The following is a 144179-nucleotide window of genomic DNA, read 5'->3' on the forward strand; positions in this document are numbered from 1 at the left end:
ACAACCCCTCCCTTGTTAGAGAAAACTCCGCAACAGGAGTATAAATTAAAGCTCAGGTCTAATAAGTCAGCCAGTTTGATTGTATAAGTCCTCCCCTAGGTGAAACGGTTAGACTGTTTCTGACATGTATAAAATAGACCCCCATAGTGAGAGAGTCAGTCAAAGCTCAATCAAATGCATCGTTTTTCTGAGTTTCGTATTGTTTCTCAGCATAATGATTACCTGCACCAGCTATGCTTTTTATCTGTGTTTTTCAGTTCCTCATGTAAATATGTCTGCTCATGCTACAGTAGAGCACACGTTTAGTGATCTGCCTCCTCACGAATATTCATACCGCCTCGCCATGCGTAATAACACATTTATCCGTATGTTACATTATTCACACCAGACCAGCAATGCCACAAATTGTTGGGTGTGTGGTCGACTCCCCCCTTTCCAGACATCGAAGGGAGTTCTGCCACTCTTTCCTTATCCATTCTCACACAATGGTTCGTGTGGAGCATGGTCCACGTTAACGTCATCCTCAACAGATATGTCTTTTCTTAACAGTACATGTTTCCCAGACAAGCAAGGATTCCCCCACAGAACAGGTTTAGATTTAGAAAATGAAGTATATAATTTAGGAAATTATTCGTCGAATTTTATGGTTCTGAATGTTCAGTCTGATACTACTCCAGACTCACTCGCTATTTCAGTACTACCAGTCAAAGGCGAATTATGTGTCCGTAGTTATGGTTCTGTACATATTGGTCATAGTGAATGTAATACTGTTATCCAGTATAGTGACAGTGGGAAATCTATTTTTAAAGCTTCACGTCATTCTTATTTTATTTGTGGTCAAACTGCATATGTCCGTCTACCCCTCGATTGGGAGGGAACCTGTTACATTGCCTTCCTACTGCCACCTGTTTTTCTAGCCCCACCTGACTATCATAGGAATTCTTTCTTAGTACACACTAGACACAAGAGAAACCTCCCGATTGTCGATTATACTGAAACAGCCGCAGAGCAATTCATTGATATAGATAAAGGTGTTTTCCCTTATTTAGGTACAGTTGTAAATAGTAAGCTTATTCGTAGGTTAACAAGAACCCTTGAAGCAGTAGTAGATGAGACTGCCTCCGCTCTAGGTAACTTAACTGAAGAGCAATCCTTTATGAGAATTGTCGTTTTACAGAATCGTCTCGTCCTTGACGTCATACTGGCCGATAGGGGCGGGGCCTGTAGAATTCTCGGATCCAGTTGTTGTATTTTCATTCCAAATAACGCGCCGTCTGTTTATTCAGCTATAACCAGACTCCATAAAATTGCCCATCTGTTACACCAAGATCCAGGCACCTGGACATGGTCCGGTTGGTTCTGGAATACAATTTCCGCATGGGGATGGAAAGTCCTGTCCTTTTTAGGTATTGCAGTAGCGATCATATTTAGCTGCTGCCTCTGTATACAATGTGGCCCTGCGATTTGCAGCATGTGTGCTACCTCTTGTATTCCCAGTCCCAAGCCCAGTTCTAAATCCCGTTCCAAGATAATTCGAGACGAGCAAATGGTACTGTATGAAATGATAGACGGTATCATGAATATTGATGTTTCTTGATGGAAACGTAGTGACAAGGAGGGAATGTGGAAAAGTAAATTTTGCCATGTTCTGTGTCCCTACGCCTCATCCATCATATGTTATGTGTGCATGATCAATATGCATATGTTATTCCCCATTTCTGATTAAAGACGCAATTACAGTTGTGTCCACTTCTAGTATGTTAGTTTCCAGTCCTCGTGAATACTACGAATATCAGGCCCATGTAAGTAATGTTGCCACGTTTCTCAGTGTGCACGTTATTCAATTATAAAGTCCCCGTTTCCAGGCCTCAAAAGGGCCCGGACCACAGATTCAGCTCCTGTCTCCTGAAAGCCTCGCTGAGGAGCGATACAGCCCCCACCTGTATCCTCGACCCTTCACTTATTTCCTGTCTCGCAGTGCCCGGTGTACCCCGGCTCTGCCTCTGAGTCTGCCAAAAGTATGTTATAGTTCCTGCTATCAGTTCAGTCCTCCTCTTCTGCATTCCTAAACTACTGAACTGTATCAATAGTTTCCGTCATTGTCTAGCCTTCTCGTCTCCATGTTAGAAAAATACTGTATTTAATAGTCATTTAATATTCTTCACGCACTACATGTGGAATAATGCATGGTCCAGTCTTAGAGTCAGGTTAGCCTCTCCCCTCATGACTTCTAGTTTATATCAACATGTTCCCTAAACATTAGATACCAGATAGGGTTTAGGTACATGTCGCTCCGACCCTCCAGACTCTAGTCTCTGCTCCTAGCACAGAGTTCGTAGCCCCCAGTTTCTCCTAGTAACACGTCATTGCCAGTTTTCGCGCACCATTAGGTTAGAGGTCCCGGCTCCTTAGGTAGCCCCCTCCAATGTTTCCGCCCATTCATGACATATTCTGTTACGTTTTGCATCACATGTCTAAGTGAACTCCCAGTTACACCCACTTTTACTGTTATCTCTCGCGACTGCTACACGTCACGCCTTCTACTCCACCCGCTGTTACGCCTACTGCAATGTAATGCTATGTGTTTGCGCTATGTATATAAGTCAATGTTTTATTATTAAATGTTAGCGCGCTCATCCCAGACCTAGCCCCAGCAGCTGCTGGGCCCCTTTTTCCCTGCCATTCTGTTCCTATGCAGGTTGTCCTGATCCTGTCCTTATGCTGTAATAAACCTGCAGAAACTCCTACTACCTCGAATCTTGACTCTTATTTATTGAGCTATCTGTTATGCTATAAGTCTTGTCAAAAATAGGGTATTATTTATTTATTTACCACAATTTGCTGAAACGTCTGTATGCGACTTTGTATTGTTCTCCTGCGGGAGTACAGCTTACATTGGGTGAGAAAATAATATCTCCTATGTATTTGTCCATTGACAAGCTTCCACCGGAATTGAGTTCTCTTCCTGCATCCTTGTGGGCGACAGGCCCCAATGATGTGGGCCTGCTTGATATCTCCCCTTATGTTGTTCATCTGAAATCCAATGTGCGTTTGCCACGTATTCCCCAGTATCGTATCTCCCTTGATGGTGAACGAGCACTGTTAGCGATCATCTACGATTTGATTAAGAAAGATGTTGTTGAGGAGACTCGGGGAAACGTGTGCAATAGTCCTGTGCTGCCCATTTTAAAACGCACTGATCCATCAAAGCCCCCTGTTTATCGTTTTGTTATCGATTTACGGGAGGTGAATAAAATTGTGATTCCTCAGTTCCCTGTGGTGCCTGACATTACGGCTCTACTAACTCTGATTCCAGCTTCTGCATCTTGGTTCTCAGTGATCGATCTGAAGAATGCTTTCTTTAGTATTCCGATTGCTGAAGAGAGTAGGGACCTTTTCGGTTTCTCTCTTGGTGGCCGCAGCTTTAGGTTCAAACGCGCTCCTCAGGGCTACTGTGAGAGTCCATCGATATACAGCCAAGCCTTGAAGAGCCAACTTGATGCGTTTATGTTGCCGGCCGGTGCGGCCTTGATCCAATATGTCGACGACCTATTGGTGGCTGCGGATACTCAGGACATTTGCAAAATTGCTACGGTATCATTGCTGCAACATCTCTGTGACTTAAATCACAAGGTGTCACCTTCTAAACTGCAGTATTGTTGTCAAGAAGTAACCTATCTAGGTCACTTATTGTCAAAGGAGGGAAGAAGGTTGACCCCAGAGAGAATTGCAGCGATTGCTCGAATGACTGTGCCAACAACTCAGAGAGATGTGCGTGCCTTTTTAGGTATCACGTCATACTGCAGGCAATGGATTCCAAATTTCTCATTGCTAGCGAAACCATTGGTGGCTCTTACGTGTAAGGATGTTCCAACTCCTTTGCCATGGACGGAAGAATGTCAGAAAAGATTTTCTGAACTGCGTGATGCGTTGTGTTCGGCTCCTGTGTTAGGTACTCCTGACTACAGTAAACCGTTTACACTATACGTTCACGAGAGGGAAGGTTGTGCGTTGAGTGTCCTGACGCAACAATTCGGTGGTAAGCAGCGTCCATGTGCATATTTTTCCTCGACCTTGGACCCAGTAGCTAGAGCATTGCCGAGTTGTTTGAGAGCAACAGCGGCTGCTGCGGCGTCCATCCGACAATCTGCAGGATTGGTCATGGATAATATGCTTACGGTGATGGTTCCGCATGCAGTTGATACTCTCCTGAATCGTACAAAAACTCAACATCTGACGAGTGCAAGGTTGTCTGGTTATGAACTGACGCTTTTGGCAAGTTATATTCAAATAAAACGTTGTAATGTCCTGAACCCGGCGACTTTGTTGCCAATCAGTATGGAATCAGACGAGGTAGCAGTCCACGACTGCTACCTGCGAACAGAAGAGGAAACTAAAGGCCGTGTTGATCTGAAAAATACTCCATTGGAAGATCCCGATGGGACACTGTATGTGGATGGTTCGTGTTTTAAGTTGCCGAATGGTGATGTAACGACTGCGTATGCTGTGGTGACGTTGAGTACGGTTGTGGAAACTGCGAGATTGAATCAGAATTCTGCTCAGGCGGCAGAGCTTATTGCTTTAACTAGAGCGTGCGTGTTGTCAAAAGGGAAACGGGTGAATGTGTTTACTGACAGTCAGTATGCGTTTGGTGTTGCACACAGTTTCGGACGTTTGTGGAGAGAGAGAGGTTTTATGACATCGCATGGTACGAAGATCCAGCATGGACAGCTTGTGAATGATCTTTTGGATGCACTTACATTGCCCAAGCAGGTGGCGATTATTAAATGTAGTGCACACCGTAAGGTGACGGATGATGTTGGTCATGGCAATGCATTTGCGGATGAGATTGCTAAGGAGACTGCAAGGAATCTTACAACTAGAATGTATGTGACGAGTTCGGTAAGTTGGCCTGTGGAAACTGGTATGTGTGAAGACACTATTGAGAGTGTGAAATCGATTCAGAATGAGGCCACCGAGACTGAAAAGACGAAGTGGAAAGAAAGTATGGGAAAGTTGGATGCGAATGGTTGCTGGATTGATTTGTCGGAACATAAGAGATGGATGCTGTCGGATGCATATGTGTTAACTGTTGTGACAATGGCACATGGGTTGGCACATATCAGTGCGAAAGGTAGCTGTAAGTTGTTGTCCCCTGTATGGAAGAACGATGGCATTACTAAGTGTGCTGAGAGATTGGTCAAGAATTGTATGATATGTATGATGTACAATCCTGGTAAGGGAACTCCTACACCCCCTGGCCATTTTGCTCCCCCATCATGTCCCTTTGAAGTGATTCAGCTAGACTTCATCCATATGGAGCGATGCAATAACCTGAAATACGTTTTAGTAGTGGTTTGCGCATTCTCCCGATGGATCGAAGCCTACCCTCTCAAAGACAATACTGCCCTGTCCACTGCAAAAATCCTACTGAAGGAATACTTTCCTCGGTACGGAATGCCACGGATTGTATGGTCTGATAACGGAAGTGAGTTTGTGGGGAGTGTGATGAAGAAAGTGTGTAAGGGCCTTGGAATTACACAAAAATTCCACAGCGCCAATCATCCTCAGTCAGCAGGTTTGGTTGAAGGGTATAATGGCACCCTTAAGCTAAAATTAGCGAAGATTCAGGCTACAACTGGTTTCTCATGGCCTGACGCCTTGCCGTTAGCTCTTCTGTCAACAAGGACGACTGTACACTCCCGAGTAGGGCTCAGTCCCTACGAGATTGTGTTCGGCCGCCCTGCAAATGTTTGGGGGGTCCCTAGACCCAGTGTGTTCTCTGATCTTGAGTACCCAATGTTGATCGATTATCTTCATGATCTGACTGCTAAACTGAGGTTAATTCACCAACAGGTCTTTGAAGCACTGCCGGCGCAGACGGAGGGTCCAGGCCACCAGCTCCAGCCCGGAGACTGGGTGGTAACGAGGAACTTCAGCCGAAAACACAACCTTGAGCCTCGTTTTACTGGACCCTACCAGGTACTTCTTGCCACGAGGACTGCTGTTCGTTTGGAAGGACGTAAACACTGGGTGCATGCCACCCACACCAAAAAGGTACCTATACCTTTGCCAGCAGACTCGTGGGTGAAGAAGGGCATCGCTTCATCTGAGACCGAGACAATACCGAAATTCGTCCCTTTCAGCGACGCCCAGCTTGTCGGAGATACCTCAGTGCAGCAGAACGATATTGTTGAGCATTTGCTATCACCAAACTCAAGATCCGAACAATTGACTGATCAACAGAACTCTGTTTTGCCACCGGACCAATTGTTTGACGAACAGACACGTCCCGGGAGAAATCGATATTTTCTCCGTTCCAATCCCAAAGACTAATAAATAAGAGTATTTTGCTTTCTCCCCTGACATCTACGTTACCCCATTGCCATTATCCAGTCTGAACACACTTGCGAAATCGTAATATTGTAAATTTGAGTCTTTTTCTATGAATGTGTTTTTATTTCCACAGCTAGAAGATTTGTGTATATATTGTTGATTCAGATACCTTAGATCCGGGTGGACCGTAAGGCCGCACGGGTACTTCCTTCTGGTTAGTAGGTCTTGACACTAGGTCGAAGGCCGTCGATTCCTAGGAACTCCTAGGGATTGACTATTGCTACACAGAACGAAGTGCGTCAAAAACGTTGCGGACGGTTTTAGAGGATGGCTTTCTCGAAGCTGTCGGAATTAGAAAAGGCTCAGGCCCAAAGATTCGAACTGCGTAAGATTACACGTACAAAATGCTTCATGTTTCAGGTGTTCCTTCTATTCTTAACTGTTTCTTCGTTATTGGTGGGTGGGGTGTATTATATGATACAGTCACTTTTGCCTTCTGCCTCACCTACCCCTTCTCCTGAACCTACACTTACTACCACTGTTTCTCCTCATTCCTTTCACATCTTACCCCAACACGAGCAGGCTAGACGTGCAGAGTTTATGAACAATTCCTTTATTCAGCTCCTTCATCAGCACCAGTTGGTGGTGAACACTACCAATTGTTGGGTGTGTGGGTTAATGCCCCATACCACCGATAAGGGAATTCTGTATCTAGTTCTTCCTTATAGTTCCCAGGGTTCAGCTCGAGTATTGCAAACAATGTTTCGAAGTGCACTAGATTCTTACCCCAATCGAGAGCCACGTTCCCCACACTTTGGTCCCGGCCCGTACCATAAATCTTTGGCAATAGTGATCGCAGATTTAGATAGGGATATCTATGAGCCGTCGCTCATCCCAGAGGAAGAGGTGCGAGCCTATAGGGATCTCAGTGAGGGCGAGTATAGTGCGCTTGTGGGCGAAAGACAGCTTAGGAGTTCATCTCCGATATGGGTCGTACCCCACCTTGGTAATTTCTGTCTAAAAGGTCGTGGCCGAAGCCCGAGAGCTCACCTTGGAGAGAGTGCTTGCTCTGAGACGTATGTCTTACCAATGCTCTCTTCTCCTGTTCTCCTGACTGCCAAGGGTACGTACTTTGTCTGTTACGACCGTGCATATACATGGTTGCCCCTCGACTTTGCGGGCACCTGTTATATTGCAAACCTGTTGCCTCCAACGTTTACGGTTGCCTCCGACTACCACAACACCAGAGTTGTGAGGGGCGTGATTAGCGAAGAAGACACTGCCGGTCAAGAGGCAGGAGACTTTTTCAAGGGTTTCTTGCCATTTTGGGGACCTATGGTCAATAGTAGGAACCTGAGACAATTGACTCGAGTGGTGGAATCAACAGCTAATATCACTGCCAGTGCCCTTGGTAATATCACAGCAGAGCTCCAGGCTGACAGACTTATGACGTTGCAAAATCGTATGGTTTTAGACGTCGTTTTAGCAGATCGGGGTGGAGTATGTAGAGTGATCCATTCGAGCTGTTGTATTTTTATTCCAGACAACGCTCCGACTGTCTACCAAGCCATCTCGAAGTTGCATAAGATCTCTGAGTCCATACACGTGGACGTAGGGGATTGGACGCTACTCGGGTGGTTTTGGGGCCTTATGTCGACTTGGGGTTGGAAGATTCTGATGATTATCGGAGTTGTTGCAGCATTCCTGTTCACGTGTTGTCTTTGTGTGCAGTGTGGTCCTGCCTTATGTGGCCTCTGTGCTACGACGTGTATAAGACAGCCACCCGTTACCAAGGAAACATTGTTGGATAGAATTATGTTGCAGCAGCATCTAGATGGTCTGATGAATATCGAGATCGATTATGATTCCGACTAGTGCTTGCCTACATGAGGGCAAAAGGAGCGTCTGAGGTTCTGTGACAATTGTAAGTGGTGTTTTCGACTCGCACAAATATGGTCGAGTCTGGTATCTATAAACCGCAAATGACGAGTTTGGTGGGTGTGCGCGTTTTCGCTACACTGTCCTGAACCGTTCGTTTGTTTTGTGGGTTTCTACATCCGAGCCCACGGGTTCCATCTTAGATACGGCATCCATTTTGTTTCTTGCCCTCAAGTAGCCAGCGAACGGACACTGTCCGCTTCGCGACCCTGGGATTCCCAAACTCTTGCGGAAGACACGTTTCCTTTGAAGGTGTCTTTATGATAAGGGAAATGGCACTGTAAGGCAGATGGCCCCGCTCGAGGCTCATCTTGCCGTGCCGCTCTATTGTCTCAGTTGTGCATTTCATTAAGCACACCCCTTTGATGCCTGTAACTCGTGTTTCCAGATACCACCCCTTTTACACCCTTTCCGATCTGCTCACTGTCTTCGTTTTCCTCTACACCTGTTTCTGTCCCTTCCCCGATTCATTTATTACTGATTGGAATGTACTAATGGTGGGAAGGTATACTTTTACAGTTGGGAACTGCCAAATGTTACAGTAATCATGTTCCGGGCTCTGAATATTTGAAAGCAACCCCTTTGAATTATACGATGGGAACCAAGTCGTAAACCTTTGTGTACCATGTTGTCCTATGCTTGAAAACTGTATAAAAGGAGCGACCCACTTGTGGCAAATTGAAGCAGTCCTCCGTGAACTTACAGCCGATGTACTTCTCGTGACTTCTGTGTTCCCTGCAGTAATAAACCTCGAATCTTTGACGCCGAAGGAAGTGTCCCGTGTCTCTGTCATTTGTACGCCAGAACAGGTTATTCACGAAGGTTTTAGGTGTTATCCCTGGCACCGCTGGGTCTTAGAAAACCCGGTCCTTCACTATGAAGTGGTTTTCGAGCGCCCTCCTAATATCTGGGGCATTCCAAGACCCAAGTGTTTTTTTCTGAGATAGAGTATCCCTTGCTTGTAGATTTTTTATATGAGTTGTCTAAAGATCTCTGTTCTCTTCACCAACAGGTGCATGCCACATTGCGACCAGTACCAGATGGGCCCGGTCACTGCATACAGCCCAGCGATTATGTAATGATAAAGAATTTTCAGAGGAAGAACAGTCTGGAACCGTGGTGGAAAGGCCCACTGATCGTCTTGCTTGCCACCCGCTCCTCAGTAAATGTGTAAGTAAGGAAGCACTGGGTGCACGGAAGCCACATAGAGAGTGCCACTCTCTCTTCCATATGACCGCTGAGTCAGCGACGGCATTCCTGATCAAGAATATGGGCAGGTGCCCCGATTTGTTCCTTTCTCTAATGCTCTATTAAGGGGGGTGGAGACGGATGAGGAGAGTGACACAGTCCTGCTTAAAGCAGTTCCTAAGGAGATAAGGGCTGCCTCAGATCACTCTGCCCCCAATGCGCCTGTTTCAGAGCCCAGATCTTTGCCTGACCCTGAGCTCCAACCCCGCTTTGCTGATGACACAGTGCCAAGTGTAACCAGGTATAACTTACGGCCCCGGAAGAAGAACGGGATACCAGCTGAGCAGTTTAGGAGCTAGGGAAGGACTTAAATTTAGGGCACATGTGCTCTGCCTAAGGTGCCTGTTAGAGTAGAATGAACAACATTGGTCACTGAGTGTGAACACTGGACAGGATTCGTTGAGGGTATCCTCCAAGGAGGGAGGGGTGCCCTATCCTGAAAGAAGAGACTTTTGAGTTCAGAATACGAGCTCAGAGAGCAGCTCCAGCACCAGTGCTCAACAGCACCTACGCCTGATGAACAATAGGAGTCTACCAGTGCAGGGTCAATAAATGGACAGTGGAAAGAAGATTTTGCTTTTGTTCCCTCTGATACTGTATTTGCAATAGTGGCTCTAGCCTGTGAAAATTTTGTATCCTTATAGTACGTATAGGTTGTTTGAAGTTTTATTGAAGTTTTATTGAAAATGCTCCCTTTTGGCCATCTAATTATGAGAGAGGAACAGCCCCTGATGGTTCCACCACCTAGACAGAATGGTAATGGGTGTTCCGGGTGGTCAACAGGAAGTAAGGTAGTGGTGATAGTGTTTATCCTCATGGTGATGTAAACGCTGTTCAGGGTGGTTTGGTATTTGGAGGAACGGCATCCGTTGCATATTTTATGGTTCAAATGTCTTTATTGATTTTTAAACACATAATCATATCCATATACATTTGGCTAGTGCCAGGCAATATCTATGCAATACAACCGGACAGTGTCAATTGATGGCACGAGCCCAGCTTCAGACAGAATCAGTTTGTTGCATGTATATGGAAGGAAACAATAATAAGCAGAATAAGGAACGAAAGAACCCCTTTTCCCTAGAAACCCCCTTCTCCACTGGTCCAGTGTCCCTTATCTTTTGCCGACCCCCTCATCTTCCTCCCTGCCACGCTAACCCCCTGATGACCCATTTAGCAATCCATCTTACGTGGTTCTGTAAGACGTAGCAATCTAAGAATTCGTGGGCATGTTACTTTGCGAAACTCCGTCGCCAAGAGCGACAGAAATGGGTGCCAAAGCTCATCATAGGTAGATCCCTCTCCCGCCATAGTAAGGGTCAACTTCTCCATCCCAAGGACATGCCACAGTCGATGAAGCCAACCCGCGAAGGAGGGTATGTTGGGAGTGCACCAATGTGTAAGTATATTTTGTACCGCTGAGCCTAAAGCAATAGCTATCTGTCTGCCTCTACGGGATTTTAGCGGGTAAGTTAGGGGGTTAGGAAGACCCAAGAGCACATAAACTGGAAAGCGCGGAATTTCTGTCTCAAAATGCTTATCCACTTCCGCCAGCACCTGAGTCCAGTAAGGTTGGATATGTACGCATTCCCACAACAAGTGCCCCAGAGTGCCTACTTGGCCACAGCCACGCCAGCAGTTCTTCTCTCGTTGACGATCCAGTGCATGTAGCCTCTCCGGAGTATAGTACCAATATGTCACTAGTTTTGTGAAGGTCTCCGTCAATCCCATATGGTATGCAGAATGTCGAGCCCGGTAGTATATCCCCTCCCACTCTTTGCGGCTGAGCGTCCTGCCAAGTTCTCTCTCCCACCTTTCTCTGCCAGGACTATACGTGTGTGTGCGGTGCATATTTTAGTGGGAACTACCCCATCCCCATCTGAGCATATGTTTGTTTCATTAGCCCGGCATAAGGAGAGACACTGACAGACCTATGTTGATAATGCATTTATTCAAATGCTTAATCAGGTGCCCAGTACCACTAATACCACAAATTGTTTGGTGATTTGCTAGTCTCTTTGCCGCTATCATATTTAGGTAGTTGCGAGGCCTAGTTCCTAATTGCTTTCCGTGGTGTATATGCATTATTATGGCAATGTTATGAAAATGGGAGCGGATGATTATGAAGCAGTGCTGTAGTATATAGTGATACACCAAGGTTATATGCCTGGGAAGGATGGTAAGGAGGATACTCTGCATCCCGACGCCTGTGGGAATTTGTTCACAGCTAACGAGAATGTGACGATTTTGCAAGGTGAGATGTTAGACTTCAAGGGGTTCAATGTTACTGAGTATTTGAAATGTTTCCAAGAACGAAACATTACAGAAGACCAAGCCATGCCCGAACCAGTGATCAATGCCTTAGCCAGTTTTTGTGTCGAAGGTTCAGGGAATGTACCAGTGGGGCAGTGCATTTGTAGTAACACCTATAGGTTGAATATAAGTAGTAGCCCGCCTTACACCTCCAAATGTATATTTCATCTGTGGAGACAGAGCTTATACTTGGCTTCCTAGGGGCTGGTCTGGTCATTGCTATGTCTCTTTCCTCTTGCCTCCCATTTACATTGCCACGCCCAGTTATCACAAACATAGCAAGTTACAGTGAAGAGATCTCCATGTCTACAGAGTTAAGAGAGTGATTGATTCAGATGAGATCGATCAGACAGATACTTCTCTCCAGCAAATTACGGACATAATGAAGGGCATTATACCGTTCTGGGGTCCCATATTCAATATCCGCAATATACGTCGCTTGACCAGAGTAGTTGAGGGAGAGATTAACACTACTGCGAGTACATTGACTAATATCACGTTTGAGCTTCAGCCTATGAAGCTCGTTGCTCTTCAAAATAGGATGGTTATAGATGTCATACTAGCTGATGGGGTGGAGCTTGCTGCGTCATCGGCAGTAGTTGCTGTGTTTTCATTCCTGATTCTGCCCCTACAGTATACTCAGAAATACAGAATTGCTTCAGAAATACATGAGGATAATGGTTCATGGTCCATATCAGGGTGGTTCTGGGACCTGCTGACATCATGGGGTTGGATGATACTCCTTGTCCTGATAGTTATCACAGGCGTCATCTTCACATGTTTCCTTTGTATTATCATCATTCCAGCATGCAGTACCTATTGTATGAGCAAAATAATACCTGCTCCGCAAACACCAGGACATGATGCAAAGGCTTCATCTATGATGATGCAAGAAGTTCAGGATCTGATGCTGATTGATGAAGGCATCTTCAAAAACTAGTATTATTGATGCGATCAAGAGTGTTGTATTCCTCTGTTATATCCTGAGTGTTATATCCTGTGTGTGCCTATTGCTTCCCTCCCCTCGACCACTCCCCTTAGGATTGTGAAGATCCTACCTGATGCCAATTAAAACATTTCAAATGTAAGGGGAGAAATGGTTAACTGTCAGGTGTCAAATGCTTTGCGCCTTGTCCCAGACGTCGACAAACCCTGAGCGTTACCGAACATTATTGCGGAGGCTTATAAGACCATTGGCCACAATAGTTTGGGTGTTAAGCCTTTTGCTAAATCAGCAGCACAACCGCAAACTCAGACGGCGAAGTCTACTAAAGACGACCATCCAAATTTTCAAAAACAGAATTGGAAGAATAAAAAACAGGGGAAGCAGCAACAGAAACAAGGGTTTGCGTCCTGCGTCACCGATACCAGTGTCTACTGAGCGCACTTATGATTTGCGTGACTGGGCGAGAATTAGGTCTCCTGATAGATTTCAGGTTCCTGATCAACGTTCTCCTCGTTCTTCACAGGAAACATAGGGCACACAAGCCGGTGGAGGAGAACGTGGCAGAGGTTGGGACGCACATAAACAAAAAGAGAGAGGTCAGATCAATCTCTGATCTTTCAGGGATTTTTAAAGACCACACGAAACGGAGTCAGAATAAGGTTAGCACACCCGATTTGGGTGATAAAGAAAGCCCTCACACACCGACCTAGTCAGTGTCATGCTTCATCATCGGGCCCCACCAAAGAGGCCGAGTGCCTCTTTGGTGTGCTACGACGCCAGAAAGACTGCGGAGCTGGTTGTGTGGGGAGGGCGTGCTCTAGATTACAGTGAAATAATTAAAAGTGCCTTCGAAAGGGTATCAAAAACAAAATTTAATGAGTGATCCCTAAGGCACAAAGAGTATTAAGTGTCTGGATTTAGTTGCCAAGGTTTATGGTTGGTTAAATACAGAATATACTCAAAATAGTTTTCTTAGTCAACATGTTTCTGCCATAAGGGTGGTTGTTAATTACCAAGGCATTCGTCAGGACTAAACCCCGGCGGTATGGGCTCTCTAATCACCCACCCTAACCTGGGGACGTGAAAGTGAAAATTAAAAAGGTGAAAAAAGTGCTTAAAAATGGGGGAAGAGTAAGTTACTCATTCCAAAAAACTCCTTAAATTTTGGAGTGTTACAGCACCTGTAAAGAAGAAGGAACAAACAAACAGAAGACAAACATCAACATAATTAATATGTGCCCTTCTGAATTGTCATCGTGCTCCATGATATGTGGCTTAAAAGTGGTTTTCCCAAAGTAACCAATGAATTTACAGCACCTTCCAGATAGCCCCTAGAGGAAGATAGCGAATAACTCTGGGAAGTGCAGTGCTATGGGTGTACTATTTACAAGAAACAAACTAGAATGGGGGGGTTTTAAAAACAAATGCGTGAACTCCTTCTGAAGGGATCAATGGACCTCAAAGGTCTGTGCCCCTCAAGCTGGTATCTTTAGATAGAAATCTCACTTTCAAAAGGGGCGCTATTAGCACCATGGGTCACGGGAGGGGATCGGAGCGAACCTGGCACATCCTAGGAGAAAAGGAAGAACCATTGCAGTAACCTGTGCAAATGTGGACACTTAGCTTATATTGTAGAAGAAGAAGAGCGACCTCGAAAGCGTCTACTCACGCCCTCAGTGCTCTCGATCCGCCGGAAACCTAGTTGTGGCCTCGATACCGGACCCCGAAGATGGGAAATCGGGGCCGGCAATGCGGATCTTAAGGGAAAAACAATCGCGTCTGCGCGCTGTTTCCGGATGGGCGTGTTCCGCCGCAAAGCGAGGCTTGGAACGCACCCACCCACCCTGGAAGGTACGGTCCGGGGTGAGAGCGAGGCTTGGTTGCCGTCAAGCTCTCTCAATGGACCCCCTGATACAGCGGTGCTGTGTGAGCGGAAATAAAAAGTAAATCGCCGCGCTAGTGCCAAATGATTGGAAATAGGGGCGCTGGCTTTGAAATAAACCCCAATTAACAATGGATCAGAGGTAGAATATAACCGCTACATAGATCAATAAGCCAACTATACAGGGCACAGAGCGCTGATAGTTGGGTACCTAGTGCTGATATAGACAATGACACAGCAATGATCTTGGTCGAGTAGGGGGTTAACCGCTATATTGGTCAATAAGCGGCAGTACAGCTACGCTACTCATGTCATGCAGGCTTGGTAAATGCTATGGTGGCAGACCCAGATTCTAGGAGCAGTAATACATACTTGAGAGATGTGGAGAGCAGAGTTAATGTTGAGGTACACACAGATTGTTTACAGGTTGGCAAACCAATATAGGAGTGATGGTATTCCTGTGGGCTGTACCCTTAGGATAGTACTGAGCTCCATGGGATGTCATCGTTAAGCCCATTAACATTGGTGCCCAAGCGATACACCCAACGTTGCTCTTTTTCGAATAGTCTACTAGTGATGTTGGTTGGGCCACTGACCACTTCAATTACCGTCCACCTCATATCATTTGGAGTGTGGTTTCTGTCAAAGAAGTGGCGGCTTAGTTTCGTGGTCAGTTTCTTGCATCTGACATTGCTCCGGTGCTCGCAGATCCGTTGTTTGATCTTACGCGTAGTCATGCCGACATAGCGTTGCTGGCAGGGACATGTAATCAGGTACACCACGTTCATGGTGTTACAATTCGTGTGATCTCTTTGAGTCCATACTTTCCCAGCTTCAAGTGAAAGAGTTTTTGTGGCTTCGGTCAGGTGACAAACGCTGCAGTTGGAGCAAGGGTAATGCCCTACGACTCTGGGCATCCCCCACGCACCAGTGACTGTCGGAGTAGATTCAATGGGTTTTGTTCTTGGACGAGTGTGCACCAGGGAGTCTCTTAGACTACGTCCTTTTTTGAAAGAGAAGAGGGGTTTCTCCCAATTCTCTCTGTAGGAAGTCAGTATTGTCCAATGTTTGTTAATTGATTTTTTCATAAAGTTTGAAAGACTGCTGTACGTGGTGACACACGCCTCTCTCGGTTGATTTCTAGCTCTCTTGAAGCCTTTGGTCAGGATAGGTGCAGGATAGCCTCTGTCTTTCAGTTTCCCAGTCAAACTTTGGGACTGTTCTTTGAAGTCTGAAAGGGAGGTGCAGTTGCGTCTCAGCCTGAGATACTGCCCGTAAGGGAGATTCTCCTTCAACGGGCGGGGGTGGAAACTGCTAAACTGCAGGAGGTTGTTTTTCGCAGTGGGCTTGTGATGGGTTTTTGTTTTCAGGCCTGTTCCATGCACAGAGATTACCACATCAAGGAAGACTATCTCCGATCTGCTCTTGGTATTGGTGAACCGCAGATTGCGGTCTAGGGTATTAATCCAAACCAAGAAGTGTTCAAGATCGGTGTCACTCCCAGTCCAAAGTAATAAAACGTCATCTATGTAGCGCTTCCACAGGAGCATAGATGACGAGAAAGGTGCGGTGGACGGTAGGATATTTTTTGCCTCAAAGTCAGCTACATATAGCCCCGCCACGCTTGGAGCAAAAACACTGCCCATAGAGGTGCCCGAGCATTGGAGGTACAACCTGTCTTTAAAAGAAAAAAAGTTTTCTTTCAGGGCAATCGTGGCACACTCGATGATGAAGGCTTTGGGTGTTTGGTGATCCCATTCGATGGAATCTAAGGATTCTGCCAGGACTCTGATCGTGTCATCCTGGGGGATACTTGTATACAGACTTTCAACGTCCAGAGTGAGGTTGGGACGCCCCACAAGGACATGCCCGACTGATGGTAAAGACAAGCAGGACGACTTTCCACGTCAACGCCCTCAGGTTCAGAAAAATAAAGTTGCTGCGTTAACCGCAAGGTATGCCACAGATAGTGAGAACACAGCTTCGGAACCTGACATGGGCATTAACGCTGCTAGACAGCGCAGCAGAGATTACAATAGCGCGGCAAGCACTCCTTCCATATCTGAAGGTAACAGCAATTGACACTTTCATCACAGTGGAAGCTGCTGACACTAGAGTGGCTCCCCCTTACAGACTATATGACATAGTTCTTTTGATAGAAGGTGACATACAACGTGTAATAAAAGGGATTTTTTGGGAAAATCTGACCTCTGCATATGACATTCTGTTAGCTGAGGCAGACTGGCACCCGCCTTTAGTTTTGGCCGCTCCGAGAGGGGAGGAGGTGATCCTCCTTAGTTTTTCACACACAGTGCCCAAGGAACGGGTGCAGAACTTTGCAGAAGAGTAGGCTCTGGTGCTTGCACGAGTGTTGTTCCGTACTCAGGTCGGGTTGGATAAACTTTCTCCCAGCTACGAGATTCCATTGCGGTCGATGCCACAGCCACAACCCCAATATCCCATGCGGCGAGAGGCTAAAGGTCCCGTTGCGGAAATCCTTGAACAATTAGAATATCAAGGTGTGATTGAGACATGTGTGTCACCCATGAATAATCCTCTTTTCACCGTTACTAAAACTGATGGGTCGTACCGCCTGGTTTTGGGTTATCGACATTTAAATTCACATTGTTGTTCATGTGCGGTACAGAACAACCACAGTTGAGCTCTCGTTGACAGTCTGATGCGAAAAAGATTTAAGACCACACTAGACAATACCAATGGCTTTTTTAGTCATAACTTGTCTTCTATTAGTAGTCAATGGACAGCGTTCACTTGTGGTGGCAAACAAAAACAATTTAAAAGATTGGCCATTGGCTATAAAAACAGCCCAGGCGTCTTTACCGAGCACGTCGTCTCTGTGTTAGATGGCATTGACCCTGATACATACTCATATGTTGATGATATTTATATCATGTATGGCGAATTATGGCCGCATCCCATTGCGCTGACCGCATCATAGTTATGTTTGCGGACTTCGGTTATAAATGTAACTTTGCTAAATCACATATTGCAGAGTACACAGTGTTGTTCCTGGGCTATGAGCTTAACAATGAAGGTAGGGGTCTTGCACCTCACTTCCTGGAGAAATGCGCACGTTTGCAATATCCTACAACTCTCAAAAATCAACAATCCTTGCTGGGATTTTTTAATTTCGGGCGTACTTACATTTCCGATTATGCCCAGCATATCAAGCCGCTATATGCTTTGATAGAACCAACTTTTACCATGTCATGCTGGCTGCCTGATCATTCAGCTAATCTGCAATATGTTTAGTCTGATCTTCGTGAATCTAAATACTTATTGACTCGTGATAACCACACTTACCTGGTAATATGAATTGTGCCAGGTGCCGTGGGTTTCACGTACTTGATGTTTAATGAAGGAGACACAGTGCCTATCGCTTACAAGTCGCACTTGTACACTTTGACTGAAATGCGATTTTCTTCTGTAGAAAAAGTCTTGACGGCTGTACAAATGGCGATTCTACAAGAGAGAGCGCTGTCACAAGGAAAATGCATGTTGGTTGTCGTACCTCATCCTGCACTTGAAGCAGTGACGAAAGCCAGTGTACCAAATTCTAAAGCTTTACATCCTCGTTGGATACAATGGGCCACCTCGCTGACATCTCCGGATGTCACATTTATCTTTGACCCCTCCTTGCAGACTCAGGAGTTCTTGCAGTATGAGTTTTTTCATCCTGCTCCTCTGTCCATGCGCCCGCTTGAATATTACCATTGTATCATTTACACTGGCGCAACCAGCGATAGAAACTAAGCATTGTATTCAGCGGCCTGCGCAATAGTGGCTGGTACCATGGTGAATGGAGAATTCAAGTCCGATGTCATGCACACGCAGACATTGGGTGACTGTACCGCCCAGTTGGCAGAGCTACGTGCTGTAGTGCTTGCACTGGAGTTTGCAGACCCTCCTGTGACTACTTTAATTGTGAGTGACTCTTACTACTGTGTTCAGTCCTTCAAAATTACTATCGTAATTCCAAAGGTAGCACAATTAAGCACAAAATGCTATGGGTTAGAATCGCAGAACTTAAAGACCGTCTACCTCTCGTTAATGTAATTCATACTCTTGGTCACCGGCACGTAGGAGTACACACAGTTGGCAACAGTCTTGCTGATGAAGCAGCAAAGACCGCAGTGGCAACATATGTAGTAGCAGCAGTTACAAGGTTCAACAGTAAGATTGATGATGAAATCTTGGCAGCTATTGCTACTACAGAGGAGGGTGATAATTACCCTAGGGGTTTCCCGTCTAAATACTCTTATCATTTAAGTCCTGATAAGTTCCCTATGTGAGAATTAACGACGTTGGTGACAGGCTGATTCACAATGCGGACCGCAGGCTAACCTTGATAACAGTTGCTCACAAAGGCATGGCCTCAGCTCATGCAGGCGTTTCAGCGACTATCTCTATCAAACAGCAGTGTTACTGGTGGCGTGGATTGTATAAACAAACTTGTGAATATTTCCTTTCATGTGATATATGTCAGCAGATTAAACCTTCGATTGCTGCACGCCCGCCACAGACTCAGCTGTACATGTGTAACAGACCACTTGGTTGTGTTTATTTAGATCACCGTGGTCCTTTTTATTCTGATACTGCGTATAAATATATCTTAGTTGTAAAGGATATGTGCACACATTTTCTATGGGTTTGGCCACAAAGGAGTGCTGTTGCTCAACTGTCATCAGGGATTTGCGTGCCTTGTGGGAATTTTTGCAAGTGGCACCTTCCATTCTGACCACGGTCCAGCGTTCGCCTTTAGGGCAGACAAGGAAGCCATGGGGTCTACAGGGGTGCAGGTCACATTTTTGTCTCCAAACCGGCCTGAGGGCAATTCTGTTGTGGAGCGTATGAACCGTGACTTAAAGCAATCTTTGACAGCTAGGGTTTTAGGTACTGGCAGGAACTGGTTTGCCCATTTGTATAGCGTACAAAGTGCACTAATTAATCTCCCTAGAAGATCTCTGGGTGGGCGGTCCCCATACGAAATGCTCTTTGGCATAAAAATGTTTGTCCCGGACCTTGATGGTTTAGATATAGCAGCGTCAGCCGTACCCTTTGACATAGATAATTATTCTGCTGTATTACAGAACCTACAAGAGACCCGAGACAGTCTTGCAAAGGAACATTTGCCCTCCACATCTGGAGCTGAAGCTGCTCTACAGATTCCGGTAGTTGGCTGGCTATCCCCAGTCGGTGCCCTGGTCCAAGAGAAGGTGGAGAACAAGAAAGAGTTTGGCCCCTCTTATCGTGCACCAATTCCAGTGCTTGGCGTGCAGGGCACTAGAACAGTCATTTTACCACCACTTCCTGGGCGCAAGGGAAACAGGTACATTTCCATTGACAATGTCAAACTACAACGAGTGGCTGAATCTTCTTAGTATGACTCCTGATGTCTCTTGTCCAGCAATGCTGAGAAATTCTGTTTTGGCCTCGGCTGACACCAACAGGACTGACTTTGCAATAGAGATGTCCACAGTCACTAATCCGTGATACTGAGTATACCTATCCCACAGATGTGTCGTTGCCTGGGGTGCAGACAAGTCCAGTTGACCAGTCACGTTTTTCATTTGACTCTGACTCCATAACATCGAGTCTACCATCGAGGTTTTCTATTTTAGTTACTTGGTTTATGTTAGATTTGGGGGTCTCTGGTTGGCACATGTAGGTACTTGTGACAAGCAGGGACCCTCTAATCTAGTCAAGACAAGGGGATTACCCCCCCTTAAATAACCCCTGCTCACCCTCTAGGTAATGTGGAGCGAGCAGTCAAGGCTATTTCAGAGGCGTTGTAAGTTAAGCAGTTGTGACCACAAACAGTAACCCAGTGACAACACAACAAATGGACACCGCACAGGTTTTATATTAAAAATAAGTAGACTTTATATAGATTTACCACAAGACCAATAAACGACAAAAATACACACTATGATTACTTTAGGATGGTAGATTTAAGCTTAGTTCAGTTCAGTTCTTCGATGCGACACTCTGCGTCAATGTACCTTAAGGTGCGTTGCGCTTCCACGACAAGCAATGTCGCAGCGATGGGAAATGCGGCAAAGTTCAGGTGCAAAGAAATAAAGACGTGAAGATCTTCCAGATGCGGCACGCTTCTCAGGGGTTATGAGAAGCTCTCAGTTCGATGCATTGACTGCAAAGGCGACATCCATACGATGCGACGGCAACAGCTCCAGCGGCGACGCTCTTCTCCACGATGCGTGAAGCTTCCGCACGATGCGACAACTACAGTTCTCGGGGCTGCGAGGTGCTCTTGGTCGATGCGGTGCAGTGCGACAGTTCCAGCAGCGACACCCTCCTTTCTCCGAAGTTGCGACGGCAGGCACAGCGACGGCGACACGCTCCGACCTCGTTGCGAGATTATTCTTCTGATGCGGTGCAGTGCGACAACCACAGAGGGGACGCCCTCCTTCTTCGGAGTTGCAACGGTAGCAGCAGCGATGGTGACACGCTTCCTCTTCGTTGCGGCACGCTTTTCTCCGATACGGTGCAGTGCGACAGTTCCAGCGGCGACACCCTCCTTTCTCCGGAGTTGCGACCGCAGGCACAGCGACCACAGGCACAGCGACCGCAGGCACAGCGACGGCGACATGCTTCTTCTCGTTGAGTCGCGCTTCCAGCTCCTTGCGACAAGCACTTCCTCAGTAGGCCAAAAACAGCAGCAGGCACTTCGACAATAATTCTGGGGAGCTGGGGGGTGAAGTATGTTGTCCCTGAGACTTCAGCAGGAGGCAAGCTCTTTTCCAAACCCTTCGATATCCTGCACAAGTTGATAGCAAAGTTACTCAAAAGTTCCTTTCCCCTTCCTTTGGTAGTAAGACAACCACTGCAGGCCAATCCCCCAAGCAGCACTGCAGCTTGGGAATAGTCTCTCCTCACTTTCTTCAGGTTCCTCTCCACAGTCAAGGTTTCTTCTTGTAGTTCAGAGTGATCTAATTTCATGGGAGCAGGGTCCCAATATTTATACCCAGAAATCCTTTGTTCTTGGAGGGGAGAGGGGTCTTTGCCTAGTCCAAACCAGTTCCTGAGCACTTTGTTTTCCAGACTTCTCCTCTCCTTTCACAGTGCAAGGCAGAAACATCAAACGCCCCACAGGATGGTGGAGCCTGCATTGTGGAAGGCAAGTACAGTCCTGGAGTACTCTGTTGACAGTCTTCCTTCTCTTCTTTCAGTGTGCTGGGCAGAGACATCAGCCACTCCCCAGGAGGTGGAGCCAGCATTGTGGAAGGCAGGCATAGCCCTATTCAGAGTTCAGGTGCACTCCTCCCTCCCATCAAGATGCAGATCTCTCTATTCACCACTGGGTGACTCAGCCTGTCTCCTGGAATTCTCCAGCCTTGTCACTCACAGAAACCAGACATAGGAATACACAACCTAGCAGAGGCAGGTTTGAATGGTTAGACAAGCAAATATCTACTTTCTAAAAGTGGTATTTGCAAACACAGAATATTAAAATAAACTTTACTAAAAGATGTATTTTATTATTCTGAGTTCAGGCATACTAAACTCGAATTTCTACCACGTTCTCTGAGCCTGTTAGCATTATAAAATGTAACAATTCTAACAGCCTATTCGGGCCTATGGAGAACAGGTAGCCTTGCAATAATGAAATAACGAAAATGGGTGTAATTCACTATTAGAACATGCCACACACACTAGGGCTTGTTCTACATTATACTTACAATGCACCCTGCCCTTGGGCCTACCATAGGGGTAACTAATATGAAGAAAATGGAAGGTTTAGGGACTGGCAAGTGGGTGCACTTGCCCAGTCAGCATGACAGTACCAGACTGCACGCAGGCTCTGCAATGGCAGACCTTAGACACACTTTACAAGGCTGCTTCTGTGGGTGGCACAACCAGTGCTGCAGGCCCACCAGCAGCATTTGGATTTACATGCCCTGGCACACTCAGTGCACTAGACTAGGGTCTGACAAGTAAACCAAATAGCCAAACATGGAATCACCAATCAACAGATTCATTTACAGTAGGGAGCACTTGTACTGCGGCACTGGATAGCAGTTGCACCGTGCCCAAAGAATCTAACACCAGCAAAAATACATGAGGCAACAGCAAAAATGGAAGGGAGACCCACGCCAATGGTGCCAGGTCTAACAGTTTAAAAGACATTTTTTGGTTCCACCTTGGACTTACATCTGGTTGGTTCTCATCTCCATTTTTTTGTTCATGTCAATTGGATTTATGATTTTATTTTTTCATCTAGTAAATGGACACTATATAACTGAATGATCAAAAATCAGTTCAATTGATGGAACTTTGGCCCCACACTCCTCATCACACATTATGAAAAGTGATCAGACTTTTGTAAACATCACAGCCTAGCCTGTGCTAGATGGGATTGTATGGGATGCTGTAAAATTTCAAATTCATGAACCCACGGAGGTGTTTATTGTTCCAAATGTACATTGTGTTTCAATGGGGGATGTTGTGTAACAAAATATACGTTCTGATGATTGGGATGTGTAAGCCATTAAAGCTCTCTTTTCTGATTTAAAATATTATGCTTCAAATTCGAAAGTGAGACTTACTCACACAAAATTGTTGTATTCAAAATCCTTTATGGATCAGTTGGCAATAGGTGGCTATGAGCTATGGAAAGATGCCATAGATCTTAAATCTGTTTGGGGTTCTAGACCTTGGCAGGTGACGGGCACTGATGCTTTACAACGAGCATAAATTATTCCGGGCTAGCAGTTCAAGATGATTGATATGGAACACTTTTTGTTGAATGGTCCATTTCCCTTGAGTTGTGTGATTGAGGAGATGTGCTCCCCATCCTGTGAGTGATGCGTCTGTTGTTAGTACTATCTGTGGAACAGGCTAGAGGAACGGCCGCCCTTTCGATACGTTTTTTGTGTTCCACCACTGCAGAGAGCGATGTGTGCGGCTGTCTACCAACACCAGACCTGAAAGTGGTCTTTGAGCTTGGCTCCACTGATGTGCCAGACATTCCTCTACGGGACGAATCTGAAGTCTTGCATACGGTACAATGAATATGCAAGATGCCATCATGCCTATGAGCTGCATGAACACTCTGGCTGTGAGAGAGTGTTGTATTTAAAATTTGCTGATGAGAGCTTGTATACTGGCTATCCTTGCTGGACTGGGATATGCTAGAGCCGTGGAAGTATTTATTGTTGCTCCTAGGTATTGATGTACATGAGTGGGTTGGAGGTGCGACTTGGTATAGTTGATTGTGAACCCCAAGTTATGCAGTGTTTGGATGGTTTGTTGAGTGTGTTGAACACACTGGTTCATTGACCTGGCTTTTATCAGCCAGTCGTCCAGATATGGGAAGACATGGATTGTTGTCTCCTCAAGTGTGTTGCTACCACTGCTAGGCATTTGGTAAATACTCTGGGAGCGGTGGGGACTCCGAATGGAAGGACTTTGAACTGATATTGCTGTCTGTTCACTATGAACCGTAGATACTTCCTGTGAGCAGGATGTATGGGAATGTGGAAGTAGGTATCCTTGCGATCTACTGTGGCAAGGAAGTCCCCTTGTTGGAGCAGAGGAAGCAGTTGTTGGAGGGTGATCATGTGAAGATGATCTGAATGTATATACAGATTGAGGGGTCTGAGGGTCTGAGGTCCAGTAATGGCCTTAGGGATCCATCCTTTTTGGGGATTATGAAATACAGGGTGTAAACCCCTGTTCCCTGATGTAGTAAAGGGACTGGCTCTATTGAATGCTTTTGAAGTAGTGAAAGAACTTCTTGTTTTAAAAGTGCAAGATGTTCTGTGGACATTGCATGCAGCTTGGGTGGTATGTTTGGGGGGGGTAGCTGTAAGTTCTAGGCAGTAACCATATTGGATAATTTGTCTTACCCACTTGTCTGTTGGGATGGATTCCCAGACAGGTAGGAACTGTGATAATCTTCCCCTGACCGGAGTGGAATGGTCTGGGGGGACTGGAGGGAATCAATAAATCAATCAATCAGAGTACTTGTAAAGCGTGCTACTTACCCGTGAGGGTCTCAAGGCGCTGAAGGGAGGTGGGGTGCTGCTACAGTTCGAAGAGCCAGGTCTTGAGGAGTCTTCTGAAGGCGAGTAGGACTTGGGTCTGCCGTATGTGGGTAGGGAGGGTGTTCCAGGTCTTGGCGGCGAGGTAGGAGAAGGATCTGCTGCCGTAGGTCATGCGGGGGACAGCGGCGAGAGCGAGGCTGGCGGGTGGGGGTGTGGAAGCTGAGTCTGCTGTTCAAGTAGGCTGGTCCGGCGTTGTGGAGTGCTTTGTGTGCGTGGGTGAGGAGCTTGAAGGTGATCCTCTTGTCGACGGGGAGCCAGTGTAGGTCTCTCAGGTGGGAGATGATGTGGCTGCTGCGGGGGACGTTGACGATCAGTCGGGCGGAGGCGTTCTGGATGCGTTGTAGTCGTCGTAGGTGTTTGGCTGGGATTCCTGCATAGTCTGCTTCTGACGAGGGCCTGTGTCACCGTTCTTCTTGTTTCGGTCGGAATACACTTGTAGATCCTGCAAAGCATGCAGAGGGTGTTGTAGCAGGAGGAGGAGACGGCGTTGACCTGCTTGGACAAGTCGAGGGAGGAGTTGAGGGCGAATCCTAGGTGGCGTGCATGGTCGGTGGGTGTTGGTGCTGTTCCCAGTGTGGTTGGCCACCAGGAGTCGTCCCAAGTTGAGGGCGTGAGCCCGAGGATGAGGACCTCCGTCTTGTCAAGAGTTCAGCTTCAGACGGCTGCTCCTCATCCAGACAGCGACGGCCTCCATTCCCTCGTGGAGGTTGGTTTTGGCGGTGTGTGGGTCCTTGGTGAGGGGGAGGATGAGCTGGGTGTCGTCGGCGTAGGAGATGATGTTGAGGTTGTGGTGGCGGGCCACTTGTGCGAGGGGGCCATGTAGGGAAGTCCCTGTTTAGCAGCAGTGGAGGTGCGAGGGTTGTTGTTCCCTCGGCCTCTCCATCTGTTATTATTTGCTCTATATCCTCCTCTCAAATATCCTTTATTGGGGGATGTTTGGGTCGCGATTTTAAAGAAAGATGAGGTATCTGTGCTGATGTTTTTGGAGGCTCCTCTGTAAAAGGAGCGAGGAAAGGAGCCACATGTTTGTGGAGACTGTAAAGCCCGCTTGGACTTAGCAGTGAGAAAACTATTTTCTCATGCTTGTCCAATAGAGGTTTGGAAGGTGCTCCAGAAGCTAAACTGTGAGCATATTTTCTGTAAATTCACATTATGTTTCATAGTCATGTGTGAATGAAGTCTGACATTCTCAATACAACATGTACATCCAACAAGGGCAGAGACTGTCAGCTGATTCCTTAGTGTTCTACTGCAGCTTCCCAGAGTGTTCTAAAGAACAAGTAGAGCGCTAACAGTCCTACTTATGACAACCGCATGGCACACCTGAAGCCATCTTGATTGGAATATACTGGTAACACTTAAATCACTTTATTTAAAAAGAAATAAAATTAGGGTGTTTATTTTGTCATAGAAATTATGTAGAAAGAAAAATTAGGGCATGTTTTAAGAAATATCTCAAATCCTCTATTTCATTAGAAAATGATGACATGCAGACTGAATAATCACTTTCAATACCAGCAGTAGACATCCAGTTAACTCTCTGGTGAGCACTACCCCCTACACTACTCAAACACCACTGCACTACCCTAAAACACTACCCCTAGCATTACCCCCTACACTACACAAACACTACTGCACTACCCTAAACCCTAAAACACTGCCCCCTACAGTACCCAAACACCTCTGCGCTTCCCTTAACCTTAAAACACTACCCCCAGCATGACCCCCTATACTACCCAAACACCACTGCACTACCCTAAACACTAAAACACTACCCCAGCACGACCCCCAACACCATCCAAACATCTCTGCACTACCCTAAACCACAAAACACTACCCCCTACACTAACTAAATGCAACTGTGCTACACTAAACCCTAAAACCCTACCCCCTACACTACACAAACACCACAGCACTAACCTTAACTCTAAAACACTACCCCCAGCATGACCCCCTACACTACACAAACACCACTGTACTACCCTAAAGCCTAAATCACTACCCCCTACACTACACAAACACCACTGCACCACCCTGAACCCTAATACACTATCCCCAGCATGACCCCATACCCTACACAAACACCACTGTTCTACCCTAAACCCTAAAACACTACCCTCAGCACAAACCCACAAACAGTACACAAACACCACTGCACTACCCTAAACCCGAAATCTATCCCAGTACGACCTCTTACACTACCCAAACACCACTGCACTGACCTAAACCCTAAATCTTCCCCCAGCATGACCCCCTACACTACTCAAACACCACTGCACTACCCTAAACCCTAAAACACTAACCCAGCATGACCCCTACACTACAAAAACACCACTGCTCTACCCTAAACTCTAAATCTATCCCCAGCACGACCCCCTACACTACCCAAACACCACTGCACTACCCTAAACCCTAAAACACTAACCCAGCACGACCCCTATACTACATAAACACCACTGCACTACCCTTAACCATGAAACACTACCCCCTACAGTACACAAACACCACTGCACTTCCCTAAACCCTAAAACACTACCCCCAGCATGACCCCCTACACTACCCAAACACCACTGCGCTACCATAAACACTAAACCACGACCCCTACACTAACCAAAAACCTCTGCACTATCCTAAGCCATAAAACACTATCCCTGCACGACCACGTACACTACCCACACACCACTGCACTACCCTAAAACCTAAATCTACTCCCAGCATGACCCCCTACACTACCCAAACACAACTGCACTACCCTAAACCCTAAAACACTACCCCCTACACTACACAAACACCACTGCACTACCCTTAACCCTAAAACACTACTCCAGGACGACCCTCTACACTACACAAACCCCACAGCACTACCCTAAACCTTAAGACACTACCCCTTAAACTACACACACCAATGCACTACCCTAAACCCTAATCACTATCCCCAGCATAAACACCTATACTACACAAACACCAGTGTACTACCCTAAACCCTAAAACACTACCCCCAGCACGAACCCGCAACCACTACACAAACACCACTGCACTACCTTAAACCCTAAATCTACCCCTAGCACAACCCCTACACTACCCAAACACCACTGCACTAACTTAAACCCTAAATCTACCCCCAGCACAAACCCCTACATTACCCAAACACCACTGCACTACCATAAACCCTAAAACACTACCCCCTACACTACACTAACACTGCACTACCCTAAAACCTAAATCTACCCCCAGTACGACCCCCTACACTACCCAACCACTGCACTACCCTAAAACACTACACCAGAACGACCCCCTACACTACCCAAACACCATTGCACATCCCTAAACCTTAAATCTACCCCAGCACGACCCATTACACTACCCAAACACCACTGCACTACCCCTAAACCACTACCCCAGCACGACCCCCTACACTACTGAAACACCACTGCACTACCCTAAAACCTAAATCTACACCCAGCACAGCCCCTTACACTACACAAACACCACTGCACTACCCTAAACTCTAAATATACCACCTGCACAACCCCCTACACCACACAAACACCACTGCACTACCCTAAAACCTAAATCTACACCCAGCACAGCCCCTTACACTACACAAACACCACTGCACTACCCTAAACCCTAAAACACTACCCCCAACATTACCCCCTACACTACCCAAACACCACTGCGCTACCATAAACACTAAAACACGACCCCAGCACGACCCCCTACACTACCCAAATACCTCTGCACCACCCTAAGCCCTAAAACACTACCCTTGCGCGACCACGTACACTATCCAAACACCACTGCACTGCCCTAAAACCTAAATATACCCCCTGCATGACCCCCTACACTACCCAAACACCACTGCACTACCCTAAACCCTAAAACACTACCCCTACACTACACAAACACCACTGCACTACCCTTAACCATAAAACACTACCCCAGCACAACCCCCTACACCACACCAACACCACAGCACTACCTTAAACCCTAAAACACTACCCCATACACTACACAAACACCAATGCACTACCCTAAACCCTAAAACACTACCCCCAGCATAAACACCTATACTACACAAACACCACTGTACTACACTAAACCTTAAAACACTACCCCCAGCACGAACCCGCAACCACTATCCAAACACCACTGTACTAACTTAAACCCTAAATCTACCCCAAGCACAAACCCCTACGCTACCCAAACACCACTGCACTACCATAAACCCTAAAAGACTACCCCTACACTACACTAACACCACTGCACTACCCTAAACACTAATTCTACCCCCAGTACGACCCCCTACACTACCCAAACACCACTGCATTACCCTTAACCCTAAAACACTACCCCCAGCATAAACACCTATACTACACAAACACCACTGTACTACACTAAACCCTAAAACACTACCCCAGCACGAACCCGCAACCACTACCCAAACACCACTGCACTAACTTAAACCCTAAATCTACCCCAGCACAAACCCCTACACTACTCACACACCACTGCAGTACCCTAAACCCTAAAAAATGACCCCTACACTACACTAACACCACTGCAGTACCCTAAACCCCTAAATCTACCCCCAGTACGACCCCCTACACTACCCAAACACCACTGCACTACCCTAAACCCTTCTAAACACTAGGGGATTCAACAAACTTCATTTGGTTTTATAGAAGAAATAACCCATAAAAGTCATACAAAGGATGCCCAGTCTGCAATTTTTTAGTCAGCCCCTGACATGACCCCTGGCAATGGGTTGGGCACAGGAGGCACTAAGAGGAAGCGCCCCTCAGTTGGGGGCCCTTGTAAACGCAGAACGAACATTGGATCACAGTCATCTTCAGCAGTCCACCCATTAGCTGCCTTGCTGTCAGCACTTAGAACTAAAATGGAACCCATCCTACTCCGACTTTCTGCACTGGAAAGCAACCTGTCTGCACTGATAGCTGCTTGCAAAGGGATCGTGCCCTTCTATCCACAAGTATCCCCCCTACAAGGCCTACGATCTCGACCACCATTTTCAGTCCCAGTGGTAATGGCACTGGGGCAGGGGACAGAGCAGTGTCTATCACGAAGCAGCCTAGTCACATGGTAGGAGATACAACGCCACCTATTATGCCCAGGACTGACCCTCAGCACCATCCAGCCAACCGGAGGGGGGCGGTGGGGCACCCTGAACCCAGTTTCTCCTCAGTCTCGGCAATCGCAGGGTTTCAAAGTGGGCGGATTGTACAGTTCCGATGATAGGTGGGAAGGGCTGGAAGCCATGCCCCCCGGGGACTAGAATAACTGTTCTCCTAGTTTGGGCTCTCTTCATCTCCTACCTGAGTCCACTCCACTTGTTGTTGTGTTAGCTAGAGTACCATGCCCCAACCCCGGGACCAAGGAAGACTTTTACCAGCTGAACAATAAGGGGGTGCACTGGCTCAATTCCAACATTGCCCCTGGGCTTAGGGTGGAAAACCAAATTCTCATGGTGCGCCGTACACAGTGGGTTGGTAGCACCAAGAAATCCTGGCTAGGGGACTGCCTCATCATCAATTTTAACAATCCAGTCATGGTAAACCGAATCTTAAGCACGGTTGCCCAGTCTAACTACAAGTGTTGGAACTCAGCAATCTTGACACTCCCGCTGGGATACTTCTACAGACTAAATTATTACCAACTACGGTCCCAGCGCGAGCGGCTCCAAGAGGTGGGCCATAGGGGTTGCGCAGAGGGGATGATAAGGGTAAGCACAGCAAATAGGTTTACTCCTCTGAGCTCATTGGAAGATTGCGATTGACGATGTGTGGGTCCCTCGGACCCTGTGGCACCCGCATCCCAGGGAAATGTATCGCCCCCGGAACAGGTATTGAGTGTGAATGGAGGGTGTAATGCCCACGCTGTTGGCAGCCCGATGTGGATCTGCTCCATATGCTTTGGTCTTGCACCTCCCTTCAAGGCTACTGGAGAGAGGTCGCTGCAACTCTGGCGCAGTGTAGCGACACCTCCTTCAGAGACCTAGGTTTAATAACTGCCAAGCACTTAATTACAAAACGGTGGAAGCAGGCAGATCCCCCAGAAATGAACGGCTGGATAAGCTCACTTAAAATATGGGCACAGGTAGAGAGTACAGCGCTACACAGGGACAAAACGGCAGGGCTCCGCAAGTGCCCCATAGCGCAACAATGGGACACCATACTTACGGCCTTCAGAAATGGAGTAAACGGGGAGGGCAATGACACTCAGCCAGCGACCCCATGATATACTAATTGAAGTTTCCGGGCGGCGGGGCTAGAGATAGCGGTGGATGCCTATCGCTTTGCACTAGATGATACCCCGTGGGGGACGTCTGATGTATTGGGGGCCCTGTTCTTTCTTGCCCCGACGCGTAGTGCTCTGACATTAGCCCCCTACACATACATGAGTCCGAGTTGAGTCCCAATGAGTCTCCAAGTAGTTATTCGTGCAATAACTCTCACTCCCTGCTCTGCCCTCCACCTCCCTCACCCGGGCTCTCACTCCCTGCTCTGCCCTCCACCTCCCTCACCCGGGCTCTCACTCCCTGCTCTGCCCTCCCACCTCACCCAGCTCTCAGTTCCTGCTGTCCTCCCCCTCCCATCCCCTCTCCCCTGTGCAGTCAGCCTGGCTGACACAGCCTCCAGGGCACCCCAGTACTTAACAGGTCTTTAAACGACCATTTGTTTGTTAATGAGGCTTTGTTCACCTCTTAGCGCCCCTGCAGCTCCACTCTTGACTGTGGCTGGAATCGCCCGGGCCCCCACAGAGCAGTGTCTCTGACTCGCACTGCTGCTCTCCGAGGTGTTTGCTGAAGTTAAAAAAAAAACCACACAGGTGCGATGTCTCAAGCTCCGCGGGCCGCCACTGAAGGCTTGCCGGGCCGCTACTGGCCCGCGGGCCGTACTTTGAGTACCCCTGGTCTAGATATAGCAGCGACAGCCGTACCCTTTGACATAGATAATTATTCTGCTGTATTACAGAACCTACAAGAGACCCGAGACAGTCTTGTAAAGGAACATTTGCCCTCCACATCTGGAGCTGAAGCTGCTCTACAGATTCCGGTAGTTGGCTGGCTATCCCCAGTCGGTGCCCTGGTCCAAGAGAAGGTGGAGAACAAGAAAGAGTTTGGCCCCTCTTATCGTGCACCAATTCCAGTGCTTGGCGTGCAGGGCACTAGAACAGTCATTTTACCACCACTTCCTGGGCGCAAGGGAAACAGGTACATTTCCATTGACAATGTCAAACTACAACGAGTGGCTGAATCGTCTTAGTATGACTCCTGATGTCTCTTGTCCAGCAATGCTGAGAAATTCTGTTTTGGCCTCGGCTGACACCAACAGGACTGACTTTGCAATAGAGATGTCCACAGTCACTAATCCGTGATACTGAGTATACCTATCCCACAGATGTGTCGTTGCCTGGGGTGCAGACAAGTCCAGTTGACCAGTCACGTTTTTCATTTGACTCTGACTCTATAACATCGAGTCTACCATCGAGGTTTTCTATTTTTGTTACTTGGTTTATGTTAGATTTGGGGGTCTCTGGTTGGCACATGTAGATACTTGTGACAAGCAGGTACCCTCTCCTCTAGTCAAGACAAGGGGATTACCCCCCCTTAAATAACCCCTGCTCACCCTCTAGGTAATGTGGAGCGAGCAGTCAAGGCTATTTCAGAGGCGTTGTAAGTTAAGCAGTTGTGACCACAAACAGTAACCCAGTGACAACACAACAAATGGACACCGCACAGGTTTTATATTAAAAATAAGTAGACTTTATATAGATTTACCACAAGACCAATAAACGACAAAAATACACACTATGATTACTTTAGGATGGTAGATTTAAGCTTAGTTCAGTTCAGTTCTTCGATGCGACACTCTGCGTCAATGTACCTTAACCCCTTCAGTGCTAATGACAAGGGTAACTCGTCATGGAGTTTCCATTGATTTCAATGGAAATTACATTGAGGGGCAAGAGGGGCCTTAGCAGCCAAGTGGTTAAGGTGCGTTGCGCTTCCACGACAAGCAATGTCGCAGCGATGGGAAATGCGGCAAAGTTCAGGTGCAAAGAAATAAAGACGTGAAGATCTTCCAGATGCGGCACGCTTCTCAGGGGTTATGAGAAGCTCTCAGTTCGATGCATTGACTGCAAAGGCGACACCCATACGATGCGACGGCAACAGCTCCAGCGGCGACGCTCTTCTCCACGATGCGTGAAGCTTCCGCACGATGCGACAACTACAGTTCTCGGGGATGCGAGGTGCTCTTGGTCGATGCGGTGCAGTGTGACAGTTCCAGCAGCGACACCCTCCTTTCTCCGAAGTTGCGACGGCAGGCACAGCGACGGCGACACGCTCCGACCTCATTGCGAGATTATTCTTCTGATGCGGTGCAGTGCGACAACCACAGCGGGAACGCCCTCCTTCTTCGGAGTTGCAACGGTAGCAGCAGCGATGGTGACACGCTTCCTCTTCGTTGCGGCACGCTTTTCTCCGATACGGTGCAGTGCGACAGTTCCAGCACCCTCCTTTCTCCGGAGTTGCGACCGCAGGCACAGCGACCGCAGGCACAGCGACCGCAGGCACTGCGACGGCGACATGCTTCTTCTCGTTGAGTCGCGCTTCCAGCTCCTTGCGACAAGCACTTCCTCAGTAGGCCAAAAACAGCAGCAGGCACTTCGACAATAATTCTGGGGAGCTGGGGGGTGAAGTCTGTTGTCCCTGAGACTTCAGCAGGAGGCAAGCTCTTTTCCAAGTCCTTCGAGATCCTGCACAAGTTGATAGCAAAGTTACTCAAAAGTTCCTTTCCCCTTCCTTTGGTAGTAAGGCAACCACTGCAGGCCAATCCCCCAAGCAGCACTGCAGCTCGGGAATAGTCTCTCCTCACTTTCTTCAGGTTCCTCTCCACAGTCAAGGTTTCTTCTTGTAGTTCAGAGTGATCTAATTTCATGGGAGCAGGGTCCCAATATTTATACCCAGAAATCCTTTGTTCTTGGAGGGGAGAGGGGTCTTTGCCTAGTCCAAACCAGTTCCTGAGCACTTTGTTTTCCAGACTTCTCCTCTCCTTTCACAGTGCAAGGCAGAAACATCAGATGCCCCACAGGATGGTGGAGCCTGCATTGTGTAAGGCAAGTACAGTCCTGGAGTACTCTGTTGACAGTCTTCCTTCTCTTCTTTCAGTGTGCTGGGCAGAGACATCAGCCACTCCCCAGGAGGTGGAGCCAGCATTGTGGAAGGCAGGCATAGCCCTATTCAGAGTTCAGGTGCACTCCTCCCTCCCATCAAGATGCAGATCTCTCTATTCACCACTGGATGACTCAGCCTGTCTCCTGGAACTCTCCAGCCCTGTCACTCACAGAAACCAGACATAGGAATACACAACCTAGCAGAGGCAGGTTTGAATGGTTAGACAAGCAAATATCTACTTTCTAAAAGTGGTATTTGCAAACACAGAATATTAAAATAAACTTTACTAAAAGATGTATTTTATTATTCTGAGTTCAGGCATACTAAACTCGAATTTCTACCATGTTCTCTGAGCCTGTTAGCATTATAAAATGTAACAATTCTAACAGCCTATTCGGGCCTATGGAGAACAGGTAGCCTTGCAATAGTGAAATAACGAAAATGGCTGTAATTCACTATTAGAACATGCCACACACACTAGGGCTTGTCCTACATTATACTTACAATGCACCCTGCCCTTGGGCCTACCATAGGGGTGACTAATATGAAGAAAAGGGAAGGTTTAGGGACTGGCAAGTGGGTGCACTTGTCCAGTCAGCATGATAGTACCAGACTGCACGCAGGCTCTGCAATGGCAGACCTTAGACACACTTTACAAGGCTGCTTCTGTGGGTGGCACAACCAGTGCTGCAGGCCCACCAGCAGCATTTGGATTTACATGCCCTGGCACACTCAGTGCACTAGACTAGGGTCTGACAAGTAAACCAAATACCCAAACATGGAATCACCAATCAACAGATTCATTTACAGTAGGGAGCACTTGTACTGTGGCACTGGATAGCAGTGGCACCGTGCCCAAAGAATCTAACACCAGCAAAAATACATGAGGCAACAGCAAAAATGGAAGGGAGACCCACGCCAATGGTGCCAGGTCTAACAGTTTAAAAGACATTTTTTGGTTCCACCTTGGACTTACATCTGGTTGGTTCTCATCTCCATTTTTTTGTTCATGTCGATTGGATTTATGATTTTATTTTTTCATCTAGTAAATGGACACTATATAACTGAATGATCAAAAATCAGTTTAATTGATGGAACTTTGGCCCCACACTCCTCATCACACATTATGAAAAGTGATCAGACTTTTGTAAACATCACAGCCTAGCCCGTGCTAGATGGGATTGTATGGGATGCTGTAAAATTTCAAATTCATGAACCCACGGAGGTGTTTATTGTTCCAAATGTACATCGTGTTTCAATGGGGGATGTTGTGAAACAAAATATACGTTCTGATGATTGGGATGTGCAAGCCATTAAAGCTCTCTTTTCTGATTTAAAATATTATGCTTCAAATTCGAAAGTGAGACTTACTCACACAAAATTGTTGTATTCAAAATCCTTTATGGATCAGTTGGCAATAGGTGGCTATGAGCTATGGAAAGATGCCATAGATCTTAAATCTGTTTGGGGTTCTAGACCTTGGCAGGTGATGGGCACTGAAGCTTTACAACGAGCATAACTTATTCCGGGCTAGCAGTTCCAGATGATTGATATGGAACACTTTTTGTTGAATGGTCCATTTCCCTTGAGTTGTGTGATTGAGAAGATGTGCTCCCCATCCTGTGAGTGATGCGTCTGTTGTTAGTACTATCTGTGGAACAGGCTAGAGGAACGGCCGCCCTTTCGATACGTTTTTTGTGTTCCACCACTGCAGAGAGCGATGTGTGCGGCTGTCTACCAACACCAGACCTGAAAGTGGTCTTTGAGCTTGGCTCCACTGATGTGCCAGACATTCGTCTATGGGACGAATCTGAAGTCTTGCATACGGTACAATGAATATGCAAGATGCCATCATGCCTATGAGCTGCATGAACACTCTGGCTGTAAGAGAGTGTTGTATTTAAAATTTGCTGATGAGAGCTTGTATACTGGCTATCCTTGCTGGACTGGGATATGCTAGAGCCGTGGAAGTATTTATTGTGGCTCCTAGGTATTGATGTAGATGAGAGGGTTGGAGGTGCGACTTGGTATAGTTGATTGTGAACCCCAAGTAATGCAGTGTTTGGATGGTTTGTTAAGTGTGTTGAACACACTGGTTCATTGACTTGGCTTTTATCAGCCAGTCGTCCAGATATGGGAAGACATGGATTGTTGTCTCCTCAAGTGTGTTGCTACCACTGCTAGGCATTTGGTAAATACTCTGGGAGCGGTGGGGACTCCGAATGGAAGGACTTTGAACTGATATTGCTGTCTGTTCACTATGAACCTTAGATACTTCCTGTGAGCAGGATGTATGGGAATGTGGAAGTAGGTATCCTTGAGATCTACTGTGGCAAGGAAGTCCCCTTGTTGGAGCAGAGGAAGCAGTTGTTGGAGGGTGATCATGTGAAGATGATCTGAATGTATATACAGATTGAGGGGTCTGAGGTCCAGTAATGGCCTTAGGGATCCGTCCTTTTTGGGGATTACGAAATACAGGGTGTAAACCCCTGTTCCCTGATGTAGTAAAGGGACTGGCTCTATGGAATGCTTTTGAAGTAGTGAAAGAACTTCTTGTTTTAAATGTGCAAGATGTTCTGTGGACATTGCACGCAGCTTGGGTGGTATGTTTGGGGGGGTAGCTGTAAGTTCTAGGCAGTAACCATATTGGATAATTTGTCTTACCCACTTGTCTGTTGGGGTGGATTCCCAGACAGGTAGGAACTGTGATAATCTTCCCCTGACCGGAGTGGAATGGTCTGGGGGGACAGGGGGGAATCAATAAATCAATCAATCAGAGCACTTGTAAAGCGTGCTACTTACCCGTGAGGGTCTCAAGGCGCTGAAGGGAGGTGGGGTGCTGCTACAGTTCGAAGAGCCAGCTCTTGAGGAGTCTTCTGAAGGCGAGTAGGACCTGGGTCTGCCGCATGTGGGTAAGGAGGGTGTTCCAGGTCTTGGTGGCGAGGTAGGAGAAGGATCTGCTGCCGTAGGTCATACGGTGGATGCGGGGGACAGCGGCGAGAGCGAGGCTGGCGGGTGGGGGTGTGGAAGCTGAGTCTGCTGTTCAAGTAGGCTGGTCCGGCGTTGTGGAGTGCTCTGTGTGCGTGAGTGAGGAGCTTGAAGGTGATCCTCTTGTCGACGGGGAGCCAGTGTAGGTCTCTCAGGTGGGAGATGATGTGGCTGCTGCGGGGGACGTTGACGATCAGTCGGGCGGAGGCGTTCTGGATGCGTTGTAGTCGTCGTAGGTGTTTGGCTGGGATTCCTGCATAGAGTGCGTTGCCGTAGTCCAGTCTGCTTCTGACGAGGGCCTGTGTCACCGTTCTTCTTGTTTCGGTCGGAATCCACTTGTAGATCCTGCGAAGCATGCAGAGGGTGTTGTAGCAGGAGGAGGAGACAGCGTTGACCTGCTTGGACAAGTCGAGGGAGGAGTTGAGGGCGAATCCTAGGTGGCGTGCATGGTCGGTGGGTGTTGGTGCTGTTCCCAGTGTGGTTGGCCACCAGGAGTCGTCCCAAGTTGAGGGTGTGGGCCCGAGGATGAGGACCTCCGTCTTGTCAAGAGTTCAGCTTCAGACGGCTGCTCCTCATCCAGACAGCGACGGCCTTCATTCCCTCGTGGAGGTTGGTTTTGGCGGTGTGTGGGTCCTTGGTGAGGGGGAGGATGAGCTGGGTGTCGTCGGCGTAGGAGATGATGTTGAGGTTGTGGTGGCGGGCCACTTGTGCGAGGGGGTCATGTAGGGAAGTCACTGTTTAGCAGCAGTGGAGGTGCGAGGGTTGTTGTTACCTCGGCCTCTCCATCTGTTATTATTTGCTCTATATCCTCCACTAAAATATCCTTTATTGGGGGTCGTGATTTTAAAGAAAGATGAGGTATCTGTGCTGATGTTTTTGGAGGCTCCTCTGTAAAAGGAGCGAGGAAAGGAGCCACATGTTTGTGGAGACTGTAAAGCCCGCTTGGACTTAGCAGTGAGAAAACTATTTTCTCATGCTTGTCCAATAGAGGTTTGGAAGGTGCCCCAGAAGCTAAACTGTGATCATATTTTCTGTAAATTCACATTATCTTTCATTGTCATGTGTGAATGAAGTCTGACATTCTCAATACAACATGTACATCCAACAAGGGCAGAGACTGTCAGCTGATTCCTTAGTGTTCTACTGCAGCTTTCCAGAGTGTTCTAAAGAACAAGTAGAACGCTAACAGTCCTACTTATGACAACCGCATGGCACACCTGAAGCCATCTTGATTGGAATATACTGGTAACACTTAAATCACTTTATTTAAAAAGAAATAAAATTAGGGTGTTTATTTTGTCATAGAAATTATGATTAGTACTGTAGAAAGAAAAATTAAGGCATGTTTTAAGAAAGATCTCAAATCCTCTATTTCATTAGAAAATGATGACATGCAGACTGAATAATCACTTTCAATACCAGCAGTAGACATCCAGTTAACTCTCTGGTGAGCACTACCCCCTACACTACTCAAACACCACTGCACTACCCTAAAACACTACCCCTAGCATGACCCCCTACACTACACAAACACTACTGCACTACCCTAAACCCTAAAACACTACCCCCTACGGTACCCAAACACCACTGCGCTTCCCTTAACCTTAAAACACTACCCCCAGCATGACCCCCTATACTACCCAAACACCACTGCACTACCCTAAACACTAAAACACTACACCAGCACGACCCCCAACACCATCCAAACATCTCTGCACTACCCTAAACCACAAAACACTACCCCCTACACTACCTAAATGCAACCGTGCTACACTAAACCCTAAATCACTACCCCCTACACTACACAAACACCACTGCACCACCCTGAACCCTAATGCACTATCCCCAGCATGGCCCCCTACACTACACAAATACCACTGTTCTACCCTAAACCCTAAAACACTACCCTCAGCACAAACCCACAAACAGTACACAAACGCCACTGCACTACCCTAAACCCGAAATCTATCCCAGTACGACCTCTTACACTACCCAAACACCACTGCACTAACCTAAACCCTAAATCTTCCCCCAGCATGACCCCCTACACTACTCAAACACCACTGCACTACCCTAAACCCTAAAACACTAACCCAGCATGACCCCTACACTACAAAAACACCACTGCTCTACCCTAAACTCTAAATCTATCCCCAGCACGACCCCCTACACTACCCAAACACCACTGCACTACCCTAAACCCTAAAACACTAACCCAGCACGACCCCTATACTACATAAACACCACTGCACTACCCTTAACCATGAAACACTACCCCCTACAGTACACAAACACCACTGCACTTCCCTAAACCCTAAAACACTACCCCAGCACGACCCCCAACACCATCCAAACATCTCTGCACTACCCTAAACCACAAAACACTACCCCCTACACTACCTAAATGCAACCGTGCTACACTAAACCCTAAATCACTACCCCCTACACTACACAAACACCACTGCACCACCCTGAACCCTAATACACTATCCCCAGCATGACCCCCTACACTACACAAATACCACTGTTGTACCCTAAACCCTAAAACACTACCCTCAGCACAAACCCACAAACAGTACACAAACGCCACTGCACTACCCTAAACCCGAAATCTATCCCAGTACGACCTCTTACACTACCCAAACACCACTGCACTAACCTAAACCCTAAATCTTCCCCCAGCATGACCCCCTACACTACTCAAACACCACTGCACTACCCTAAACCCTAAAACACTAACCCAGCATGACCCCTACACTACAAAAACACCACTGCTCTACCCTAAACTCTAAATCTATCCCCAGCACGACCCCCTACACTACCCAAACACCACTGCACTACCCTAAACCCTAAAACACTAACCCAGCACGACCCCTATACTACATAAACACCACTGCACTACCCTTAACCATGAAACACTACCCCCTACAGTACACAAACACCACTGCACTTCCCTAAACCCTAAAACACTACCCCCAGCATGACCCCCTACACTACCCAAACACCACTGCGCTACCATAAACATTAAACCACGACCCCCTACACTAACCAAAAACCTCTGCACTATCCTAAGCCATAAAACACTATCCCTGCATGACCACGTACACTACCCAAACACCACTGCACTACCCTAAAACCTAAATCTACTCCCAGCATGACCCCCTACACTACCCACACACCACTGCACTACCCTAAAACCTAAATCTACTCCCAGCATGACCCCCTACACTACCCAAACCCAACTGCACTACCCTAAACCCTAAAACACTACCCCCTACACTACACAAACACCACTGCACTACCCTTAACCCTAAAACACTACTCCAGGATGACCCTCTACACTACACAAACCCCACAGCACTACCCTAAACCTTAAGACACTACCCCTTACACTACACACACCAATGCACTACCCTAAACCCTAATCACTATCCCCAGCATAAACACCTATACTACACAAACACCAGTGTACTACCCTAAACCCTAAAACACTACCCCCAGCACGAACCCGCAACCACTACACAAACACCACTGCACAACCTTAAACCCTAAATCTACCCCTAGCACAACCCCTACACTACCCAAACACCACTGCACTAACTTAAACCCTAAATCTACCCCCAGCACAAACCCCTACATTACCCAAACACCACTGCACTACCATAAACACTAAAACAATACCCCCTACACTACACTAACACTACACTACCCTAAACCCTAAATCTACCCCCAGTACGACCCCCTACACTACCCAACCACTGCACTACCCTAAAACACTACGCCAGCACGACCCCCTACACTACCCAAACACCATTGCACTTCCCTAAACCTTAAATCTACCCCAGCACGACCCATTACACTACCCAAACACCACTGCACTACCCCTAAACCCTAAACCACTACCCCAGCACGACCCCCTACACTACTGAAACACCACTGCACTACCCTAAACTCTAAATATACCACCTGCACAACCCCCTACACCACACAAACACCACTGCACTACCCTAAACCCTAAATCTACCCCCAGTACGACCCCCTACACTACCCAACCACTGCACTACCCTAAAACACTACGCCAGCACGACCCCCTACACTACCCAAACACCATTGCACTTCCCTAAACCTTAAATCTACCCCAGCACGACCCATTACACTACCCAAACACCACTGCACTACCCCTAAACCCTAAACCACTACCCCAGCACGACCCCCTACACTACTGAAACACCACTGCACTACCCTAAACTCTAAATATACCACCTGCACAACCCCCTACACCACACAAACACCACTGCACTACCCTAAACCCTAAATCTACCCCCAGTACGACCCCCTACACTACCCAACCACTGCACTACCCTAAAACACTACGCCAGCACGACCCCCTACACTACCCAAACACCATTGCACTTCCCTAAACCTTAAATCTACCCCAGCACGACCCATTACACTACCCAAACACCACTGCACTATCCCTAAACCCTAAACCACTACCCCAGCACGACCCCCTACACTACTGAAACACCACCGCACTACCCTAAACTCTAAATATACCACCTGCATAACCCCCTACACCACACAAACACCACTGCACTACCCTAAAACCTAAATCTACACCCAGCACAGACCCTTACACTACACAAACACCACTGCACTACCCTAAACCCTAAAACACTACCCCCAACATTACCCACTACACTACCCAAACACCACTGCGCTACCATAAACACAAAAACACGACCCCAGCACGACCCCCTACACTACCCAAATACCTCTGCACCACCCTAAGCCCTAAAACACTACCCCTGCGCGACCACGTACACTATCCAAACACCACTGCACTGCCCTAAAACCTAAATCTACCCCCTGCATGACCCCCTACACTACCCAAACACCACTGCACTACCCTAAACCCTAAAACACTACCCCTACACTACACAAACACCACTGCACTACCCTTAACCATAAAACACTACCCCAGCACAACCCCCTACACTACACCAACACCAAAGCACTACCTTAAACCCTAAAACACTACCCCATACACTACACAAACACCAATGCACTACCCTAAACCCTAAAACACTACCCCCAGCATAAACACCTATACTACACAAACACCACTGTACTACACTAAACCCTAAAACACTACCCCCAGCACGAACCCGCAACCACTATCCAAACACCACTGTACTAACTTAAACCCTAAATCTACACCCAGCACAAACCCCTACGCTACCCAAACACCACTGCACTACCATAAACCCTAAAACACTACCCCTACACTACACTAACACCACTGCACTACCCTAAACACTAAATCTACCCCCAGTACGACCCCCTACGCTACCCAAACACCACTGCATTACCCTTAACCCTAAAACACTACCCCCAGCATAAACACCTATACTACACAAACACCACTGTACTACACTAAACCCTAAAACACTACCCCAGCACGAACCCGCAACCACTACCCAAACACCACTGCACTAACTTAAACCCTAAATCTACCCCAGCACAAACCCCTACACTACTCACACACCACTGCACTACCATAAACCCTAAAAAATGACCCCTACACTACACTAACACCACTGCAGTACCCTAAACCCCTAAATCTACCCCCAGTACGACCCCCTACACTACCCAAACACCACTGCACTACCCTAAACCCTTCTAAACACTAGGGATTCAACAAACTTCATTTGGTTTTATAGAAGAAATAACCCATAAAAGTCATACAAAGGATGCCCAGTCTGCAATTTTTTAGTCAGCCCCTGACATGACCCCTGGCAATGGGTTGGGCACAGGAGGCACTAAGAGGAAGCGCCCCTCAGTTGGGGGCCCTTGTAAACGCAGAAAGAACATTGGATCACAGTCATCTTCAGCAGTCCACCCAGTAGCTGCCTTGCTGTCAGCACTTAGAACTAAAATGGAACCCATCCTACTCCGCCTTTCTGCACTGGAAAGCAACCTGTCTGCACTGATAGCTGCTTGCAAAGGGATCGTGCCCTTCTATCCACAAGTATCCCCTCCTACAAGGCCTACGATCTCGACCACCATTTTCAGTCCCAGTGGTAATGGCACTGGGGCAGGGGACAGAGCAGTGTCTATCACGAAGCAGCTTAGTCACATCGTAGGAGATACAACGCCACCTATTATGCCCAGGACTGACCCTCAGTACCGTCCAGTCAACCGGAGGGGGGCAGTGGGGCACCCTGAACCCAGTTTCTCCTCAGTCTCGGCAATCGCAGGGTTTCAAAGTGGGCGGATTGTACAGTTCCGATGATAGGTGGGAAGGGGTGGAAGCCATGCCCCCAGGGACTAGAATAACTATTCTCCTAGTTTGGGCTCTGTTTATCTCCTACCTGAGTCCACTCCGCTTGTTATGGTGTTACCTAGAGTACCATGCCCCAACCCCGGGACCAAGGAAGACTTTTACCAGCTGAACAATAAGGTGGTGCACTGGCTCAATTCCAACATTGCCCCTGGGCTTAGGGTGGAAAACCAAACTCTCATGGTGCACCGGACACAGTGGGTTGGTAGCGCCAAGAAATCCTGGCTAGGGGACTGCCTTATCATCAATTTTAACAATCCCGTCATGGTAAACCGAATCTTAACCACGGTTGCCCAGTCTAACTACAAGTGCTGGAACTCAGCAATCTTGACACGCTTGCTGAGATACTTCTACAGACTCAATTATTACCAACTTAGGTCCCAGCGCGAGCGGCTCCAAGAGGTGAGTCACAGGGGTCGTGCAGAGAGGATTATAGTGGTAAGCACAGCAAATAGGTTTACTCCTCTGAGCTCATTGGAAGATTGCGATTAACTATGTGTGGGTCCCTCAGACCCTGTGGCACCCGCATCCCAGGGAAATGTGTCGCCCCCAGAGCAGGTATTGAGTGTGAATGGAGGGTGTAATGCCCACGCTGTCAGCAGCCCAATGTGGATCTGCTCCATATGCTTTTGTCTTGCACCTCCCTTCAAGGCTACTGGAGAGAGGTCGCTGCAACTCTGGCGCAGTGTAGCGACACCTCCTTCAGAGACCTAGGTTTAATAACTGCCAAGCACTTAATTACAAAACGGTGGAAGCAGGCAGATCCCCCAGAAATGAACGGCTGGATAAGCTCACTTAAAATATGGGCACAGGTAGAGAGTACAGCGCTACACAGGGACAAAACGGCAGGGCTCCGCAAGTGCCCCATAGCGCAACAATGGGACACCATACTTACGGCCTTCAGAAATGGAGTAAACGGGGAGGGCAATGACACTGAGCCAGCGACCCCATGATATACTAATTGAAGTTTCCGGGCGGCGGGGCTAGAGATAGCGGTGGATGCCTATCGCTTTGCACTAGATGATACCCCGTGGGGGACGTCTGATGTACTGGGGGCCCTGTTCTCTCCTGCCCCGACGCCTAGTGCTCTGACATTAGTCCCCTACACATACATGAGTCCGAGTTGAGTCCCAATGAGTCTCCAAGTAGTTATTCGTGCAATAACCGGTCCCACACTCAGTAAGGCAATGGTTAACATACTTTTTCCAGATAGAAGCCCTTTAGTTTTGTTGCACAATATTTTTCATTTAGATAAAATATGCATTATAGATGTGTCTGTTGTTATAATCATGCACCATCCCTATTCTTCTTTGGCAAAACCCGCTTCATTGTAATATCGAACAGGTCACATGTATAGGTCTCCAGCGCCTGATAACGCTGTGTCCATTTGACACAAAGGACTTAAATAATGTGGGAAATATTAGCATGTGACGTTAGAAACATGTCCCTTTGTTCTCTTTATATTTTTATTCTAGCATAGGCACTTGAAAGCTGCAGAGATATGTGGTGGGCAGGCAATCGCAACAATGTATGTCAAACTGTCTATTAGCAATAAGCTGATGTGAGACTATACATGTGAAATCGTGTTGCTGAAATAGGAACAGTTATTCTATTATAATGTTATTAAGACGACGTTACATATATACACTGTATTCTCCACATTTTTGCTTTGCCATGTATTGTAAGACAACGGAATATTATGAAAAAGACCAATAAAGATATTTAAAAAAAGAAAAGAGTGAATGGAGGGTGTAAATTTCTTTCTTGGAATATAGCGGGGCAGGAGAGCAAGATCAAGAACACCGTTGGCCCATGTTAAGAGTTTTGATGTGATATGCCGCCACGAAATATGGGCTGTAGACAATAATTATCACCCGGATGGCTATAAAACCCTCTTCGGTCCAGCTACCCCGTCCAGGTCAAGGAGAGCCAAGGGGGGGCTTATCACCTTTGTTTATCTAGCTGTCCTTGGCATCTCCGCTACCTCACTATACGTCTCTCCCAATTTACATGTGATGTTGTTGTCCAGTGGAAAGAGCAAGCTACTTCTGGTAAACTTTTACAACGCGGGAGTTACACATGCGGATGAGGGTAATATAACTCTGCTGGGGTCTGTACTTCAGCATAGCATGTTGAAAGGTCAGAGTTATCACTACATTTTTTTAACGGGATTTTAACACTCATGTGTGGGGACATCAGGAAAGGAGGAGTGGAAGCTATGGGTTGTGCATGACAAGCAGGCTTACACAGGGAACATACTACCCAGGTTATTGAGCTTAATTCCATCTTGCTTGAATTTGATCTAACATCTGTAATGAATACGCTGCCTTCAGTGTAAAAAGACATTACTCCCACCTTTTTGGGAGAGGGTGTGAGACCTTTATTGATTTCACCTTTGTATCAACCCCCTTTTATTTTCTGGTTACCGATTTTTCTGTGCAGGCGAGTGAATGTAGTGACCACAACCCCATTTGTGTCTTAACAGGCTGGACCCGAACACTCGGACACACCAATGTGGGCTGGGGAGCTGGTGTCCCCCTTAAAGCGGTGGAAGCGGGAAGGAGCATAAAGTGTATTGTCCCAGAGCTACTCCACGAGTCCCTTTTATCTCAGTGTCGGAGCGAGTTTGCCACTTGTTTCGATGATGAGGCAAGTGCTCCGGACATCATGGGTGCATTTGGATCCATGTCTACTGTCAGAAGGAAGTTACTATGGGACCCGGGTGGGGGCTGTAAGCAACCATGTCCAAGATGGTTTGATTCGGCATGCTCCCAGGCTTCCAGGAACCTGAGACAGGCCTTGGGTGTTAAAGCCCAGAGACCGGTTGGAGGTCAAAAGCCTACGAAGAGCATATAAGGCTACTCAAGCAACTCGCAAGTCTGCCCAGAAGGAGACGGCCTGGATCGATGTAGTGAAGGCTAGTACTCTGTGTAATAGCTCAAAGTTCTGGGGCATTATTAACAGCCCATTTTTATCTGCAAGTAATGCTAATTTACTGGATGCCCAAATCACAGAGGATGATTGGATACATCATTTTGAGGGTATCTTCCAGTCGTATACCCCGCCAACTGAGGGGCAGGAAAGGGTGGAAAGCAAGTTGCAACTTATTTTCACCACGCAAGAGGTGAGAGGCGGTATTCTGGGTCTCTCTAAAAACAAGGCCCCCGCGCCAGATAGAATCCTGCCAGATCTCCACACCGCCCACGTAGAAACCTAGGGTGTCTGTCCTCACAGCTGTCATCTATGCTGCAGTCCAGATTGGCCGCCCAGATTCTTGGGCTTTATCGATTATAGTGCTGGTATTTGAAAAGGGATAACGGGACAGTACCTATTGTTATAGGCTCATTTCTCTGCTGGACTCTGTGGTGAAGGTGGTGGGCCGCATGGTACTTGACACACTTGTATCTTGGGTTGATGAAAACAACTTTTTATCCGATATCCAAAACAGCTTTCGACCAGGTCGTTCCACTGTGAAACAGTGTTTAAACCTGTACATGGTCCTGAACAAATACACTGTGGCTCATTCCAGCCCCATATACCTAGCCTTCATGGACCTGTCCCCAGAATTCAACTGTGTCAATAGGTCCAAGCTGTGGCAGTTGATGTCCTCCATTGGCATTGACAATAACATCATTATATTTCTGAGGGATCTTCACTGTGATTCAACTGCGGTTGTCCGCTATTCAAAGGATCTGAAAGTGTCCCGTTAGCTTGACTTTAAGTGAGGAGTGTGTCAGGGGTGCATTTTAGTATCCTTTCTTTTCAACCTATATATTAATTCCTTAGAGAAGGCCCTCTCGGCCACAAATGCGGATTGTCCCCAGGTAGGCAAGCGTAGCCTGCCAGTCCTCCGATACGTGGATGACGCAGTCCTCTTGGCGAGGACAATTAGGGGCCTACAACTTCTTCTGAATTCTTTTTCCCTTTTTATGGAGGACTTGGACCTTTCATTTAATCATGCCAAGTCGTGCATTATGCAGGTGGGACATCGTAAAGCTAAGCAGTTCACTTTTAAACTCGGACTTTCGTCAATGCCAAAGACCAATGTTTTCTCCTATTTGGGAGTTGTGTTTGACGATTCCTTGAGTTGGTGCCCTTTGCTTACTTGGAAGAAAGGGGACTTAGGGAAAACTTATGCAGCTGTTTTTAACTTTGCCAACAGAGTGGGAGGGAAGCAAATATAGGATCTTTTGAAGATATATGAAGCCAAATATATCTCAAAGGTTAGTTATGGTCGTGAGATATTGGGCCACATTGGGGTAGGGGCAGTGTAAAGTGCTGAAAATTCTTTCCTGCGATGGGCCTTTCAGTCCCACAAAGCACCCCGTTTTATGTTGTGCACGAAGAATTGGGGATGCCTTTCCTCTCAGATGTACTGGCATTCCGTCCCCTGGTTTTGTGGCTTAATATTTGGGCTAAGCAAGAAAATACACTCAGCAAAGACATCTTACAGGAATGCCTTTCACTTGACCGTGTCTCACGCATCCGTTGGTTCCAGTATATAAGAGTTGGCCTCTCCAGGGTAGGTAGGAACTATTCGCTAACCCTGAGCGCAGATGTAAGAGGGACCTTTCTCTGGTCAAAGAGTGTTTGTTAAGAATGAGCCACTGTGATAGAGAGGGAAATAAGATGTATAACCTTAGTGTGCGTAAGTACATTGTGCTAAAAACTTTACCAACCACGAACTTTATCTTCTAGGGCTTAAAAGCATCCATGATCGTTTTCTATTGACCCGGTTTTGGCTCACCCTCTTCCCTTACCTCATGGCACACTCTCGCGGCTTCCACAGAGGCCAGTGCCTCATGCCCTGTGGCTGCAACAGTGAGTCTCCTCAGGACATGATGCAATTTATAATGTTTTGTAATTTTTATGCTGTCACTAGAAAGTTTCATTATTCCCATTCTCAAAAAAGCGGGTTTTAGGAGGGTGAGACCAGCTTTTATCTTTTTACCACTCCTCTCTAATGACACTGTTTTGCATACGCTTTACTTTTTACGGTTCGCTGTTAGATTCAGGTCAAGCTGCGATTAACTTCTGTACTGTAATTCATGAATTTTTACCTTGTGTTCTGATTAACTTGTACATATTATATTTGTCAATCTGTAACTTGGAAGATGTTTTATCATTTTATGTATGACTTTTGTGGTTTTCTTTTATAAAACTGAATAAAGTTTGTTGATAATAATCATAATCACTAGGGGATTCATTTTCAGGGTAGCATGGTATCCCTCACAATAACTCCAGGAGTCACAGTCCACACAATGTACATGCGTTGTTCCCCCTACTTCCAACTTTACATATACCCCCAATCACCTGTTCAAACCTCTCCCTGCTGATGCCAATGTGGTCCTCCGTCAACCCACAGACCATATTTTTGGCCCCTTTAAAACTGCCTATACAATAAAAATGCTGCAGTTGTAAATACATATCAACTACCATTTGTTGTGTTTGAAACATTTTATTGAATAATAAAACCTAATAAACATGAGCTGATTATTAAAGCAAAACAAAACATCAGTTGTCATACACATAAGAGACAAAAGTAGTACATAAAAATCAACATACTGTAACACAGCAAAGTTATGTAGAGCACAATTCTTAATTTCGGGCAGTCTTTAAAGTTCAACAATAGAAACGTTCATAAAGAACAGGAAAGGAAACAAAGAAGGTGGGATACAGTGGTTTCATTAAAGTAATGCTTCCTACATATAGAAAAACAAATACTAATTATTTTCCTTAAACAATAAAGTCCTCACATTAAAATACTAAGAGAAATATATTGAACAAGGAACATTTCATATGTAATTAGAATTCAATTTGAATATTTTAACCTCCTCAGCATTATTTGACTCATGATTACAACCTGAATGCTTTCTGGAAAGGAACTGCCTCATGGGGTTCAAAATCACATCTTTTCCAACAATAGGATTCAAATGATAAACTTGAATTTCAATTCAATTTATTGATTTAGGCCATTTTGGAGATCAACAATTTGAAATATATACAAAATCCATACACTTTAGTAAAATTGTCTCCTAAACTTGAATTCCATCCACTTTTTGATTAAACACTTCCCATTCCAGCAAGCATCACAAGACCACTTGTTGTTATCTTCCCAATTAGTGATAATGTTTCGGCTGGCAACAACAAGAAATATGTTTAGAATTTTACTTCCGAAAGCAAAAACATGCCATTTCTGAATCATGGTGCACAATAAAATGTAGGAACAGAAGGGCATCTTTTGGTGTAGCATTCATTAAGGTTTGACCAGGCTTGAAACTAGAATTCCTGATTTTTGGGACATTTAAATGTCATATTTTTGAAAGAGTTCTAACAGACCAGCAAGAGCTCTGTGAAAAATAGAAGATGACTGAATTGTACTTAGAGAAAATGTGCTGATAAGTAATGTATTGATTTAAAATACAGTGGTCAGACAATGCTTGTGGATCTAATCTATTCAGATTTTAACTCCATAGTTTGTTGAATAAATTGACTGAGCATAATACTTGAAGGTCCATCTCTCAGATCAGTTCTATTACAGTTTTAGTTGCGATAACACTAAAAAAGATCAATGATAAATAGATTTTAAAAGCCATGGGTGGAATTGATCCTTGGTGTAAATCTAGATTATTGTCTGCAATGGAAACCAGTACAAACAGATCAAATCTAAAAGCATTGAATATGTTTATTATAGGGGTTTAGAGTAAACCCAGAAACACACATTGTTCCTGAAACTCAGAAAATGCATCTAAAGATCATGATTACATACTATTTTATGTCCAGAGACTGCTTTAGCTGCTTTCCTGTTTAAGTGACAACATTTACAAATATATTTAACAAAACATTAACGCTGGATGTCAGAAATTCTGTCTTTAAGTATTGTGTAAGAGTTATGTGTGATGGTTTTTATTTGATCTGAAGCAACACTAACACTAAATAGGTACATGCACCAGTTATCATTCAACTAACAATATTAGAAAACTTAATTTGGAGGGAATTGAGACAAATTGCCTCATGTTTTATTGTTAAAAAAATCTACTGGTTCAGTAGTTCACAGAGTTTGCAAATGCTAAACCCCTTTTTGAAATGTACTAAGCCCATTTAACAATTCAGAATTTGGAAGGGGACTGTTAATGGTTTCCCTTCTGAATATTTAATACATTGTTAAGGTATGTATTGAGCTTTGAAACCATATGTGGACTGAAAAACAGTAACAGGAGGTAGTAGCCCAAGGGGACATTTGTGAATCTGAAAGTAAAATAGGGTGCATTAAAAAATGCCTTTATTTAAAAGCTATCACAGACAAAGTATTGTGCTGACTCTACAAGCAACCACTTTTTACCAAATTGATTATTAGTACATGAGCCTCAGTATTTCCTATATTGCTGAGATTTAGTCTCTAATATTTTTGTAATGTCATGTAAATATTTGTTCCTGTTAGTTCCCATTTCAATATTGTAATGAAATGTCCCTATTCTTTTTGTCAAACATATTGAAATATCTTTCTCACAATTTTTGGAGCATTCTAAAAAGTGTTTCCACTCTCTAACTTGAAGCTTCCTAAGAAAAATACTGGCGCCATTTCCTGGTTGCTCCTAGATCATTTAGCATTCTCACTAAAACAAGCACAATATTGATTTGTGAGAGGTGGTTATTGTAGTCCTACGCACTGGGGTTCGTTTAGAAAAGACCAAAATAGAACTTCCTTAATCTTTAGAAATAATACTTGGAAAAGTTTATGTTCAATATTTTCAGATACTTTACTGATAAAGATATCGGATAAAGATCCCCTAATTTCTTATACCTTGTGGTATCAAAAATCTGCTAGAATGAACAGACTTCTCTTCTAGATAAATCCAGGTTTGAGAAGTTATTAAATGCGATTATCAACTTTCTGTTATTGTAACACATTTTGTCAGTGCACAGAGTATTTTCCCTACATAGATCACAACATTTCATGCAATGGTCTGTGCTTCAACGTACAATGAAGGGGTAAAAATGCATTTCTACCACAATCAAGAAACCCTTGGGTCTCTGACGATTACTGTTTCAAATGAAGACCTAGCTAAAATGAAATATCCCTTTAAAAGGACGATTTCCCTCACCCACCATAGTTCGCATGCTTCTTTATTGGGAATCTCCTTGCACAGTGATACAACCCCCTCACTGAGAGGGAGGAGTTCAGGCATGTTTTGTTGTAAAGAAAGGTATACTAAATACCACAATAATGAGCTCAGGGTAGTGGAGGCAGCAGAGTGAAAGTTAAAACTTGCTATAGGGTATAGGGTTTCCATTATTTGTACGCCCCTGGGCCAGGATTAAAAACAGGACACTGTGGGAGAAATATATATGCACTGTTAGAGTCAATAAAAGGTCAACATGTTTCAGTCTATTAACCCTCCGAAGAGGTGTTTGCGGTATTCTTCAGGACTTAATCAAAAGTTGTGCCGTTCAATGTACTCAATCAATAACAAGCATTGTCATAGCCAATAGGTCTCGCCTTTGGGACCTTAAGTGTTTAGCCATGCAGATTCAGTAACAATGTGAAATAATTACTATTATAAAAAAAAGACTATAAACTAACTAAGCTAGACGTGACTTTATAACTGGTTAATCTAACGTTTCAGGAGGTTTAGTATATTTAAAGAACTCCTTTTTTCTATGATGTGTCATATAAAATTGATGCTCTAAATTTTGGTAAGAGTACACAACGTCAAAAAATTCAATACTGCTTTTATATCAATTTACCTTTGAAAGCTTGAAGTGAAAGACAATTCTAAGTGGCATTTGCTTATGAGTTGGTGCTAACGACTATTTCCGGATGACAATGTAATTAGCATTTTTTGTATAAGATGTTTTAAAAGCATGAGTAGGGAATGTGGCTATTTTGGCCAAAGGCTGCCCTTTTTTATATGCATGCTAGTTTTAATTTGTAAACAGAATCACAATTTGTTATGTGGTACACTATAATGTTAGATGAATCTGTTTTACCCTTCTGATAAGCAACGGATGACGATGAACCGTTTTTTCGTCCCTGGTTTTAAATGGATTCAGGTTGGAACAGACGAGGTGTTGGTTGACTTTACCTCAGAAAATGGTTGTTTCCAGCATGCTGCTTTCATGCGACTTAAATCCCTTCAGTGGAAGAGGCGGCTGCATGCCTGCATATATGGCCAGATCAGTACTTGGCTGTTTTGGTTCTCCAGTGGGACTAACATAGAAGCTGTTAAGGGCAGGGGCTTAGCTTCCCATTGGTGCAGCAGGTGCAGTGGCACCAGGTCCCAGATGCCTTAAAGGCCCACTGAACCCTGATAACTGCTGTTTGTCACAGTTCAAACAGAGGCTTGAGGGGCCCACAGAACAATGATTATTGCTGTTTTCTGCAGTCCAAATAAAGGGCAGAGGTCACATTTCCTTTCTTGCATTGGGGCCCAGGGCACACTGGCTAGGCCACTGGTTAAGGATGCAGTGGGGAAGAGGTGGCGAGGCAGGTGAATTATCTAAACAGCTCGACGATGACTTCATGCATGGGTTTTAAAGTATTCATTACAATTAAAGACTGAAGCACGAATAGATATCATAATATAGGAAGGCCTATGTACAAATGCAGCTCGATTAGCGGCTGCCTTTAACTTCTCACTTATCACCTCTCCTAATTTACAGTTTTATATTAGATGCAGACATAAATCGTGACCTATGAATATGTTTATCTATCTTTAGGTTCAAATGACCCATCTTTTCCATATGCAAGTATCAGACAGGTCGGGAACGCCTAATGGCTTTGACCTTGATAAAGCCCCATTAATCACTGGTCTTGAAATGCAAATGGCAGCATTAGGCACGCAGAGGTGTATTCTACGTAATCTTATTATGTTCAGGATACGGGAGAGTGTTTAGGGCATAAAGCACTTTGACAGAAACATTTCTGCCACCATAGAAATTCAATCCTCCTTGTCCTACCCTAGTATACAAGTAGTGCCACATTCTTTGTATACCTGAATTAAATAGGCACACAAAATAGTACCGTATTTAAAGGCCCAGTTCAGAATTACATGGAAGGTGCACTGTCCCAGACTACACAACGGTGCAGTTTTCAGTGGGTGCTATCATCCCACACAGGGGGAGCACACCAGATTATGCTGGAAAAAACATGTGGTGCCCCAATGTAGGCGCAGTTGTAAACCACCAGTCTGCTAACATAGTAAAGCGTCAGGCAGCTATTAAGTGAGGTGGCATGTTTCCCCTGCAGGTGGTTGGGGTCTGTCACCATCCTGTCAGGTGGGGGGTATACAATCAGTGCGCCTCCTGACTGCTTGTTTGCCTTTTCACCCAGTGTAAATAATACAGTGCAGTCCTTGGAGGAGTAGTCAATTTGTATTCATGAAAGACACTTGTGTTTCTCGTATGTGTAATCCCCAGATGATGCCTGAACTGTTTCCCAATGGGCTATTTGTACATCGTATTGAATTGTATGGTCTTATGAGGACTGTTAATAATAATAAAAAAGATTTAGTGAGTGTTTATTGCCCTCTATGTCACTCTACTTCTAAGCACCTAATACAGCGTGTACAGTGCTTACTGTCATCTGCTCACTTACTTGCTTATTATGCTTAATATAAATAGTGCACAATTTAGGCGTTTGTGTCTGCCTACAACGTGGACATGATACAAATAGCAGTACCTACAAGGTGGATGGTACAATTCAACAAGAGTCTAAGATACTCCAGCACAGATGACTTTGCATCAACATTACGGGGCATCAGTCTTTATGGCAAGCCAACTTAAAACTTATCAGTATTGTATACAATATTATCAGAGACTATACTTGCCTCTTGGATACAACTTTACAACGGAATTTTATTAATTTGTGTACAGTTGTGTGTATACAATAAAACAACCTCCCCACCATAATTGATCTGTCTATTCATCTTGTTGGGATCTGGAGTAGCATGCTACTCACCGAAAAGCACTTCAACACTTCATCAGGGGTAGCAAGCGCTATATAAATGCAAAACCTTCTTCCTTCTATCCCCCCACAATCTTTTTTAACCCAACTAACAGACCAACATGTCCAGCTCTCATATACATTTTATAGTTCCCTATATTAATTCACCACTAATCATTTTTGGATCCTAGAGTAGTGTGCTACTCGTCGAAAAAGCGCTTCAAAGTTCGTATGGGGTAGTAAGTGTTATGTAAATCTAAATACATTACAATTACTGTTTACATCGGGTTGCACTAACACGAGGATAGAAGTAGAGTGGGGATTAGAGTTTATCTGCCCAGAACAAAGCATACTACAGAAAGTGTGTGAACAGTCTATATGTTGTGCACCTGGCAGAGAAAAACACAGCAGAGGTGGGAAGAAGGTAGGTAATCTGATGGTCAGACCTATGTGGAAAGAGGCAATCACTTTGGGCAGAAAAGAGGGCTTACACGGAGGACTACTTTGTTTATATGGAGAGCAAGAAAGGGAGGTCTGGAGGATAAGCCTGAAGCTCACTCATCCTGCAAGCAGAGGTGATGGCAAGCAAAAAACTAGTCTTCTAAGGAGGCGAAGAGGACAATTATGTAGGCGCTCAAAGGGAGCACACATAAGATAAGTGAGGTCAACTCCCACTAGGGTATTGCGAAAGGATAAGGAGGAAAGAGATGAGTAATGCACTTCAGAAATCTGTTAACAATAGGATTGATGGCCAAGCTCAAGAGCTCGGGGTACCAGACTTGGGACTGATCGCGTTTGATCTTTTTCAGCAATCTTGGCAGAAGTGGTACAGGAGGCCGCAACTCCACTCGCAACGAAAAGGGTAGCCGAGCGAGAGCCGCTTTGGAAACTCTAACACGCAGAACTGCTGACATTGAGCGTTCTCTTTGGTGGCGAATAGATCTAACCAAGGCTCTCCCCACTACTGAAAGAGACCTAGCACGACCTTCGAGTGAAGATGCCATTTGTGATCCATCATGCACTGGCGGCTGAGTTTGTCCGTCCTTGCGTTCAGTGAACCTGTTAAGTGTTGAACCACCAGAGATATGCCCTGATGTTCCAGCCATGTCCAAAGGCGAAGAGCCTCTTGACATACGGTCCACGAACCCACCCTGCCCTGTTTGTTGCAGTACCACTTGGCGGTGGTGTTGTCCGAGAACACCTGCACCACTCTTCCTTTGACAGAAAGAAGGAATGCCTTCAGTGCAAGACGAATCGCCCGGAGCTCCAGAGGGTTGATGTGGTGCCTGGACTCCGCCAGAGACCAGAGGTCTTTGATCTCCACCATTCCCATATGGCTGCCCCAACCCAGGAGTGACGCATCCGTCACTACTGTGAACTCAGGTTGGGGGAGGGAGAAGGACCTGCTGTTGACCCAATCCTGGTTCGTAAACCACCATTGCAACTGACTTGCAGTCCCCTCCGAAATCTGAACGTCATTGGAAAGATTCCCCTGTTGCTGCTCCCACTGGAACTTCAGGTCCCACTGCAGAGCATGTATATCCCATCTGGCATGATGCACCAGCAGGATTCAGGAGGCCATGAGGCCCAGCAGCCTCAGGGTCATTCTCACCGAACACCGGGTTGGAGGCTGAAAAATTGGTATCATAGCCCCAATATACTGGACTTGCTGCTAGGGAGGATAGACCCAAAACTGTGTTGTGTCCAGAACCGCTCCGATGAAAAGGAGCTTATCAGATGGAATCAGGTGCGACTTCAGCACGTTAACTGAGAACCCCAGCAAATTATGGAAGTCCGTCGTAGTCTGGAGGTGGGAGCCTTCAACAGCCAGTCGTCGAGATAGGGGAAGACTGGAACCCCTGATCTGCGCAGATGAGCTGCGAACACCGCCATCACTTTCGTGAACACCCGGGGGAGGGGGGGCTGGTAAGCTCAAAGGGGAGCGTGGTAAACTGAAAATGCGTGTGGCCTACCGTGAACCGTAGGTAATGCCGGTGGGCAGGCAAGACGGGGATGTGAAAGTAAGTGTCCTGCAAGTCCAACGCTACCATCAAATCTCCAGGGTCGAAGGCAGACAAGACCTGAGCCAAGGTTAACAACCTGAACTTCTCCTTTCGGAGAAAGCGGTTGATGTCTCTGAGGACTAAGCTAGGATGCAGGCCTTTGTCCTTCTTGGGTACCAAGAAGTAGTGGGAGTAGCAACCCCGACCTACTTCTGGCACAGGGACGCGTTTGACAAAGAGATCCATAACTTCCTGGAAGAGAAGGGCCAAATGATCCTCCGACATGGGATGAAATCACCACAAACTGCATGACCCTTATGCACTCCGCTGCTTGCGGAACTCCGCGTAAACCGCCAGAGTTTTTTTGTCACTTTGCGGAGTTCCTCACTGAGGAACTCCCCATAGGCTTAATCTTATCATGAAAAAATAGATATCAGTCATTTGTTAAGAAACAAGGGTGAGTAGAAACCTTTTGGGTGGAGTAAAATTTAAGACATTATTATTGTGATTTTTTGGGCAATTAGTTGATCCTGGTGTGGATGTATTTCTCATATTTAGTGATATCTCCTTTCTGAGTATAACGTTTCTGGCTTTCCCCTCCTGTATATGGCTTTAGTCCAGTGTGAATTCTCTCATGTGAAATGACATTGTATTCAAGACTAAACCTTATCTGACATTCAGAACACACATAAGGCTTTTTTCCCCCGTGTGAGTTCGCTCATGTCAAGTGAGAAGTAATTTGTACCCAAAACATTGCTTGCATTTCGAGTACTCATAAGGTTTTTCCCCAGAGTGAGATCGCTCATGAAGCATAACACTGTCTTTCAGATTCAACCTTTTATGGCATATGGATTTTCTCTAGTGTGGAGTTTCTCATGGTGAAATAGCGTTTTTTTCTGCAGCTTTTCTGCCATTCAGAGCACTTATCAGTATGGAGTCGCTTATGGTTAGTGAGGCTGTGCCTATCAAATAGGAATTTCTGGCATTCACAGAAATTGGTAATGTTTTCCCCCTGTGTGCGTCTGCTCATGTAGAGTGAGATTGAGTTTAAAATGTATGCTTTTCTGGCATTCGGAGAACTGATTATTTTGATGGTGTGTTTTCTTATGGCACTTGTAACCATCTCTACCTCTGAATCTTTTCTGACATTTAGAGCACTGATCATTTTATTCACCAGTGTGGATTCTCATATGTTCAGTGAGATGAGATTTTTGTCTGAAACATTTTTGGCATTCGGAGCACTGATAAGGTTTTTCCCCAGTGTGGGTTCTTATATGCTGAGTGAGACGGCTTTTTACTCTGAAACATATCTGGCATTCGGAGCACTGATAAGGTTTTTCCCCAGTGTGGATTCTTATATGCTTAGTGAGACTGCTTTTTCGAATGAAACATATCTGGCATTCAGGGCACTGATAAGGTTTTTCCCCAGTGTGGGTTCTTATATGCTGAGTGAGACTGCTTTTTTCACTGAAACATATGTGGCATTCAGAGCACTGATAAGGTTTTTCCCCAGTGTGGGTTCTTATATGCTCAGTGAGAGTGCTTTTTTGACTGAAACATATCTGGCATTCAGAGCACTGATAAGGTTTTTCCCCAGTGTGGATTCTTATATGCTCAGTGAGATTGCTTTTTTGACTGAAACATAGCTGGCATTCAGAGCACTGATAAGGTTTTTCCCCAGTGTGGGTTCTTATATGCTGAGTGAGACGGCTTTTTACTCTGAAACATATCTGGCATTCGGAGCACTGATAAGGTTTTTCCCCAGTGTGGATTCTTATATGCTCAGTGAGATTGCTTTTTTGACTGAAACATAGCTGGCATTCAGAGCACTGATAAGGTTTTTCCCCAGTGTGGATTCTTATATGCTCAGTGAGATTGCTTTTTTGACTGAAACATTTGTGGCATTCAGAGCACTGATAAGGTTTTTCCCCAGTGTGGAATCTCACATGTGCAGTTAGAAGTGATTTAAGTTTGAAATCTTTTGGGCATTCGGAGCACTGATAAGGTTTTTCCCCAGTGTGGGTTCTTATATGCAGCGTGAGATGTCTTTTTTCATTGAAACATTTCTGGCATTCAGAGCACTGATAAGGTTTTTCCCCAGTGTGTAATCTCACATGTGCAATTATAAGTGATTTAAGTTTGAAATGTTTTGGGCATTCAGAGCACTGATAACGTTTTTCCACAGAGTGGGTTAATTCATGTCGATATAGACTCGGTTTGATACTAAACCTTTTCTGACATTCAGAGCACTGAAAAGGTTTTTCCCCAGTGTGGATTCTCATATGCTCAGTGAGATAAGATTTACGCCTGAAACTTTTTTGGCATACTTTGCACGGAGAGTGTTTTCCCCCAGTGTGGATTTTCATATGCTCAGTGAGATAAGATTTACGCTTGAAACTTTTTTGGCATACTTTGCACTGAGAGTGGTTTCCCCCTGTGTGCATTCTGTCAAATTCTGTTAGATAAGATTTATAGCTGTATCTTTTTGGGCACAGGTAACTTTTTTCCCTAACTTCGGTTATTTTGCCTCGATTTTAGAGTCGGGCTTGTTTAGATAATGTTCAGCACTTATCTCTAAAAGAAATTGTGTGTAATCTTCTCAACACTTGAATTGAGCAAAAAATGTCGGGAAGCAGTCCTGTAACACCTGTTGAAATTTTTCTAACAGATAATAGTCTTTAGGTAATAGCCTCTCCGGCAGCAACTTAATTTGTGACTGAAGTTTTTCTCAAATCTATTTGTATAGGATCTTAGCAATGCAGTAATAAGGTGTTAGTCTGATATTTAATGATTAAACTGATAAGTACCTTTTTGCACTGGTGTAATGGCAGTAACTGAGGGCATTAGAACGTGCAGAATACTATTGTGGATCATTAGTCGCAGAACATCAGTTCCTTCTACCCTTTCTATGTTTGGTGTAAGGTTAAGGTTTGTAGTTCTGAGGATGAGGATATTATTTACATTAGATATAGCGCAACGGTGCTCCTTTAATCCATTTTTATATTTAACAGTTTTACATATCACTCCTGCACAACAGATAATGTTGAGGCGATTTACATAGAATTACAGAACAGTACACAATAAAAAGGAAACAATCTGAGATGGTCATGAACACAATATAGTGGTGAATTTTTAAGATTTTCGCAAGAGTGAGCAGAGTGGGTCAAGGTGTCATATCCCGAGGCAGATAGTCTCAAACTTGGGTAACTGGTTAAAAATGGTTGTTGAACAAAGGTGATTTTCTAATCTTTTGGTTGTTAACGTGTCAGCTTCGGAGTCTTCTTTCAGTGTCTTTTCTTTGATGGTATCCAGAAGAAACCTTTAGTTGTAACTTTCTTTTATGTAGTGTGTGCTTCCTCTCTAGAATTACATGATGCTTTAGATTAACGTTATTCTGTCATGCTGAGGCAATTTGTCTTTCTGATAATATTTCAGAAGTGGTCTTTCAACATTATTTCTGATGCTGTGTGCACAGATATGGCTTTGCTCTGGGTTAATGAAATGCAAAATTAGAGCCTTCACTTACAAGTATAGTACTTTCCTCGCCACACTTAGATTTTTGGAAATTGTTTAAACGTAGAATGCTGGATGTCCTTCAGTTTTTCAAAATAATCCTTCTTATGGTGCTGACATTCAGTTGCTTAGTGCTAAATCTTGCTTTCTTCATCCGTAATTTCAATCACCTATAGTATTAAAATTAAATAGTTAATACATGTACATTTCCAAAAATATAATTTACAAGCCAAATCAATGCAGAATTTTGAAAATGTTGAGCTGTGTTTCAGACAGAGCAGAGTGTAGAATGGTAGCATGAGAGTACTTGGATGTAAGAAAACAAGTTACTTACCTGTAACTTTGGTTCCCCGGTATTGGTAACTTTCATAGATTCCCATGCTTTGTATCATTCCCCGTCGTCGGAATGGGAGTCTCGGTAACAAAAATACCATAGCTGTAGGTACAAAAGACCAAGGAAAAAGGCCTAGCTCATTCCCTTTTGTAGCATATCACCCTCTTTGTGTAAAAGAGACCAAACTCAGGCCTCAGCCAATCAGAAGTGCCTCACCCCCTAGAACCTTCCTGAAGGAACCTCAGAGCCTCAGATTTTCGTAGCCGTTGTGTACTTAGACACCATATCTGTTGTAGGCTGAGCTTTCCTCGGGGAGGTGGGCGGGCGCATGGGTATCTATGAAAGTTACCAATACTGGGGAACGAAAGTTACAGGTAAGTAACTTGTTTTCTTACCCTAGTATTGGAACTTTCATAGATTCCCATGCTTTGTATCAGAGTAGCAAGCAGTTAGTAACAGAACCACATTTTGCATCATCACAATATAGCAATAGGCAACATGACATAAAGATACAAAATGTGAAAGACGGAAGGTGGGAAAGAATGGAAAGCTCACCACTCATTGGAAGAGGTTCCTCAGGACAGCCTGTCCTACTGCCACATCACCTTGTTGTAGGGACTCCAAGCAGTAATGCCTGGTAAATGTGTGAACTCTGCTCCAGGTAGCAGCTCTGCAAATGTCTTTGATCTGTACCCCTGCGAAGAGGGCTGTAGAAGAAGCCACAGATCTCGTGGAATGCGCTCGAACCTTTCCAGTCAGAGGTTTTCCTGCAGCAGTGTGACAATGCAGAATGGCACTCGTGATCCACCTGGAAATGCCCTGCTTGGAAAGAGGAAGGCCCTTGCTTGGACCTCCGAAGGCAACAAATAACTGAGAGGTTTTCCGAAAACTCTTAGTACGCTCCAAGTAGAATTTCAAACACCATTGCACATCGAGCGAATGTAATGCCCTCTCTGCTGGTGTAGCCGGTTGAGGAAAGAACGCCTTCAGAATGACCGGCTCATTCAAATGGAAGTCTGAGGGGACTTTAGGCATAAACCTCGGGTTAGTTCTCATGATGACAGTGTTTCTCTTGAATTGAAGGAAAGGTTCTTGGATAGTCAAGGCTTGTAATTCACCAACACGCCTAGCCGACATGAGAGCGAGGAGGAGAGCCAATTTCCATGAAAGGTATTTCATGTCAGAACGATGGATTGGTTCAAACGGCCCTTCATGAGCTATGAAAGGACTAGATTCAGATGCCATGTTGGAGGTGGTGGTCTCACTGATGGATAAACTCTGAACAATCCCTTTAGAAATTGTTTGACAATTCTGGATGACCACAAGGAGGGTCCAGAGCCAGTCCTCCTGAACCTGGACATTGCCGCCAAGTGGACCTTAATTGATGAATGGGCTAGTCCCGATTTGGCCAAGGACAGCAGATAAGGAAGGATCTGATGAGGCTTGGAAGCGAAAGGATCAATGCCTTCTTTCTTGCACCAGCAACAGAATCTCTTCCACTTAAGACGGTCAAGTCAAGTCAAGTCCTGTTCTTAGAAGGAGCTCTTGCCTGAGAAAGGACCTCCTTAATCTCACTAGAAATGGGTAGGTTCATAAATTCTCGCTGCTCAGGAGTCATGCAGTCAGGTGTAGGGACTGCGGATCCGGGTGCCAAACTTGTCCCTCGGACATCGTGAGCAGATGGAGTTCCGTGAACCAGAACTGCCTCGGCCAAGCAGGGGCTATAAGGATCATCCTGCACGGCTCCACCTTGATCTTCCTGATGAGTGGGATCAGAGGTATGGGAGGAAAAGCGTAGACAAATGTCCTCAACCATGCTATCGAAAGCGCACTCCCCAGAGATCCTCGATGGGGAAGCCTGCTTACATAAGACCGGCATTTCTTGTTGGTCGGAGTGGCAAAAAGATCGATCTCTGGTCTGCCCCACTGGCTGAAGACCTCCTCCAAGACTCTCTGATTCAATTCCCATTCGTGGCTGACTGAGGATGACCTGCTCAGTCTGTCGGCATTTTCGTTGAGGACGCCTGGTAAGTGTACTGCTCTCAGCGAAACCCTCTGAAGGATCGCCCATTCCCAGATCTGCTGAGCTTCTTGCGACAATGAACGAGATCTGGTTCCCCCTTCCTTGTTCACATAGTGCATGGCCGTGGTGTTGTCCGTCCTGATAAGCACATGTGAACCTTGCAGGCGAGGAAGAAAAGCTTGCAGAGCCAGTCGTATCGCCCGTTGCTCTAACAGGTTGATGTGGAGGCGTTTCTCCTGGGGCGACCAATGACCGCTGACATGCAGGTCTTGCATCACTGCCCCCCAATCCTCCAATGACGCGTCCGTTGCTATCACTTGCGGAGACGGGTCGCTTGCGAAGGATAGACCTTGGGACAAGTTGTCTTGATTTGCCCACTGTTAGACCTGGCACCTTGGCGTGAGTTTCCCTTCCACTTTTTGCTGTTGTGCCTCAGATGTTTTTGCTGGTGTCCGCTGCTCAGGGCACTGCGCCACGGCCAAACCGTGCCGCAGTGCAAGTGCTCCCTACTGTAAAGTGTATCTGTGATTGATGTCCATGATTGGTTCATTGGATTTACTGTTAGTCCCCAGTAAAGTGCACCAGGAGTGTCAGGGCTTGTAAATGCCAATACTGCTAGTGGGCCTGCAGCGCTGGTTGCGCCACCCACAGAAACAGCCTTTTAAAAATGTGTCTAGGGTCTGCCATTGCAGAACCTGCGTGCAGTCTGGTACTGTCATGCTGGCTGGGCAAGTGCACACACTTGCCAGCCCCTAAACCTTCCCTTAACTTCATATTAGTCACCCCTATGGTAGGCTCCAGGGCAGGGTGCATTGTAAGTGTAAGGTAGGACATGCTCTGATGTGTGTGGCATGTCCTAATAGTGAATTACTGCCAATTTCGTTTTTCACTATTGTAAGGCTACCTGTTCCCTTTAGGCCAGATGGGCTGCTGGAATTATTACACTCTATAATCCCAGCAGGCTCAGGGAACATGGTAGAAATTAATGTTTAGTATGCCTGAACTCAGAATAATAAAATACTTCTTTTAGTAAAGTTTATTTTAATATCCTGTGTTTGCAAATGCTACTTTTAGAAAGTTAGCCTCTGCTTGCCTAACCATTTCAGCCCGCCTCTGCTTGGATGTGTATCTGACTGTCTGGGTTGTGTGAGTGACAGGGCTGGGGGATGACAGGTGGTGAATGCCAGGATTACACCTTAGTGGGAGGTGGGAGTTTCCCTGGACTATGCATCAGGCTGTGCTCTGCCACCACAATGCTGGCTCCGCCCCCCTGGGGAGCGACTGATGACTCAGCCTGCACCTGGCCCAGGAAGGGCGAAGCCTGTCAACAAAGTACTCCTGGCTGCCCCTGTCCACACAATGCTGGCTCCGCCCCCGTGGGGAGCGGCTGATGTGCCTGCCCTCACACTGAAAGCAGAAGCCAGAAGTACCCCCAACAAGTGCTCAGAGGCTGAGAGCAGTTATGCAAAGGCCCCCCTGCCTGTGAGAACAAAAGAAACTGTGTATAAAAGTAGGAGCCCTGCTCCTTGTAAATTAGAATCCTGTTTTACCACAAAGGACCTCTACCCGACTAGAAGGAGAAGAGACGCTGGAAGGACTGGCCTGCTGCTTGCCTTGCTGAGAGAGGAGAGGAGAAGACTTGCTGAGGAAAGACTTTGCTGCTTTGTGCTCTAAACATTCTCCAAGGGCTTGATTGAGCTTGCCCCCTGATCTGGACCCCAGGACTAGTGGGTCCTTGGTGCTTTTGCTCGTCCTGACATTCGAGCCGTGTGTGCATCCCGCTGGAGCCAGACTGCGCCCCTCATCGCCCCTCCTAGGGCTGTGGCACTCGGGAGCTTGCCTGCCTTTGTCCTGTGAGAGCCTCGCTCCGATCGGAGTCGCTCTCTGCCCCCAGGCTTGGCTTCCTGCTCCTCTGCCCCTTGCCTGCTACTGGAGTGCCCTGAGACGCTCTCCCCCCTCCCGCCGGAATTCCCTCTACTGATCGCGATCTACGCCGGGTCGACAGCTGCACAGACCGTGCCCTGTGACCCCGCTTTGCGATCTTGGAGGCTCGTCAGGCCGCGCCGCCCCCGCTGAGGAGACCCCCCGCACCGTCGTGCCAAGGGTGGCGGGCCGCACCTGCCTGACTGCATACGCCCGCTGGCGTCAAGATCCAAGAGTGCCCCCAATCGCCAGGGTCGCACAAGCCTGTGCTGACCCTCGCCAACGTCAAGAAGAAGTGCTCATCAATCACCACCGGGCTCGGGGACCGCAACTTGTGTTTTCCCCGTCATCGCTCTTCGCCTTGGAGCAGAGCAGAGAAGTCTCCGTGTGCCCGGAGCCCCCACGGGTGAGTAAGCGCTGTGTGCTCCGTCAGTACTCCTCGTCAGGGCCTCCGAGCTTGCTCCTACCTGCCGCGCTGTCCCCCGAGTCCTCCCGCACCGCTGGTCCGGCCCGCATTTGACTCTGTCCTCGAGCCGAGAGGAAGAGCCGGGCCCGGCACAGGCGTGCTCACGCCCGATGCGTGAGCCGCGGTAGGGGCTGAGTCAGTTTCACCGTCAAAGGCAGGAGGGGCGCTGCAAAGCACGCAGAAGGCCCGGAGTGGGTCCCAAAGCCACAAAAGTGCGTGAGAGACTATCTTTTAAGAGGAGAGAACACCAAAAGAACTATTCCCTGAAGTAAAGTAAACAAACTATTTTTGAACTGCAACTAAGAAGAAAAGTGCCTATTTACAATCTGTGGTGCTACAAAAACGTTATTTGGTCTTGTGATAAGTCTGCTGAGATATATATATATTTTTACATAAAGAAGCGTATTTTTTATATATTCACAGCCTGGTGTCCATTTGTGGGGGGATTGGTGTATTTTACTGTGTGTGTGATTACAAATGCTTAACTGAATAACGCCTGAAGAATAGCCTTGGCTGCTCACGCCACGCACCTAGAGGGTGAGCAAGGGTAATTCTAAGGGGTCATCCTTTGCCCTGACTTAGAGGAGAGGGTCCCTGCTTGTCACAAGTGCATACTTGCGCCAACCAGAGACCCCCAATTCTAACACCCACCATAAAGCTGCTTCCTTCATGCTTGGAGTGATCATCACTCTGTCTTCGAATGAACCGTGGACCTGCTGCTACTGGTTGTCTAGTTGCTCCTGCAGAGGACGCATCCTTAGTCTGCAATGGGGAATTAGTGGGATACACGATGAAATCACCCCCAGCAGAGACTTGTAGCGGCGAACTGAAAGACACTTTTTTGTGCGCAAGTCCTGAGCCAGGGTTTGTAATTTGTCTCTCCTTTCCTGAGTAGGGAAGGCTCTTGAGAGCTTGGAATCTAAGATGGCTCCCAGGAAGCGAGCCTTCCTGGACGGGAGCAGGGAAGACTTCTCGTTGTTCAGAGTGAGCCCCAGATTTTGAAACAAATTGGTACAAGCTTGAACAGCCTCCAGCGCTGCCTCTCTGGACGGAGCTTTCAGTAACCAGTTGTCCAGGTAGGGGAAGACCTGGAAATGGTTCCTTCGCAGGAAAGCTGCTACTGGCGCCAGCATCTTTGTGAAAATTCTTGGGGCTGAACGGAGTCCAAAGGGTAAGACCCTGAACTGAAAATGTCTCTTGGCTACTGTGAATCACAGAAACTTTCTGTGTGCTGGGTGAATCGGAACGTGGAAATACGCATCTTCGAGATCGAGCATGGCCATGAAATCCCCCGGGTTGATGAGCTTCAAGATGTTCTGGAGAGAGACCATCCGGAAGGACAGGGAGATGAGATAGGTGTTTAGCTCCCTGAGGTCTAAAATGGGGCGCCACTTTTCTTGCGTCTTCTTCACCAGGAAGAACCTGGAATAAAATCCTTGTCCTCTTTGGTTTGCAGGGACCGGCTCTATCGCTCCTTTCCGGAGCATCTGTTGGACCTCGAGCCGCAGGAGACGCTGGTGTTGCGATGGAATGGCTGCCGGGGGCTTGGGTGGAGGGACTTGCGTGAATTCCAGGGTATGCCCTTTCCGAATGATGTTGAGCACCCAACGGTCCGATGTTATCCTGGACCAGTTGTGAAGGTATTTGGTGAACCTGCCTCCAACTGATGATCTCTTGAAGGAGGGTCCAGTAGGAAGAGCCAGGAGGCCGCTATTGGCGTTTGGACGAATCTCGTCCTCGTCCAGCCTGTTTCCCCTTATTGTAAGGCCTGGAGTAGTTGGTAGACTGGCCTTGCCGCTGTTGATAAGGCTGATGGTATTGCTGGGAACCTGAGCCCGTGGTGGAATAGCGTTGCTGTTGGTGATAGGATCCTCTGTAGTTACCACCTCTACCTCGGGAGCCTTTAAAAGGAGACTTTCTGTATTGAAGGGTCCCCAAGGACCTGGCAGTCTCTGTGTCCTTTTTTATTTCCTGAAGAGTGTCGTCAACAAGCTTGCCAAATAATGCTTCCCCATCAAAGGGAAGATCCAGGACCTTGTTTTGAATTTCAGGCCTAAACCAAGTAGCCTTGAGCCACCCTTGGCGGCGGAGGACTGCCGCCCCAGCCAAAGAACGAAATGCCGTTGTCGCAATATCCATTGCGCAGTCAATGATTTCCATCGACGTTGCTTCTCCCTCCTGTAAGATTTTCTTTGCCTCAGTCGTAGATTCCGGAGGCAGCTGGTCAAGGTATGGAGCGACATCACACCAAAGCTGGCGGTCGTATCTACCCATGATTGCTAGGGCATTTGCCGCTCGCACCAGCAAACTTGCCATCGACGAGAATCTCTTCCCCACATTATCCAACCTCCGCCCTTCCTTGTCCGGAGGAGTTGTTAAGGGAGCAGAGGGGTTACGGGATTTCCTCTGCGCAGCTTGCGAGATCACAGAGTCTGGTCTGGGATTACCCGTTAAGGCTGCCGGGCTGTCAACTGATGCCTTGTATTTTTTCTCCAGACGCAGTAGCACCGGGACCACCGTCGCTGGGTTTTTCATGGCTTTTAGGCCCTCCTTCCACACATGATCCACAATAGGAATGGACCTAGTTGATTTCATAAAAGGCTCTTTGAAATCGTATAAAAAGCAATCCGTGGCAACTTTAGGCATGGCCAATTTGAATCTCGCAGCGGCTCTCTCCATCAGCTGATGGAAGCCCCCAATGTCTGCAGGCGGGGAATCCGCCGGATCTGGGACTGGCGATGCTGGATCCGGAATGATATACTCGTCATATTCAGTATCGGGAATAGAGCCATGATCCGATTGCTGACCCTCATCCGAGGAATCATCATGGACGTCTTGTAACCCGGAGGACTCATGATGGATGGACATTTGAGGCCAAGGGGAAACTGGAGCTGGAATGGAAGGCGTCACTAATGAGGCTGACATCTCTGCAGGAGTTACTGGCGTTGACGGCACCGGAATAGGCATACTCGCCTTAGATTTAGAGTCCAGCAGCATCTTATGCAGATCTTGGAGAAAAGAAGATGGCACTGAAACCATTTCATGCTCAGCATGATGTTGCGACTGGGCCGACTGATGATGGCCCACATCCTCGCGTCCGTAGTCGCCCTCAGAGTCAGTGTCCTGGCATTTGATCAGAAGTTGGGAGGGACTATCAGCGTAGCTGTATGAGTCCTGGTCCTCCTCCCCAGAATCTCCTTCTTGCAGAAGCATGGTTGACAGTAGAGGAGACATAGCCTTCGGAGAAGTAACCTCCTGCGTGATTCGTGTCACAGAAATGGTAATTCTCTTTTCAGAGGATAAGATCGTCGACGGTTCCATCGTCGACGGTTGTATACGCGTCGACGAGATCGGGGTCGTCGAAGTCGTCGACGAGGAAATGGTCGACACGCCAGCCGGTGTCATTGTTAAAGTCGTCGTCGTCGATGCTCTCGTCGACGAGACCGTCGTCGTCGACATTGTCGTCTACACCATCGTCGACGTCGGCACCATCGTCGACGGTGAGATTGGAACTGCCGTCGTCGGCACCTTCGTCGTCGGCACCTTCGTCGTCGACACCTTCGTCGTCGGCACCTTCGTCGTCGGCACCTTCGTCGTCGGCACCTTCGTCTTCGGCGACGCCCTCGTCGGCGTCTTCGCCGTCGACGGTGAAGAAACCGCTGTCGACGGAACCTTCGTCGACGACTCCCCTGTCGACGGGATCATCGATGACATCAATGCAGATTTTGATTTTTTTGTCGACGGAACCTCCGTCGTCGAGGACTTGGAACCCCTCTCAGAAGACTGGGATGAAGGTTTTTTGAAGGCTGTGATAGTCTTCTCACCTTTAGAAGGCGAATCTGGTCCTTCCCTCTCCTTTACACCTCGGTGAGGAGATTTGCTGGGACGTGGGCTCTCAGACTCACTGGGGGTCTTTTTTGAGGCCTTGGAAGATCTTTCCATAGAAGGTGAAGGGGAACCCCTACTCCTTTTCACTGACCTTCTTGAAGAAGACAACGATGCTGCATCCTTACTGTCACTGGAGACAGTATCTTTCCTGGTTTTCAGTTTATGGAGCCATGTCAAGAGTCTTCCCTCACGGTCCCGGAGGGTCTTGGCCGAAAAGGTGCGACAGATTTTACAGTCTGCAGCCTGGTGGTCAGGATAGAGGCAGTAAATGTAGTCTTTGTGCTTATCCTCCACAAAAAGCCTTTTCTTACCACAGGTGGAACAAGGCTTGAAAAGGGCTTTTTTCTTCTCCATTTCTGACATCCTGGAAGGCAGCCAACAATCCTGAAGTGAAGTTGAAGATTTTGAAGTAGTAATCCTGAAGAAATCCTTTGTAAAAGTAGAAGTTGAGCAGAGCTCAAAGGAGACTCCCTAAGCAAAACGTGCGGTAGAAAATCTGAGGCTCTGAGGTTCCTTCAGGAAGGTTCTAAGGGGTGAGGCACTTCTGATTGGCTGAGGCCTGAGTTTGGTCTCTTTTACACAAAGAGGGTGATATGCTACAAAAGGGAATGAGGCCTAGGCCTTTTTCCTTGGTCTTTTGTACCTACAGCTATGGTATTTTTGTTACCGAGACTCCCATTCCGACGACGGGGAATGATTCAAAGCATGGGAATCTATGAAAGTTCCAATACTGGGGTAAGAGTGAGGATTTGTAGAATTTTCAACATTTTATTAAGCTCACAAAGGATACAAGTACCCTATGGAGTTGCATCATAGAATCCCAAAGGCAGATATGAAAGTCATATGGACTGGTACCAAACAGATATTAAAAAAACATATACTATTAATTAATTTGTAATGCAGATTTCTGGGAAGTGAATGATTTCTCCACGGACAACAGGCGTTTTCCCCTGCCCTGAGTTACCACCTACTTGTATCTGGTATCCTGACTTTTGAGTTCTGGTCTCTGCCGCACACAAATCTATTGTGTATTGCGAGGACTACGCCTAGACCTATCCCTCAACTATGGTCCAGAGTGTGAATCAAGGGCAATGAAATTAAGGCGTACTTTCATGTGTTCATTTTATTCCACCTGATTATCAGTTGTTAGGTTTTTCTGCAACTGGATTTACTGGGTGCAGAAAACCAGGACACAATCTTTTTCCAGACAGAAAAATTAGACTGAAAAGACGCATAAGACTCTGGGTGCAGCAGAAGCAGCCAAGACTTATGCTGTTTTTGTTTACCAACTGGGGAAAACACAAGATTCTTCCCTCTGTTGGTGTTCACAGTTGTTGTCAGCATGTGATTCGGCGTTGAGTGCAGAGCGTATCGATTAGAGCCAAGGGGACGACCCGAGGAGGAGTTGACAAGCAAGTGGAGCGGAGCCTGGGAGGACTGCCAGGGTTTGTTTTGTGACCGGTTCCCGCTTCAGCCACGTCCTGTTATACGGGCGCTTTAAGTTCTACGGATCTGCTGTGGGGGCAGGAACGGTCGCTGCCGGCACCGCGGTGCTAAGACGCTGCTGGTGCTGCTCGTGCAGCGGCTGCTGCAGGGCACAGAGGAGCACAGAGGAGCCGTGGCCTGCAGCCTGGTTTTTGTCAAAAATGTATTTATTAATTTTTTTTTTCCACAGGCAAAAATTACTTCATCACTTGGTCCCACGCAGGGGATCAGAAAGCCTCAACAGAATTATAACTGGTGGAAAAAGTGCATTGATCAATATAAACCAGCTCCTCCTCTTATTAGATAAGCCAAATGAAAGATACAGCTTCTAAATGACCAGGAGGTTTGAGAGAGAGATAAAAAAGAAAAAAAAGAAGATCATGCAACTTTGCTAAGCCAGCAGATAGGTCTAAAGAAAACTCAACGGCCTTCTGTAACGGTAATTTCTCCAGGTTGCTCCACCGAGGTGTTGTATGCAGAATAGCCAAAAAGCGTGGACAAACTCATCCTAACATGGGATAAGTAATTATGAATCTAACAAGGAACAAAGAAAAAAACAGAAAAAAAACCCAACCCCCCACCCGACGTGGCGGCGTGTTCATACTAACGAGAGGTTGGTCGACACTGGAATTGTGATCAAAACTGGAAGAGATGGCGGGCTCTGATGGTGGAGGGACACACCGCAGACGGACGGCCCTGGGAGAGGAAGGAGACAAGGGGGCCCCATTTAAATTCGAAATTCTTATAATTATCCCTGAAAATATCAGCCATACGTTCTAGGCTAAGCAGTCTCCAAAGACGAGAGTGCCATAAGGAAATAGCTGGAGCCTCCCTTCTTTTCAAGGCGGCTGCCAGGGTGACCTTAGCTGCCCCACACGCACCTCTCTTGAAGTATGGGACTCAATTCCGGGCGACGACAGGTGGACTTCTTTTCCATCCCCATTCACTCCAATCCATTTCAATCCAGCTTTCCACCCGGCCCAACATGAGGGCCCTTTGATGCCTGGAGAAGGGGAGGCTGCTTAGCTCTAATACATTTGTTCCACAATTTTGATCCCCTTACTTTTGATCAATGTCAAAGGGACTTTGAATTGAAGAACACTGAAAGATATCAGTACATCCAATTGATGCACTGGGCCCTCACACCTCAGATACGGGAGGCTTCTACTCGACCTCTCACAAAATTTGAGGCCTTCCTTACCAAGACTGCTAACATGAAAAGGGTGATCTCATTTATCTATAGCTTCTTCCTTAAAATAGTGCTTTCCCCATGCCCCCGGTATATGTCTATGTGGGAAGACTTAATTCACCGTCCTATTTCCGATGAGGAATGTACGCATCTATGGTCTGACATCGCACGCTTCAATCATTCGTCAGAACTCAGGGAACTGCCGCCTGATTTTACGTACACACCAAGCATTGAGCTGAGCATAGGAGTGGAGAGAAGTGCCTACATATGCCGTCGGTAGTGGGACTGGCTCTGGATCCCGCTCTTGCTCCTGAACGATTGCCAGCATTCTCCCTTGTACTCTTGACAGCGATGAATAGCAACGAACAAGCAATGAACAGTGAGTGGTGAGTGACAAGTGGCAAGAGGTGTGTGGCATGTGGCGAGTAGTTAAGGTTGAACGGTCCGTAAGTCGCTGAGCCATTGGAGTCTGTAATAAGTCTGTAATACAAAATCTGAGAAATTATGCAAAGGGAAAAGTGACAATAGACTTTGACCCCGTTGAAGCACCCCTCGACCCCTGAATTACTCTGCATGCCTAGACTACAGCCCTACCCGGAGCCCGGATATTAATCGATTGATTAATTAATTAGTTAGTTAATTAAATAAGTAACCAGCAGCACCGGCGGATTCTGTACTGAGGTGTGCTTTGGGGGTGTTTTCCCTTGGAGGTGTTTGGAGGTGTTTTTGTCCAATCAAAGCACTGTTTGGTCTTGTCACTGGCCCGTTTGATTCTCTGAAAGAAGCAAGACTTCTTTACCTTAGAGGGTGTATTATGAGGTCAGGAAAGGAGCGGTCACCTTTCCCTCCTATCAAAAGGAAAAGAAAAATACAGCAAACACTAATATTAGATACGTTTAAAATAAAACAGGCAGGTGACATATAGTCCTTTAAATCATCTAAGGTCCATACATTTGGTAAACTGGGAAAGTCGCTGTCAAAGTTTGATTTTATGAAAGATCCAACTGGTGCTATGCTAACATTGCTAACTAACCCATGTGTTCTTCAAACTCCAATTAAACCACTGAGTAGAACAAATATTATATCCCCTAAGCAAGGAGTAAGTGAACCAGGCCACCTTGAGTCTGAAGCTGAAGTCGAACGAATGTCAAATTCAACTATGGACCAAGTCAACTATAGGGGTCAAATAACGGACCTAGAGATGTTAACTATTCCACTTACTGGTCATTCACAACAAGAGGACTCAAAATGCACAAATCTAACAATGGGAGATACTCAGCAATTACTACCAACTTAGGCAGCCAATGCCAATAGAAGTGCAAGTAAAAATCAGAAAAGCTAACGGTATAGGGGAACCATCTTATTTGGGCCAAATAAATCAACCAGAGCAAGAAGCTCCAAATGAACTAAATGGTGGGGTGAAAATCATAAGGGAAGCCAATACCCCACTGAAATCGAATCTTGCTCTGTCTAAAATGAATTCAGTTAAAAAACAGGACCAGCCGAAAAGGACGAATACAACAGCAACCCAGAAACTCTGCAGCGTTGGAGTACTCCGTATCAAAAAGACGTTTTGAATAGTAGTCCACAATTCATTAATTCTTGTGACGAAGGACATGATTTTCAAGGACCACAAAAAGAGGAGTATAAGGACCTATCATTCATAAATGGGCAACACCATAGCCCAGGTACTCAGGTACCAGGAAGTGGGAACGCAGGAGCAATTTGGGATTTATTCTTCAAAACCTCGCAATTAACTCTGGAAGCTTTAACATATCAGTCCAACAAAAAGGAGGTCCAAATAGATCTCGAGCTCTATGGCATCCTCTGTTACCGGAACTCACCAGAGGATAACAACACAAAATGATCTAATAGTAAGGGCACAATCTCAGCCAATATCTCAGTTTGCAGAGTGTAGTTGTGCCCCACTAATTAACAAACTAGCTACCATTCTGGATATTTAAAAAACAATAATTGACAATGTAAAAGTGAATTTTCCTAATGTGGGAATTCAAACCATCAAGGCTGACTGCCCCTCTAAAGGTACAATAAAATGTAAAGACAATACTGTTGTTGTTAAAGAAAAAATAGATGATAAAACAAAAGATCAAGAAGTGATAAACCTATGCTTGACACAATCAACAATGACAGACGCATCTCCGGAAGTTCATCTATCAAAAAGACAGAGGAAAAAACAACGGAAAGCAAGAAATAAAGCTTCTAAAAGTATAAAAAATGCAAATGCATCAGATATAGTGAGATTGAACACTGGAAATAATCATGACCAAATATTATATTGTGAAGGTGAGGGTAAACAAATGTCTCCAACAAAACCCTTTTACCCTCTATTTAATAAAGATCTATCGGAGGTACAAGCAGTTATGAAAAATAAATGCCTAAACAATCAAGCTGATAGTATAAAAATGATAGAGAATGGGAAAATGCAGTCCTTTGAAATGCTGCAAGTGGAGGAAAGTAATAAACAGGTGGAAAATAAGCCATCACAATTGGAAACAAATAGAGCAAAGAGGGAGAGTATCAGAGGGGATGAAACAAATAGAGATTTGTTAAGTGGTGCAGGTAATTTTTACGCCGGAATATAAATCCAGGGGTGATAATGAAACAACTTGCAAACATCCGGACCCAACACAAGATGACAGGAGTATGCGAAGCATGTGCATCTACAGCATACATGCATCGAACAGAGGATTAATGGCCCCAAATCCTTGCCGTGGTATCTTGTCATGTTGTGGCTGAGTGTGCCATGTGATGTGGCAGGCTATAGTGCTTGGTGTGATTTGGTCATTTTTGACAAGGTGGAGTCCTGAATGGTTAGGAAATTTTTGAATTTCTTTGTTTTTGGGATTGTGTGATATAGTGCGGTACCTACCGTATGATGTAAATAAATTACATTGCTAATATACCATAAGGATGTGGGGTGAGTGTTATTAGGGCCGAAGCCTTGCTGATTATATGTAGAATAACAGGTCTGAGAGGTCACTACTGACTAGGGCAGGTTAGCAGCTGCACAGGCCTTGGGCATTGATCCTATTGAGGATAATATGTGACGGGCCACTGGTGACTGGAGCTAGCTAGCCACAACGCTAGCCTCTGGTATTCATTACAGGCAGGGTAACACTACATGTCAATATTGACTGGAACTGGTTGGCAGTAGAGTTGACCTCTTGTTTTAAATATTTGCAGGATTTAAGGTACAGGGGTCACTACTGACTGGAGTTACCTAGCAGGATAATAGGTCTCAGGGAGCCAATACTGACTGAAGCTGGTTAGTATGATCACTAGTCCCAAGGTGCTATTAATGACTCAAGTTGGCTAGAATGATAACAGGTCCCAGGGGCCAGTACTAACAGGAGCTGGCTAGTAGGCTTACATACAGGTCCAAGGGGCCACTACTGACTGGAGGTGGCTAAAAGAATAACAGGCCCAAGGATGGTGGGGGTGCGAGTGGCACCAGTGACCGGAGTTGGCTAGAAGCATTGACAACCTTTGGTATTGATTAAATGCAGGATTCCAGGTCACAGGAGGCACTGCTGAATACAGCTGGCTAGCAGCAGTGGTGGCCTCTAGGAAGAAGGAATTGAGAAAGCATAACAGGATATACTGGTTTCTTTAATACCGATAATTGGTTACACATGAATGCCACAACGTACATTGATATATTACATTACCAAATTACAATATTCTTATATTAATTTGATGTGACTGTTCGCCTTAATATGCCTGCAAAGTTACATGAATCTATTAGGGCCCAGAACCATTTTATTTACTGATGTCCATCTGCACACTTTCCTGCATCTTGTAGTAAATTGAATATTGACAAACAAGTGTTATTTTCAGAAACAGTGACTTCTGCAGCTTGTCTGTGTATCTTTTATCTGCACCTCACGGACTCCTCACATTCCTCTCGAGAGAAGATCCTGCCTCCTACTCATTAGTGTCGTTTCAGTAACTGTTTCTATCACGTGTTCATGTTTCATTGACTTGTATTAGGAGAAAAGTGTATAAAATACATTGTGTAGCATTAGCATTATATACCCCAACTTGCTTTAGGGTGGATGCTCTCGTCCATTGCAAAGACAATTGTCACTTGTTAGTTTGCTTGGCCTTTTGCTATTTTTGCATTACATTTATGATAGATTTGTTGGCTTCCCGGTGTGTTGTGTTTTATTTTACATAGGACAAGAGATGACGAGGAAAATGACAGTCTAGTATACACATTCTTCATATAAATCAACTCACAGTATACTGTTCTGGAGGTTCAGTCCTACAGACATTATCTCTAACTGAACGCAGGCACCCTAAGTAGCATGTGCTTTTCAAACCAGTTGCCTCTCTGATGCGGCGTCCTCGCTATTGGATAAGTCAATATGTCCTGAATTTTAGGAGGGTTACCGTATCTAGTGCACCCTGTTAGGCAGTGCTCACCTGTGGTAGTAAGATGTTAATAGGCACCTTATCACCTATGCACGGTGCAGGGCTTTGAGTTACAGAGCTCCTCACGCTGTGGAGAAGATTAGGTCACATTACCCATTATCCCATATTTGGTCCTGGTGAAATGATAACAGATTGCTCCATGACTACACAAGGCATGAAAAAGGTTGACCTGAAGTATAGACCCCAGCTTACCAGCAGGTCCAAAGGTGATCGACACTTTCACACAGTGATAGGGGCCATTAGTTCCTCAATTTCTCTGCCACTGTTTTTAATCTCAACATGGACCAGGAAGATCACATTAACTATATTGTGGCAACTGGTCGATAGTTGATCTTATATTTAGACTTTCACCAATCTCACATCTTATGACACAATATCCTCTGTCCTGCTATGCTCATCCGGCATACTTAATAAAAGATCTGCAACAAAGTGCCCTCTTGTGGTGCCCGCCAGGCATTGTAGCGTCGGCCTGGTGAGGAATATAGCCCAATGATGAAGCATGTCACCTTCAGGTGAGTGAACGCAACTTGTCTTAAAAGCACATGCTTCCTAGGGTGTCTGCATTCAGTTACAGATGACTCTGGGACTGAACCTCCGGAACAGTATACTGTGATTTGACTGTTTTATTTTAACAAATGTACATAGCAGATATTGCCCCTTCCTTGTTTCACAAACATGATCGGATACCTGCCTCGGAGCGCACTTCTTACAGACGAGTATGGGGTTATCATGTTGCTGCTACAAGCACCTTACCTGTGCGAGTTATCGGGAACGATGCAGGGGGCAGACGCAAACCAGCCACACGTGGAGATCAATGACAAGTACTGAAGAATTAACAGAGCCTCCAAGCTGGTGACCATTACTTAATTGACCCTGAAAATAAAAGACGTATTTAGTATTCTGGTGACTCATGACCATAAAAACAAAGGTTATAAATTCAATATTATGTCAAATACTTAAAAAATGGAACTGGATGTGCTGAGTCGATGTTGCCCCAGGTCATGCGTGACACCTTCCACCACTATTGCTTATGGGACTTGTAGTTTTGTTTTTCTCATTAAAAGGATGGGTTCTAAAGTCCCAGTGTTCTAAGCGATGTTAGTTAAAATCAGAGGCCTAAGTGAGGGTGAAGCATGACACTGCTCTGCTTAGCAGTGAGATGAATGACAGTTCCCCAGCCCTTCCATTCTCTGACAGACAGAGGCTCGTCAGACATTCATATTTTCTTGTAACGAGAAAGAAACTTTTATTGCAGCTTCTGTCAACTGAAGAGATAAAAAGCCTGGGCGTGTTTCATTAACTACTGACAAACATGAACAATCAAGATCATGAGTTTCTGGAAAACTATCAAGCACCCAATCAGAATCAGCCGCCCTTCACACCCAGGAATTCTTGAGGCTTTGGAGAGGGTGAATTGCACGTGGTATAAGAGGAACACTACATCGAATCAAAGCTCACTTCTCAGGGATGTACTGAAATGCCAGCCTCATGGCACACTTAGCCAGCTCTTCACCTCCTCCTCCTCAAACTGTTGACCAGCTATCAGGGCAAATGAGCCTGCAGCAAAGCATCGCTGGCTTGGTTCCACACCGGACCAGGCAATGCGGTCAACTCCATACTCCTCCAACTCAGCATGCTCTCTGGTCGAGGCAGTCCTAACCCCACATGGATGTTCCCCATCACAACTATTTTAATGGTACTAAGTTATGTTTCTGCTAAATGTAGGAGTCAAAAAGTGAAAGATTTTACTAGGAAGTACTGAAAGAGAACTCATGAAGTTTTTCAATATTTCTGAGTCTGCCACAGTACACAGGAGCATTATTTCCTACAGCAGCAAATCGTGTATGTGCCCTGTAGAAAGCTTGTTTGAATGAAACATGGAATTAATTGCAGCCTACAATTCATGCAACAACATAGAGTGCAAGATAACTTGTGTTATTATTCCAGCAGAACGAAATGCCATTCCTAATGTGTACGTCATTTTAAAGACAAACCCAGAAAAATGTGTGGTCAGTGTTGTTCTTCTGCCTGTTAAAAGACAATCTCCATTAATGTGTCAGTAATTAAAACACTATGAGAAACCCTACTCTATGGCAGGATGCTGCCTGCCACTATATTGCAGGTTACTTCCAACATAATCTGATTTATACAGACATACTCCAGGGTTCTGCCAGCTATCGGGTCTGCACACAGCAGTCTGGAGCCACTCAGGAAGGAGGTAAGCTCTTCATTTCATCTTAAGCCCTTAGGTTACATTCACAGCCTGATGGGTCCGGAGAACTTTATCCTCGCTCTAACTGCGCCGACGTAGCCCAATATAGTCTGTGTTGTGTGCTGGGTGATGCCTGGCATCTTATTATCGTTGGCAGATGGATGAAGCTCTGATAAGAGCTACTACAAGAAGAGCAGAGAAACAGGACCACAGATCGCCACAGAGTGATAACTGCCCAGAAGCTGAAGAAAGAACCCTGGAACAGCAAACCTCCTACACCCTGGAGATTCTCCAGAGTAAGCAAATGATGGTAATGAAATGCAAATTGCAGCATTAAGGTCACTGTAACACTGGGCAGGGGACGGGAGGAAAAGAACCGGATAATGTTGAGTGGTGGCGTAGTGAACTAACGTCCTCCCCCTCTCTGCCTCATTATCAGCATGACTGGAACAGGGGAGAAGCCTGTTCCTGGGAACTAGCCGACGAATTGGATGACGGCCCTTTAACTGGAAGACACACGAGTACGCAGCTCCACCCCCTGATGACGGCGCGGGATTCCTAGTGGGTAAAAACGCGGAAGAATATGTCCTGGCGTGTGACGTCACCGACCGAGGATCGAGAGTGGGAGAGTGGCCCGGAGCAGCAGAGAACGGAGCTTTTGGAGGCGAACCAGAGGATGACAGGAGTAAGCCAGGAGGCCACTGGATCGATGAATCGCCGTGCCACACTCCCGAGGGAGGAGTGTGGCTACAACAGGTACGGCAGCGTTTGGCGGGCTGGGTAGGAAGACGGGGTTCTTCTAAACCGTAGCCGCGTGTGTGCCAGAATATCTGCCCAACCTTTCTTTGTCCTCACCGTGTAAATATACCCCTCCTCACCAGTAATCACGCCTCTGCACCCTCGCACATTTAATAAAGTGTTTAGCACCTTAGCACGGGTGTCCCCTGCACTTGTCCGGTTCCCTGTGGGAGAGTCCAGATAGAGTACATATCCTGACGATCTGTACCTGTTTCTTTTCCCTGGCGGAGTCCAACTAGGAGTTAGGAAGAACGGAAAATCCCCTGAAGTCTGCTTCTTAACCATCTGGAAACAAGACCATAACCAGACGCTAACACGGACCCGAGAGCTTTTCAGAGAGACACCTTGACAACCCGACATAAAAAGACGTTTTCCAAAATAAAACCTTACCTACCCCGAACTGGTCTTAGGTCTCTTCTTGATCCCACGCCACAACTGGTGTCAGAAGTGGGATATCCCCCTTCCATCCCACAACAGAAGATGGACCAAATCATACAACACCTTATAAAGGGACAAGAAAAGTTAGAATGGGCGGTAGAAAGACAAATGACGTCGGCTCAAGCAGACAGGGAAGTTTTCAAGAACACCATTACAGCCCAAATTGAAGGCTTAAATAAGGCGGTCCAACAACCCAGTGCTTTACCCGGTGGGAAACGAAGAGCCACCCCGACGCATCCCTCTGGAGTATCATTACAAAAATACAACGCAGGGGAGGATCCAGATGCCTTTCTGACTAACTTTGAAAGAGCAGCCCGGGCCTGTGGTTGGGCAGAAGAAAAATGGCCCTTCTTTCTGGCCCCATTGTTAACCGGGGAAGCTCAGGCTGCATACCAGGTGGCCAATGCCAGAGGGAATACGCCATATCAAGAGATCAAAGAAATAATCCTGGACCACTTAGGATTAGATTCAGAGGCCTATCGTGTATGGTTCAGGAAAGAAAAAGGAATTCCTGGTGAAAACCCCAAGACTCTATATCTCTGGTTAAAAATGACAGCCGATAAGTGGCTGAAACCCGAGAGCAGGTCCAAAGAAGAGATAATGACTAGTATATACTTGGAACAGTTTCTGGAAGCGTTACCATACGGAAGCCAACGTTGGCTTAAGCAACATTCTGGCTTCACTGCCCAACAAGCCGTAGAGATGGCCACCAATTGTTCCCGAGCGCAGCCTAGGTCTCTCCCTTGGGACCAAGAAAAAACTACAAAGATGTCCGCAGTACCAAAACCCGAGAGGAAGTTCAAAGTCGGCCCAGAGCAGCCAAAAGTGAAACCCATAAGAAAGGAACCAGTTTTCAAAGGCCCCCAGTGCTTCGAGTGCGGCGAATGGGGCCATATCGCTAGACTGTGTCCCAGAAGAAAGGCCCCTGAAGAACCAATGGAGGTGGGGTACATACCTAAGGCCGTAATGGACACCGCTGAGATGGGACCATCGTTCTATGTAAGGGTAACGGTCAATCAACGACAAATAAGGGCACTGTTGGATTCAGGATGCAGGCAGTCCGTGATCTAAAAGAAACTAGTGCTACCCCAACAGCTCACTGCAAAAGGACATTCCTATGCCCTGGTCCTAGTGGACTACACAACTAGGTTTCCGGAGGGCTTTCCCTTAAGAATCCCCAATGCTAAGAACATAGCCGAGAAATTGATAGGGGGAGCGTTTCAAGTGATACGGGGGCACCTACCTGGAACTCTTGCTGCCACTTCGCCCCATAGCTTTCTTCTTGGGTTCCCCTCGCCGCCGCAGCCTTCAAAACCTCAGCGCGGCCGCCGAGCAGGGGGAGAACCACAATACCCAGGATCCTCGGCTCCAGGAAGCCGACCGAGGACACGCCCACAACGCGCTGAAAAGACCGAGAGCCTTCCCGCGTCGCGGGAGCGCCAGGAGAAGCCTGGGACAAGGGTGGGGCAGTCTGGGCAGTCTGGGCAGTCTGGGCAGAACGAGGCAGGGCAGGGCCACCCCCCTGAAAAGTAAGACTTTTACGATTATATGGCATATTGTAGTATTATGGGATGAAACAGCCTATAATAAGGAACTCCAAAAACAACTATCAGTAGTCTCCAACTATCGGAAACTACCAGGCAATCCAACTTCCAAATTAGAGAAGAAAATCCAAGATCTATCTCGCAGAGATTTCGATGGAGGCTGGTTAAGTGAAAAAGAGGCATCCTTTTTCATTAACAGAGCGCCCACAGTCCCGGCAATCTACATACTGCCTAAAGTACATAAACATCAGACCTGCCCTCCTGGACGTCCAATCGTGTCAGGGTGTAATTCCATCTTGAAACCCCTGGCACAGTATGTAGACTTTTTTATCCGCCCTTTTGCAACTGAGAACAAAAACTACATCAGAGATACTATGGCTGTGTGTAGAAAACACTCCCTTCGATAGTGAGTTAGAACTTTTGGTGTCTATGGACATTGAAAGTCTATATACAAACATCCCTCAGGAAGATGCTCTGTCCATCCTGTTTTCCCTTCTTGAAGGTAGACCTAGACCTCATCAGGTTCCATCAGATTTTATCATTGAATGTTTACGCATTCCTTTATGTGAGAACTTTTTCATCTTTGATAGGACCTTTTATCAACAGTTAAAAGGCGTGGCTATGGGCCCAGTCTTTGCGCCGGACATAGCGAATATATACGTTTCTGATTTTGAGGACAGGTTCATTTACAGCATCAGTAACCCTTTCGCAGCCCAGCTTCGATGCTGGCTGCGTTACATAGATGACATTTTTTTCATTTGGCATGGTAGTTCTGTGGAATTGGCCAATTTTCATGCATGGATTAATTTAAGAAACAACAACCTGCAATTTACAATGGTTTCCAACAACCAGAGTATTGATTTTTTGGATGTCTCCATTAAGGTCAATGAGGAAATTTTTTTATATACTACTCTGTATACCAAACCTACAGCTAAAAACACCTTACTCAGATACAACAGCTGTCACCCCCAAGCGTTACGTGATGGGCTACCCTTTGGGCAATTTCTGCGCTTGCGCAGAAATTGCTCGAGGAGAATTGACTACTTTAGAGAAGCACAACAACTCAAACTGAAATTGCTCGCACGAGGTTATCCAAACAGACTATTGAAACGTTCACTGAAGCGAGCTTGGTATAATGACCGAGAATCACTTCTACAAGTCAAAGTTAAAACGACGCAACCGAAACTTGTTTGTGTAACTACCTTTGGTACTTCCAGCAACTCCATTAAGAAAACGATCTCAAAACATTGGCCTCTCCTCTCAGATCTACCAGAGCTGGTCGACAAGCCTATGTTTGCTTTCAAAAGAGGTAGGAACCTAAGGGATAGGCTGGTTCACGCCTATCAAAATAAAGATACCCATCTGGTGGATAATATGCGACAAAATTGAGTCCTTTAATAGGACATTTCAAATGTAACCATTGTACAGCATGTGCCACTACGGTCAATACCAAACAATTCATCTTGAATAACAAAACTTTTGTACTGAAAAACGTCTCTAATTGCAATACAACAAACGTTGTTTATGTCATTGAATGCCCCTGTGGCTTGAAATATTTTGGTAAAACGACACAGCCTATCAAAAAACGCATTATGCAACATCAGTCGAGAATTTGCTGCCATACTGAGAACGCTCCCCTTGTAGACCATTATTTAGCCAAAAACCATAGCGAAAATGAACTACAGTGGTGAGTAGTTGAGGTAGTAAAGCCCACAATTAGACAACCCAATGTGGATCACATGCTTTCACTTAAAGAACAGCGTTGGATCTGTTTAGCGGAATCAGTTAAATTTGGTCTTAATTCCAGTACAGAATGGCATGCACTTGCCTGCCTCACCTGAACTACTACAAGACCCAGGCTACATATACACAGCTAGAATGATTTTAGTATACACAGGATAATGAATCGATTATTTGCTTGTATTTTTTCTGTATTTTTCTATTCAAGATCATACTGACTCTATATATACTGGTTTGTATGCGTGGTTTGTCATCTGAAATTTCATCTCACTAATAAACAAGGGGTACAGATCTCTCTATACCTTGTTGGGTACATAATTCTCCATTAGTAACAACCCCCAGACGGATCACAAGTCAGCCTTTGAGCTATATCCCTTTCTGTATTTTTTACAGAATATAACATTATCGATCATAGTGTTTATGAGCAAATGTCTTTTAAATATAATTCGAATCCTACTCATCTTTCCTGATTCAGTTCGGATATTTGACAATCACACGACAATCCCGAGACATATATATGTTTGTTAAGATTGTGTTTTCAATGGTAAACCCCCCCTTTTCCAACATGGCGACTGTTGTCATATAGATCCTAGAGAAACGACCCGAGTCCTTCTTCACTTTTGCACCGCGCAATTCATTTCCGGGTCTCTGTCTTTAAAACCACAGCCCGGGCCAGTCCGTATCACTGATGATCCCGGTTACCGAATGAGGACGCGGCTCTTCGTTTGACCAAGTAAGCAAATGACGCTGGTTAGAAAGGACCCTTTGTTTAGTATATGGTAGCCTGTTCCTTGTGACTGTATCGACATTAAGAGACTTCCCGTGATTTTGCCGGATTTTTTGCCACAAGTTTGACTTTGAGAGACTCTTCTCACTGCTGATATTATTAGCAACATGCAGACACTGTGTCAATTTCGACCAGTTTCAATTGTCGAATTGCCATGCATTTTCGCTTAGTTTTGTACTTACTGGCCATGTGTCCATAAGTTTTGTTCGCTTACACACAGAAATATTTCGCATGCAGTGGTCGCCAACCTTGACACATTGCTTGACCTGTAACTCGTCCAAATTTCAGTGTATGAACGTGTATATTAGATAAACACTCCCCAGACTTCTATTAAGGTCTGTCTATTTAGTGCACACAGTACATCTTTTAGTGCTGACTTGCCAGACTCTACATTTCGGTTTCCCTTTTTCTTTTTCCAGTAACACGAAGTTACGCCTCAATTACTTATTTGTTTGTTCATCATACAACGGAATTTTTTCCACTATACCAGAGCAACAGGTATGTCATTTTTTCATTTAGATTTTACTTGATAGGGTTCTTTTTATTATGCGCAGTCCCCCCCCCTTTCATCTATCACTTATTCCTTACAGATCTGATTTATTTCTCCAGTGACCCCCTTCACCTGTGGTCAACCCAATTCAATACATACACTACTGAAATTTCAGGTGAGAAATACATTGCTTGATGTTTCTTTGTTCTAACTGTTTGTTGTAAAATATTCAATTAGCCACTCTTGTATGTGATTGCTACCAAAGTGTCTACACTTTACGATATGGAAACAACGTTGGTCTGTCATCAAGAGACTTTTTGTGTATCTCTCGTCATTAATCTGTTCACAATTGTGATGCAATGATTAATCACTGTCTAACAAATTCCTAGCATTGTTTAATTTGTAACTGTTTTAATTCTAGATATTTTTATTGTACAGCAACATTATCTTCAAGATTTCTACGCATATTTTCTTTGGTCTCTACTACCAAGTTGAATGCAATAACTATGGCATAATGATTAATGTTTGATTTTATTCTGAACAAATTTTTTAATGATGTCAAAATACCGAGTTTTACCAGGAAGGGGTAAATTGCTTGGTTAGAAATAGACAATATAGACTTAGCCTGACACATGGAGTTGTATGAATTGTTTAATCGTTTTATACATTATTTTTAGTAATTGTGTTCTATTTTAATTTAGGGAGTTCTTTCTGCAATGAAATATTTAGTCCTGATGATGGTCTATACGACGACTGCACATTAGACCGAAACGTCGACACCTCCATCATCTCCTAATAGTGCTGCATTGTCACCAACATTCGACCACAGTTTATTAATTATTTTTGGTTGTTTGTTACACTGACCAGGAGCTGATGTGTGAGCTGTGCACTGAAGGAATGTGATTAACTACATCTCTGTTCTCAGTTTTTTTGCTTTGATTTATTTCTATGTACTTGTCTCCCAAGATGTAAATTTATTGCTTCATTATTTCAATACAGAATAATAAGATTTTCAGAAATATAAACTCTCTCCGTGTGTTCCCTTTTATTATCCTTCCTTGGATTAATTCCAGTGCAAAACTAATTGTGATACTCTGTCGATACACCTGAGTTTGTTACGCATGTATGACTCATAACTAAGACTCTCTGTCCCTAAATAAGTCCCTTGTAGCACACTGTGACTTTAAATATTCAGTGCCCAAGCCTACAAGGGTTAATTGGGTTTCCCCTGCCTATTACATATTGTATTACAGTTCATGTTTTTCAACTCTATTAAGGAAGTACATGTAACGTTATAGATTTTGGACCTTGTATACATAGTCATACCTAGACGTGGTCTAAAAGATACAAGCCTTCCAGGGATCAGTACTTAGTTGCTATTGATGGCAAAGTCCAAAGGAACTATGGATAACTATCTAGTCAAAATGGTGAGTAAAATCAACAACGACAGAAGGAAATCACTGGGACGGGACAATATGCCTGGGATACCAAATACTCCCATTGATGACTGTAGTGATCTAAACCCCGCCCCCTTCTCCTCCACTGATGTCACTATTGATGCCCATATAGTGGAAACCCCTGATATGCTTGTGGTTGATCAGGACATAACAGACGAGGATTCACCAGATATATCTATGGATGCTTCAATACGACGCTCACCACCTAAGAGAGCGGTGAGGAAATGTAGGAAAATAACGACTAAGCGGGGAGGAACACATCATAAGAAAATGCCCGACATAGCGCAGAAGAGTACTGTTGGCCACAAAGAGACTATGACTATGACTATGATTACAAATAGTGGCATTAATACGGACTCTGATCTTTTGGACATTATTGCTAAGATGCTTGAGGCTAAATTAGAATCTACTGTCAAGCCTCTAGTGGCAAAAATAGATGTCTTGACAGCTGAAGTATCTAGATTAGGTGGCCTTTTAAACCAGCTATCCAACGCTGACAGCCCAAAATTGAGGGTAAAGGATGTTCAACCAGCTAATGTTGCACATAAGATACAGGTGGGAAGGGCAAGTGCAGTCGAACATAGGGAGATGAGCCAATTGGATGGCCAGTGTACACAGATCAAAACGGCTCCAGTAACCATAGGGGGCCTACCGAACCCAGTAAAGAAAATCCGCCCAATTAATCTCCCACCAGATTGTGAACCATATGTGGTCGTACTCTTCAATGTCCCACCTCTAGACCCTATAGAGTCCATTTCCCGCCAGGAATCTCACGATTCACTTAAACATAAAACTGTCTCCTGGCTGAACAAGAATTGTGGATTTCTGATAAACTACTCGGACCAGATAGTGACAACTAGACGGGTTCCGTGGATCGGAAATGCCAGGAAAACCTGTAGGGGTGATTGTGTCATCATTAATTTTAGGCACCCACAGCATGTTGCGACTGTGCTTCTTAGAGCAGCATCTTTGAGGCAGAGTGAGAATAGTGTGGGCGTGCACCCTTTGTAATACTTTTATAGCCATCTAGCTAAGGTCCCTCAATATAACACACCATCTAGGCCTTTTAGCTTTGACAAAAGTCCAGTCTTTGAGATCACAACGCACAACAGGTATCAGGCACTGAGTGCGTTGGATCAGAATGATTGACTTGCATTGACCGAGAGCTCTGGGTTGGGACCACCTTTAATTACACAAGTAGATAAACCTAATACAATTAATTTAGAGCTCAAGTTTGCACAGATAGTAGTGCCCTTATTGAATCATGATGATAAGTCTGTATTAGGCTGTATTCCAATGACTTTAGCATGGGAAAAGTTTCTTAATTGTGCTAGTGATAATATTGGTACCTTAGGAGAGGCCAGTACATGTCGTATTGATAGGACTGTGTCTGAGAGACCAATTTCCAGAAACACCTCACTGAAAGTACTAAATATCGCATCTGTTTCACTGGATGATAATTCCACACAAGAGGAACTACTGAATGTATCCATATCTGGTCCCAAAGATAATTTATCAGTAAGACTAATATCATAGAACATAGCAGGGCTAGCTAGGAATCTTCGTGATCTAGTTTGGTGTACCTACATTGAGGACTACAATATTATCCTCCTTCAAGAGACCTGGGCTCTAGAAACCCCCCACAGACTTGGGTACAAAACCTTCTATTGTGACGCAATTCCCTCAGTAAGAGGGAGGGCGTCAGGGGGTCTGGTGATCTGGGTTAGAATAAATTTAGAAATAGAAATTACCCCATTGATAACCCATTCCCCTGATCTACTGGGGTTAAAAGTGGTGACAAGGGAAAAAGAAATTCTATATTTAATAAACATTTACAATAGGCCGTACCCAGTAAATAAAGAATCTAAGGTTATAGAACATCTAGATTCCCTCTTAGATTCTCTAGGTCCAAATGCCCAAGTAGTAGTAGGAGGGGATTTTAATTGCAAATATGAACCTGTGTTGGGCTTTGACAACTTACTTGAAGAACAAGATATGGCTAATGATATTCCAAATCTGGATTCTACTGGGTCTGTTAAATGTACTGTAGCTGTAACCCAAATTCTGCAGTTGACAATAGGTCATGATCTTAGGGCATGTAATGGCCGCTTGCAGTCCGATAGACCAGCAGCCCCAACATTTCTTAAAGGCAACTGTAAGTCACATATAGACTTTATATTGGTCTCCTTGAGTCTATGGTATTTACTCATTGATCTCAAAATAGATGTTAGGACAGAGAGTGACCATCTTCCACTCCAATTATGGCTACATCCTCAACCGTTTTTAGTTAAACAGGACGAATAGGTTACAACAAATAGTTCACTTGGAGAGTTGCAGATAACTAACAATAGACGTGCACTGAGATGGCCTTATATCCTAGCTAAGGATGAGACAATGTTAAATATTTATAATACCTTTCCCGACACTATTGGGTCGTGTAAGGAGCCCCTAATAGGCAGCCAGGGTGTTCTAGATCTACATTATAAATTGGTTGACCCTTTAATTCCCTTTCTGAGCAAAAATTGCAAAAGGGACAAGAACCCAAGCGAAGGCCATCTACAGTTGGCTAACCCTTGGTATAATAAAGAATGCCGTTTAGCGAAGCACCATCTGATCCAGACGGTCAAATCTAAAAACTTCCATTCTATAAAAGAAAGTAGACATGCATATAATAAAATCTTGACCCAGGAGAAAAAAGCATGGGATGATGCACTATGGGACGACTTACTAACAGCAGCCAAATTGAGAGATCAGGGTACCTTTTGGAGTTTAATAGCCAAAGGCAACAGAAAGGGTAGATCATCCAAGGATCTTTATCTAGACGAACAAACTTGGTGCGACCATTTTACCAAACTCTATTCCTATGATGAACAGGGGTCGCCCTTACATAATAAAGAGAGTAATCTAGAATTGAGTATTACACCACTATGTTTTAGTAGAGAGGAAACTACCCAGGCACTACAAGCAATCAAAGTGGGTAAAGCCCCAGGACCGGACAAGATTCCTGGAGATTTACTTAAACATGATGTAGAAGTATGGGGGCCATACATTAATTTTCTATGTAATTCTATACTGGCTGGAACACCAATCCCCGACAGTTGGAAAGGGGCAGAAATTGTAACGATTTTCAAAAAAGGGGATCGTTATGATCCGGGCAATTACCGCCCAATTAGTTTAATTGACCTTTTACAGAAGGTTTTTGCCAGGCACATTTTAAATAGACTCACAGAATGGATGGAGGGGACGCAGATATTGTCTAAATTCCAAGCAGGGTTTAGACCAAAAACTAGTACAGTGGACCATGTGTTCAGGTTCACGTGCATTTGCTGGAAGTATATCAATATAAGAAAGGGCAGTTTGTACTTGGCATTTATAGACTTGAGGGCTGCCTTCGATCTCGTTCCACGGAATCTTCTGTGGGTCACATTAAGAGATATGGGGGTCCCCGGCGAGCTACTTAAAGAACTTATTAGATTACACACAGGGAATTATGCCAAAGTTAGATGGGGGAAGGGAGGTGAACTTTCAAAGCCCATTCCGGTGAGTCGTGGCGTGCGTCAAGGCTGTGTGCTGGCGCCCACGCTCTTCTCACTATATGTTAATGATATACCTGTTTACCTAAGGGACTGTGATCATGACTCCCCGAAGCTAGGAGATGAGGTGATTACGGCATTACTTTTTGCCGATGATACAATTCTCATCCACAGACTCCGAGGGGTCTTCAAAACCTGGTGAATTCATTTTATGGTTACTGTGTAAAGAAGGGGTTAGAAATAAACTCATCTAAAACAAAATATATGTCCATAAATCCGCAAAAGTCCTTTAGAAAGAATTTGGTTCTAAATAACCAAAAATTGGAATATGTGGGGAGCCTTAATTACTTAGGCATTATGTTGGATAGTAATCTCTCATGGAAGGGACATCTAGCAAAGAGTCAGCTATCTTTTAAGCAGAATTCGATGCCCATCCTAAAAGTGCACGGAGCTAGTTATTCTAAAGCCATTACACCGGCACTTGAAGTATTTAAGGCAAAGGCCCAATCAGCGGCACTTTACGGTGCCGAGGTTTGGGGACATCATTGTAAACGCAATTTTGAAAAGGAAGAGAACCATTTTTTGCGTAGATTACTTAAACTACCAACTAGAACTCCCTTAGTTCCAATGCTTTTAGATTTGGATCTTAAAAGGACGGATTATCAAGCAGCTCTTAGACCTTTGCTGTACTGGATAAGATTGTGGACAACCCCGGAGTTGTGTAACTATAAAAGTGGTCTGATAGAAATTATTCAGATTGATGAATACAAGAAAATCGCCTGGCTAAAACATGTTTCCCTTTGGTGTACCAGGTTAGGGCTGTCCCATTTTTGGGACGAACCCCAGAATATGACACCGGTGTGTAAAAAGCTCCTTAAGTCAACTTACTGGTCCAACGTCAATGATGAGCTATTTCATAGCCCATCTACTGGCATATTGACCCAGGAATTTATGATTATAAAAGATAATACTGCATTCGAACCATTTATAGGTGAAATAGGACCACCAATAGCAAAAACCTTATATTTGCAATTTAGATATGGGGTATTACAGATAAATGCTAAAACATGCAATTGGGGAGGTAACAACGATAATGGCCTCTGTTCTCTTTGCTCATTAAAGGCAAAGGAAGATGATGTCCATTTACTGCTTTTTTGTCCAGCATATAAATCACCTAGGTACCGCTGGATTAGACCCCTTTGTAAAAACATGGGTGTCAGATCATACAAAGAGGCAGAGCGCATCATTAAGTCTAATACCTCACAACTGGTTGTCTTTTGCATAAGTAGGTTTCTGTTTAATGTGTATCTCATCAGGAAACGGCTTGGATACAAGCTGTAATGTAACAATGGCGTACATAGCCACCCAGTATTAGCCAATGCAGAATGCACTGAGTTCATCCCTTGCAAGACGTGTGGTTCTAGTGGTTTTAAAGGTTTCAAATTTTGGTTTTTAGTCTGGCTTTTTAATCGTGGAGAAAACCTTTTTTACTTAAATTATTTAGATTTTTAACGTAGTATTGTGAATTTACCCGTTTTGAATTAATTGTTACCTAGTCCCATTTTTACCAACTGCCATCTGTGTATGTGATAAATTGTTGATGAGAGCGCTGCAAATAATTGTCTGTAAATGTTTTTTATGTCTGTAAATGTTTTTTTCTTGTCCGTGTACTCTTGCTTTTATGGCTATATTAGCCGAAATAAAGTTGAACTGAACTGATAGAATTATTCTCGAGGGTGGGATTTCCAAAGGAAATCTTAACAGACCAGGGGACCCCGTTCGTCTCCAGACTGATGAAGGAAGTCTGTAAATTGCTAGATTTGTCTCACATAAAAACCTCAGCCTACCACCCCCAAATAGATGGGTTGGTAGAAAGGTACAACAGGACCTTGAAAACAACCCTAAAAAAATGCTCTCCATTGAACACACAGACTGGGACCAAGTCCTACCGTTAGCACTATATGTACTGAGGGCCCAGGTACAAAGTAGTTTAGGTTGCTCAGCCTTTGAACTGCTGTACGTCCGACAACCTCGGTCCCTCTTGGAAATAACGAAGGACACTTGGGAACAAGAGAAACACCACAAACAGAAAACCCTACTACAGTATACTCAACAGATGTAGTACTAGCTCAGCAAACTGAGAGATTTGGCATACTCTTCCTTAGAAAATAGCCAGAACAGGCAAAAGAAATATTATGACAAAGGCAAGAAATGGAGAACCCTAGAAAAGGGAGACTGGGTTTTAGTGTTGTTACCCTCCTCCACTAATAAATTCAGGAGTGAATGGCTGGGTCCCTATCCCATAGTAGACACCATAGGGAGAACCACTTACAGGGTCCAGATCTCCCCTTCGAGGAGGCAGACCTTTCACATCAAGCTATTGAAAAAATGGATAGGTCCGATACCCAAGGTAGCTCAATTCGGAATCCCTACTGGGTCAGAGCAGAGCACCTTAGAACAACTGCCTGTTAATGAAGAACTTACATACGCCCAGAAAACTGAGCTCCAAAACACCTTACATCCCTTCTCTCCAATGTTTTCGGACCTGCCAGGATGAACACATTTGATAGAGCACAAAATAGAAACAGAACCAGGGAAATGTGTTAAACAAAAACCCTACAGGGTGCCGGCAGCATGACGACAGGATATAAAAAGGGAAGTACAGGACATGCTCAAGTTGGGAGTTATCCGTCCATCAAGAAGTATCTGGTCGTCCCCTATTGTAATGATTCCTAAACCGGACGGGACGACCCGGTTCTGTATGGACATTAGAGCTTTAAATAACATCTCCTCCTTTGATGCCTATCCCATTCCCCGGGTGGGTGATTTAATAGAAAGGATAGTCGAAGCCAAGTTTATTACCATGCTAGACTTCACTAAGGGGTACTGCCAGGTACCCCTTAGGGAAGAAAATAAACAAAAGACTGCCTTTGCAACAGAGGAGGGCCTATATGAGTTCAACGTCTTGCCCTTTGGGCTGCATGGGGCACCTGCGACCTTCCAGAGGTTGATGAATACCATCCTACACCCCTATTCCTCCTTCTGTTCCGTCTATCTTGACGACATTGTAATTTTCAGCAATACCTGGTCAGACCACTTAACACACTTAACAGCTATTCTGGAAGCCCTACAGAAGGCAGGGTTACACATTAACCCAAAAAAATCTAGACAGGCATACTCCAAGGTTAAATACCTGGGGTATATGTTGGGGGAAGGTGTTATAGCCCCTCAAGAGGAAAAAGTACAAGCCATCAGGAATACTCCCTTCCCCAAAACAAAGAGAGAGATACGAGCCTTTCTAGGCCTTGTAGGCCATTACAGGAGATTTATAGACAACTTTGCGGTGACAGCAGCTCCGCTCACAGACCTTTTAAGAAAGGATATTAAACCCTCCTCCATTCTAAATACTTCGGAGGAGGCTAAACAAGCCTTTAAGATCCTTACAGTGGCCATCACTACAAGCCCAATTTTGATACCTCCCAACTTCAGTAAACCTTTCTCTTTAGCCACGGATGCCTCGGACATGGGCTTAGGAGCTGTATTGTCCCAAATAGGAGAGGACGGGTTAGAACATCCGATCCTCTACATTAGCCGAACACTCAATCCTAGGGAGTGCAAATTTCCACGATCGAAAGAGAAAGCCTGGCGATAAGGTGGGCGGTAGAGAATTTAAAGTACTACCTAGAAGGCAAGCCTTTTGTACTTTATACAGATCACGCCCCGCTACAATGGATGAACAGGACCAAAGCCCATAACCCTAGAGTACTCAGGTGGTTCCTTTTTCTACAACCTTTTTCTTTTTCAATACAACATCGAAAGGGCACTGAGAATGGAAACGCTGATTTCCTATCCAGACAATTCACTCTTCCCAATCGGCAGAAACCAGGGGGGGAGGAATGTAACACTGGGCAGGGGACGGGAGGAAAAGAACCGGATAATGTTGAGTGGTGGCGTAGTGAACTGATGTCCTCCCCCTCTCTGCTTCATTATCAGCATGACTGGAACAGGGGAGAAGCCTGTTCCTGGGAACTAGCCGACGAATTGGATGACGGCCCCTTTAACTGGAAGACACACGAGTATGCAGCTCCGGCCCCTGATGACGACGCGGGATTCCTAGTGGGTAAAAACGCGGAAGAAGATGTCCTGGCGTGTGATGCCACCGACCGAGGATCGAGAGTGGGAGAGCGGCACAGAGGAGCAGAGAACTGAGCTTTTGGAGGCAAACCCGAGGACGACAGGAGTAAGCCAGCAGGCCACCGGATCCGTGGAAGACGGGGTTCTTGTAAACCGTAGCCGCGTGTCTGCCACAATATGTGCCCAACCTTTCTTTGTCCTCACCGTGTAAATATACCCCTTCTCACCAGTAATCACGCCTCTGCACCTTTGCACGTTTAATAGAGTGTTTAGCACCTTAGCACGGGTGTCCCCTGCACTTGCCCGGTTCCCTGTGGGAGAGTCCAGATAGAGTACATATCCTGACAATCTGTACTTTTTCTTTTCCCTGGCGGAGTCCAACGAGGAGTTAGGAAGAACGGAAAATCCCCTGAAGCCTGCTTCTTAACCATCTGGAAACAAGACCATAACCAGACGCCATCACGGACCCCGGGGCTTTTCAGAGAGACATCTTGGCAACCTGACATAAAAAGACATTTTCCAAAATAAAACCTTACCTACCCCGAACTGGTCTTAGGTCTCTTCTTGATCCCACGCCACAGTCACACACTACAACATCTTTCCCTTTAAACCGAAGATAACAGCCTACAATAAAAAACTAACCAAAAAGCAACAAAGCTAGAAAATGCATTTCCAAAAGCTGCAAAAGAGAAACTGTTAATACAAATGAACAATATTAAACGTTGTTGTTACCTTAGTAATGTGCTTACTTCTGGACTTCACTCCATCTGCAGCAATAATGCTCTGAAAGGAGAAATTACTGCTGTGAGTCTCAGAGTCTTCAGTATTACTGGTCTCAGTCACGAAGACTGTGGTGTCGGAAGATAACTTTCTCTTATTTGGCTTCATAGATCCACCAGTCACGCCATCGCTATTAGCAGACAGGCCACTGTCAGCAGCATCATAACTTCAGGCAGACCAGCAAAGCGGATCTCACCACTCACATTGGGTGGACAGACTCGTCTCTGCTACATACATCCACTCTGTTCTCAAATTTGCTTGGGGCTGCCAAAATGCAAAGAGCTGCAATATATTCGCCACACTTTCCTGACTACCTTGTTTTAAAAAGTTGTGACATTCAAGCGTGATTCTTGATTCATCACCAAGCTGAATTTTTTTAGAGGTTCTATTGCCACACAATACTATTCCCATATTCCAGTTTGTCCACAGGGTGCTTCAAGCCTGGTAGGTTGTCTCCTGCCTGTTTTGCAGATAATTTCAGATAGTTTCTGTAAGAAACTGAATTATTATTTACGGTAGATGAGGAACAATCACAACCGTTGTCAGAATGAACTTTCAAAGCCATTCAATTAACCTAGGATCAACCCCCTGGTACCTAAGCACGGAACAGGCAGGCTTAACTTAAGGTAATATGTAAAATATTTATGCAGAAACCAAAAAAGTAAAAGTCAAAATGCAAAACAATAAAAAACCCAAACCAAAATAGAAAAAAAAAAGTAAAATGTATTGAACAAAATAACACTAAAATGACAAAATCCAATAAGGGGAATGAGATATGAACTGTAACGCTGTAAGAATCACAAGGTGCCAATGGATGAGGGGCCCGGGCATGGATTAGTCTCTCTGGAGCTGACTGCCAAGTCTGAGTGAACTTGTTCTCCCAGTTCAGCAGGAAATCACTATACCGGAGAAAGGGCTTTAAGTGGAATGAAAAACCTTGTGATGGCTCCCAGAGGGACGTGGTCGATGTAATGAAGGGCATGGCTTAAAAACCCAAACTGAAATTACATGCTCGGCATAGTGTCTCGCCCCACTGGTATTTTGCTGCTTCGCCATTCCATCCATATATAACAAGTAACATTACATCTACTACAAGCCAGGACTATTGGCTTTGTCAATGGTTGTTAGTTGCATAAGATAAATATGCAACAGCAATGGCTTCAAAGCTTGAGGGGGGCAGCTAAGGGTGAGAGGGGGCTGCGAGAGGTGAGAGAACTGTAGCTGGTGTGAGAGCGACGCTGCAAAGGTGTAATGGGTGCTGCGAGGGTGTGATGGGCGCTGCAAGGGTGTAATGGGTGCTGTGAGGGTGTGATGGGCGCTGCGAGGGTGTGATGGGCGCTGCGAGGGTGTGATGGGTGCTGCAAGAATGTGAGAGGCGCTGTGGGGTGGTGAGAGGACACTGTGAGGGGTGCTGCTGGGGATGAGAGTGGCGCTACTAAGGGTGAGAGGTACTCTGCTAGAAGTGAGAAAGAACTACAGGTGGTGTGAAAGCTGCACTGCTTGAGCCTGGTGGGGGTAACAGATGTGCTGAAGAGGGAGCCAAAGGGCACTGTAGTAGACACGCAGTAATTCGGGGGTTAGATGGGTAACACAGGGTTCGGGGACTGCGGCTGCAGAGGGCAAGGGATGCCCTGCAAGGGGGGAGAGGGGACATTGCTGGTGGGAGAAGGGCACTTAAATGTACCTGGGAGCTGTGCACGAGAGGGGATCGCTGCAGACTTGATCGAGGGCATTGAAGAGGGGAGGCTGGGGGCACTACCACAGTGAGGAGTGCCATGGCAGTGGCTAACAACAACAAAAGGATGGAGCAGATAGTGTGATAAGTGTGTAAACGGGCGCCCCTCTGGTGTGAGATTGGATGCCCAACGAAGGGAGGCCGATCAGCGCGTCACTGGTTGAAGGTGTAACTCGGGGAGTGATCAGAGGTGCGCGTCTGGTAGTGAGCCGTCACAGTGAGATCTTGAAAGGAGTGAGCTTGTATGGGAGGGGAAGACCCTGTCTACTGGGACTGTGTGTGCACGCGTGTGGTTGAGGTGTGAATAGGGCGCACACTGCAAGAAGTCACTGTGGGGAGAGTGGATGTGTGCACGGGTGATAGTGAGTGTATGGAATCACCGTGTGAAGGTTGCATCCGTGCAGGTGCTGAGGAAGCAAGGAGAGGGTGAACCAGTGTGTGTAATGACTGTCTGCTGGAGGGCTGTTTGTAGCGATGAAGGGCTGCTCGTTGAAGGTGTGTGCAGCGTGATTGTGAGGGGACTGTGAGTGCAGGTAGTGTCTGAGAACAACTGTCTGCCAGCAGTGCGTGATACGTCACCGATGCCCTGAAAACGCGCTGGCAGTATATATATCGCTGTGACACCCCTCATGGAAAGTGCGTGCAAGGTGCTTGTCTACAGAGAAATGTGTGCACCGGGAACCATTGTGCAGACGTTATATCAGAGGGAGTGTGTCAGTGAGATTGTGCATAGAGAGGCTTCTTGCAGAAAGTCACTACAACAAAGTGTGTGCAGGGGGAGTGCGTGTATGGGGGTCACCAGTTAGGAAGTCACCACAGCCGATTAGGAAGTCACTGCAAGAAAAGTGTGTGCAAAGGGGATCACCAGCTAGGTAGCCACTAGCCACTGCAGGGAGAGTGTGTGCAGGGTGAGTGCGTGCATGGTGAATACCAGCTAGAAAGTCACCGCAAGGAAAGTGTGTGCAAGGTAAGTGCGTGCATGGGGGGTCACTGGCTAGGAAGGTATTGCAACAAAAGTGTGTGCAGGGCGAAGGCATGCATGGAGGTCACAAACTAGGAAGTCGCTTTAAGGAAAGTGTTTGCAGGGTGAGTGCATGCATGCGGGTCACCAGCTAGGAAGTCGCTTTAAGGAAAGTGTGTGCAGGATGATTTTATGCATGGGGGGTTACTGGCTTGAAAGTTATGTGGCCTACACTGTCATCCACTCGAAAGGGTGCTCTGTTCTATATTATTATATGTGTGGTATACGAGGCTCCTTGTCCACCACCACGTCCACCACCACCACATCCACCACCACCACATCCACCACCACAATGTCCACCACATCCACCAATACCACCATGTCCACCACCACCATGTCCATCATCCCCACCACGGCCACCACGAGGCCACCACCACATCTACCACCACCACATCTACGTCCACCACCACGTCCATCCCCCAATTCCACCACCGCATCCACCACCCCGTGTTCAACACCACTGCGTCCATCACCACCACGTCCACCACCACCACCACCAACTCCACCACAACCACCACAACCACCACCATGTCCATCGCCACCACATCCATCACCAGCACGTCCACATCGTCCACCCCCACCATGTCCACCACGTCCACCACCACCACCATGTCCACCACCACCACACCCACCACCACGTCCACTACCACCATGTCCACCACCACCATGTCCACCACCATCACCACGTCCACCACTAACACGTCCACCACCACCATGTCCACCACCATGTCCACCACGTCCACCACCATCACCATGTCCACCACCACCACGTCCACCACCATCATCACGTCCACCACCATGTCCACCACCACCACATCCACCAACACCCCATCCACCACCCCGTCCACCACCACCACCATATCCACCACCACCGCATCCACCACCACCGCATCCACCACCACGTCCATCACCACCACCACATCCACCACCACCATTTCCACCACCACCTCATGCACCACCACCACATCCACCATGTTCACCACCACCATGTCCACCACCACCACGACACCCACCTCCACCACCACACCAACCAGCACCACACCCACCACCACCACGTCCACCACCACTACCACCACCACCACATCCACCACCACCACGTCCGTCATCACATCCACTACCACCACATTCACTACCATCACCACATCCACCACTACCACGTCCATCACCACCACGTCCACCACGTCGACCACCACCATGTCCACCACCATCACGTCCACCACCACCACGTCCACCACTACCACGTCCACCACCACCACCACGTCCATCACCACTATGTCCACCACCACCGCATCCACCACCACCGCGTCCAGCACCACCACTACATCTACCACCACCACGTCCACCACCACCATGTCCACCACATCCACCACCACGTCCACCACAACCACTAACAACACCATGTCCACCACCACGTCCACCACTACATCCACCACCATCACGTCCACCACCATCACATCTACCACCACCACGTCCACAACAACGACATCCACCACCACAACATCCACCACTACCACGTCCACAACCACCACCTCCACCACCACCACCATGTCCACCACGACCACCACGTTCATCACGATGCCACCACCACGTCTACCACCACCACGTCCATCACCACCACATCCACCATGTCCAGCACCACGTCCAGCACCACGTCCACCACCACGTCCACCACCACGTCCACCCCCACATCCACCACCACCACACCACCACCACCACGTCCACCACCACCACCACCGTGTCCACCACCACTGTGTCCAACACCACCGTGTCCATCACCACCTCGTCAATCACCACCCCGTCCACCACCACCATGTCCACCACAATGTCCACCACCACCAGCATATCCACCACGTCCAGCACCACCAAGTCTACCACCACCACTATGTCCACCACCACATCCACCACCACCACCATGTCCACCACCACCGCATCCACCACCACCATGTCCACCACCTTAATTTCCTATGCAATGAATAACGTTAACAGATTTTTCAAGGCGCATCTGCAGAAAAGTCCTCTTTCTGTTGGAAATTAAGAGAAACTTAACTCCTCACCCAAACAATACATTTACAAAAAAAATGGACCGAATGAGAGCCGTGGCCTGCGGCCTTGGTGCTACAGTAATATTACACCTGGAGGCCAAGAAACCAAGCGTAGAAGCCCTGAGAGCACGGCCGCCGCAGATGCACACACCGCGGCGGCCTTCTGTGGGTTCTGCCCCGGTAGCTCGCGTGGTTTAATGTAACAGGCCATTGGCCAGACCCCCCAGGATATAGCGGCATGGATTAGCAAATTTAGCGGCACAAAAATGGAAATTTAGCGGCACAAATATGGAAATTTAGCGGCAATTTTGCGGCATTTTATGTGGCCATTTTTCCTAGAACAAACACAGATATCTTAGTTTTTTTTGTTATTTAACAACATGAAGCTATGTTTATTTGGTTTATTTACAATGTGGTGCGGTGGGTGAAGGCTCACAGCTACGGTAGGTTTCATGTCTGGCTGCCGCTAGCGTTTCCATGAGCATTAAATGACATCACTCGGGTCGGAGGCTAAAGATAGCTCGCCATTCACGAAACGAGAGGCTACGTGTGTGTCTGGCCGTCACGTGTGGATCAATCCCTCCCCCCTCAGTCCCCACCCGTCTCCCACGATGCCCAGAAGTGCAGTCCCTGAGGGAGGTGCAAGTCTGCGGGACAGCAGTCTCAAGCTGATCGAAGTTAGAATAGGCGATAGGTGGCACGTGGTCTCGATGTTGCCCCTCCTTACTTTCTAGGCATTATTGTTTCAGACAGCATTGCGTTCTTTACTGCGGAAAACTGCTCTATTTGGTAGAAAAAACATTTTCCAGTGTTACTTTATAGAACCAACACGCAGGGGCGGCTGGTGACATTTGAAAGTGGTGTGGCGTAAACTAATTTGCATATTGCACCGCAGCGAGCGAGCCCGAACCACCTTGCATCCATCCATACATCATTCATGCATCCACCCATCCATCCATCATGCATCCACCCATCATGCATGCATCCATCCATACATCATTCATGCATCCACCCATCCATCCACCCACCCATCCTGCATCCATACATCATTCATTCATGCATCCACCCATCCATCCACCCATCCTGCATCCATACATCATTCATTCAAGCATCCATCCACCCATCATGCATCCACCCATCATGCATGCATCCATCCATACATCATTCATGCATCCACCCACCCATCCTGCATCCATACATCATTCATTCATGCATCCACCCATCCATCCATCCATCCACCCAGCATCCATACATCATTCATTCATGCATCCGCCCAGTCTCCACTGCATTTCTATTATATCCAAACGGTGCCTGGATAAGCTTGGGAACATGGCAGCCGAAATGTTTCTTTCTTTTTGAAATAGATCTATTTTTGTCTGTATGTGTGTGCACATTAATTCTAATTTAATAGACAGCATTGAAGCTTTCAAAATAAAATACCTCTCTTAACACAACAGTTGCGCAGCAGCTCATGCCTCGAAATATCTTTGTGGAAGATATGTTAGCAAAACAGCACGTGCCGTTACAACAAGGCAGGTAAAACAACCAAATGATTCAAAACCCTGTGTAGGCAGATGGTTTTGTAGGGCAGCTTAGAATTCAAACTGCTGCAACTTCCAAAACATCACAAGAGGCTGTGGACGCCTGAAGAAAATATCCGGGAACCTAACGGGTGGTTCTTTTTTTGCTCAATTGCTCCTGATCAAGGCTCCGATTTTCAACAGGCTCTTTCTGAGAAAAAAAAAGAGACTGTGAGAGCTGTACGCGCATTGTTCTGCTTGATCGCCTTTCACAGCTTGGCCAGGAGGAAGCAGATATTGGACGGCAGCACGGAATGACGTGTGTGCGCGCACAGCCAGTAAATGAAGATGTATGTGTTTTGCTGTCTCCCAGTAGAAACTTTTACAATATCGCGGCCACAAATGTAAATATCGCGGCAATCGCGCTAGTCCCGCGATTTCGCGATTTTTTCGTGAATCGCGAAATCGCGATAAGCTGGAGGGTCTGATTGGCTTTGAATAGATCCCACGGGCTTCCCAGGGGCGGGATACACTTACAGGGGCAGATTTAATCTACCATGAAAAATCAGTGGGATGCCAGTGGAGCATGGGACAAAGAGGCGCGAGTGGTTTATAGCCGCTGCCAAAAGGACCACTGGACATAACTTCTTCAAACAGTATATGTCCATCTTCACCATTGACCCAGTAATGCACACCAGAATCGGAGTCCTCAAGGACAACTGTGGCAATCAAACCACACACACAGGTATCGAGGTAATCCATACTATTGCTTCTGTTGTGGGGTGGGCAGGGGGAATTCCATAAATCTAATGCCATTTGAATATAATTAAATTGGGGACTTTACTGTAAGGAAAATAGTACTTCCACCACCATGTCCACCACCACCACACCCACCACCACGTCCACTACCACCATGTCCACCACCACTATTTCCACCACCATCACCACGTCCACCACTAACACGTCCACCACCACCATGTCCACCACCACCATGTCCACCACGTCCACCACCATCACCATGTCCACCACCACCACGTCCACCACCATCACCACGTCCACCACCATGTCCACCACCACCACATCCACCAACACCCCATCCACCACCCCGTCCACCACCACCACCATATCCACCACCACCGCATCCACCACCACGTCCATCACCACCACCACATCCACCACCACCATTTCCACCACCACCTCGTGCACCACCACCACATCCACCACGTTCACCACCACCATGTCCACCACCACGTCAACCAGCACCACACCCACCACCACCACGTCCACCACCACCACCACCACATCCACCACCACCACGTCCGTCATCACATCCACTACCACCACATCCACTACCATCACCACATCCACCACATCCACTACCATCACCACATCCACCACTACCACGTCCACCACCACCACGTCCACCACGTCCACCACGTCGACCACCACCATGTCCACCACCATCACGTCCACCACCACCACGTCCACCACTACCACGTCCACCACCACCACGTCCATCACCACTATGTCCACCACCACTATGTCCACCACCACCGCATCCACCACCACCACTACATCTACCACCACCACGTCCACCACCACCATGTCCACCACATCCACCACCACGTCCACCACAACTACTAACAACACCATGTCCACCACCACGTCCACCACTACATCCACCACCATCACGTCCACCACCATAACATCCACCACCACCACGTCCACAACAACCACATCCACCACCACCACATCCACCACTACCACGTCCACAACCACCACCTCCACCACCACCATGTCCACCACGACCACCACGTTCACCACGAGGCCACCACCACGTCTACCACCACCACGTCCATCACCACCACATCCACCATGTCCACCACCACATCCACCACCACGTCCACCCCCACATCCACCACCACCACACCACCACCACCATGTCCACCACCACCACCACCGCGTCCACTACCACTGTGTCCAACACCACCGTGTCCATCACCACCTCGTCAATCACCACCACGTCCACCACCACCATGTCCACCACAATGTCCACCACCACCAGCATATCCACCACGTCCAGCACCACCAAGTCTACCACCACCACTATGTCCACCACCACATCCACCACCACCACTATGTCCACCACCACCGCATCCACCACCACCATGTCCACCACCTTAATTTCCTATGCAATGAATAACGTTAACAGATTTTTCAGGGCGCATCTGCAGAAAAGTCTTCTTTCTGTTGGAAATTAAGAGAAACTTAACCCCTCACCCAAACAATACATTTACGAAAAAAATGGACCGAATGAGAGCCGTGGCCTGCGGCCTTGGTGCTACAGTAATATTACACCTGGAGGCCAAGAAACCAAGCGTAGAAGCCCTGAGAGCACGGCCGCCGCGCCGCAGATGCACACACCGCAGATGCACACACAGCGGCGGCCTTCTGTGGGTTCTGCCCCGGTAGCTCGCGTGGTTTAATGTAACAGGCCATTGGCTTTGAATAGATCCCACGGGCTTCCCAGGGGCGGGATACACTTACAGGGGCAGATTTAATCTTCCATGAAAAATCAGTGGGATGCCAGTGGAGCATGGGACAAAGAGGCGCGAGTGTTTTATAGCCGCTGCCAAAAGGACCACTGGACATAACTTCTTCAAACAGTATATGTCCATCTTCACCATTGACCCAGACACACCAGAATCGGAGTCCTCAAGGACAACTGTGGCAATCAAACCACACACACAGGTATCTAGGTAATCCATACGATTGCTTCTGTTGTGGGGTGGGCAGGGGGAATTCCATAAATCTAATGCCATTTGAATATAATTAAATTGGGGACTTTACTGTAAGGAAAATAGTACTTCAAGGAAGTAGGCGGCCACTAAGGCATTTATGCCACACACATGTTTATTTGTTGACAGGAAAAACACTATGCAAAATGTTTCAGTAACTGACAGCTTTTGGTTAAACCTGGGCAGAATCATTCAAATTCAAACTTTGTTGACAACGAATTAGAAATGTATGGTTGTGTGTACAGTGCCCTAGGCATAAGAGCCCACACAAAATCTTCAAATTTAAGTTTTCTAATGTTACTAAAAAGACCATGAGACTGAAGATAACAAGCATTTGCAATGCAACAGGTAGCGCATTTACACGAGTTTAAGCTATTGGGATTGTAAATGACAAAGCATTTTATTTATGTTTTGAAACCCAAAACATAAATAAAAGGCATTGTCATTTACAATGCCAATAGCTCAAACTTGCGTAAATGTGAGACCAATTGCTTTGCAAATGCTTGTTCCAGTTTGTTGTGGGTCCAAACACCCATTTGGTAGCAAGTAGCAGGTTTACCCCAACTGCCTGGTATTTAGTAAACATCAAATGAATTGCTAGTGAGCTGCCAACTATCAGGGTCGCACTGAGATAGAGAATATTTACGGGCACCAAAATAAAAATGCTCACCATTAGTGAATAGCTGAAGAAGTGGCATCTATAAGCTAACTGTAATGCACAGGTATCATGCAAAAGGAAATTAATAATAGACTACTGCGTAGAATATCTATGCAATGCAGTAAAAAAAAGTACATAGATATGCAAGTCAGATTCAGAGAGCACTATATTCATTCTATATCATGAATTACAATATTTTAGCTTTTTCCAGCTGGAAACTTGCTCTGCCCAATAAAAGTCAATGTTAACATGTTCCCCCACGTTTCATTAAAACTCTCCCACATTGTTGTACCAAAATACATTTAAGCCTTCTTTATTTATGTACATGAGGGTATACACTGCTCAAGTGCGTGCTTATATTACGTGAATCACGGTTCATTACCATTAAAGAGAGGCATATTAGACTTGCAATGTCCTCTGAAACCTATTTTTTGTTTTGTTTAGGACTCGTGCCCCCTGTACTTTTCATTTTTGTACTTGCGGTTTGCTGTTTTCAGTATCTGTATGGACTTAAATATACAAAAGTGATGTTATTACAATCCTTAAAATAGCAAATGTGTCACAAATTGTGGCTTACGTGAGGAGGGAGGGACAGGAGATTGATTAGTTAAGTGGTGAATAAATACACCAGTCTCGTCTCACTCACACTTCCTTGAAGACTTGACAAGCCTGTCTGCTCAACTGCGACCCCTTTTCGAAGAACATGGAAATACACATGTAGCTGGGGTGGTCGCCGGGAGGATCTAGATCAGTGATATTTCAAAGTACGGCCCAGGGGCCGCATAAAGCTCTTCAGGTCTTTACTTGCAGACCCCTGGGCAGCAGCAGCACTGGGCTGCTGTTTACTCGAGTCAGAACTAACATGAACAAGAAACGTACATATACAGCAAACACTTATTTAAAGGTTAATTGCAGTTAGGAAAAGGAAGTGACTAGGCCTTTAACTTTAGGAACACCTTCATTCTTAAAGGCAGCCACTAGATATACATGCTTTGTTTCCCCATCCCAGACTTTACACCCCCCGCTGGCATCAGTGCGGCCCTCGGTCACACCATAGACCAAACGTTGCGCCCCCCGGGAAAATGTTTGCGAGTACCCGTGATCTAGATCAACAAAATGCGGGAGTAGTTAGACACGAGGACGAAACAGAAGCATGCATCTCTAAAAGACTCAAACAGGAACCAATAAAAACAAGCATTGGCATAGCCAATAGGTCGCGCCTTTGGGACCTTAAAAGTGTTTAGCCATGCAACAGTTGATGTTGTTGCACCAAGGATATTGTGCTGGATAACTAAACACGTATAAGGTCCCAGAGGCGAGACCTACTGGCGATGCCAATGCTTGTTTACCTGATGGGCATTGGTTGACCGCTGCCTGGTTACTGAGGGCCTAGTGAGGTTGAGACATATTTGGGGGAGTTTTATCCTCATCAGATGATGCTGTGCAGGCCCAGGCCCAGGTGCAATGAGGCGCAGTCGGTGCTGGCTGGGAGTGCGTTCTTTCACTTTCGATTGACGGGGCGACCCCCCTTCACTCTGGTGAAAGACACAAACGGACCCTCCAGCTCCAGACAGTCTTTGTATCTCTTGACCTCACCTGGGGTTTCATGTGGGTGCTGTGGGCCCTGCTGGGGTCGGGTTAAAAGAGGGCATGTGGATGAACAACTGCGCATGCGCTGGTGACAGGCACGGCTTCCCACGATGCGGGTTAAAGGCGCCTTAGATGAACTGCGCATGCCCTAAGGACAGACACTGCTTCCTGCAGCGGCGCGCGGGTTAAAGAGGGCCTTAGATGAACTGCGCATGCGCTGAGGACAGGCACCGCTGGTAAGGCAATCGAACTCCAGCAGTCGTTGCAAGAAAGATTTCTTTAATTAGTTCACAGCACAGGCGCAGTAAAGGGCGACACCTGTGACTCATCAGCTGACACCTCAGTGCCAGTACAGAGGGGACGGGGTCCTCGCAGGGACACAAAGAAGCACAAGAAGAACTGTGTCCGCGCGGGGGCCCAATGAATGAGAGACAACAACTGCTTCCCGCCGGTTAGCACGAGGCGCCTCGCGCCGCAGCACAGGGTGAGAGGTATTGAAGTGCAGAGCTCGGTTCGGCTCCTCTATGTGGGGGGTGTTTTTCCTCTGCGCAGGCGTAGTGAGGCTGAGCGGCCTCTGTTCAGGGCAGTTCAGTCTGTACTCTGTGCAAGGTCCTAACTCGGCGATAGAGAAGAGTGTCTTAGCTCCGCACATGCGCAGCCGTGGCGCGCGGTCTTGCGCGTGCGCAGCTGTGATGGATGTTTTGTTCGCGGGTGCTATGTTGGCTCGGGGGAATAACACACCGGGCCCAACTCCTCACGGGCAGCCGGGCCCCCGGTGCGCCCCCACCTCTCACCCAGGCCCCGCAGCCAGGCGTGCAACACCCATTGCCCCCCCCCCCGCCGTGTCCGTCACTGTGTCTATAGTCGAATACACAGTTACCATAAATGACCTCACGGCACTTTACTTTATAATAAAGACTACGGTAGCAAAGATCACCTTATGCTAAGGATTGGATAGACTTTCTACACAAGGACACCATTATGTGACGTTTTCCGATCAATTTTGAAACTAGCCACGATAATTCACAAGAATATCTCTCATAGTTAATACACATTACGCAATATTGATTTATATTATAACATGCCTGCACTCCAACGTGAATCTTTTGTACACGCCACCCTTTTAACTTTTAATTTTATGTCAAAGGCCCGGAGGCCAACATTATGCATATCCCTTTTATTCCTGCCCAAACACAGCAGCAACAACACTATAGAACTTAGAATATTACCAAAACATTCCAGAACTTAGAACATGTATAATACTCCAAGTAAAGCAGCCATCTTTCTCTTTTGTTGCTGCTCGAACATGAGATAAGTACTCTCTTTTTAATGCTTATAAATTCGTTTTTTAAAGAAATTGATTAGTATTTATACCCAGAGATAATTAAGGGTTAAAGATAAGTTAATTCGAGTCAGGATTTAAAGGAAATGTATTTATGTGAAATGTTGTTTAAATGAAGGAGAAACGGATACAAGTCTTTAAGTATTGTTTGAATGAGGAAGGAAAAACGGACGTAAATCTTTGAAATATTTAAAATAATGCCATGACATTTAAACGTTGTTTTTTTCTAAACAAGAAAGAATGAGTTTACCGTGTTGACGGTTGGTTAGCGCGTGGATCCTCGAATGTGGAAATGTTGTTCGGCATGAGTTCTGACGCGATTGGAGACTCGCGCTGAAGCTTAAGAAGTGTGTGCTCTAGGGGCCGCCGTACCTACGTTACGTGCGGCGGCCATTTTGTATGTTTGGGAAACGTCAGGCTTAAACAATGAAAAAGTGTTCGGCCATGTTTTGGGGTGTTTCGATCGTCTGACTGATTATAGTCAGTTTCAGTCAAACGAAGTTCGCCGGTTCATGAGAAGTGTGTGTCGCTTTGAGGTAGAGGGTTTTAGAGTTGGATTTGTGAATTTCTAAGAAAGGAATTATTTAAAATGGAGAATGAAGAGTCAGGTTTCGAGGAAAGGATGAAGGGATACATGGAAAAGATGTTTGGCGAATTTAGTGCTTCCTTGGAGAAAAGAATAGAAAGCACTATTGGGAAAAGAAGTAAAGAGGGAGAGAAAAGCCAAAGATCAGGAGAAGAGGATGGTTTTTATACCTCCGAGGAAGTGCAGGCAGTGGCAGGTACTTCTAGTGGTACATCTAAGAGGAAGGAGAAGAGAAAAAATGTAATTAAAGGAAAGACATCTAAGGAAAAGGAAAATAGAGAACAAAAGGAGAAGGCTATAAAGGCCAAGGTGAGTGCTATAAAGGCACAAAGAAAAGGTCACAGCTCTGTGGCGTGCGATAGTAGTTCTTCTAGTGGGGATGTAGAGCTTACGTGTAGCTCAAGTATGGAGGATTCGGATGTAGAAGAAGTAAAGGTTAAAAGGAGGAAGTTAGATGACCAGATTAAATTGGAGTATGAGGAATTTGTTGATCCTCAAGGGGATCAAATGTTTGATCCATTACTGATACAACATCCATTGTCACCTCAGTGGTCCCCAGTAGAACATGTTGCTAAATATATTCGATATTGGATAAGAAAGGAGATGCCAAAGGAGATAAGGACTCGACTGAGGTCTTAGTGCCCGAGACCATCCCTAAATAGTAAGGTGGCATTCACTCCGGAATTGGACCAGAAGATGCTGACATTTATTAATAACAAAGGGGGAAGAGACCCTAGAAGAGGCTTGGACAAAGGCCTGAAAAGTTGTCAGGATCGAATGCTGGATATTCTGGGTCCTTTGACAAAGATTTTTGATTTGTGCGAAGAAGCACATAGTAATAATACTGGTGTTGACGTAAGTGAAATGCGTCAATGGGTGCAACGTGCAATTTGCTTGCTAGGAAATGCCAATGCGGCTCTCTGTCAGGAGAGGAGAAAGAGTATCTTATTCAAGATCGATCCGAAACTTGAAGATTTGGCTGGCAAGGAGTTGGGCGAACAGAGCGAAGGACTGCTGTTCGGTGACGACTTTGTCAAAGATATGGCAAAGTACGTAGGAACATTTAATTCTTTGCAGAAGGCTCAGAAAGATATGAGACGTGTTTTTGGTTCGGCCGGGAGAACAAGGGGTCGGTTCCCCGGCCGAGGTTTCGGTTTTACCAGAGGATTTTATGGTAGAGGGAACAGACCCTTTGGATCAGGTTACGGATATGGTTTTGGCTATGGAAGTGGAGAAGGATATGGATTTACAAGGTCGGATCAAGGAAGTTTCTTCCCACAAAGACAGAGGGGGAGAGGAAGAGGTCCAAGGTCAGATAGGAGACCGAGAGGATTTTCAGGTAAGTCTCTTACAAGACCCTTTATTTATGGAAATAAAATTGGGCGGCAGACTAGCCCAGTTTGTTTCCAGATGGCAGGAAATAACACAGGATCCATGGGTTTTGGAAACTGTGTTTGGTTACAGAATAGACTTTATCAGTACCCCGGTTCAATCGAGGGTTCCAAAAATATTAAGGTTTTCAGTAGAAATGGAAAAGTTGGTAACAAAAGAAGTATTGGAGTTGGAAAGAAAGGGTGCAATAGAGCTTGCAGAAGAGGTACCGGGTTGCTTTATAAGCAACTTATTTCTTGTAGAGAAGAAGGACAAGAAGATGAGACCGGTAATCAATTTGAAGGAATTGAACGATTGGGTTGTTTACAACCATTTCAAAATGGAGGGGATTCATATGCTAAGGGATCTGTTGAGAAAAGGGGATTGGTTAACGAGACTGGATTTGAAGGATGCTTATTTAACAATTCCTATGTGCCAGGATCAAAGGGATTACCTTCAGTTCAGGTGGTTGGGAAGGCGCTGGAGGTTCAAGAGTCTTCCTTTCGGTTTGACGTCAGCTCCGTGGTGCTTCACCAAGGTGATGAGGCCGATTGCGGCTTGGTTGAGGTCCAGAGGGGTTCGTCTGATAGTCTATTTGGACGATATCTTGATAATGGCAGAAGAGAGGAAATTGGCGAAGGATCATACGGAATTTGCAGTGAGAGTAATAGAGGATTTGGGTTTTATAGTGAACAAGGGGAAGTCGTGTGTGGATCCAAAACAGGTGATGACTTTTTTAGGTTTTCAGATACGGACATTGGATTGTATGTTGAGGTTGCCAATGGAGAAGGTGAGGAAGATCAGGAAAGAAGTGAGGAGAGTGAAGTCGGCGGACTGGATTACTTTGAGGCAGTTAGCACGACTGTTGGGTCTTCTATCTTCTTCAATTCAGGCGATATTCCCTGCTCCCCTGCATTATCGTGCGTTACAGAGGTTGAAGGCAAGATATTTGAGGAAGGATGTGAGGTATTCTCAAAAGCTTGTGATAGATCAGGAATCTCAGGAGGAGTTGGAGTGGTGGTTGATGAGTCTGGATGCTTGGAACGGTCGAGCAATATTTGGGTCAATGCCAGAAGTGGAGATAGAGTCGGATGCGAGTTTAAGCGGATGGGGAGCGAGATGTGGAGAGACATCAACAGGGGGGCAATGGTCGAAAGAGGAAGGATTAATGCACATAAATTGTTTGGAGTTGCTGGCAGGTTCCTTCGCAATAAAAAGTTTTGTGAAAGACAAAGTCAAATGTTGTGTTCTTCTGAAGATGGACAATTTGTCGGCAGTTCAGTATGTAAACAAGATGGGTGGTCCTCGGTCAAAAGGATTGGCGGAACTTGCAAAGGAATTTTGGAAATTTTGTCTGGAGAGAGAGATTGTAGTTCAGGCTCAGTATATACCAGGGTTGAGCAACGTAGAAGCGGATTGGTATTCAAGATACCTGAGGGATGCGAGCTGTTGGAGGTTGAAGAGAGAAGTGTTTATGAGTCTGGAGAGGATGTGGGGACCTTTGAAGGTGGATCTGTTTGCAGACAGGTTGAACACTCAGTTGAAGGAGTTTTACAGTTGGAGACCGGATCCGGAGGCGAAGGGAGTGGATGCCTTTCTGCAGAATTGGAAGGAGGAAAGGTGTTATGCGTTTCCCCCATTTTCTATGATTCAGAGGGTTTTGAACAAAGTCAGAAGGGAGGAGTCAGAGTTGGTTCTGATAACTCCTTTCTGGAAAGCTCAGGTGTGGTTCCCGGATGCGATGGATTTGTTGGTGGAGAACCCGATAATTCTGCCAGATTGCAGGGACATATTGATGGATGTTCAGGGGAACTTTCACGAACTGGTGGTCACAGGACAACTGAAGTTGATGGCTTGGTTGATTTCAGGAGAGTTTGGCAAGTGCAGGGTTTATCAAAAGAGGCTGAGGAGCTTGTCTCAAAGTCATAGTCTAAAGGGACTTCTAGGGTGTATGAGTCAGCGTGGAGAAAGTGGAATGGTTGGTGTGTTGAGAGGGGTTTGGATCCCATTTCAGCACCTGTGGTAGAGGTAGCAAATTATTTGTCAGGTCTTTTTTGTAGTGGTTTGGCGTATAATTCAGTTAATCTAAGTAGATCTGCTATTTCAGCGTGGCATGGTCTGGTGGATGGAGTTCCAGTTGGACAGCATACTCTGGTCAGGAGATTGGTTAAAAGTGTTAGGGTGGTTATTCCACCGAAGGCTAAGTATGATTCACTTTGGGACGTCACTTTGGTGTTGAGGGAGCTTGAAAGTTGGGGGTCAAATACAGGGTTGGATTTGAAATTCTTGACTTGGAAGATGACAATGCTGTTGTGTCTGGTTTCGTTTAGGAGGGTGTCAGATGTTAGGGCTTTGGATGTTAATTCTAGGTTTTATCAACCAGAGGGAGTGTGTTTTGAGGTTAAGAGAAGGACGAAAACGATGTCAAGAACAATTTTTTATCCTCTTTTAGAGGGAGAGAGTGTTTTGTGTGTGGTTAAGTGCCTGAAGGAGTATGAAAAAAGGACTTCTGCTTTGAGAAAAGCAGATTGTAAGCAGTTATTGATTTCTTATGTTAATCCGTATAAGGCTGTGTCTACTCCTACTTTGGCGAGATGGGTGAGAAATGTGATGGTCAAGGCAGGGGTGGATACTAGTGTTTTCGGGTCCCATTCGGTGAGAGGGGCTATGGCTAGTAAGGCCTTTGTTAAAGGTTTTAGTTTGGGCGGAATTTTGAAGGCAGCAGATTGGTCAAATGATTCGACTTTTCGTAAGTTTTACTTTAAGCCTGTGGAAAATGTTTTGAGTAAGGTTTTGGAAGAACTTTGAACATGCATAATGTTGGCCTCCGGGCCTTTGACATAAAATGCAGATTTTCCACAGTTTTAATGTAAAGAAAATCATGATTTTATTAAAAAAGGCACGGAGGCTAATATTATCCCTCCGCTGTGCCCGCCCTGTATTTAATTATTGTTTGATTTATTTTGAAGGATAAAAGAAGAAGTGGATGAAGAGGATGTTCCATGAGAAGAAGAAGTCGAAGAGGAGTTTTATGAAGTTTGGAGTCGGTGGAATTTATTTATGGACTTGTTATTTATTGTTTTTTACACATTCGCAGTCACAAAAGAGGAAGATGGCTGCTTTACTTGGAGTATTATACATGTTCTAAGTTCTGGAATGTTTTGGTAATATTCTAAGTTCTATAGTGTTGTTGCTGCTGTGTTTGGGCAGGAATAAAAGGGATATGCATAATATTAGCCTCCGTGCCTTTTTTAATAAAATCATGATTTTCTTTACATTAAAACTGTGGAAAATCTGCATTATCTAAATAGTATTCTAGAGATTCCATTTATGAGAAGGAGATGAGTGCGCAGAACACGAGCATTTGACATATTCCCCATTCCAAGATGGCGCCCGTTTCCATTGCCGTAGTCCTTCGTTTATTGTTATGTCGGGATACCGGAAGTCACCCAGAGCGACGGCCCGGGATCTTATACACTATCCTGAAGCCACTCAGATGTGGACACCGCCCTCGGTCTGCAGCTCTGGATCCTCTGCTGCTTTGGATCCTCTGCTGAGCTCTGCGGCGATAGAAAGGTGAGACTGAGATCACAGGCTTCATGTCGTTCGAGGTGAGATCCACGCTGACAACAGACCCGAGCACCGCTCCTTCACGTAGAGCAGGCGCAGGTCACTTTGAGGGTTTGCATGAAAGAGTGATGCCTTGAGAGACTTCAACAATCTGTGGCAGGGCTCGGGTAAACTCGGCTTTGCCATGAACCCTGGTTTGCCGCTCACCCCACACTTTATGGAGCTGTTACTGTGCCTCGTATTGAAGCAACCGAGAGAATGAGTTACAGAATAGAGCCAGTTCTTGGCTGAGAGTGGATCCCCTGATAACAGAGTGTTTAAAGCAGTGCTTTGATAGCTAACTTAGGGATTAAGAGCACTATCAGGAATTTGGTTTATTCGGACGCTTAGCACACTAGAACATGACCACAGTATTTGATTTACAGATATTGCCTGATTCTTGGAAGAAAACAAGAACACATGAATCAGAGGACCCATCCTTTGGACTCATCGTTGATACTTAACAGAACCCTGTGTGGGTCGGGATTAACACCACATTGAAAGGAGGTTTCTTTGAAATATCAATCACTCTGGAACTTGACAGAGATGGATTTTCAGACCTTTAAAAATATCCCTTCTTTATTTACAGAAAGTTATACTGGGACAGTAGAGGTATTTATTTCTCACCTTCATGCTTAGTACACTTGGGGATATAAGGTTTGGGACTTATGACCCCTAGACACGACATGATAGCCATCACTCGGACCAAATCACAGACTGGGTTTTCACACTTGAAATTACGAAGGATTTTGTGCACAAGGGCTATAAGGAGGTCATTTTGCCATTGGAGTTTTATCTGGATTCGCTCTCTCCATCGTATACTGTATCTTAGAATGCTTTCTTTACATGTATCTTCTGAACAAGGTTAGGTTACTATTGTTTGTATACCCAACATAGACAACCCCCTTAGTTTATATGCGCTGTGGCCGTATTTAATTTTACAAAAAATAATACCAATGACTGAGAAGGATGTAACTTCTATTTAGACCATGGTTCTGTACCTTTATTTTTTTACACAGCGTTGAGAAAATCGCGGGATCACACCCTGTAGCGACAAAACAAATGTTGGTTGTGGCCGAGAACATCAGAATAAAACGCGAACAAGACAAAACAAAGAAAGAATTGTGTATATTCTGTGACTCATTTACTGTACTTTTTTTTTAAATTAGAGGGAAACCACATCTTACTTAAATACGTGTGCTGGGGAGTTGATTTTCTCAGGGGTGCCGAAGAGGTGAGGCTTGTCCGGGGGGGGGGGGGTGTACAGAGGATTTGAGGCTTGTCCAAAGGGTGCAAAGGAGGTGAAGCATGTCCTTTTCAGGGGTGGAGTGGTTGCAAAGGAGGCGAGGCCTGTCCTAGGGGTGCAGAGGAGGTGAGTCCTGTCCATGGGGAGGAGAGCAGGTGAGACCTGTCCGGGGGAGAAGAGGAGGTGAGGCGGGTCATAAAGGTGCAGCGGAGATGCCTGTTCAGGGGGAGCAGAGGAGGCGAGACCTATCCAGGGGGTGCAGAGGAGGTGAGGCATTTCTTGTCCATGGGGGTGCAGAGCAGGTGAGGCCTGTCCAGGGTTCAGAGGAGGTGAGGCATGTCCAGAGCAGGGGGTTAACAGCAGGTGATGCCTGTCCGGGGGTACAGAGGAGGTGAGGCATGTCCTGCCCAGGGGGTTAAGAGGAGGTGAGGCCAGTCCAGAGGGGTGAAGAGGAGGAGAGGCCTGTCCAGGGGTGCAGAGGAGATGAGGCCTCTCCAGGGGGCCAAGGAGGTGAGGCCTGTCCATGGGGTGCAGAGAAGGAGAGGCCTGTCCAGGGGTGCAGAGGTGAGGCCTGTCCAGGGGGAGCAGAGGAGGTGAGGCCTGTCCAAGGTGTGCAGAGGAGGTGAGTCCTGTCCATGGGGAGGAGAGCAGGTGAGGCCTTTCCAGGGGTTCAGAGGAGGTGAGGCCAGTCCAGAGTGGTGCAGAGGAGGTGAGGCCTGTCCAGGGGGAGAAGAGGAGGGGAGGCATGTCCAGGTGGCAGAGGAGGTGGGGCCTCTCCAGGGGGGCAGAGGAGGTTAGGCCTGTCCATGGGGTGCAGAGGAGGTGAGGCCTGTCCATGGGGTGCAGAGGAAGTGAGGCCTGTCAAGGGTGCAGAGGAGGTGAGGCATGTCCAGGGGTTGCAGAGGAGGGGAGGCTTGTCCGGGGGGTGTACAGAGGATTTGAGTCTTGTCCAAAGGGTGCAAAGGAGGTGAAGCATATCCTTTTCAGGGGTGTTGTGGTTGCGAAGGAGGCGAGGCCTGTCCGAGGGGTGCAGAGGAGGTGAGTCCTGTCCATGGGGAGGAGAGCAGGTGAGGCCTGTCCAGGGGGAGAGGAGGAGGTGAGGCGGGTCATGAGGGGTGCAGAGGAGATAACTGTTCAGAAGGAGCAGAGGAGGCGAGGCCTATCCAGAGGGTGCAGAGGAGGTGAGGCATGTCTTGTCCATGGGGGTACAGAGCAGGTGAGGCCTGTCCAGGGTTCAGAGGAGGTGAGGCATGTCCAGTCCAGGGGGTTAACAGCAGGTGATGCCTGTCTGAGGGTACAGAGGAGGTGAGGCATGTCCTGTCCAGGGTGTTAAGAGCAGGTGAGGCCTGTCCAGGGGTGCAGAGGAGGTGGTGCCTGTCCTGGGCTGGGGGTGCAGAGGAGGTGCGGCATATCTGGGAGTGGTGCAGAGGAGGTGAAGCCTCTCCTGGGGGATGCAGAGTGGTTGAGGCCTGTCCAGGGGGATAAAGAAGAGGCAAGGCCTGTCCAGGGGTACAGAGGAGGGGAGACCTGTCCTGAGGGGTGCAGAGGAGAATGCTTTCCAGGGGAGCAGAGGAGGCGAGGCCTGTCCAGTGGTGCATAGGATGTCATGCTTGCACAGGGGGTGCAGTGCTGGTGAGGCCTGTCCAGGATTCAGAGGAGGTGAGGCATATCCTGTCTAGGGGGTTAAGAGTAGGTGAGGCCTGTCCAGGGATGAAGAGGAGGAGGTTCCTGGGCTGGGATTGCAGAGGAGGTGAGGCCTGTGCAGGGGGTGCAGAGGAGGTGAGGCCTGCCCCAGGTGCAGAGGAGTTGAGGCACGTCTTGAGGGGTGCAGAGGAAGCAAGGCCTGTCCTGGGGTGCAGAGGAGGTCAGGGGTTGCAGAGGAGGTGGTGCCTGTCCTGGGCTGGAGGTGCAGAGGAGGTGAGGCTGATCCGGGAGGGGTGCAGAGGAGGTGAAGCCTGTCCAGGGGGATGCAGAGTGGTTGAGGGCTATCCAGGGAGATGCAGAGAAGCGGAGACCTGGCCCCTGCTGGGATGAAACCTGCTCGGTAGGGATAGGAGTTGAGGCCTATCGTGTCCTCTGTGTATGAGGAGTGTGGACCGCCTCAGCCGCTTCTCTCACCTCCCAGATATGCTCCTTTCCAGGCAATGTATTTTATTGTAAGAGCTTGTAATCCGAGTTTTTGAAAAGTATCCTGATTTACCATTGAGCCCCAGATGGCTCATGACAAAGCATGTTAAATCAAGGAGAACTAGTCTGTCAAGACGTGATATGAGACTCCAAACTGTATGTTGTTAGTGATAAAAAGAAAAGGCTTCTTTCTTTTTATGAAGCCCCCATCCACCAACCTAGTTGGTGGCATGCTTCATCATCGGGCCCACCTGGTGACACCAAGTGTGTCCCTGCTGTGCTACAAGGCCTGTATTACAGCGGAGCAGGTATATTTACTGAGTGTGCAGTGATAGTGATGTGAAAGTGAAGTTTAAAAACTGTCCAGTGTTCCCATTATCCAAAGGGATTATCTTTAATGTTTGGGCCTCTGGCAGTAGTTAAAGCAAGGCAATGGATGTAGGTGGAGTAGTAAGCGAACCCAGCCGGGGGAAAGGGGAATGGGACAGAGAAGAGACTATCTGACCTTCTGGCTCTTCCACGCTACTTCTTCCTTTCTGCCGTACTCCGTTTTATGCCTTTCTTATTCCCTCTCTATCTTTAAGCATGAGTAGAAATCGCTGTAACAGAAAAGCACACCATTACTGTGAGAAGTTGGCCTGATAGGTGATGTTTCCAATTCTGGAACCACCGGTTATCAGACCAAACAATCCCTTATGGTGTCTGGTTGTAAGTCAACCTTGTTAGACAAGCTATCCTAGGGGTAGCATGGACTAAGCAGCCTAAAGGCTCAACTTAAGAGGTCGTGTTAAGCGAGCTGTTTTACCACATACAATCCTGTAATATCAAATGAAAGGACACCACACAAGTATATATTATAAAAATATATGTGTTTATTACTAAAAACGATCCCCAGTATTCTTTATGAATAAAGGGACACAAGCGTTAAATCAAAAGCACAGTTTAAACATACAAAGTTGCACAATTATGGATGAGGGCGGGGGGCCACTCAAACCATATACTAAACAAGTGGTATAAGAGATACCAATTGAACAGTGGTTAGGCCTAGGGCCTAGGGAATCGCTGGGAGCAGTCGGGACAAGCAATGCTGAAGTCGGGAGAGGCCCACGGGATTCAGGAGCAGTGCGGAAAGCGCACGCATGCACCAATGTTAACCAATGGTGCATAAAAGTTGTAAAGTTAAAGTTTAAGGACACTTCCGCTGAACCTAGAGGAACAAAACTTAAGACACAGACCCTAGAGATGTGTACCAGTGTGGGATCACCGGCGGAGCAAAATTACCTCACCCACAGGAAGCGGGTGCACAGGGTCGAAGTTGAGTCGGGTTTCGTCACGCAGGCTCTTGGTGCTTGGAGCTGAAAGGGCTGCAGGCGGGGTGAAAGAGAAGTGTCCGGTGGAGTCCAAGGGTGGACTCAAGTCGAAAAGTACCTGAAAGCAGAGGGGACAGAGTCTGGGTCACTCAGCAGTGACCAGGGTGGAACCAGGACGGAACCAGGCAATGTCGGGCACAATCAGGTGGTCGTCGAGGAGCTTCTCTCCGCTGTCACGTGGGCTCTGGGGCATCTGCGACGTCCAGGAGCGGGTCACGATCTGTCCGACGAGGGCTCTCACCGTCGGTGCAGTCGGCTTCAAGTTTGGAGCAAACAACACTTGGCAAGAGCAATCCACGCGGAACTGGGAGATTGCTTCTCACTCGAACCAGGAGGGTCAGAGTGGGGGCTCCTTTTCAGGGGAGCTGGTGCCGATCTAGAGCAACCAGATTTGCAGGTCGAATTTCAAAGTTCATCGGTACAGGGGTCACTAGCCGGCTGGCAAGTGACCGGGCCAATGCGTTGAGCCAAATGGAGCAGAAGAGCCCCACGCAGCACTCGTCGAGTGTGGAGGGCTGAACTTCGGTGCAAGAGTGGCTCAGGGTTGGGGCTTCTCAAACCCCGGTGTACAGCTTCGAGGGTCACTCGTGGGCTGCACGGTCAGCGTCTCGTGGTCAATTCAAGATGGCGTGCCCCACGCTTCCGGTCGCCTCCACGGGTCTCAGCTCTGCAGGGACTGTGGATCGGGCTGTAGGAAGGCAGGCAAGCTTGATCTCGTCGATCTCTGTCGCTTGAGTTCCGGCGGGAACTGCGACAAAGCAGACGTCGATGGCTGGATGGTGCCTGTTTGCACAGGGTGGTCACTCCTTGATCACAAGGGAGATTCTTCAGTCTTCTACGTTGAGTAGGATGTCGAAGGGTCCAGAGTTTCGTTTCTTATGTTTCATCAGGAAATCTAAAGTGCATTGGCACTGCTCCCAGTCTTATACTAATTTTGGGGGCTGGATAACCTGCTAGGTCCCCTTCTATGGGTGGGACCCAGGAAGTGGGTGGATACACCCCCTTCCTTTGATCCAGGCCGCCCTGGCACGAGGGCTGGAGTGCCCCAGAACCGGTTTGGCCGGATTATGCAAGGGGCAGCCTTGTGCGCCCCAAGCAGTGTCTGGTTTCTTTCAAACCTCCCTGCTACAATCCACTATCTCCTGTCTGGAGGGTGGTAACACCCCCCTGCGACAGGAAACCCTTTGTCCAGGCCCCATTTGGCTGAGTTTCGGTCAGCTGCAGGGGGTCAGACTCTTGTCTGTGGCAGAGGCATCCATTTTGTGGATCTAAGGTCCTTTTAGAAATTAACCGCATTTAAGTAAAGTAACATGTCTTACCCCTCTAGAGGGGTGGAATGCTATCCCCGTCGCCAGAACTGGCGAGGGGATAGTATTACAAATCGTATGACACCTTACACGACATGTTTTGATAAAGCCAAACCAGAGTTGCTATATAACCGCGAGGATTATAAGGCATTTAAGAGTATATGGTATGGCATTATCCTGGAACAGCTTAGGGAGTTGTTCCCGACAGCTGCAGACAGGCTCAGCTCATGCTAGAGCTCCATCTCACATTAAACCACGCACTCTGCCTCCAGGATTGATGAGGCCTTCCATAGGAGTGGCTCACAGGTTAATATGTGTCCAGATATAGGTTTAGATATAGGTATACTATATCTAAGTAAGGGGTGATTACACCACCTTACCCCAGCTGAGTGATCAGCCAGTTGTGTTGATTTAAGAACCAGCCAGGGGTGGCAAAAGATATGCTGCAGCCCCTGGTAGGCCTTGGTGGCCCCTATGCCCTGGGCACCTATAGTGCATTAGACAGGGGCTGACAAGGAGTCCATTTCCAATTGTGGTATGTGCCTATAGCACATGTATTATTAATTTAGTGAGAGAACAGCAGGCTGGGGGTCTGATCAGCAGGCCCACAGCCTCAGTATTCGAAAACCAGTGAAGCAAAAAGCAAAAATTTGGGGTGACCATAGGATAGCAGACCCTACTCTCCTACAATTACTAATTTCCTTCTCCACTTTCTTACTCTCTCTCTATTTCCTTACCCAAAGTGCCTATGGCTTTGGCTCCTCTTCTATTCTACAATATAAGTATTCTATTCTTTGGTAAACTGCATTATAAACAACTTTTTAGCACCCTTTAACTCTTGTGAGTTCATTTATTCTTTTTCACTCATTTGTTCGTTCACTCTCTGCCTTACTTTCTTATCTTCTGAATTCTTCTTACTTCTCCCTTAGGAACCTTCTGGAGCTTCCGCCGTCAACCAAGCGTCGAAGAAATCAGGAACTGAAGTATTCAATGGGTAAGTATTAATTCTTCTCTTTATATATTTTTTCCTGTTTACTTTAAATTGGTATTTCTCTCTCGCCTACGCCTGGCACAAAACGTCACTTTTTCTATCTAACTAAACTACAGAAAGAACGTAACTAATCTCTGAAAATCCGTTGGTGAAGTGCGTGGTTCTAAAATCAACCGGCGCTCTTCACAGCTTGTCTAGACCTCGCACCCATGTCCAGGAGCGCAGGACTAGACCGACAACTTCTACCGCGGTCCTCCCTGTTGGTAGTACAGGGGGGAATGCCCAGTTCCGCAGTATAATCACTCGCGATCATTTGCGAGTGGGTAATCTTTGCAATGCCCATTTAATGGCAGATACTGCGGGACAAAGAAGAGCTTTGATTTCTTTTTCCTGCACCTTGACAGAACCCCTTCGCAAGGTTAAGCCTCCGGGCTGAGGTTTGTGAGGATTTTGCAAGTGAAAAATGTTGGTTAATCGGGGAGCATGAACATCTGATTGTTCCACCCACGACCTATCCTCTGGGCCAAAACCCTTCCAGTCTACAAGATAGAAGATTTTCCCTCGAATGGAGTTTGAAACTAGGATTCTTTTAACTTAAAATTCTTCTCGTTCTTTCACTAAAATAGGTTCTCTGTTCCTCAATTCTTTCAAATGGGGTGAAACCTTTTTAAGAAGAGAAACATAAAACACTGGGTGTATTTTTAGCTGTGGTGGTAGTTTTAGTTTGAAAGTCACTGGATTCACTACTTGCTCCACAGGAAATGGACCTATAAATCAGGGTTGAAACTTTCTATTTCCTTTAAGCTTTAGGTTTCTTGTGCTTAACCATACCCTGTCCCCTGTACTCAAATCTTGTTCAGGTCTTCTTTTTCATCTGCACTTTGCTTGTAGCGTTCCTTAGCTTTCATTAAGTTCTTGGTGGCAGACTCGTGTACCTTGCTAAGATGCTGTACAAAGTTTTGTGCTGCAGGCACCGACACTTCTTGAGAGGAAACCTCAGAATTCGGATGCCTTCCATAATTTAAGTAGAAAGGGGGAAAACCAGTAGAGGCATTCTTAGCATTATTATGTGCAAACTCTGCAGTCCAAAGAAGATCAAGCCACTCTCCCTCTTGATCCAAAAGAAACAGTCTGAGATACTTTTCTAACTCTTGATTGGCCCTTTCAGTTTGACCATCTGTTTGTGGATGAAAACTCGTTGGGTAACGTGTCTCAATTCCCAAACCCCTTGTGTAAACCTTCCAACAATGGGATAGAAATTGAGATCCACGATCTGTGATCAAAACCTTTGGAATACCATGTATCTTACAACACGTTAACTGAATTGTGTGGCTATATGTTTTGCAGATGACTTCCCTTTCAGGGCAACAAAATGCGAAATTTTTGAGAACGAGTGTTCCATGAGTAATACTGAACTGAATCCCTGACTAGACGGCAATTTAACAATCAAATTCATAGTCACAGTATGCCAGGAAAATGGAGGGTAGGCAAAGGAACGGTCTCAATAAACCCCGAGAAGCCAGCTTATTTGTCTTCCCCATTGGACAAATCTCACAGCCTTCCACATAAACTCGAACATCTTTGGACAACCCTGGCCACCAAAACTGTCTCCTTAACAACTCCTCCGTTCAATGGATTCCAGGGTGACCAGCCAATGGACTGTCATGACAGTCGATCAACGCTTGTTGTTGAAGTTCTTTGATTGGTAGGTACAAGGCCTTGGAATGAAACGGTAATCCATCGACAATTTCTTGAGTTGACTCCTTCTCTGCCCAGCTGCGTATTCCTTCAGATGGTAAGGCTTCTTTGACCTTGTCTACAAGAGTTTTCTCACTAGTGGCTCCAACGATCTTAGTTTCAGGAATTATCTTTTGATCACTAATGGGACTCTTTCTTTCATCCGTGTCAATGCGAGACATGGCATCTACATTTCCATTATTTCTTCCTGGCCGATAAGTTATCACAGAGTCATAATTGGCGAAATACAGGGACCACCTAAGTTGGCATGGTGTGAGCGTTCTGGCAGACTTCAGAAACTGAAGATTCCGGTGATCGGTGATTACCGTCACCACATGTTTTGCTCTGACAAGGTAATGTCGCCATTCTTGGAACATCTTTGATAGCGAGGAGTTCTTTATCTGAAATAGTATACGTTATTTCCACTGGTTGCAATTTTCTAGAGTAATATGCCACCGGATGCAACTGTTTGGTCTCTTTGTGTCTCTCTGAAAGTACCTCTCCGATGGCCTGTTTAGAAGCATCAGTCTCCAGGTAAAACGGTTGAATAGGATGCGCATGCAGCAGAATTGGTGCAGTGGTAAAACTCTTCTTCAAGAACTGGAAAGCATCTTCTGCCTCAGCGGACGATTAAAAAGGTACCCCTTTCCGTAGCAATTTAGTAATTGGTGGTACCTTCAGGGAAAAATCTTGAATGAATCTGCGATAGAAATTTGCAAACCAGATGAAGCTCTGTATTTCTTTCACAGAGGTTGGAGGAGGCCAATTAAGACCGCCTCAATGTTTTTAACATCCATGGTAAGACCTTCTGGAGCAATTACAAATCCCAAGAAATCCACAGGTTTCACTCCAAAAGCGCATTTTATGTAAAGCTTGCTTTCCTTCAGGCAATGCAAAACTCTTTTGACCTGTTGCTAATCTTCTTCTGATGAGGAATAAATCATAATGTTGTCGATGTAAACAATCGTGCATTGATCAATGAACTCCTTCGGGACATCATTAATGAAGTACTGGAAGGCTGCAGGAGCGTTGCTCAAACTGTAGGGCATCACTTGGTACTCATATAATCCATACTTTGTTCTGAATGCTGTTTTCCATTCCTCTCCACTTCTCACTCAAATTAAATGGCAGTCCCCATGTAAATCTAACTTCCTGAAGATTTTTTCATCTTTTAGTTGATCTAGAACATGGGTACTCACAAACTTTCTCTCTGGGGCCAAATTTACAGTGTGGGTTGTGGCCGAGGGCCACGCCAGTGGAGGCAGAGTCAGTGGGGGAGGGGAAAGGGGATAGAAAAAAAAACCTGAAACTGAGACCATGAAGTTGAACACAGGCCCCTGCAGCTGACGCGTTCATCCACTGAGCCAACAGACCAGCATACACACACAGCTCTCTTTCTCTCTCTCTCTCCCTATCTCTCCCTCCCTCTCTCTGTCTCCCTCCTTCTATCTCTCTCTCTCGCTCCCTCCTTCCCTCTCTCTCTGTCTCCCTCTGTCTCTCCCTGTCTTACCTCTCTTTCTCTCTCTGTCTCCCTCCCTCTGTTTCCTTCCCTCTCTCCGTCTCCCTCCATCTGTCTCCCTCTATCTGTGTCCCACTGTCCATCTCCCTCTGTCTCCCTCCCTCCGTCTACCCTCTGTCTGTCTCCCTCCCTCCCTCTGTCTGTCTCCATCCCTCACTCTGTCTCCCTCCCTCTGTCTGTCTCACTATGTCTTTCTGTCTCCCTCCCTCTGTCTGTCTCACTCTGTCTTTCTGTCTCCCTCCCTCTGTCTGTCTCCCTCCCTCTGTCTGTCTCCCTCTGTCTGTCTCCCTCTGTCTGTCTCCCTCCCTCCGTCTGTCTCCCTCGTCTCCCTCTGTCTTTCTGCCTCCCTCCCTCTGTCTGTCTGTCTCCCTCCATCTGTCTGTCTCCCTCTTTCTATCTGTCTGTGTCTGTCTCCCTCTGTCTATCTGTCTGTGTCTGTCTCCCTCTGTCTGTCTCCCTCTCTCCCTCTGTCTCCCTCTCTCCCTCTGTCTCTCTCAGTCTGTCTCTATCCCTTCCTATGTCTGTCTCCCTCTCTCCCTCTGTCTCTCTCTGATTACGTACTGCTGCTCCCCGAGGTGTTTGCTGAAGTTAAAAAAAAACAAACGCACAGGTGCGATGTGTCTCAAGCTCCGCGGACCGCCACTGAAGGCTTGCCGGGCCGCTACTGGCCCGCGGGCCGTACTTTGAGTACCCCTGATCTAGAAGAACTGAAATCAGGGGAAGAGGCTAACGATTCTTTATTGTAATCTTGTTCAAGGCACGATAATCTATACACATTCACAGATCTCCGTCACATTTTGGAATGAAAAATAATGGTGAAGAAACGGGGGACTGTGAAGGTCGTATGAACCCGTTTCCTACGTATTTCTTACGATGACGGTTTTCAGCTTCAGTAAGCGCATACATTCGGCTACAAGGAAGGTTGGATCCAGGTTCCAAATCAAATTTTGCAGTCATACCAATGATGTGGGGGCAACTTCTTTGATTCCAATTCACTGAAAACTTCAACAAACTATTGCTATTCTACCGGCGGAAGACTCAGTTTGCACCTCAAACACCATCATCTTTTGCTTGCATAATAAAGCTGCTAGATTTCCATCTTGCTCTTTCTGCTTTTCTCCGAAGCAATTCTCCAACCAATAACTTGGTTGTGTTCAGTTAACCAAGGCAAACCCAGGATGATTCCAAACTGCGGAGCATCGATCAAGTTAAATTTGAATCTCTTCCTTCTGACCTTCAACAGAGACAAGTTCCACAACTTCTGTGTGACTGGTTATTGGGCCGGAAGATACATTTGTACCCTCAACAGCCCTAACTGCCTCACTTCTCTCTTTAGGTAATGCCTCAGACCAATTTTCGAGGCATATTTGAGGTCACAAAAGTTCCCCGTAGCACCGGAGTCCAGCATCACGGCCACTCCTGAAAGAACTCGGTCTTGAAATCTTAGGGTCCTCGTCAGAATAAGGTGTGGAGCGGAAGATTGTAGAATATTGGCCACCTGATGAGAAATTGGAGTTGTATCCTTGTTAGCAACCACCAGCCCAACTCCTTCTACTAGTGGTGCAGAGAGTTTTCCCTCTTGAAGGTTTTTGGCTTCTTGGGACATTTCTTTACAAAATGTTCACTGATACCACAATAAAGCCATAGATTATTCTGTCAACGCTTTGCTTTCTCTTCTTTGGAAAGGGGGCCTTTAATAGTTCCAATTTGCATAGGTTCGACTCCATGTTCTTTATCACCAGATTTAACAACCTCTGTGCTGACCCGGTCAAAGCGTGGTACACTGGGCCGAAATTTGCATTGTCTTTCACCCCTTCTTTCCGTTTGTCGATAGTCTATCTCAAAAACGAGATCAATCAAAGCTGAAACTTCTGTAGGGCGATTTGGGATCTGTGACACAGCATCCTTTAAGTCATCTTTCAAACCCCAATAGAACAAGGCTGCCCTTTTGGCCTCCGGCCATTCAGTGTCTACGCCAAGTTTGTTAAATTGGGCCAGGTAAGTGACACGCTCTCGATTCCCTTGCCTCAACTCCAGTAATTCATTATCCGACTATCAAAAATTCACAAAAACACTTTCTTGAATTCCTCAAAGTTATATAAAATTGGGGAGGCTTGGGTGACCAGGGGCCTTGACCACGAAGCTGCGTCTCCATTGAGATACGACAAGATGGAAGCTCTACAAGATTGTGCATTTGGGAAGACAGTGGGTCGACACATGAAGTACAATGAGCACTGAGTTAAGAAATGTGGGCCTTCATTTAAAATTTGATTAGCATATTTTTCTCCCTGACTCCTAGCAACTCTTGTTGAATCGCCTTAAGAATATTTCCGAATTTTTTTTAATTGAACCCTTTAGCCATTCTGCTCAGGTGAGTATTGAAGTGGGCACTTCACTCTGTTAAGGATCGTGGTTACTCACAGTGCCAACACTCCCAGGAGCAGAACTATGAGATTTTCCAAATTCAGAGCAGAACTATGAGATTTTCCGAAGTCCACCACTGGTTTTCCCACAGCCACCAACTGAAGAGTGTACTAGTAGCCGTGTGAACACAGCCGGGGAAAAGGGGAATGGAACAGAGAAGAGACTGCCTGACCATCTGGCTCTTCCACTCTACTTCTTCCTTTCTGCCGTACTCCGTTTTATGCCTTTCTCTCTTCAAGCATGAGTGGAAATCGATGTAACAGAAAAGCACACCATTACTAATTTCCTTCAATTCCTTCTCCACTTTCATACTCTCTCACTTTCTCTCTCTCTCTCTCTCTCTCTCTCTCTCTCTATATATATATATATATATATAAGTCGCCAGTAGGTATATATAGTTAGGATTTTTTCTCTATGGGATTTTTGAAAATTCTATGCCTAATAACTTTGGCGTTTGTGGACAGAATTGGCTGAAATTTTCTGGAAAATGGAACATTTTATTTCTGAGCAGCCCCTGGAAATTTGGGGGGGGTTCGTCAAGGGGGGGCCGAGAAAAAAGGGGGGTCCCAAAACGTGTTTTTAACATTGAGTTTTCCATAGGGCGGTTGGCCTCACTTTTAGCCCGAACGGCTGAATGGATTTCCACGAAACTTGGCAAAATTGTAGGGACTGGTAGCCCGATGTGCCTTTGCTAGGTCTCAATATATGTGCTTCAGTGGATTTTGAGAAATTAACGTTTAAAAAAAGATATATATCTGTAAGCGCGCTCTGGGCAGCGCTCCGGTTCGCGGACTTTACGCGTAACGGAACTTCGCGAAGCGAAGCTGATTGGCTCTCCGGTGTCTGTCAACATTCTAAACAGTCCGGAGCGGCCGCCATCTTGTCTCTCGGTAGGATCGAGAGACAAGAGGAGGCCAAAACAAAGGGGGAAATGACCATAAGGGGGCATAGTAGATCCTCCCTGACCCCCTAGGTTTAATGTGGAGGCTTTAAAAGGGCCCCGCGGGGCAAAAAAATAATAATTTTTTTTTTGTTTTTTTTGCGTGGGTAGCGCCCGGTCCGCGAACCGGGAAGCGTTCTGGGCAGCGTACTATAAGGAAAAAAGAATGATAGACTTTTCAAATACTGTATGTTAATTGATTGTTGGTTTTGTTGATTATTTTTTTATTTTTTTTATTTTTTAAGCAATTATTTATTATTGTGATTGTGTTTGAAAATTTAATAACATTTCTAACATTTAACTAGTTTATGAATTACATATAAAAATGATTAAAGACTCAAACAATTTTTTAATATTACATACAATTTTATTTTTCGGATATAACGTCTAGCATTTGACTGTCCGATATGTCCTCTATTTGAGTGAACATAAGTTCCCACATTTGACCGTCATCATAATGAAGTAAATGATCCACAGATTCTACACATTGAACTAATTCATGGTCCCGTGATTCATCCATGAAATCTGAGTCATCATTGTCCTCAATATCTTTTTCTGTGTTGTTCTCCAGAACAATTTCGAAGGAAACATTCTGCTCACCTTCCATTTTATTGCTGTAATTTGCATAAAAAATAAATATATCAGTAGAGATAGGGCACTGTTGGGTTTAAGTTCAGACAGGTACTTGTGAGTTTATAACAGAGAAGTAATCTATGGGCACTGTATGGTTTCAGGCGTGAAGTAGTACTATTAAAAAGTGCCTGTGAAGAAGCCTAAGTAAATTCATAATTATACCACAGAAACCTAAATCAATCCATAATTATAATAAAGAAGCCTTTCTCAATGTCTAACTCTTACAGAGGGATAGTATATAACTATCTGAAAATGTTTTCAAATTTATAAAATAATATCTCACCTTCTAAAAAGAAGTTTAAGTTGTGAGTGAAAATGATCTTGCAATGTAGTTCAGGAAGTAGTAGTCAAAATGGCTGTGTTTCTCTCTCTTCCTTTATATATATTCAGGTACATAGCCAATCAAATGTCAGGTAAAAAAAGTAGAAAATGAAAGTAACATTTTAATTGGTTGTCAATTCCAACACTTCAGATGTGTTTTGTGAAGTAATTTACCTCAGGGTATTTAGAGAGGTCTACAGGCTAAATGGTTAAATGGAATTTCAATCAAATTTGTGAAAATGGTAGGCATTGGTATGTAGTATGAGCTAATCTATATTTGGTGAAATTGTCTCCAGTCGCTTTTCTGTAAACTACTTTCCCACCTTTTTTGATGGTGCGCTTCCCAGGGAGCGACCCGGTACGCGAACTGGTGAGCGCCCCGGTTCGCGAACCTTAAGCGTTACGGGAGTCCACCATTTTGTGTTTCGGTCGAATTAAGATACAAGATGGAGGGCAAATAATGTTCAGAATGGGTAGAAGGGGGCACGGTAGACTTATCTTGACCCCCTAGGTTTTCTGAGGGTGGCTGAGGAGGCCCATATGTGCGGAAAAAAAACACATTTTTTTAAAAATTTAGCGAGGTTAGCTCCCGGTTCGCGTACCGGGTAGCGCCCCAGGGAGCGTACTTTGTTGAAAATTAGTGAAAAATGTTAGAGTAAAATAATAATTGTGAGTGATCAGATGTAGGGTAGCTCTGAGAAGAGCTTTTGGGTTTATGGTACATTTAGGTACTTATAAGTAGGTACCAATGCACAGTCTTAAATTCAGAATGAAAATTCTGTTGCCCTCATCTGAGAAGTGAACTCCATCTCCTCTGTAGATATCTTGCATTTAGTAACGCAAGTTATTGTTGTACAGGGAGCCCATTCCATGGTCTCTCATGTAAGCTGAAACAGATTTGTTTACATGCTTCCTCGACTTCTCAATTTGTGGACAAAATTGGTTTGACCACCTCCATTTCTGTCTTTGGCATATATTTGAATATACCAAGGCAGTCTGAGGAAAAAGTGCCATCAATTGCTCAAAGGTGTCCTTTAAAAGCATTTCCAGACCTACCCCAGTCAAAGTGCCCAAATCATTACCTCCACAGTGCACAATTAACAGGTCAGGTTTTGGCAAATGCATAAAGGTTTTCACCAATGGTATCAATTGGTGACATTTTAATCCTCTGTGGCCAAACCACTTAATTTCCACATCTTGTAGATTGAGGTTAGGTAAATTCCTGTTCTCAGCATACCTCTGAGCCCAATAGATGTAACTATGTCCAACAATCCAGACAGAAAACATGGTGAGAGAAGCTTCTCCTGCAGTCAGATGAAGTGTGGCAATGAAATGGCAGTTGAAAAAATAAGAGTTTAAAATGAAAAAAACTGTGGCGTTTCTGTGTTAATGAAGCAGTAACAGTGATTGGTGGATTTTGATTGCTGAAAACAGAAAGTTAGGGTGCATGGATGAGTTGTTTGAAAGATGTATTTTGAGTGGTCAAGAAAAAATCATTAAATGAAAGAATGCACTGGATATGAGGTGCACTGAGAGTTCAGAGTTCAATTGCAACATTGTTGTGTGAACTTGCAAACACCAGAGGTCTTCCAAGAGGTGGTTGCAATGCAGAAAAGGCATGAAATGGCAGAGGGGGGAAGGGTTTTGATTTGAAAAAAGTGAGGGAAGAGTTTTGATTGGGTGACATGAGAGATATGTGTGAAGAATTACAGCATTTCTGTGCTTTTGATAGCTGCAGACTCTGGAGTGCATACCTTTTGCTCTGCTGAAGACAAATTGGTGTGTTTCTGAGACTGTTTTGAAACTCAAAGTATTTGCTAAGGTGAGAAAAGATTTCTTTAATTTAGATAGAGAATAGTGTGCTTTAAGGAGAAAATTATGAAGAAAGTTGTGTTCTTCAAATGTTGCTTTGTCTCAAGTGTTTTACAAATAGATTTTGTTTCTTTGAGAAAATGTAATTGGAGAAAATGTGAAGTATTAGTACTGACAGGGTGTTATTGTGCATAGGAGCTGTGGAGTCTTTTCAAATTATGATTTGAAAATCGTTTTTGAGGAAAATGAATGGTTATTATATTTATGACAAGGACATAATGGTGTATGCTTCATTATAAGGCAATTGAGTGTCTCTGATGTTATTTTTCCCATTTTAATGTAAGACCTTTCTCTGTGGAGCATATTGCTTGTAAATATGCTCCCACCTGTGCATGGCAAATTTAGATTTTGAATGATTGTGTTACATAGCTATGTTAAAAGTGACCCAACCATGCTGCAAAGGCAATCAAAAAATGCTTTTATGTGTCTTAAGGACATTTTAAGTCATTTCCCTATGTGCAGTGTTTTCAAATTATGATTTGAAAATCGTTTTTGGGGAAAAGGAATGGTTTGTAAATTTATGACAAGGATATAATGGTGTATGCTTCTTTATAAGGCATTTCAGTGTCTCTGATGTCATTTTTCCCATATTACATTAAAAGACCTTTCCCCGTGGGGCACATTCCTTGTAAATATGCTCCCACCTGTGCATGGCAAATTTAGATTTTGAATGTTTGTGTTACATAGCTATGTTAAAAGTGACCCAACCATGCTGGAAAGGCAATCAAAAAACGCTTTCATGTGTCTTAAGGACATTTTAAGTCATTTCCCCATGTGCAGTGTTTTCAAATTATGATTTGAAAATCGTTTTTGGGGAAAAGGAATGGTTTGTAAATTTATGACAAGGATATAATGGTGTATGCTTCTTTATAAGGCATTTCAGTGTCTCTGATGTCATTTTTCCCATATTACATTAAAAGACTTTTCCCCGTGGGGCACATTCCTTGTAAATATGGTCCCACCTGTGCATGGTAAATTTAGATTTTGACTGTTTGAGTTACATAGACATGTTAAAAGTGACCCAAAAACTTGCAAAGGCTTTAAAAAAACACTTTCATGTGTCTTAAGGACATTTTAAGTAATTTCCCCCCGGGTGCAGTGTTTTCAAATTATGACTTGAAAATCGTTTTTGACGTAAAGGAATGTTGTTAAAATTTATGTGCGCCATATGCCCCCAAATTTCTTTTTCAGGGGTGCAGCAGGGTGTTCTTGAGACACCCCTGCACCTTTGGAAAAATTCCTAATTTGCGATGAGGTAATTGCTAATCGCAAATTGCACCTTCATTCCTATGGGCCTCCTGGCCCATGGAAATGAATGGGTAATTTGCAATTAGCAATTTGCTCATTGCAAATTAGGAATGGTAAAGAATTGCTATTTATTCCTTAAAATTCGCTATTTTGGAAATGCAAAATAGTTTGATGATACATATGGCGGTTCATCTCTAACAAGATAAGAAGCTTAGGGATACATTTATGATGACTGGCGCAATGAAGTGGACATCACTTACTTCATTGGTAGAGCTTTACATGTATTATCTCCTCTGTATTCTTCGTCAAGCGTAACTTTCATCTGCAATCCTGAGTAGGCCTCACCTTAAACAAACCTCTGGATAGGGCACACCTTATCGTCATCCTGAATTAATCATTTAAAATGCTAGGGACAGATTTATGATAGGTGTATGCCTCTTTTGCGCCACTGTGCGTCACTTTTGTGATGCAGCGGCGGTGCAAAAGATTTGCTATGAGGTGACAAAATTACAAATTGATGCATTTAGGCAGATGTGTCATGGTGTAAAAAACACCGTGCCACATGAAACTGATGCAGCAGTGATGCAAAAGATGCACCATGTTGCAAGAGAGGCCTCACTTGGGGCCATATGTATGAAGCTAATTAGCATTTGCAAAGGTCGAAGTTCTGTGAATTTTGGCCTTTGCGAATGCTAATTAGACAAATGGTATGTATCAAACAAGTTTGATGCAAAATAAGGAATAGCAAAATTTGCTATTCTTTATTTTGCGATTGCACTGAAGGATTTGCAAATTTTGCGATTCTTTAAATGCAATGTATCAAACAAAAAATATGCAAAAAATGCCATTAAGGATTTGCAAATTACCACCAACTTCTAGTTGGTGTTAATTTGCGAATTCTTTTCAAAAAGCTTTTTTCCCAAAAAACAAAAGGTGCCATATGACGCCCATACATGCCCTTAGGGCATGTATGTGCGCCACATGCCCCCAAATCTCTTTTTCAGGGGTGCAGCAGGGTGTTCTTGAGACACCCCTGCACCCTTGGAAAAATTCCTAATTTGCGATGAGCTAATTGCTAATTGCAAATTGCACCTTCATTCCTATGGGCCTCCTGGCCCATGGAAATGAATGGGTAATTTGCAATTAGCAATTTGCTCATTGCAAATTAGGAATGGTAAAGAATCGCTATTTATTCCTTAAAATTCACTATTTAGGAAATGCAAAATAGTTTGATGATACATATGGCGGTTCATCTGTAACAAGATAAGAAGCTTAGGGATACATTTATGATGACTGGCGCAATGAAGTGGACATTACTTACTTCATTGGTAGGCCTTTACATGTATTATCTCCTCTGTATTCTTCATCAAGCGTAACTTTAATCTGCAATCCTGAGTAGGCCTCACCTTAAACAAACCTCTGGATAGGCCACACCTTATCGTCATCCTGAATTAATCATTTAAAATGCTAGGGACAGATTTATGATAGGTGTATGCCTCTTTTGAGCCACTTACAAAACACTGCCCACGGGGAAATGACTTAAAATGTCCTTAAGACACATGAAAGTGTTTTTTTTAAGCCTTTGCAACTTTTTTGGGTCACTTTTAACATGGCTATGTAACTCAAACAGTCAAAATCTAAATTTACCATGCACAGGTGGGAGCATATTTACAAGGAATGTGCTCCACGGGGAAAGGTCTTTTAATGTAATATGGGAAAAATGACATCAGAGACACTGAAATGCCTTATAAAGAAGCATACACCATTATGTCCTTGTCATAAATTTACAAACCATTCCTTTTCCCTAAAAACGATTTTCAAATCATAATTTGAAAACACTGTACATGGGGAAATGACTTAAAATGTCCTTAATTCAAAATTTGCTATTCCTTATTTTGCGATTGCATTGAAGGATTTGCAAATTTTGCGATTCCTTAAATGCAATGTATCAAACAAAAAATATGCAAAAAATGCCATTAAGGATTTGCAAATTACCACCAACTTCTAGTTGGTGGTAATTTGCGAATTCTTTTCAAAAAGCTTTTTTTCCAAAAAACAAAAGGTGACATATGACGCCCATACATGCCCTTAGGGCATGTATGTGCGCCATATGCCCCCAAATTTCTTTTTCAGGGGTGCAGCAGGGTGTTCTTGAGACACCCCTGCACCCTTGGAAAAATTCCTAATTTGCGATGAGCTAATTGCTAATCGCAAATTGCACCCTTATTCCTATGGGCCTCCTGGCCCATGCAAATGAATGGGTAATTTGCAATTAGCAATTTGCTCATTGCAAAGTAGGAATGGTAAAGAATCGCTATTTATTCCTTAAAATTCGCTATTTAGGAAATGCAAAATAGTTTGATGATACATATGGCGGTTCATCTGTAACAAGATAAGAAGCTTAGGGATACATTTATGATGACTGGCGCAATAAAGTGGACATTACTTACTTCATTGGTAGGCCTTTACATGTATTATCTCCTCTGTATTCTTCATCAAGCGTAACTTTAATCTGCAATCCTGAGTAGGCCTCACCTTAAACAAACCTCTGGATAGGCCACACCTTATCGTCATCCTGAATTAATCATTTAAAATGCTAGGGACAGATTTATGATAGGTGTATGCCTCTTTTGCGCCACTGTGCGTCACTTTTGTGATGCAGCGGTGGTGCAAAAGATTTGCTATGAGGCGACAAAATTACAAATTGATGCATTTAGGCAGATGTGTCATGGTGTAAAAAAAACATGCCACATGAAACCGATGCAGCAGTGATGCAAAAGATGCACCATGTTGCAAGACAGGCCTCATTTGGGGCCATATGTATCAAGCTAATTACCATTCGGAAAGGTCAAAATTCTGCGAATTTCGGCCTTTGCGAATGCTAATTAGACAAATGGTATGTATCAAACAAGTTTGATGCAAAATAAGGAATAGCAAAATTTGCTATTACTTATTTTGCGAATGCACTGAAGGATTTGCAAATTTTGCGATTCCTTAAATGCAATGTATCAAACAAAAAATATGCAAAAAATGCCATTAAGGATTTGCAAACTACCACCAACTTCTAGTTGGTGGTAATTTGCGAATTCTTTTCAAAAAGCTTTTTTTCCCAAAAACAAAAGGTGCCATATGACGCCCATACATGCCCTTAGGGCATGTATGTGCGCCATATGCCCCCAAATTTCTTTTTCAGGGGTGCAGCAGGGTGTTCTTGAGACACCCCTGCACCTTTGGAAAAATTCCTAATTTGTGATGAGCTAATTGCTAATCGCAAATTGCACCTTCATTCCTATGGGCCTCCTGGCCCATGGAAATTAATGGGTAATTTGCAATTAGCAATTTGCTCATCGCAAATTAGGAATGGTAAAGAATCGCTATTTATCCCTTAAAATTCGCTATTTAGGAAATGCAAAATAGTTTGATGATACATATGGCGGTTCATCTGTAACAAGATAAGAACCTTAGTGATAGATTTATGATGACTGGCGCATCACCAGGGATGTGCCAGTCATCCTGCGCCACTGTTCCGCCACGCATGGTGTGCTGCATTTACAATGCGGCGCAGCATGGGGCAAAAATGGCACAGATGCGTGACGCATCTGTGCCGTAAAGGTGGCGCATTGCTGGAGTTGTATCGCAACTGCGATGCAGCTCCAGCAAGGCTCAGGGGTGCCCCATCTCCACAATGTTGGGTCAAGACCTATGCCTGCTTAAAGCAGGCGCAGGGTTTTGACGCAGCTTTTTCCTATCTGATTGTAAATGCGGCACACCATGGGTGGCAGAGCAGTGGTGCACGTTAACTGGTGCATGCCTGGGGATGTGCCATTTAACATAAATCTGCCCCTTTACATTTAAGTATGTGCAGGGGACACAGAGTCGGTGAGGCTTATCCAAGGTTAAGAAGAGATGAGTCCTGTTCACTGAAAAATTAGACATAGGCTTCACCTGCTCAGCATTGCTGGACATGGCTAAATAATAGCTGCAAAATGTTACTCTTGTTAAACAATTTTACTATTATAATCTCTGAGATTTGTCTCTTACTCTGCAACATCTCATTGTTGTTATCTTTCTTTAAAGATAAAGACAACATCAACATGAGCGACAATCAGCAATCAGTTGATTTCGACCTCATCATTGAACTCGTAATTGAAACATCAGTGGATGTTGATCCCTTGGATGATTTAAATCCTGAGGATGAAGAAGAACGTGATGAGGATGCACATTTGTCCGAATTATATGACATAGGGTGGGAAGCTGACCTGCTTGAGCCTATGGAACTATAAACATTTATTTTTAAAATTTACAATAAATGAAAAGTAAAAATGTAAACTGTTTAATTTTAAATTAAACACACCTTCAAAAACAGGTTATGTGTAGTGTCTTCAATAAAATATTAAAATATGCTCATAAAATTAGATCAGATTCACATATAAAACAGGACAGGTAAATGAAGAAGAATTCCATTTCTTTTCTGCTATTTCTGTATTCTAAATTTGCCAAAGCACTAAAAAATATTATATGTAAAAATGTTAAGTAGTGTGTTAAGTTTTTGTTGACTGTTATTGATTTACTGTTTGGTAATAGTGGTTAATAACATTTTTTATTATATTTTACCACAGATTCAACTGCAGATAATTTCAAATTTTGAGAATGCCAACTAAGGAGAGAATGAGAAAGGCTACAAAACGTCAAAGACAGCAGGTCCATCATTTACAGCAGCAGTCCTCTACAAAAAAAAATCATCAAGTCACCAAGAAAGCACCGGGTAAGAGTACAAAAACATTCATAAGAAATATTTGTAGTAAAAAAAATATTACTACAGAAAATGTTTCAGTCCAGAAAAAGAGAAGCAATTCAAACGGAAAGGAAAGGCCAATCAAAAATGTTACTGCTAGAGCAAGAGATAACTCTGTGCATGATAGTAGAAGGAAACAACAGTTTAGGGACATTCGTAAACGAATGTTCCGCAACAGGATAATTGGCAATTTGTTAAAAAATATTAAGAAAGGTCAACAGAAAGTGCTTTTTTATAAGAGAAAAAAAAAAGTTGAGAAAGTTATTGATCAGGCATTTGAAATTAAACGTAAGTTATTTATTTTGATAATCAATAGAATTAGGAAGCTAAACAAGGCAATTTATGATTTCAAAAGAAATAGTAGATGGAAGAGAATAGTTAATCGTAGTAATTTTTGTGAAGTTTTTTCTGGAGAATGGATGCATAGTTCAAGCTCTGAGGCATTTTTTAATGAGGAGAGTTATTTCCAGGATAATGATTTGGTGCATGCAGTTGACACCAGTGGTCGTGCTTATGAAGTGAAAGATGGTTGTCCAGTTGAAAAAGAAAAACTTGTGATCACAGAGGCAGAAGAGGTGTTAGGTAATGAGGTTTTAGGAAGACGTGCTAAGGGTCCTGTGTACACCTGGAAGTGTAGTAGTATTTGCAGTGTGCGACAGGATTCCATCAATTTGCTTTGTGATTTTGTACGGTCATTTAATAAGAAAAGTTTGAAGCAGAAAATGAGGTTGTTGCAAGAATTAGATCCTTGCAGAGTGAGAGAAGTGACAGGTTTGCATGGTCATTCACTGGCTTGTCTTTCCAGGAGAGTATGCCTGAGTGTTTTTCATCATTTCAGGATGCTAGCAGTGCATCATAATAAAGTGAGGAAATTAGTTAGAATGTTGTATTATGCTAAGAGTCCAGCAATTATGCTTAAACAATTATGCGCTGCTCTTTTGCATGGTTCTGAAATAGATGTGAAGAATATATGTGAAGAAATTGAGTTTTGTTACTTTGGAAGTAAAGAGGAGAATGTTGAAATTGACCAAGAAGAAGCGGGTAATGTGGAAGATAGTGTACAGTTTTCCAGTACAGATAATTTCCAGAGGGAAATTGCGACGTTTCAGGTCAAATCAAGTGAGAGGCCAAATTTCACTTGTGTGTGTTGTCGACGCACTTATTATAAGAATCAGACTAAGTTAGTGGATTTATATGCAAAAAGTGAAAGGGAAAATAATAGTGAATGGAAGGATTTCACAACATACTTGATGGTAGAAAATTGTTTTGATTTGGGATTGGATCAACGTGTGTGTACTTATTGTTGTTGCAAATTAAATCAAAACCAGATGCCTGCTAGAGCAGTTCATAATAATCTGGAATTGGTTGAGATTCCTTCTGAATTGAAGGATTTAAATACTTATGAATCTATTTTGATTCAAAGTATCCATCCCTTTCAGGCTATTGTAAGAATGGAGCCAAAGACAGGGAAATTGCCTCCATCAGATTTACAGAGAGGATTAAAGGGAAGAGTTGTTTATTTGCCTCTAGATTTGAAGAAAAACATTAACACAATTGGAGTAGAAAAAGTGGAAGAGGAACCTCTGGTTATCTTAGTTAATGGGGTTCCGACAAAGAATAAGAAAATATGGCAAGATTTAGTGGATGTTAGGAAAGTTAAAAAGGCAACATTGTATTTGAAAAAAAATAATAAATACTATAAGAATGTATATGTTGCAGAAGAGGAAGTAAGTGAGGAAGAGGATAGCGATTTGTGTGCTGGTCAAATTGAGAAAGTATAACCCTCTACTAGTGAAGAAATATATGAACATTATAGTGTTCATCCTTTGCATTCCAAGGAAGTCATGGGGAATGCTATTGAGTTGTTTCAAATGAAACAAGCCAAAGGGAGTCCCATTAGTGTTTGGGAGGAAAGTTTGGAAGCTCGGTGTTTCCCACAGCTTTTTCCAACAGGTCAGGGAGGAAGATATGATGAGCGACCTCATCAAATTCCTGCTTCTGAATACCGGACTTTGCGATTGTATGCAGGAGATGCTAGGTTTCGACAATGCATTCCCTATTTGTTTCATCTCCTGTTTGAAAGCGATCTGTCTGGACTGTCATATGCAGTGAACCACATCTTGAAAAGTGGTATACACATGCAAAACATCTCGGCAAGTGACTTTATGGATAAAGTCAATGTCCAAGACAGTATTTTGGATTCTCACCTGATTAATCTCATGGCGTGTCAGCGTGGTACTAATGAGTACTGGTACCGTCGTCATGGTGATTTAAAATGTATGCTGAGGAACTTAGGAACTCCCACATGGTTCCTCACTCTGAGCTGTGCCGAGTATGGCTGGGAAGACTTACTTGAATTTCTACGAGAGGCAAATGCTAACGTAGAAAACATCGAATTCAAGACACCCGGAGAACTGTGCTCTTTGGATCCAGTCAATGTATGTAGGTACTTCAATCATAGATTTGAAGCTATGATATCTTTCATCATGAATAAGAAGAATCCACCTCTTGGAGAGGTGTTGGATTTCTTCTGGAGAAAGGAGTACCAAGCAAGAGGTGCTCCTCATATACATATGTTGCTGTGGATCAAGGATGCACCTAAATTTGGAACGGATCCAGAAGACTCAGTGATGAGTTTTATACAAGAGTATTCTACGTGTGCTGTTCCAAACGCAAAGGAGAAGAAAAGCCTAAGAGAAAAAGTTCTGCGTTTCCAAAGCCATCGATGTGGAAAGTACTGTTGTCGTAAATTCCGAAACAAGGACAAGTTCTACACCAAATGTCGTTTCGGCTTTCCATGACCGGTGATTTCTAAAGGAAGAGTAAACAGTTTGATGTCTTCGCTGCGACATAATGTGATGAAGAAATCACCTAAAAACACATACAATTTGAAGAGGAACGAAGAGTCCAAGTACATCAACGACTACAACCCGGTGATTTTGTCCATGTGGAATGCTAACATGGATATACAGTTTGTGGCTGATAACTGTATGGCTGTGGCTCGGTATGTGACGTCTTACATCACCAAAAAAGAGAAGACAGAATTGAAGGATATGTGGGAGGACATTTCCCATGAAAAGAGCCTCAGCAAGAAGTTGTACAGTTTCAGTCTGAAGATGTTGTCGCATCGAGAAATTGGAGCGTACGAATGTTCTGACCGGTTGTCTTCAGCAAGTCTCTATGCCAAGTCCAGGAGTATCATTTGGGCGAGTCTTGGTCTTGCTGCAACGCGTAATCGAGTTCTCAAACCTGTGCGGGAAATTGAGTATTTGGCAGAAAAGGAGCCAAACAGTACCGACATTTTGAAGACCAACATGTTGGATACATATTATCCAAATCGAAGCATTCACCTCGAGAATGTTTGTTTATATGAGGTTCTTCAAAATTACATATTCAAGAGGAACATCAAAGAAGATACTGAGAAAGGAGTGTATGCTGTAATAGGAAGTGAGGGATGTCTGGTCAAGCAAAGAAAATGCCACTTGGTAAACCATTGAAAATTGAGTGGCGAATCTCCTGAAAAAAAGGAGTTTTTCTATTTAGCACTTTTGCAACTTTTCAAGCCTTGGCGTGCAGAAGAGGAACTGCTTGGAGATTTTCTCTGTTACGAAGACTCTTTCAATGCCGCCAAGGAGACCATAGAATGTCCTGCTTTTCCCAAATATGTAGAAATGTTGAATGCGGAAATTGAGCAGGAAGCAATGATTGCAGCCGAGATTGCCAGAGACAGTTCTCAGGACAGTCAGAGTTCTGCTTCATTGAGTCAGGATCCACTAGGAGGACCTGTTATCGAAAATGAAGCTGCCACTGCTATGAATGAAGTGGAAAGAGCCATGGCACAAGCTCAGGAGGATGCGGTTAACTTAGAAGAGTTGGAAAGACAACTCAACGTTGAGCAGAGGAAAATATATGACGAAGTTACCATGCAAATTGATCATGGATTAAGTCATGACAAGAAAGAGTGCTCATGTACGTCGTTGAAGCCTGTCCGACTGTACGTGAGTGGAGAAGCGGGAACTGGAAAAAGTTTCCTTATTAAAGTAATTTCATGTTATTTGCAGGAAAGGACAGAGTCATCGCTGTCTTGTGTTGTCACCGCTCCAACTGGACTGGCAGCACATAACATTAAAGGGATTACTTTACATCGTTTACTGATGCTGCCAGTGGAGCATGACAACAAATTACAATATCACAAGCTATCTGGAGATGCTTGTTTTGAAGTTTCAAGAATCTTGAGGAAAATGAAACTTCTTATCATTGACGAAGTAAGCATGGTTTCCAATGTCATGCTTGCCTTTGTGCATTTGAGAATGCAAGAAGTTCTCAAAACAGAGTATGATGTGTTATTTGGTGGCAAACACATCATTGTTTTCGGAGATCTTCTGCAGCTGACACCAGTGAAAGGGCAACCTGTGTTCAAAATGCTCACGCATGAAGATACCAGGAAGTGCCTAGGCAGCATTGGCAACGTCAATATATGGTTAAACTTCAATTATGCTGAACTGCATGAAAATATGCGTCAGGCGAAGGATGAAGTTTACAAGACTATTCTACAAGATGTTAGAATTGGAAAAGTGACCGAGCATGGGAAAGAAGCTTTACATGCACGATTACTGTCAAATTTATATCCAGAACAAGATGTTGTGCCTGAGAATATTTTTCAGAAAATTACTGAGAAGAAATCTGGAATATGTTTGATGCCAACTCTTGCAGAATGTGCCAAATTCAACAACAAAATGCTGCATTTAGAAAAGCAAGAGATTGTGAAACTGGAAGCTATTGACAGAGTAGAGCATATGGGATCAACAATTATTTTGTCTGAGAATCTGAAAACAAAATTGGATTCATTAGAGAAGAGTATATCTAAAACTGCAGGTTTTGAAAAGACTCTGAATGTGTGCTTGAACTGCCGTATAATTTTAAGAAGGAATTTACATGTTGAAAGAGGTCTGGTAAATGGATCAATGGGTAATGTTGTTTTTTGTGAAATACAGAAATAGAGATGGAATTGAATTTTTAAAAATTAAATTTGATGGCATTGAGGAAGTACAGCTAATTGGTCGTTGTTCTGCTAGATTTTTGCTTATAAAAGACTTATATGTTCGCCGTAAGCAGTTTCCTGTTTGCTTGGCATATGCGGTGACAATCCATAAATCGCAAGGTTTAAGTGTAGACAGTGCATTGGTGAATATTGGCAGTTCTGTGTTCAAGGAGGGTATGGCATATGTGGCATTGTCACGAGTTAGAACTTTATCGGGATTGTACTTGATTGAGTGTGATGTCACAAACATTTGTGCGGATCTAGATTGTGTTAAGGAATACAATAGGTTAAGAAGAGAGTATGCGCCACATTTGCCTCAATATCCTTTGTTTGAGAAACGTGTGGTAGGCCGGAAACGAAGAAATGTGACCAATACTAGGGAGGTTGTAGCAAAAAGACGAAAAGTCGATGAACCTGAAATTATAAGCAGAAACAAAAAGGATTCTGTTGAAGATGTTGTTGGTTTTCAATTTGAAAACAGTTCTGGTGTCAACTGCTATACTAATGTAGTGGTTAATGTTTTGTTTTCTCTAGAAAATGTAAAAGAAGAGATTGTGATCAATTCTGATCAAAGATTTTGCAGTTTGTTAAATTCTGTCTTAGAAAAATGTAGCACTGATAGAACAAACATAGAAAGTGTGTCTGAAATTCGAAATCTGTTAGACAGATGTTCAGGCCAAACACAATTCTCTCAAAATATTCAGCAAGATTGTCAGGAGTTTTTAATGTATATGCTTGATGTATTGCATGCTGAAGGTGTAGATGTAGATCAGCTGTTTGGGCTTTCTTATCAATGGCAGCATGACTGCGAGAACTGTATGGTATCAAGTACTACTAGTGTAGACTCAGAAAGATTTATATATTTAACTTTGCCAGACAGTAAATCAGTCTCCTTTAATAAGCTAGTAAAAGCAGCTGATCACAACATGGAGTGTAGCCAATGTAAATCTGAAATGATGTCCACATTATTTATACAAACATATGGCCAGTATGTCATTTTAATGTTCCAACGATGTAGGCCTGATGGAACAAAATTGACAACTTTAATTAAAAATGTTGTGGCTTCGCAGTTGTCAATATCAGGAAGGACTTTTGTAACTGCAGCAATTATATATCATGACGGTCCTTCAATAACATCAGGACATTACACAGCTTATTTAAAGTCTAGAAATGGCTGGTCATTCTGCAATGATTCTGTTTTAATTTAAAAAAAAAAATTGCCGTATGATCTTAAAAACTCTTACCTGGTGTTTTTAAAACCAACATTTTAGGGAAAGAATCTCGGGATGTGCTCTGAGGAATTTCAAGAAGTTCTAATGGCTCCTACACGATTTGGCCTTGAGGATAAGTGTAGTTCAGAGACATAACTTCTAACCATAAGACTGGACGTCATGGAGAAATAAGTGCACTTTGAATGAGTTCAGAAAAACGATTTCTTTTTATAAGCTAATTGAAGCAGCCAATCAAAACATAGAGTAGAGGGAATGTAAGTCTGCAATGCTGTCTACTGTTTTACATTGCTTTGTGATTAAAAGTGATGTAGAGAATTAAATAATTGTAGTAGTCATAGAGGTAGTGTAAGTCTGCTTCATAGTAAGCAGTATCAGTGTCATAGGAAATGTAGAACATGACTGAGGAAGAAGGGGAAGATATTACTAGTCCAGGATTGTGAAAATGATCTTCAACATTTTAATTCTGAAAGTTGCGGAAATGCCAAATGACGGGATTGGCTTACAAGAAATCCAAGAGTTATAAATGGCTCTGACAAGATTTGGCCTTGTGGAAACTTGTGGTAGAGAGCAAGAAGTCATTTATTGTATGTAACATGTTTTTCAAAACGATGGAGGTTTTCTTTCAGAAAGTGGCGGGCTAAAAGTAATAACAGCACAACAGAGTGTAAGCTGTTCATAGGACATCCTTTGACGTCATGGAAAGTAAGTTAACTTTAAGGAGTTCTGAATTCTGATTTGTTATGTTGTATGGGTTTTTTAAACACAATCATTTTGATTGTGGTTTTTTTTCCCCGCTGTTATATGATGAATACCTTCAAGTCACTGTTTTTAGTGAAATTTGATACATTCTGAGAACAGCAAAAATAAACCATTTAACATGTATAATTAATTCTGTACTGTTTCCATTTATGATGTACATTTAGAACTGTGTAGGAGGGATGGAGAAGGAGAGGCTTCTGTAAGTGTCAAAGTTCTTGCATACAGTGCTCATATTCTACGTAGTCTTTCATATGATAGACTACATTTCCACAATGAGATACCTAAGCAAAGGAAACACAGGTCATATGATTGTGGAATGAGCAAAAAAATTTGCATGTTTTTCAATTATATTACCTGTGTTTCCTAACATTACACACCACATTGTGTAGATGAGGTTTAGGCCTGTTCCTGGAGACAGAGGAGGTCTGACATTTGTTAAAGAGTGCAGTGGACATTAATCACTTCGTTGGTAGGCCTCCACATGTATTATGTCCTCTGTTCTCTTCAAACAACTCGAAATTTCATTTGGAACCCTGAGTAGGTCTCACCTCAAACAAACCTCTGGATAGGACACATCTTATTGGCATCCTGAAGCAATCATTTAAAATGTTAGTGTCTTGCGACACTTTTCTGAGACAACAGCAGTGCAAAAGATGCACCATGTTTTAAGATAGGCCTCACTTCATCTGCATCAAGATACTGTTAGTTTAAAATGTATATCTTTAGGACTGTGTAGAGGGCCTGGAGAAGCAGAAGCTTCTGTCAGTGTCAAAGTTGTTGAAAAACTGTTTGTCCTTCAATCTTTCCCCTTGTCTTTTGTAATTTTTAAATACATGTTTTAATATTTTTCAAATGTCTGTTCTCTCTTTCACAGATTGAAAGTATAAAAACAAAAAGTGAGTAATTTAACGACAATTATAAGGTAAATGTTTTGTATTCTTTTCGTTACATTTCTATCACATTCACCTACTATTAGTTCCACAGCTTTATTTCTTTAACCCTCAGTTTCCTGCCTTTGCTACTTTCCTCATTCCTTTCTCTTTTACCTACTTACTCAACTCCTTCCACTCCTTTTCTCAGTCCCTCTCTTCTCATAGTTCCTCACTCTTGTTCACTCACTCCGTCTCTATTACTCTTAGTGTCTTTGACTGATCACTTTTTCACTACTTGTTCATAATGCTTTCTCTGTGTAGTTGAAGCACACTAAGGGGCATATTATGAACACAGCCAATAAAATGATTGCTGTTTTTATTGGCAGAAAACTGGTGCAAAAGTGGTTTTAGCTGCAGTTTTCTGCTGCAAAAGCGGCTTTGGTGACATATTTCTGCCGATAAAAGCTGCAAAACTTTTATTGCCTATGTTGATGATATGGCTCTATGTTATTTACATTTCTTTGCTGTTTCAATTAATCTTTTTCTGTTATTTTTTGTTTTCTGTTTTCTATTTTTTCTCTCTGTTATTCCCCATGTTTTAATCTTATTTTGAACATTCACTCACATTCTCCAAGAAACTCTTCTTTGTTATTGTTCTACTCTCTTTTTTTTCTTTCACTTCCTTATCTATTTTGTTTTCCACAATTATACCCTCTTCCGTCTTTTCTTCGGTAAATATATCTATTAAACAGTATCTCTGGTTTACTCCCTATAGCTGTCTTTCTTTTAACATCACTCTCTGTTTACTTTCCTTATACTTACTCTTCTTTTTTTATTTTTTTTTATTTTTTTGGTTCGCGAACCGGGAAGCGAACTGGGAGCGAACTAAAAGAAATAGAGCTTGCTAGAGTGCTAAACATTCTAGCAATTTTTTTTGAAAGGGGAGGTAGTTCTGAAAAGAACTTTTTTTTTATGTTTTTGTTGTTTTATATTTTTTTTTATTTTTTGTTATTTTTTGTTTTTTTTGTATTTTTTGAACAATTTTATATTTTTTTTGGTTTTTTTTGGGGGGTAAACAACAAAAAACAGGCATTGAAAAGGGCTCAACAGGAGCAAAAAAAAAATTACTGTGTGGGGCGGTTAGGGCAATTATGATTGTTGTAAGCTAGGTTTATTGAATTGATACTTATGTTGCCACATGATATCAATGCACCGCAGTGCAGACAAGTAAACTTCATATGCCCAAAATTATCCTGGATGTTTGGCACGGTTTCCCGTGCCTCTGCTGCTGTCAAAGAAATCAACGAAGTTGACCTGGCCACAGGAGTTGCTGTTGGGTTCTGTTCCATGTCTCGTATTTCCGCCCGGCTGTAATTGAGTGGATGCCACCTGCTCATGTGCCTATGCATGGTATAGTTCCCATAGCTATACTTTTTATCAGTCCCTCTTGATAATTTTTCTTTGCAAATGAGGCAGGTGACATACCTCGCATTCACTTTCTTCTGGCCTGGAGGCATTGAAAAAAACTGCCAAATGAAACTGGCTTTCCTATGGGAAACCCGGGGCACCTCTTCCAAGAACTGTGGTCCTTCTCTCTCCTCCTCCTCTATTTCTTCCTCTTCCTCCTCTGTGTTGGTGATGACCTGGGGAGGTGGTCCTCTCTTCCCATGAGGAGGTGGTGGTGGTGGTGGGGGTCCACCAGCTGAAGCTACCATTGAAGCCATTGCTCTAGTATGAAATAAGGTCTTCCTCTCACAAAGATGAAAGTCAGAGTGAGGAAAGAAGGAGGGGTTTTCATCATTTGGGAAAAACAATAGTTCTAAACCAATGAAAAGTGTTATTTTTAGGTCACATGACCTAGCCTTACATGATTATGAAACCAAAAGTTAAATGAACCAATGAAAAGTTTTATTAACAAGTCACATGACCTCTCACGCTTATGTTACGCGCTGCGGAACGCGCCCCGGATCGCTTCCGGGTCGCTGCGCTTCGCGCCTCGGTTCGCGTACCGGAGCACTTCCGGGTGCGCTAACGCAGCGCGTCATAAGACGCATT

General features: G+C 45.1%; 1 protein-coding gene across 1 annotated transcript; it reads right to left on the bottom strand.

Moving 5' to 3' along the window:
- Positions 1 to 56179: 56179 nt before the first annotated feature.
- Positions 56180 to 104861, bottom strand: LOC144806097 (uncharacterized). Its single transcript, XM_078672533.1, has 5 exons — positions 104789 to 104861; positions 93371 to 93421; positions 76259 to 76378; positions 57948 to 59912; positions 56180 to 57780 (listed from the first exon to the last, which is right to left on the bottom strand). Exons 4-5 carry the CDS (start codon positions 58671 to 58673, stop codon positions 57760 to 57762), a joined length of 747 nt encoding a protein of 248 aa, XP_078528659.1. The 5' UTR covers positions 58674 to 59912; positions 76259 to 76378; positions 93371 to 93421; positions 104789 to 104861; the 3' UTR covers positions 56180 to 57759.
- Positions 104862 to 144179: the final 39318 nt, after the last annotated feature.

The sequence above is a fragment of the Lissotriton helveticus genome (assembly GCF_964261635.1).
Source record: "Lissotriton helveticus chromosome 1_1 unlocalized genomic scaffold, aLisHel1.1 SUPER_1_unloc_45, whole genome shotgun sequence".
NCBI lineage: Eukaryota > Metazoa > Chordata > Amphibia > Caudata > Salamandridae > Lissotriton > Lissotriton helveticus.

Bases quoted from the DNA above. Each gene is read 5' to 3' on its own strand.
- LOC144806097 (XM_078672533.1), bottom strand. From the start codon at position 58,673: ATGCACACAGGGGGAAACCACTCTCAGTGCAAAGTATGCCAAAAAAGT. The intron at 57,781-57,947 runs GTAAAAAGCCGT...GATATGTTTCAG, and splicing joins AATGCCAGATATGTTTCAGA to TCAAAAAAGCACTCTCACTG.